The 144,179-nt window shown below is 43.0% G+C and overlaps 2 protein-coding genes and 2 pseudogenes across 2 annotated transcripts; 2 read left to right on the top strand and 2 right to left on the bottom strand.

Moving 5' to 3' along the window:
- The first annotated feature begins 64,350 nt into the window (after positions 1–64,350).
- LOC147629691 (elongation factor 2 pseudogene) lies at positions 64,351–66,595 on the top strand (annotated as a pseudogene).
- A 356-nt stretch (positions 66,596–66,951) lies between these two features.
- Positions 66,952–127,077, bottom strand: LOC147629688 (cytochrome b-c1 complex subunit Rieske-4, mitochondrial-like). The gene is made up of 3 exons (XM_086811231.1): positions 126,917–127,077; positions 80,980–81,164; positions 66,952–68,035 (listed from the first exon to the last, which is right to left on the bottom strand). Exons 2-3 carry the CDS (start codon positions 81,155–81,157, stop codon positions 67,413–67,415), a joined length of 801 nt encoding a protein of 266 aa, XP_086667357.1. The 5' UTR covers positions 81,158–81,164; positions 126,917–127,077; the 3' UTR covers positions 66,952–67,412.
- On the top strand, positions 88,161–89,905 carry LOC147629690 (uncharacterized; annotated as a pseudogene).
- On the bottom strand, positions 100,080–101,547 carry LOC147629689 (uncharacterized). The gene is made up of 3 exons (XM_086811947.1): positions 101,046–101,547; positions 100,779–100,940; positions 100,080–100,673 (listed from the first exon to the last, which is right to left on the bottom strand). The coding sequence occupies exons 1-3, from the start codon at positions 101,415–101,417 to the stop codon at positions 100,251–100,253; spliced, it is 957 nt and encodes a 318-aa protein (XP_086668073.1). The 5' UTR covers positions 101,418–101,547; the 3' UTR covers positions 100,080–100,250.
- Positions 127,078–144,179: the final 17,102 nt, after the last annotated feature.

Raw genomic sequence — 144,179 nt, 5'->3', positions numbered from 1 at the left:
ATTTATTCCTCATTGGAATTCGTAACTAATTTAGAAATCAATTAAGTGAATATTCAAAGAAAGAAATTCAATAAAATAGTAACTAAATTATCAAACCTTTTAGAGAAAGATAGTTCAGGAAAAATCTTGTCAGACTCGAACCTTGAATCAGACTATGACCAAGACCAAATCCTTTCGTCAGTTTTGAGTGAGTGATATTGGTATATATTTTATCAATGAAGAAGTGGTAGAAATATTGGTCAAGAAATTCCTTAAGGTGCACAGAAAGTTGACACCTTACTACCTACAAGTGAATGGCCAAGTTGAAAGCACAAATAAGACTTTGTGTAGTATTCTCACTAACACAGTAGACATTAAGGGGGATTATATAAATAAGTCCGCCTTATATAATTAATAAGTTAAGACTCACTGAAAAGTAGTCAATTATCCCAATTGGGTGATTATCACTCTATTAAGATAATCCTTAAAGGTATGTTCGAATGCCATACTTGTAACATGTGCCTTTGTATGGAATGATATTAGGGTTTGGCACTAGATTCGAAGATAGAGTTGGCCTGTTATTGGATCTCGTTGCTGACCTGCTGGTCTCAACGGAGAGTCCAGAGTGATACTATTTTGTGAGAAACAAGGATTGAATGGAAATTTTGAGTTACGACATCTGTAACCAATAATTTTTTGTCAATGGATTGTTTTAAAAGTTAAAGTTTAAAGAGGAGTGTGTGCGTATCTGTATTCTAAAGCAAAAGTTAAGAAAGGCATTCAATTATAGTAGGTGGGTGAGTACTTGTCTGGTTCTACCAATTCCAGTGGTTGGGGTCGATGGCTAACCCATGGGCCGGATGGGGTTAGGCTGGAATAAGTAGAGTTTTAATAATAAAATTGATTAATAGGAATATGTTTAGAACTCGAGTAGTTAAATAAAAGCCTGAAGACTTCTCTAATGAATAGATCAACGGTTGTGCCTGATTCAACTAGGGAAAAAGCATTGATTCCTTCAAGTTAAGTATGTAATAGTTTCCCTTCTATCTCATTTAATCAGATGAAGGTTAGTTCAGTATCTTGACCTCGTTAGAAAAATTCGTTAAAAATATAAAAATGGTGGAATCGTCCCCGTTTTTCGGGCATGGAAAATTTTCCCAGTTTTGGTTTTCGGAATGACCACCAGCTTAGTCTCGATGTTTTGCAATACTTCTAGAAAGTAATCAAGAGTAATGTTGCCATTCCATTATATTTCTGTGTTACTCTCTGCACTATGTGGTTTAAGTATGTTGTGTTTCTGTTTTAATAAACATGTTGTGTATGAATGAGAGAGTGAGTGAGATATGCAGTGGAGGGTTGCAGAGTAAGAACTGAGAAAGTGTGAGCGAAGGTTTGCACAGTAGAGTAGTGTTCTCTGTATCCCCATGACCACTTAAGAGTTGGTGTTTGTATCCATAAACTCTGGCAGGTGACTACACGTCTCCCACGGCATTGCCTCACTGGTCTATCACACTAGACTGCTGTCTTGCCATTCCTCTGAGAGGGAAATGAGCGAGAAACATACATATATATAATTGCAAAGTAAGCATTAAATCATGGGTTATATCGCTAGCCTACAAAATGACTTTGCACCAAAATGCTATGCTTTATGGTAATCTTCATAAGGCTATGCTACACTATAATAACAATAAAGACTATGCTGCAACATATCATGAAGTGTTCCAAAGTTGAAATAGGTTCTTCTCTTAAAGTGTATTGAGCAACTATCGCTTATTTGGCAGTTGGGTAGCTTCAAGAGTCCATCATCAACCTCCTCCCATGTGTGTGGCAAGGGATCCTAATGTCTCGTCCCTCAGGTGTCTGCCAGTAGTCCTTGACTTCAAAGACAATGTCCTTCAGCATTGTGCATGGAACAAAACAAGTAATTTCCTCCACAACTTGAGCATAATTGTATCTCCCTAGAAACTCTGGAGGAATAGTCCCAGTATGAGTGGAAAACACCCTCAAGTACAGTAGCACACATTTCATCAACTCATTATCACATCAACCTGCTCTTCATAACTTCTTAGAGAAATACAAGTATATTTTGGATTGAGCACTGCTTTTTGAGCATTGTTGTCCACCAACAAAGTGTGCCTTGGATGAAAAGAAATATGAAACTCAACTAGCACCTCAAATGGCTTCAAGAACAACAAGTCCAAAGGATGACTTGGATGTGTGTGGCCTTTCACCTACCTACAATGCCCTTGCGAAAAAACAAACTTGAACTCGACGTTGCAAAACCCTTGCAAATTGTACTTTTTTCTTATAAGTTCACAACAAGAGGCCACAAGTTGACATCTCTCATAGAGGACCAGATTGCAACCTCAAAGGTCTTTAGCAATTCTAAAAGCAACTGCATTAGCCCTGGTCTAAAAGACACCGCATGCCTTCCACATTTATAGACATGCCATCTGTAAGAATTTGGTGCTCCATTATACCAACGGTTTAAAAGCACACCGTTTAACTTGATTGAAGGGAGCAAAAGAGTTACAGAGACTAGGAGGCATCCTACATGACACTTATCATGAACCCACATGGGTAGATGACATGCTCGTAGCTTTTACAAAACATGTCATGAATGATACCTAGTCTTTACTATAGAGGGCCTGGGTGGTTTCTTTTTGGGTGTCATTGATGTAGAAAAAACAGGTAACTTTGTTGACTTAAAGGCCACACTATGAAACATGCATCGGCGGAGAGGCATGTTGTGCTCATCCCGCTCTCTTAGAATCTCCTTCTCGTTGTCATCTTCCTACTTGTCTTCAATCCCACTTGGCTCTCCAAGCATCTCCTCATCATTGTCCTTTGCCTCTTTGTCTGCTAGCCCACTTGACTCTCCTGGCATCTCCTTCTCGTTCTTCTTTGGCTCCTTGTCAAAAGTAGCACACATCATCTCCTTCTCGTTCTTCTTTGGCTTCTTGTCAAAAGTAGCACACATCATCTCCACTTCGCTGAATGTAGTAGTTCCATTGCTGGTTATAAATGCCTCAATATTTTGTTTCAAAACACCTTGCATAATGGCTGCAGCTTACTCACCACTCGAAGGATTCAAGTTTGTGCTCTCTTCCACACTTGCACTAAAAGATTCTTGCCCTGCTTCATCACCCAGCACCAAGATTCACCAATGATGCTTTGGCCTACCACTTGATTAGTTCCATTACAATATCTAGTTACAGCATTGGTTGCCCCCTCCTTGGTGTAATGGTTCGCGATATTATCTACAACAGCATCCACATCAATAGTCATGTCTTCATCAAGCTCAGCCAATGCTTCCTCCTCTTGTGGATCAGCAAAAACTTCATTTGGTATATTTTCTAAGGTATCTACTAATGCTACTCTGGTGTCCACTGCCTTTTTGCCATGAGGTGCTTTTAACTTGTTGTTGCTTCCTCACTTTCTATATGACCACATCCTCATCATGTGCACCCTCAACACCCTGTTTTCCCCTTTAGGTCTTGATTCCACAACCACCACCTTTGTAGAAGTTCTTATACAAGACTTGGTCATACTAAATGATGTATTTCTAGTGCATTTGACTACTTTAAGAGCATGAAAAGCACTATTTCAATGCAATTCTAGCTTTGGGAGTACTAAACATCACAAGTTAATCTAACATATGATATAGTCCCTATTTAGTACATGTAGGAAGTTGCTAGAAATAAAATTAAACACATGCAAGGCAACCTATCCAAGTACTACGTACCACTAATAGGTAACACTTATACTAACACTTCAAGGCATTGATAACTACAACCAAAAACTAAACATGGTCAATACCTTAAAACTACAACTAACTAAACATGGCATTGAACTACACTAGAAGTTTGAAAAAGTAGTTTGTGAACACATATGTGCACTTGAAAATCTACCAAATGCCTTACCCATAGCATCCAACCCCTTTGTAGGCACTTCCTTCTTGACACACATTGGATCATGAGAGTGTGCGCTATGCTAGAAAGTGTTTACACACAAAACATGTGGTATGTGTGCAAACAAGGAGTAAGTAGTACATCTAAACAGTCTTGCTCAAATCCATAACCGTAGAAACAACACCTAAAAATGATGCACAACACAAATGGAGTATGATTACCATTAAAGAACTAAACTATAAATCAAAAGTCTTAAATTCAAAAACTTTTTTTTCAGCCAATGAGAAAAAAGACAAGTTGGAGTACAATCTCATTATTATTAACTAATTTTTATATAGCTGAAAACCTATAAATTTTATGGGTTTTTGTAAACACAAGAGTAGCTTCAATGGTAAACCCGGTGCAAAATACACTAAAGGATGGTTTTTTCTCGCACTCCTATGCCAGGATAGACTATCTGACACTAGGTCTAATGTTGCCATGTTGCCCTCTTTCCCAATACTTGATTGAAGAAGAACACCTCACCTATACAGAAGTCGTGTTCAATTATTGCATTGTCATTCTTTCACCCCTCTCCTTAACTTGATATGGGATTCCAACTTCTGTTCTTGGATGACTGTCATCATCCCTTTATCTTTTTTCAGGACATCTTATCCCCAGGATAGATGAGTTGTTTGATCAACTCAAAGGTGCTAAATATTTTAGTAAGATAGATTTAAGGTCTGGATATCATCAAGTAAGAATTAGAATTGATGATGTGCCAAAAATGGTATGAAGAACATCTTTTGGGCACTATGCATTTTTAGTTATGCCTTTTGGTCTAACTAATGCTCCCACTACTTTTATGACCATGATGAACACTATACTTCATCCTTATTTAGGAAAATTTGTGGTGGTTTTTATTGATGATATACTAGTCTTTAGTCAAAATGAACAAAAACATATTGAGCACCTTAGAAAAGTATTTCAATTATTTATTGAGGAAAAATAAATTATTTGCTAAAAAGTCTAAATGTGATTTCTTCAAAAAAAAAGTACAATATCTTGGACACAATGTGTCCGAGGAAGGGATTTGTATGGATCTGATAAAGTTAAAGCTATATTGAGATGGAGGGTCCCATCTAATATAGATGAGTTGCAAACCTTTTTAGGATTTGCATGGTTCTATCGAAATTTTATGGCCTACTGCACCTCCTCCCAAGAGAACTCCACACATTCACAATTAAAAGAAGCAATAGACAACAAGCATCATGGGGTACTTCCCAATGCTTTGAGCTCACATTCCTTGAGGCTCTCCAAGCTTGCCTTTGGAAGCTCCAAACCTCTGATCTCCACCTCCTCTCTATCAGCGTGGAGTCGCTCACACCATAATGCAAGACAATCGTCCTCTAACTCTCCCATATAGAAGCATAGAAGAGGCACATGCACTAGAGTACTCTCTCTCTCTCTCTCTCTCTCTCTCTCTCTCTCTCTCTCTCTCTCCTACACAAGACAAGACAAGAGCTCTCATAGCACAAAGGGAGATTGTATGTTTCCATTATGAGAAATTGCCTTATATACAACTAGCCCTTATTCACTGCCCTCGTAAAAAAGTTACGACCGAATTGGGAGAGCCAAGCAACATCCCCCCAAGTCACATGAATGGTGTGGCCACTCAATTTTCCCATAAGTTGGGCTATAGAACCCCAAATCTACTATGTAGTGTTGCATCCCCATAAACAATGCTATACAGTCTCAGAATCTGCCGCACATCTTAGGTAAGTAGGTGCTACACCAAAGACTGATCTCCACTGATTGGTGGGAAGACTACCATGTAAAATTAACTAAAAGAAATGAGAGATCTGACTCTTTTTGTATGAATGCCAAAGCCTATGCCAATATATGCGCTCTATCACTGGAGAGATATCATGACTCTCCCAATGGGGCCTGAGATTAGGGATCCTGTGCATCTGTCAAGTGAGAAGAAGCCTAGCATTCTAGACCGTAAATTGAAAAAGGGAAGGCTTTTCAATGGATCAAAGGCATTAATCCACTCCCACTCTCTTGGATCCCACTGAAGATATCTAATAGGGTTGCCACCATATAGCCACAAACACCAAGAGCCATGAGTCACTATCTCAGGAGAAGGGTCAATGAACCACACCATCTTAGATTTATACCTTAGATATGCATGCTTAGATTTATACATTATGAAAAATTGATAGTATGTGTTGTAGAGCTATTCTTTGTACAAATAAGCATTGTAGAGATATTCTTTGTACAAATAAACATGGTGTAGTAGGATTTCTATGCATAGGTTTTAATTGAAATTTGATGATAATTTTGTACCACGGAATGAAGTCTTCAGGGTACACGATGAATGGCATAACCTGAAACACGCGAATGGAAAACTACGGGAATATATCAACAAATATAGGCAACTTATGCTGCAAATTATAGATATGCATTCTACAGATAGATTACATGGGTTCCTGTTCAGATTGTGTGATTGGACCCGCAGAGAGATTAAGAAGTAGGAGCCTGAAAATTATGAGGCGGCACTCACAATGGTGGAACGACTATCCGACACACTGAGAGCAGAAAGTGGCAAAGCAAAAACAGTGCAATAGGAACAGGAGGATGGAATGGTGCCAAGCCTCAAAATAGGAATGATAACTCTTCCAATGAAACTCGGGGAGAAACTTCTGGGACAAGTACAAGCAGGGCAAGGTCGAGTGGATCTTTCATACCCTGAACCTATGGGAGTAATTTGGGGAATAGAAACTTTGTGCCGGGGAGGGGGACACCCCAGTCAACCAATACAGGGGGATTTTCCAATACTGCAAGGCGTCCTCTTCCTCCCCCGACACTCCCGTGCAGAAGTTGCACAGGTATTCATTATGATAGTGAATGCTCTCGTCGACCCGCACAAAGCCGGGTTACCATCGTGCCCAAGGGCAAGAAGATAATTATGAACTGATGGATCGATTGAGGATCACCAAGATTGAGGATGCAGAAACCTTTGCTCGATGAGGCGATAGCCCACCAAGGGTAGGAGCTGTGCAGGCAATACCGAAATGCATGGTAGCATAGTTATCGACACTGCAAAATGTATATTTTGAGGCTAATGTGAATGGCCTTGAGCAAAACATCATGTTGGATATGGGAGCCACCCATAATTTCATCACACCAAAATGTGCCACGAAACTGGGAGTGAAGGTGTGTGACTCCAATAAGATGTTAGTGTCATTTGCACAAGGGCAGGATGACAATGTAAAGATGGCATACAATGTGCAAGTGTAGGTAGGCGCATGGAAAGCACGACTAGATTTCATAGTTGTGCTCGTGGATGCCTTCGAGTGATTGTAAGGCGCACTTGGGTCGATAAATATCTCATCGCCTTTATGGAAAAAGGTGTAAATAACATGATACTGGATATGCAGGGTACAGGAGTCAGTGTGCCATGCATCCGTCCTCACTCGGGGGATAAAACAGTCAACAAGAACATTGGAGGCAAAATCCAAAGCACCCCAATGTATGCAATAAGGTTGGGTAAGGCTTGACAGATTGTCGCGGCAAGATGCCGGAATGGTGCAATGCCAAGCAGCCAGACAGGGCAGCTAAGCAAGGCTGTCAAATACATTTATGTGTAATGAAGGTCAAGGATGCACAAATGACGAAGTGCAAAATTGGTGAAGCAGAAATACACGAAGTGCTAAATGAGTTCCAGGATGTCTTGCCCGAGAAATTGCCAACCGGGTTACCGCCGAAACGATCGGTGGATCACAAGATCAAACTCGTGCCAGGGCATAGTCCTCTGGCTAAAGCTCCATATAGGATGGATGCAACAAAGCTCAAGGAGCTCAAGGTATAGTTGAATGAACTGGCCAAAAATGGAATGGTGTGCTCTAGCAAGTCACCGTATGGTGCACCTATGCTGTTTGTCACAAAGAAGGATGGGTCAGCCAGGTTATGCACCGATTACAGAGCCCTCAATAAAATCACCATCAAGAACCGCTACCCCGTACCAGTAATGGAGGAACTCTTAGACCAACTGGCGAGAGCGAAGTACTTCAATTGGATTGACTTATGATCCGGATATCATTAGATACGAATTGCTAATAAACGCGACATTGAGAAAACGGTGTTTCGCACAAGGTATGGAAGCTATACGAATGGCTGGTGTTGCCGTTTGGGGTAACCAATGCCCCGGCCACCTTTTGCACAATGAGGAATGATATCTTTAAAGATTATTTAGATGAGTTTTTTATCATATATATAGATGATCTGCTCATATACAGCAAGACCTTGAGTGATCATAAAGAGCACTTAAGAAAGGTCTTCCAAATGTTACGGCATCACAAACTGTATGCCAAGCCAAAGAAATGCGAATTTGCAGTCACGGAAGTGGAGTTTTTGGGCTTCGTGGTCAATCAAAAAGGGGTACAAGTAGACCCCAAGAAGATCGAGGCAGTGGTGAAATGGAATGAATCCCGAACTGTGCGTGAAGTTTGCGAGTTCGTGGGTTTCACACAATTCTACCGAAAGTTTATCAAAGATTTTAGCAAAATTGCCACCCCACTCACTGATATAACTAAAGGCATTAAGCCTTTTAGGTGGATAGCTATAGAAAAGAGCACTTTCGAAAAGATGAAAGTCGCAATGTGCAGCACCCCGGTGCTTAAGCTCCCAGAGTTCAACAAGGAGTTTGAGATTCACACGGATGCATCGGACGGGGCCCTTGGAGGAGTTTTATTACAAGACGGGCACCCTGTCTCGCGTATGAGTCACACAAGTTCAACGATGTAGAACGTGGATGGACCACACATGAAAAGGAAATGCAAGCAGTGGTTCATTGCCTTAGGAAGTGGCATCATTATGTGCAAGACAAACACACAAAAGTTCTTACAGATAACATATCTCTAAAGTACTTTCAGACGCAACCTAAGTTGTCACCAAAACAAGGCAGATGGCAGGACTTCATTGCAAAATTTGACATAGACATTATTCACAAGCCGGGGAAGCAGAACTTGATGCCAGATGCTTTAAGCCATATGCCATAGTTGAATGCAGTGAGTGTTGCAAATGGGGCACTTTTGGACAAGATTAGAGATGCTCAAAAGTTAGATGTAGTAGTCATTCGCTTGGCCACATAGTTGCAAAATGGTACCTCAGCCGTGGGTTTATTTGATCTCAAAGATGGATTATTCTATGCCCACCAAAAGGTGTATGTGCCCAATGACCCGGACCTCAAAGCCATGCTACTTTGGGAAACCCACGACTGTAAGTTGGCCGGGCATGGTGGGCAGAAGCGCTCGCTCGAGTAGCTTCAACGTCATTTCTTCTGGCCACGTATGAGTGAGGATGTCATCGAATATGTTCGCACATGCCCAACATGTGAACTCGTGAAGGCACAGCGAGTCAAACCGACTGGTTTACTGCAAACCATGCTCGTCCCATCAAGGCCGTGGGACATTGTCAGTATGGATTTTATTGTGGATCTCCCAGAGTCCCATGGATACACCATATTTGTGGTAGTGGATTATTTCTCGAAGTAGGCACACTTCATTCCATGTAAACCACCTCTCACGGCATATCAGACTACAAAGCTCTATTTTAGTCAAGTGTTCAAATATCATGGGTTACCAATAGCTATTGTGTCAGACAGAGATAGTAGATTCATGAGCAACATGTGGAGAGAATTGTTCAAGTTAATGGACACACAGTTGTGCATGTCTTGAGCATATCACCTGCAGACCCGCAGACAGATGGTCAAACGGAGCGAATCAATCAAGGCATAGAAGACTACATTCGCAATTATATTCGTGCTGACCAGAAGGATTGGGTGAATTACCTAGAAATTTTAGAATTTCATTACAACAATTCAGTGCACAGTGCTACTGGGTATACGCCGTTTGGGTTGGCCACCGGTAAAGAGGTCATTACACCTCTCACAATTGCCACAGGAGATGTGCATGCCGAAGATCCAGATGCAGAGGATTTTTTACAGAAATGGCAGAAGAGAATGCGGGTTGCACAACAAAATCTAGAACAAAGCAAAAGTCAGATATGTCAAGCATGCTAACAAAAGAGACCTGATGATGAATTTCATGAGGAAGAGTTGGTCCTTGTTAGTGCCCAAAACATTGTGCTGCCTGCCAACCTCACACCGAAATTCAACCATCGCTTCTATGGCCCATACAAAGTGCTCAAATCTTACAATGGAGTTACCTACAAAATAGATCTGCCCGCAACAGTGCACATACATAATGCATTTCATATCAGCCTACTCAAGAGGTTTGTTCCCAATACCAGGTTTGGTCGCATGTACCGATGCTTGCAGATGGTGTGACCCCCACCTTTACGCCTTTTGAACCAGAACTCATTTATTGAAATCACAGTTCCGGCATAGAGAACACCAAAATTCAATGTTAAGTGGAAACACCGCCTCGCACATGGGTACCAGAAGGGAAAATGATTCAAATGGCACGTCCGTTGGTTCTGCAGTTTTACAACATGCCCGTTGAGGATGATATACAGCCAGAATAATGGCTTGAAAGGGACTTCAAGCTCTTCAAAAGGGGGGTGTATGTGAGGCATGGGATTTTTGGGATTCCTATCCGGCCTCACATGGTGCTCTCAAGGGATGCTTGGAGGCCCCAAATTCTTTGCCTCTATATGGGAGTACCTTGAGGTGGAGTAATGTGGCCTAGCCCGACCTCTCCTACCTTCGTTTAGATACAAGACGGCTTGTGGGCAAGGGATCCCACGCCCATAAGTCTTTTCTCTCATCACTCTTGTGATCCCATTGTAATCTCGTCACGTGTCGGCATTGAATCAATACAAGTTTTTGGGTTGGTGCCCGCATTTGGGTGATACCATTTTCTATTGCAGCTTGTACATTTTTGGTCATATCTCCTTCATACGGTGTCCGTTTTTGAAGTTCTAGTACTAAAAATGATCGGCTCATCGTTCTCTTCAAGACAAGCTATAGGTCTTAGTGTGCAGCATTCAGAAAGTACTCTTTGTACTAGATTTTCTAGTCCCAAACGGCAACTCGCACCCAAAATGTGACCCGAGATCACCGCTCCGTGATAGCCTCTATAAGGGGCTGTGGTGCTCCTCAAGGGTGAACGCTCCGTGTTGAGGCCGCCTAGGGAAGGTGGGCACTTGGAAGGGGGCCACCTTGTGAGTAAGCAAGGCAGAGAGCGCTTGGTGATCCCAGGGTGTGTCGGCCCGTTTCTTGAAATTGCCTCTATAAGGGGCTGTGGTGCTCCTCAAGGGTGAGCGCTCCATGTTGAGGCCGCCTAGGGACGGTGGGCACTTGGAAGGGGGCCACCTTGTGAGTGAGCTGGCCTTGCTTGAGCCGGGCTCAAGAGGGTCTCAAGACCACAGTCCCCACAGTGAGTTAAGCAAACATAGTGGGTTGTGTTGGATCGTCAGTTTCAGGGTTACCTCGTCGTTCGTCGCGAGCGCAAGTGAAAGTGGACTGTGAGGGTTGGGCCTCACACATAGAAGTGCAGATTTCAAAGTGAGACTCGAGGTAACATCACCGGCCCGTGAGGTCCGGATGGTGGAGCCGTTTGGTGAGTTCTCTCAATTGAAGAAGACAACCTGACCTGGAGCCACAAAGCAAATCGGGTTGCCGGTTTCCTGTGGATCGGCTCTATGCGGAATACTTTAGAAGTAAGCTTTCGATACATGTAATAATTTGATGCTTGTTGGCTGAACTATAAAGTGGGGTTTTAACTGTGTGAACGTTCCTATGTGTTAGAGTCTTAGGATTATGTGATTACAGCCCTGTGTTGTGTTGAGCTATCTCTTGAACACTTAACTAAAAGGAACGTAGCCCTGCAACCATATCTTGTGGATACGTCGTGTGATGCTTTCTCTCTTATACTAAAAGGAATCTGGGTGAGTAAGTAAAGACATCGTGGTGGTTTACATAGCTGTGCCGCAACATCATAACGTAAGACTCGCATATTGGATACACATAGTAAACGGCGTTGTGCCTTGTGCTTCTGCGTGATGGACTAATCATCGAATTGGTTGGTTGGAAGACGGTTGTTTATGTGTAGCGTAACGTGAAAAGTTGCAAAACGAAAAATGACTTGTGACAGTGGTATTAGAGCCACCAACGGCTTTCAAAAGACAAGGACTTTCCTCTCAGCTATGGAATGTGAAGAGGAAGCTTAGAACATAGCCTTCTTTGAAGAGGGTGAGGCTCCGTATGATGAACCACAAGACGAAGGTGAAGCTAATCGAGAGAACGTCACTACAACCAGGCGATGGGTGTCTGATCTAGAAAGATGCCTAACATCGTTGGAAAATGCCACTTAAGACTTCCGACAAACGGCCGAGTCGGAGCTCTATCGGCTAGATGGTGCTCAAGGCAACATGATCGTTGACATGGCTACCTTGGAGCAGCAACTTTCAGATTCAAAGATCAAGATTAGCCAAATCAAATCAAACTTGCAAATGGTTCAAAAGAGTGGAAAGATCCCACCCACGATGCGGATCAAACCAAAGGAACCAAAGTCATATGAGCTCAAGGGAAAGTAAGGTACTTGAGAACTTTATTTATAATACTGAACAATTTTTCAAAAGTGCTAAACTTACCACAGATTTAGACAAAGTGTTCCATGCATCTACGTTCCTCACCAAGGATGCAAAACTGTGGTGGAGGAACTACTTGGACGACATTGCGGAGGGCCGCAACACATTTTTGATATCTAGTTGGGATGAGATGAAAACTGCAATTCAAAAACAGCTCCTTCCCTTGAACGCCAAATGGAAAGCACGCCAATCCCTTGATAATCTGAAACACACAGGAACTGTGCGAGACTACATCAAAGTGCACCGTGCCATCATGCTAGAAATCAAGAACATGTTAGATGAGGACCGGTTCTTTTGGGTTCATGAACCACCTCAAAGGCTGGGCTCACGATGAGCTCCGTCATCAAAATGTTGTGACTCTTACTCATGCTTATGAAATGGCAGACCATTTGAGCGATTGGCACAAACATGGATGACAAGGTGCATCCTCAACTTCGGCCAAATCTGGTAACCGCTCTTCCGGTGCTGCGAATGAAAACAGTAATCACTCTACAAATGGTAAACAACATAAGGGTGGTTTTAAGGGTAAGAGGACTTCCTTCCATGGTGGTGGCGGCACTTACGTGCCCAAGGCAACCACGTCGGAGAGTGGTAGCTCACCTAAGAAGGGTGGAGGTTCAAGTGGAACCAAGTCCACCGCTTCAAGTGGAAGCAAGGGGACCTCTAGCTCTGCTTCGAGTGGGGCTAAGTCTCATAACATTGACTGTTTTATTTGCAACGGGAATCACTATGCTAGGGATTGTCCCATGAAGTAGAGTGTGCAAGCCATACAACAGTCCGGAACATCCGACTCGGGTGTTCAAGGCATGGGGACCATTCAGATTATGAGTACCATGAAAGAGGGGACCCAACATGAATCCTTTTGTCTACTCTATGCGACGGCTATCATCAATGGTAGGCGACGCGCGCTATGGTGAATAGCGGTGCCACACATAACTTCATAACCCCAAGGAAGGCAAAAGAGTTAGGGATCAAGGCGGAAGAGGACCATGGGAATTTGTTGAAGTCTGTGAACTCTGCAGCCAAGAAGGTTACAAGGGTGGAATGTGGTGTAGCCATCCAAGTTGGAGATGTACCCTCTAAGACATCAGTGTGGTTGTTGAGATGGATGACTACGAGGTAGTCTTGGGGCAAGGTTGGTTGAGACCAAACAAAGTCATGATCTCCTCACATTCTGAGCAGTTCTTGATACTTGGGGATGAGAAGCTACATGCGGTAGAGGCTGCCCAGTAGCCTGGAACATCATTTTCTCAAGTGCTCTCCGCTATGCAACTTAAGCATGCGGGTCAAAAGGCCAAAACGGTCTTCTTGGCTACGTTGCTTGAGTTAAAGGCTCAGAGCCCAGGCGGACATGAGGCCTGAAATCAAAAAACTATTGGAAGAATACAAGGATGTCATGCCGGATGAGCTTCCTAAGGAGCTCCCTCCTCGACGTTGGGTAGATCACCGCATTGAGGTTGTTGGATAAATGTAATCCCAACTCCTTAGTCCAATTTAATGTGTGGTGGTGGTTAGGCTAGTGGTCAGTGGTTGGTGTAAAGCCTACAAATGGTTGGTGCATATGGTTCATGCAAATCATGCAACTTAAAATAGGGTAGAGGGGTCTCTAAATAAGGTACAAGTCATGATCAAGTGATTATGTAAGTTTGGTTCATGTCTAATCATAATTAGTGTCTTTTTGTGTTAATCTCAAAGCAATTTCTGCATATACTAGTTTTTGTCCCTCATATTCATGATGTTTTGTACAAGCTTTGATCCACCTTGAGTATGTCTTGATCAATATTCATAGTTGAATTATCATATCCAACATTTGGTATCCATTAGGTTTAGTTTATTAGCAAAAACCCTAATCCATCTCTTAATCACTATAGCCTGTTTTTCTCTGTTTGGACAGTATGCTGTAGATTGCCTCCATGCTTGCATCTGAGGAGATTATACCCCAAAATTTTAGATAGGCCTCTTGCCTTGCTCCCACGCAAGCTCTAAAATGCAGCTCACAGGCGAATTTGATCGCTGCTTCATGAATTCATCATCGCCATCAAAACAGGCCGTTTTCTGCTAATCGGGTTCATTCAGTGTCGTCTCTATGAATTAGTCTAATTCCTCTTAGTTGCTTCAAGTCTATAATGTGAGGATTCAGCATACCGAATCTTGAAGCAATTGGTCCACAGGAGCTGCTGTACGAAGCGTTTTTCCAGTCACCTGTTTTCTGCCTTTCTTGCTCCAACAACATGGTGCTTGTTATTTTGATCTATATTGATGATATTATTATTATTTGGACTTAAATCATCTATATGAGAAAGTTATCAACATCAAGCATCATATTACATCATCATGAGCTCCAAATTCCCCGACAAATTCAATGGAACTAGGTTTCATACCTGGCAAATCAAGGTAAAGGGCTACCTCATGAAAAAAAATCTGTGGAGTACGGTCAAGCCACTTCCTCAAGATGAAGCAGGTATTTCTGCTGCAGTTACAAGAGCTACAATGGCTGCACTTCAAGCAAAAGATGAGCAAGCACTTGGTATTATCATTACTGCTTTAGAAGATGATTTTATTCATTATATTGATAATGTTGAGTCAGCTATGGAAGCTTGGGAATTATTAGAGCGTACTTTTGGTGCAAAGGCAAAGCATTCCAAGATCAGTTTGAAGATGCAACTCTTTGATCTAACCATGGAGAGTAATGAAAATTTAACATGTGTGATTAACAGGTTGAAGAGTCTAATGACACAATTGGTTTATGTTAAGTCTCCTGTTCCTGAAGAAGATGCTATTGCTATCTTGCTTAAAAGCTTACCTTCAAGCTTTAGGCAAATTGTGATGGTACTTAAAGAGAAGGAGCCAGTCCCTTCCTTGGAAAGTATCATAAATTCTTTGCAGGAAGAAGACAAGAAGATTACAAAGAATGTGATAGATCCTTATTCACATGCATATACTACTACTTCGACATCATCAAAGAAGAAGTGTACTATTTGTGGTCGTACAAATCATCTTACTAAGGATTATTTCTCCAAACATCCTTGTGAGTATTGTGGAAAGACGAATCATCTGTCCGCAAAGTGCTACCAAAGAGATCAAAAGCTAGCAAAGGCACATGTGTGGTTGAAGAAGTCAACCAAGTGGAAGAAACAAATCTTTGTTCTAGTCTTAGTATAAAAGATGTAGATGATGATTATGCTTTTTAAATTATGTCATGTATGTGGTTGAGTCAAGACTTATGTTGTTCCAACTTGACGAGTTATAGAGGAGAGTACACCACCCTATGTTGTTGTTAAGGGGGGATTCTTACTCATTGTGTCAAGGAGGTATGTTAGACTTGTTCATGTTCTTGTAAGAAGTTGTTTTGTTGGATAAATGTAATCCCAACTCCTTAGTCCAATTTAATGTGTGGTGGTTAGGCTAGTGGTCAGTGTGGTTGGTGTAAAGCCTACAAATGCTTGGTGCATATGGTTCATGCAACTCATGCAACTAAAAATAGGGTAGAGGGGTCTCTAAATAAGGTACAAGTCATGATCAAGTGATTATGTAAGTTTGGTTCATGTCTAATCATAATTAGTATCTTTTTGTGTTAATCTCAAAGCAATTTCTGCATATACTAGTTTTTGTCCCTCATATTCATGATGTTTTTGTACAAGCTTTGATCCACCTTGAGTATGTCTTGATCAATATTCATAGTTGAATTATCATATCCAACAGAGGTCATTCCGGGTAGTGAGCCACCCTCAAAGGCACCCTATAGGCTGAACCATGATGAGACACTTGAGCTCAAGAAGCAACTTGATGAGCTAGTGGAGGCTGGGTTCATTAGACCGTCTCGTTCATCCTATGGTGCCCCGGTCTTGTTTGTGAAGAAAAAGGATGGATCCATGCGCATGTGTATTGACTACCGTGCACTGAACAAAATCACGATCAAGAACCGTTATCCATTGCCCAACCTAAGGGAGTTTTTTGATCAACTAGGGAAGGCAAAGTGGTTCACCAAGATTGACCTACGTTCATGTTACTATCAGATTCACATTGTGGATCAAGACGTGGAGAAGATGGCATGTAGAACGCGTTATGGTTCGTATGAGTGGTTGTGATGCCATTCAGCTTGACCAATGCACCCGCTGCTACCTTCTCTACTCTAATGAATAACATATTTCAGAAGTACTTGGATAATTTTGTTGTGAAGTTATCTTGATGACATACTGATTTTTAGTCAGCATTTTGATGAGCATGTGGAACATCTCACAAAGGTACTCGACAAGCTGCGGGACAACAAGCTATATCTCAAAGAAAGCAAGTGTGAGTTTGCTACGTAGGTTGTATACTTTTTGGGTTTCAAAGTAAGCGACAGAAAGCTTATGCCCGATGAGAATAAGGTAAAGGCCATAGTGGAATGGCCAACTCCACTTACAGTTCATGACATGCGGTCTTTTCATGGACTAGCACAATTTTACAGAATTTTCGTGGATGAGTACACGGATCTTATGACACCGCTTACAAACCTCACAAGGCAGTCCCACAAATGGAATTGGACACCCCGATGCCAAGCCACGTTTGAGAAGGTAAAGGAAATCCTCAGCTCTCACCCTGTTTTGGCTCTGCCTAACCATGATGATCCACATTTAATGTGTTCACGGATGCTTCGGATCACGCCATAGGTGGAGTCCTGATGCAAAACGGACACCCTATGGCTTATGAGAGTCGTAAACTGTTGGATCGAGAAATGTGTTATCCTACACATGAAAAGGAGATGACCGTCGTGGTTCATTGTCTAAGAGTATGGAAGCACTACTTGATGGGAAAACACTTCACCATGCATACTGATAATGTAACCACAAGTCATTTTATATCTCAACCTAAACTAACACCTAAGCAAGCTAGATGGCAAGACTTTCTTGTAGGTTTCTAGATGGCAAGACTTTCTTGTAGGTTTCGGCTTCGAGCTGAAGTACAAGCCGGGCGCAGACAACGTGGTGGCCGATGCCTTGAGTAGGAGGACTCACTTGGCAGCCACCCAAGTCTTGACCTCTTACGAGTTGATTGAGTCCATCCGAATGCGGCTATGTGGAGGATGAATTGGCTTAGTCCTATCTAGCTAGGACTGAAAACAAAAAACATATCTCAGTCCGTGATGGGTTGATTTACTACAAGCAACGACTGTTGTATGTGCCAACGACAGCCGGGCTACGTAGGCAACTCCTTTATGAGCATCATGATACATTGTGGGCAGGTCATCCAGGTCAAGAGAAGACATTGGAACTTGTAACACAATCCTTTTATTGACCTGTGATGGAACGTGATGTTGATGCCTATGTAAGACTTGTAATGCATGTTTGCAGGATGAGGCAGAATGGCGACGGACAACTCGACTCCTTAAACTACTTCAGATTCCGGAGAGACCATGGGAGTCCATCTCCATGGACTTTATCACGTGTTTACCTCCATCCGGAGGCAATTCTGGAATTTTTGTTGTGGTTGATAGACTAACCAAGTATGCGCATTTCATTGCCATAACCTACCATGTGAGGCAGAGGATACTGCGAGATACTTTTTCAAACATGTCTTTAAGTACCATGGTTTGCCTAGGGAAATCATAAGTGATAGAGATCCATGTTTTACCAGCAATTTTTGGTTGACATTTTTTGCTCTCACAGGTACCACATTTCGGTTCAGTTCATCTTATCATCCGAAAACGAATGGACAGACCGAGCGTGTGAATCAAATCTTGGAAGACTATCTAAGGCACTATGTGCAATTGGACCAAAAGGACTGGTCTAGGTATTTGGACATTGCTGAGTATTCATACAATGCTCAAAGGCATAGCTCCACGAGCTTCTCGCCCTTTGAGTTGAGTTGTGGTTACCAAACCGTTCTCTCCAGGAGAACTTGCCTCATAGTCGGTGGCCCGAGCGGGAGGTGCTTTCTTGGAAGCATGGAAGGAGAGACTTGAAGCGGCAAGAAAGAACATAGAGAAGGCCCAAGGTAGATGCAAAAAGTACTCCGATCGGAAACGACGACACGCTATCTACTCGGAAGGTGAAATGGTTTACTTGAAAATGGATCCGGGATAGTTTAACCTTCCCTCCGAGATAACAGCCCGCTTAGCACGGAGATATGATGGCCCGTTCAAGATAGTTGAGAAGGTGAGTGATCTCGCCTATAGGTTGGACCTTCCTCCACACATTCAGGTCCATCCCGTCTTCCACATCTCAATGCTTCGCTCAGCACCTAAGGAAGAGGATCCACAAAGGGTAGTGGTTGATAGAGGGCCAGCCCTAGTGGTAGATAAAGGGAGTGAGTTTGAGTTGGAAGAAATTTTGAAACACAAGGATTGGTGGAACCAACGCGGCCCGAACCTGTCTACTTGTGTAAATGGAAAAGAAGGGACTCATCAAAAAGGACTCATCAGAAAATACATGGTAAAAAGCAATCACATTGTGGAGGTATGACGAGATTGTAAATGCCTACAACTCCCTTCACCCCTCAATCCCACCATAGAAGAAGAGGAGGTTTGGAATCAAGGGGGGGAGTGTGATGAGGATGCTCATCTAGCAAGGTTGTGACGACGATGTCTCGGAGTCCCACCCGCACCTAGACACGCGATGGATCGTCCCGTCGCGTGCCGGCTCAACAGACCACAGCCGTCACGTTGGTTTGGAGGTCATGGGACCTTTAGTCCATGGGTGTGAGGCTCAAAAAAATGTAAAGACCTTAGTCCAAATGGGTTGGGTGGCTTGGGGGTCTTGGCCACCGTGTGAATCCATGAAGGAGCATGGGCGGTTGGGTGGCGGGGTGCAAGCGGTTGGGTCGCCACCCTACATGGGGAGCGCGTGCCTCATTGTATTCTCAGTCGGCTGTGTGCAGGAGGGAGAGCTTGAGGCGGCCAAGAGCAAGGTGTGCATGCCAACGTGAGGTCGCATCCACCGCTCACGCCCTCTCCCTTGGGTGCTCACGAAGCCACCGATGCGCCACGCAAAGGAAACGCGGGCGCGTGAGCGCACAGAGAGTTCGGTGCAAAACCCCTCCCGGCTGTGGAGCGGGGTTTGTTGGGAACTTGGGGCAAAACCCCTCTCGGGTGGTGTGGAGAGGGGTTTTCTGGAAACAAGGCGCCGAACCCCTCCGGAGCGCGGAGCGGGATTTCAGCTGGGATTTCTATCCAGGGTGCTTGGTGCTCCCAGGGTGTGCCAGCCCGTTTCCTGAAACTGCCTCTATAAGGTGGTGTGGTGCTCCTCAAGGGTGAGCGCTTTGTGTTGAGGTCACCTAGGCAAGGTGGGCACTTGGAAGGTGGCCACCTTGTGAGTGAGCCAGGCTCAAGAGGGTCTCAAGGCCACAGTCCCCACAGTGAGTCAAGCAAACATAGTGGGTTGTGTTGGATCTCGTCAGTTTCAGGGTTACCTCGTTGGCAAGTGAAAAACGGTAGATCGTCAGTTTCAGGGTTACCTCGTTGGCAAGTGAAAAACGGTAGATTGTGAGGGCTAGGGCCTTTGTCACCATTTGGCCACCTGAATGGTTCACTCTTGCTTTCACACTATGTACATATTGGATTGGTGTCCATGGCTTATAGAATGTGCCTATGCATGTGATTTGTCACGTATCATGCTGTATAGTTGGATATGATATTCTGCTGGGACTTGACGTTATCATGCCCGGAATATCTGGAGGACTTGGCTTTCCGCTGGGACTTGTGCCTTTGTGTACATGCCCGAAAACGCCTGGAGGATTGGCTTTCCACTGGGTCTGGTATCGCATATACTTGCCTGGAAATGCCTGGTCTTATATAGTTTCATGAACGAAAATTGGTCATGCCAATGCTGCATTGCATAGCATTTTTATGTGCTTGCATGCAAATGAAATTGCATGCTGTTTTCATGCCTGCATGACCTATGTGTAGTTCTGGGCTAGGGGTTGTGTGGCATGTGAACAGGTGGTAAGTATTACCCAATCTAGGCTCAAATAGCCCTTAGGACTTAGCCAATATTTATAAGTGAGTGCGTTCCCACTTCATTAAAGTTTGGGCACCCAAAAGTCACTTATAAATTATGACCGCTTCCAAGTTCACACTCACTGAAGTCCCGAGGCGGACAAGACTCAATGTCCAGGACCTGATCCTCCCTTTTTACTCATAAATGGACATCTCCCCATGTCCCCTCACCTGATTGGACTCCAATTCACTTACTTATTAAGAGAAAATTCGTGTTTTCTCTTCATGAGGATTTTGGAGGCTGAAAACTCTGTTTTTCCACCATTTCTCTCCATTTCCAAGCTCTCCATAGCCATACCCAACTTGCTAGGGTATTTTCTAAGCTTCCAAGAGTGTTTCCAAGTGCTAATCACTCTCCTACTCACTCCCAATGACTGAAATTCAGCAAAACAGCTCTCATTTTTGCTGTAATTTCTGGTCTTTTTGTTGAAAACCCTAATTTTAGCCTTCCTTTCTCAAGTTGAACCATAGGGGAAGCTTTCCCCGGGTTCCCTTCATCCTCTTGAAGACTTTTGTCGGCGAAAGATTGCGGCAAATCGAAGATATCAACACTTCTAAAGCTTTCAACGCGAAGGCTTCCGCTTGCAACAACTTCTATGAAGACTAGTAAGCTAATTGGACAACGTGTTGTCATTACTTATTCAATAGAAGGGTAGGACTCCTTGTTTAGCCGCCCTATGTAGTATTTCTCTTGTCCTATGTGCTCTTAAAGATGTTGCTACCTTTCTTGGTAGAACATAGAGTCAATGGTAGAGAATATGGGCGCTGAAGTCGGGCCGGGCATCAAGGCAGCTCCTTGGTGATCTACATCGACATACTATTGTTTTCTAAATGCTGAATTTCATATGCATTGGCATGGAGGATTTGGCAATGGATGCCCGTGAAGCTATGTATTGAATTTTCTCCAATAGTAATACAAATTACTCAAGGGAGGGGTCGGTCGTTCCGGCTCATTGTGTGTCTCTTGTCAATTCAACAATTTACTTCTTGTATGTGAGCAAGTGTCCTTCAAATCTTAGTGTATTTAAGTGTATTGATTAGCATTGTGTTCAATCAAGTTACATTGGTATCAGAGCCTAGTGAAATGGTCATTGAGGATCCACCAGAAGTGGATGAGGTTGAGGAGATCTTGCAGCCAGAGCAGATTGTGTATCACAAGGAACGCAGGCTTGCTCTGCAGGCAAAGTTGTGAGGCGTTACCTTGTGAAGTTTAAGAACTATCTTTCCATTGATGCTAAATGGGTAGATGAAGAGTTCTTCAAAGATTGCCCGCATGTGCTTCAGACATATTTGGATGCATTTCAGTTGCGGACAACTGTTTAGAAGCGGGGGGGAATGTCACCATTTGGCCACCCGAATGGTTCACTCTTGCTTTCACACTATGTACATATTGGATTGGTGTCCATGGCTTATGGAATGTGCCTATGCATGTGATTGACACGTGTCATACTGTATAGTTGGATATGATATTCCGCTGGGACTTGACGTTATCATGCCCCGAATATCTGGAGGACTTGGCTTTCCGCTGGGACTTGTGCCTTTGTGTACATGCCCAGAAACGCCTGGAGGATTGGCTTTCCACTGGGTCTGGTATCGCATATACTTGCTTGGAAACGCCTGGTCTTATATAGTTTCATGAACGAAAATTGCTCATGCCAATGCTGCATTGCATAGCATCTTTATGTGCTTGCCTGCAAATGAAATTGCATGCTGTTTTCATGCCTGCATGACCTATGTGTAGTTCCGGGCTAGGAGACGCCCACCCGCGTGTGAAACTGTCTGCTGACATGGTTGTGTGGCATGTGAACAGGTGGTAAGTATTACCCAATCTAGGCTCAAATAGCCCTTAGGATTTAGCCAATATTTATAAGTGAGTGCGTTCCCACTTCATTAAAGTTTGGGCACCCTATAAATTATGACCGCTTCCAAGTTCACACTCACTGAAGTCCCGAGGCGGACAAGACTCAATGTCCAGGACCTGATCCTCCCTTTTTACTCATAAATGGGCATCTCCCCATGTCCCCTCACCTGATTGGACCCCAATTCACTTACTTATTAAGAGAAAATTCGTGTTTTCTCTTCATGAGGATTTTTGGAGGCTCACCATTTCTCTCCATTTCCAAGCTCTCCATAGCCATACCCAACTTGCTAGGGTATTTTCGAAGCTTCCAAGAGTGTTTCCGAGTGCTAATCACTCTCCTACTCACTCCCAATGACTGAAATTCAGCAAAACAACTCTCATTTTTGCTATAATTTCTGGTCTTTTTGCTGAAAAACCCTAATTTCAGCCTTCCTTTCTCAAGTTGAACCATAGGGGAAGCTTTCCCAGGGTTCCCTTCATCCTCTTGAAGACTTTTGTCGCGAAAGATTGCGGCAAATCGAAGATAATGTAAGACTCGCATATTGAATACACATAATAAACGGCGTTGTGCCTTGTGCTTCTGCGTGACGGACTAATCATCGGATCGGTTGGTTGGGAGACGGTTGTTTATGTGCAGCAAAACACGAAAAGTTGCAAAACGAAAAACCTCCCCCCTCCCCTCTCTTGGGGACATCCACTCACCCCACCCTCTTCGACTGTCCGCCAGCCCCCCCTAGTCACCGTTTGCCTCACCCCTATCGACCATCCACTCACACCACCCATCCGCCTCCCCCTTTCCCTCTCTGTCGACCTTCCGCCTCCCCCCGACCTCTTCATCGACTCACCCATCCACCCCCTCCCTCTTGTCGACTCCCCACCTCCCCCCCGTCGACTCACCGAACCCCCCTCCCTCACGACTCTCCCAGCTCCCACCCCCTCATTGTTACGTCGTTGGGACCATGCTTTCATGCTCGCGATCTTTCCCTCATTTTAGCAATGCTACCACTGCAGCGCGGGCAAGCTACCGCCACCCGAGAACCTATCACATTTGGACGTTGGAGACAAGCCCACCTTGCGGAGATCCCCCACGGACAACCCCCTACCCATCTCCTTCTACTAGGACTAGGCGGATAAACAGACAGTCTACATCAATGACACTCTCTGTACCTGGCGGCCCCCAGTCATCATCATCTCCAGTCATCAGTAGAAGAGCCTATCGATGACAGGGTTTTGGAGGACCACCTGGACAAAATCATCCAAAGTCTTTCACAAAGAGGGAATTATATCAGAGCAAGCAATGAGGAGCTCTGCATGGAGTCTGCATGACAATACCAAAAGCCAAGCCCTTGGCAAACCCATCACTCCCACCCCATCCCACAGGATATCTCTCCTTACTCCAAGGTCTTTGTTGTTGAAATTTGGCTTTTCTGAGAAACTGGTCTCCCCCACTGCTAGTGGTAGGTCTGGAAGGTTTGCTATAGCTTTATCTTTCATGGCTTCCCCTGGAAGAGAAGCAACCACCTCCTTCTGGGTTGGAAGCCCCGAAGCTTATGATGGTTCACAGGTGAAGCATGGTGGTCAGCACCACCTTGCTTAATGCTAACAGCAGTGGTCACAATCTTGTCACGCCATGTACACTTCAAGAACATTATACATTCTTCTTAAGATGATTTTACTCTTTTGTTTACGGGAAATTAATTACAGATAGGTTCCAGGGTTTGAACCTTGGACTTGCACAGGGGCAGCCCTAGAAGCCTCCTTAGCTTCCTAAGAGCCATCTGAGCCTTCGCTTGGCCCTTAGGTCCTGCCAGGTACTGTGAACTTGTGAGCCCTCCCAGAGGCTCAACCTTCATAAAGGGAAAGAGAGAGAATTGTAGCCTTGGCACTTGAGAGCGTGTTAGGCCTGAGGGCAGGTATTGTGTCAATTTCCTCCTACTTTCCCCTCTTGCTGGGTTGCCTACCCTTGTGAGAACCCACAATCTTGTATCTGTGCGTGAGTGTACCCATGCTTGATTAGTACAAGAGATGGTGTTGCTCATTGTCTGGTGATAATTTAAAAACAAAGAAAAAAAAACAAACCCAAACCTGGTACTTCTCCTAGCAACATACTTCTATCTTCCTCATGGAGGATGGTGAGCACTCTAGTGGTGGGCGACCTATAGCCAGCCACCAACGGTGCCACACGGACTATCCACCAAGGGTGCCCACATGGACTATCCACCAAGATGCCCACATGGTGGACTATCCACCGCAGTAGTGTGACTTTGTGGCAGTCACAGTGAGTCAACGGCATTCGGATCATTAAGTGGAGACACACCACCACAACCGACATAAGGAGGTGCATTGAAGGCTCCAACAGCACTGACGGCTCCGACTGACACTCCACCGGCATCTCCAGAGATAGGAGATTCCACCAAAGGCTACAGTGCCACCCCATGGCATCCACCAAAGATAGGAGATGCCACCGCGACTAGACCTCAGGCATATATGGCCCCTCGACTCATCCTGAAGGATATACGGCATCCTTCATTCTTCATCTCTCACTCACCAAAGATAGGAGATGCCACCGCGACTAGACCTCAGGCATATATGGCCCCTCGACTCATCCTGAAGGATATACGGCATCCTTCATTCTTCATCTCTCACTCATTTTCTTGGAGGATATCCTTTTGATCCTTATCCCAAGAGGACATCCTCTTCATCCATCTTGGAGGATATCCTTATCCTAGGAGGACATCCTCTTCATCCATCTTGGAGGACATCCTTATCATGCGACCTTATCTCACTTAGAGGACATCCTTATGCTCATCCTTCATACCCCTTTGTTATATCATCATCTTGAGTTGTATTGTCCTCTTTATTATTATGACCTCTGCTAAGTGTGCACGGTACAGTGCATTACATGTATCAGTGTTCTCTGAGTAGTGCAAGTGTTCTCCTTCCTTCCACAGTCTCGTCTCTCCTTGTGTTGTGTTCCACTACATAGTGTCTTCTGTGTTGCGCCATGAGTATCGAGGACTCTGGAGATACTGTCTAGAGACGAGCCACCACGTAGTGTGCGGGGCACCAGCCCTGCTATATTCTTATAATTGAGTTTAAAGGCAAGGTTTTTTATCTCTAACTTCTTTAGGCATAATGAAGTTACCATCATAATATCCTTTAGCATGGAGTAGGCGAGTAGGCGTGGAGTAGGCGTGTAGGCACCATAATACCCTTGAACATGGAGTAGGCGAGTAGGCATGGAGTAGGCGTGTAGGCACCATAATACCCTTGAACATGGAGTAGGCGCATATGATGAAGCTTCCAATACCCTTGAGCATGGATTAAGTGCATAGGTACCCAACCATCTTTTGTGAAGTTTTTAGATTAAGGATTGTTGGTGCCTTTGCTACCGAGGCCTCTTTCTTTGCGTAGGCTTAGGGGGTCTTGTAGGTTTCTTTGGAATCTACACTTCTGCATTACCTCCATAGTATCTGTGAGCTTTTAATAAGTTCTTGGAAACCCACTTAATTTGTCAATATAGATATCAACTAACATATATACATCCTAAAAATCCTTAAAATATTAACTAACATATATACATCCTAAAAATCAAGCACTTCACGTACAAGAACATGTCAAATCCACCAATAGCATAATTAAAAACTCTAGCCAATGTAAGTAATATGTCAAAACTAATAATATTCAAGATTATACCATATTATTAACAACTAGACAAAGGCTTTAAAACATGCACACCTTTTCATAAGAGTGATAACTATAGAATACCCAAATTAAAAGTATTAAGCAACAAGTTGGTTGGGTATTTAATAGTGATGACTATAGAATGCCCAGATTAAAAGTATCATGCAACAAGTTAGCTCATTATTCGATAGTGATAACTATAGAATACTCGAATTAAGAGTATTAAAGCAACAAGTTAACTATAGTGATAACTATAGAATACCGAGATTAAAAGTACTAAAGCAAAAAGCTAGCTAGTGTAAGTAATACTCTCTCTCTCTCTCTCTCTCTCTCTCTCTCTCTCTCTCTCTCTCATGTAGATAGTAGCAGGAATGAGAAGAATGACAGTTTGAATCCATCAAAGAAGGAGTGAAGAAATAATGCTTTACTAGAAGTCAACAACTTATCTTGCTGATAAAATGAGTGTCATTAAGAGCTTTGTTGAAGTTCATGGTGGATCGTAGATTAGGATCAACATAGTGGATTAAACATAAGCCTGCACAACATTGAATGATTAGCAGTAAGCAAAGTAATCAATAGAAGTCCAGCATAATAATATAAAACTCGAGTTATTCTTCCATTAGTTGTTGCCTCTTAAATAGGCGCAGATACATAGTTTGATTATATCAATAAAGAGGTCGGGAATCCACCTCAAAGATCACCACCACCTCTCCATAATTCTCTCCTTGATTCTAGCTCATCAACCAGGTTACATTCTCTCCTCCATGGTCTCTCAGCTACCAGATTCTCCACGAATGGCTTCTACCTATTTGGATGAATTATTTTGATACTTTAATACTTGGTGATTACACCTTTGACCTTTGCACACATTTTCCCTAAGATTATGCTTCTACCTATTTGGATGAATTATTTTGATACTTTAATACTTGGTGATTACACCTTTGACCTTTGCACACATTTTCCCTAAGATTATGCTTCATATATTATCTCTCATTCCCATGTATATATCAATTTTATCCAACAATCCCTCCCTCAAGTTGATGACCCTCTACATAGCTTGATCACACATGTACCGACTCCTATGCCCCAACCTTGTACTCACCCCAGTTGTATTGGCAATAGACTCATTTGGGCACCCTATCCCCAACATGATCTCACTCCAAATTTGGTCTATTGGTTTACAAAATGAGAGGATTCAATTGGCATATATGATTTACATATGAGCTAGGATCCTTATGAGCACTTAGAGGGCCCAATCAATGTCAACAAAATTGGCCTCATGAGAGGCCACAACATCAATAGGTTCTTCTTCATCTTCGACCTCCACTAGATTTGCAGATAGCCTCTTCTTGGTGTAGCAATCTTTCTCGAAGTATCCAGGCTTACCATAGAAGTGGCACTTCTTACTCTCTCCTTTGTCTTTAAATGCTGGCTTCAATGTAGATCCCTTGTTGAAGTGCCTTTTCGTGAAGTAGGCTTCATCTTGGAATGTAGACAAGGTGTTTTGGTTTTTTATCTTCTTTTCCTCTTCCAAAAGAGCTGAGCAGTGATGCCAGCTAGTGTTGGAGAAGGCACGTTGGTGAGGGTAGTGACTATGTTGTGTTACCATATTATAGTAGTGATGTGTGTGAACACACTTAGGACCGCCGGGGCACTTTTTCCCTCACTAGGAGGTTTTTTCCCCCGTGCATTGTATATACGCCCATTATCTTCTAGGGCTTGTTATCTTTCATTTTTGGCACTCATAATACACTACTGTGTTGTGCTCAAGCTTCCTCATCTTCTTGAAGTTGTGTGTGCATTCCTGCAACCCTAATTCCAACAATTGGTATCAGAGCAGGCTTCCTCCTCCCGGGCAGCATCACCGGCACCTGCCGCTTCATCTCCTCCGATTGCAACGAGGTTTCACGAGCGTCTGCAGGTTAGTATATGCCGTGGGGTCTGGAGTCATTTCGTTTCAGAATTTTGATCTGGAGTCATTTCGCCCTCCGTTTTTGCATTCCAAGTACTGCGCAGGCAAAATCGTCCTACTGTGCAGATTTTCTGTCAAGATTAAAATCTGCAGGACAGGTGCCCATTCGTCTGTTTTGGGCTGTGCTATATAGCACAGGTCGATTTTATACAGGTTTACCTCTTGCAGACAGCATTTACATCTAGTAGTACAGTCATTGGCCATGGCTGACAACAATGATGTATTCCGCATGTTGGCTGCTGAGGATAAGTTGGATGGCACCAACTATCCATTGTGGGCATATATGATGCGACATGTATTGGTAGCAAAGGGGTTATGGAATATTGTGCAGGGTATTGATGCACGTCCTATTGTGGCTGGGAATGCTGCAAACACATCAGAAACAGGTACTGTTGATGATGGTGCAGGCACAAGTGCTGTAGCAGCTGTTCGAGAACCACCACTTTCAGCAGAGCAGATTCGTTGGGATGGTAGAGATGCGCAGGCTCATGCCTTGATTGCGCTGTCTGTCAAACGTACCATTATCCCACATATTCGCTCATGCAGGACTTCTAAGGATGCTTGGGATGTACTTGCCACATTGTATCAGGCAAGAAATGAGGCTCGTGTTGCTTATCTCCGAAAACAGTTGGAGAATGAGCATATGAACGAAGGTGATTCTATGGATAGCTTTTTGACAAAGATCAAGGATTTCAAAGAGCAGCTCATTTCTGCAGATGAAATCCTGTCAGACAGTTCACTTGTGCAGACTGTTTTGAATGGTCTACCAGATTCTTATCAGGGTTTTGCTTCCACTCTTCGCTTGATGATGAAAGGCAATCCCAATGCCTTATCATTTGAGGAGTTAGTTTCTGTTTTGCTGCAAGAAGACCAGTCAAGGCAAAACAGGAATAGTATGCGTGTCGCAGATCAAGCTTTCGGTGCTAGTCAGAGAAGCGGGAAAGGTAAAGCTGGCTTTTCTTCTAGTAAGCAGAAATCTGCAAATGCTGCGCAACCAAAGAAGGAAGACAAAGATGAGAAGAAGGGTGACAAACAGAAGACATTTTGCAAGTACTGTAAGGGAAATGATCATGTCATCAAAGCGTGTCCTAAGCTGGCTGCGAAAGAGGCTAAGAAGAAAGAGGCTGGTATGGCTGTTGCAGATGCCTCTCCTTCTAACAATGAATCTGCTAATGTTGTGCTAGATACAGAATGGGCATTCAATGCGCAGTGCAGTTATGACCCATCTTTGCATGACACATGTATGTCTGCAGTAGATTCAGATGTATGGTACTTTGACAGTGGTGCCACTAAGCATATCACCTCGCAGCGCAGTTTATTCACTTTCCTTGAGTCTGCTCCCACAGGGAATACTGTCACTTGTGCCAATAACTCCTCTTATCCCGTTAAAGGAGTTGGACAGATTGTGCTGAATGTTGCAAATGGCAACACCTTTACACTTTTTGATGCATTGTATGTGCCAGGGATCAAAAAGAATCTGCTGTCAGTCTCCGCATTTGCCAAAACAGGTTTGGTTGTAAAATTTGTGGATGACAGATGTACCGTTCATGATCTCTCTTGTGGTGACATCATAGTAGCATCTGGTTCACTATGTCGAGGGCTGTATAAGCTCAATATGGATGGCAAATGTGTAGAGGATTCAGCATGTGCTATTATGGATACGCAGGCTATTTCAAATGCAAAACTGTGGCATGCACGTTTTGGTCATCTGAATTTTGCAAGTTTGCTGCGCCTGCAGAAATCTGAAATGGTGTCTTCTTTGCCTAAGCTTGAGGCACCTGTCAAGCATGTTTGTGAGGGCTGCATATTGGGTAAAATGCAGCGTGCTTCCTTTCCCAAAGATGGATCAGTGAGAGCTGAACGCAGATTGCAGCTTGTTCACAGTGATGTTTGTGGTCCCATGCAAACTCCATCATTTGGAAACTACCTTTACTTCGTGACTTTCATTGATGATTTTACCAGGCATGCATGGGTATATCCTTTGAAGGCAAAGTCCGAAGTGTTTTTGTGCTTCAAACAGTTTTTGGTTATGGCTGAAAATGTGTCAGAAAGTAAGATGGGCACCCTCCGTTCAGATCGAGGGGGGGAGTATATGTCTTCAGAATTTAATGCATTTCTGGCTGAGCGTGGGATAAAACACCAATGTACAGTGCCGTATACACCACAGCAAAATGGTGTGGCTGAGAGAAAAAACAGGTCTCTCATGGAAATGGCAAGATGTATGGTTAAGAGTCAAAGTCTACCACATGGTTTTTGGCTTGAGGCTGTCATGTGTGCCACTTATGTACTAAACAGGTGTCCCACCAAAGCATTACAGGTTGTCACTCCATATGAGGCTTGGCATGGCCGCAAGCCATCTGTTGGCCATTTACGTGTTTTTGGTTGCCTGGCATATGCATTAGTGCCTGTGCAACATCGCAGAAAATTGGATGACAAAGCTGTCAAATGTATTTTTGTTGGATATAGTGCTGAGAGCAAAGGCTATCGTTTGTATCATCCACAGACAAAGCGCATTTTGGTTAGCCGTGATGTTGTATTTGTGGAAGATGCAGTTCAGCCTTTGGTTTCATGTACTAAGGAGACAGATATCAGCTCACGTGATGTCTATGATACATTGTTGCCTCTTTTCAGTGGTGCACAGTCAAGTGCAATACCTCATGAGGCAGTTTTTCAGCCTATGCAGGTTTTAAATGATGGCACAGATCAGCCTATATCTGATGCAGATGTGCATGATGCACTTGAGGATGAGAGACAAGAGATTGAGGGCTCTAGGAATATGCCTAGATGGCTGGTGCAGACTTTGCGTGACAGCAAGTTGGATGCCCCTTTGTCTAGTCGCACTCGTTCTGGCTCTCATGGTGCCTCTTATGCGTCAGATTGTTATGCATTGGCTGTTTCTAGTATGTGCGATGAAAGTGAGCCTGTTTCATTTGATGAGGCACAAAGTTCAGAAAATTGGATGGCTGCTATGCAAGCAGAATACGATGCTATTATGAAGAATGGTACATGGTCTTTATGTGACTTGCCCCCTGGCAAGAAGGCCATTGGCACTAAGTGGGTATACAAATTGAAGCGTAAGCCTGATGGCACAGTGGATCGCCATAAGGCTAGGCTTGTTGCAAAAGGTTATGCTCAAGAGAAGGGCATTGATTTTGATGAGACTTTTGCTCCCACATGTCGTATGACCACTGTTCGTAGCATCTGTGCATTAGCAGCTCATAATGGTTGGAATGTACATCAGCTGGACATAAAGACTGCGTTCTTAAATGGAGATTTGCATGAGGAGGTGTATGTATCGCAGCCTCGTGGTTTTCTTCAAAGAGGGCAGGAAAACAAAGTGTGCAGGTTAAAAAAGGCTTTATATGGTTTAAAGCAAGCTCCACGAGCTTGGTATGAAAAAATACATGCATATTTGACTGCACATGGGTTTCAGAATAGTCCAACAGAAAGCACTTTGTATGCTAAACGTGTGGATGGTGTACATCTAATCATTGCTCTCTATGTCGATGACATGCTGCTCACAGGACCAAATGAGAGTCATATTGCTGATTTTAAGGCTGATTTGAATGCCTCTTTTGAGATGTCAGATTTGGGGCATTTGCATCATTATTTGGGGATACAATTTAAGCAGTGTGATGGAGGTATTGCTTTGTGTCAGACAAAGTATATTGAAACATTGTTGCGGAGATTTGGCCTTGAAGACTGCAAGCCTATTGCTACTCCAATGGAGACAGGTTTGAAGTTGAGTCTTCATGATGCTGGAGATCACTTTGATGTCACACTCTATCAGACAGCTGTTGGTTGCCTCATTTATGTATGCATTACGAGGCCAGACATTCAGTTTGCAGTCTCACAGGTGAGCAGATTTATGCATAGCCCAGGCATTAAGCATTGGCAGGCAGTGAAGCGTATCTTTCGCTATTTGAGTGGTACTCGGCATCTTGGGTTGTTTTATCCCAAGGGGGGATCATTGTCGCCAGATTTACATGCTTTTTCAGATTCTGACTGGGCTGGTTGTTATGACACACGCGTGTCCACGAGTGGTTTTTGCTTCATGCTTGGAAGCTCATGCATATCATGGTTGAGCAAGAAGCAGCCTACTGTGGCCACTTCTAGTTGTGAAGCTGAGTACAGGGCAGCTTTCACAGCTACGGTTGAGTGTGTGTGGCTCAGACGCCTTATGGCTGATTTGGGTGTTGGGCAGCCATCTGCCACCACCATCTTCACTGACAGTCAGAGCGCATTGGCAGTTGCGCGGAACCCAGTGTTCCATGCTCGTACGAAGCACATTGAGGTGCACTACCATTATGTCAGGGAGAGACTCTCTGCAGGAGAGATCAGTTTGGCTTATGTGCCAACACAGGATAACCTTGCAGACCTTTTCACAAAGGCTCTGCCTCGTGAGAAGTTCGAAGCTTTTCGCAAAGCTTTGGGCTTACTCCCTTTTGTGGATTCGTCCACATAGCTAGACACTTCCCTATACATGAGTGCTAGCTCTTGTTCACCGCATCACTCCAGGGGGGATTTGTTACCATATTATAGTAGTGATGTGTGTGAACACACTTAGGACCGCCGGGGCACTTTTTCCCTCACTAGGAGGTTTTTTCCCCCGTGCATTGTATATACGCCCATTATCTTCTAGGGCTTGTTATCTTTCATTTTTGGCACTCATAATACACTACTGTGTTGTGCTCAAGCTTCCTCATCTTCTTGAAGTTGTGTGTGCATTCCTGCAACCCTAATTCCAACATGTTGCCATAGTCCTCATGGGGTAAACTTTTTAACAATAATGCAATGCATACACCTTCTTCCATATTTAAGTTAATCCCTGCAAGTTGTGTGGTTAGGCTTCTCATCGGATTTAGGTGAGAGGTAAGAGGCTCTCCCCCGTTTAACTGAAGTTCAACGAATTGAATTAGAAGGATGATCTTGGAGCTCTTACCTTGAGCACCAAACAATGTGTCCAACTCTTCCCAAGCTTTATTTAAAGTGTTTCTTCCATCAATGTGATGGCTAAACTAATCACTCAAGCCCAAAGCTATGATGGCAAGAGCCTTTTCATCCTTACTAACCCACAATGCTTCTCCCTCGCTGGTAGTAGGCTTTTTCTCCTTTCCATTGGCAATGCTCCACAACCCCTTTCTCATTAATGTAAATTTAATCTTAGTCTACCATGTATGAAAGCTTGTTCATTTAAATTTATCTATCTTGGGGGCATCAAGGGGACATGCAGGAAAAGAATAAGCATAGTGATAAGGCATATGCCAACAAGATTGAGGGTGGAGGCAATGAAAAGGTTTAGAAGGATGAAAATTGGCAAGTTGTTGCCCAAAAGAAGGGTGGCAACAAGAGCCAAATGGGGCAGAAAATAGTTCTTCAAGACATTACCAAAAAGAGTGCTAGCAGAAATCGTAAGAAAGAAGCTAGAAATAAAGCAAGGGCATTTGCCACTCTACTTGAAGGAGAAGATGTTGAGAACCTTGATGATGATGGAGGGAATGCATAGAGTCTACTCAGGATAGATGAAGCTGCTCTCTTGGAATGTAAGAGGGCTATGCTCAAAAGGGAGACAGACTTGTGTAAGAAAGATGGTGGCAGCTGAAAGACCTAATTTTGTTTGCCTGAGAGACAAAGTGTGGTCCAATGTTGCTCAGATTATGAGATATGGAGTGCATTACCAGTGGAACTAGAAGAGGCTCTGGTGGCTGTATGCTTTTGGTCAGGAAAAGATGGAAGATTTTGGATGTAATGAAAGATGATGCAAGTAGATTCCTAGCTTGTAAACTTGAGGTATGTGGTACCCAAATAGGTCTTACATGTATTTATGCCCCAAATAATGAAGCAGCAAGAAGGGGTTTATGGGATGCAATCAAGGCAATAGACTAGGATGCCCCAATGATGCTTGCAGGAGACTATAACTTCTATGAGGACCAAAGAGACTCTGATCAATGGAAGGCTCTAAAAAACCATTTAGATCTATTGGATCTAGCTTGCATGGATGGTTGCAGAGCTCTAAATAGTACCACATGGAGCAACAGACAGTTTAATGAGGCTTATGTAGCTAGAAGACTGGATAGACTGTATACCTTAGAGATGGCCAACTGGCTGAGTAGTGATTGCAATGGTAGCCTCTTGCATGAATACCCCATGTCTGATCACATACCCTTAAAATTGCTCTTCAGATGTAAGGTGTTGAGAAGGACTAACAAAGGACCCCCTGCATTCAAATTTAATGTTTCCTTTCTTCAGGATAAGAGCTTTTGCAGGAGAATGAAAGAGGCTTGGGTACAAGCTAGGGACAAAGAGACCAACCCTTACAAGAGGTGGGAAATGGGCTGTAATGCCATCACTAATCTAGCAAAAAGTGAGGGGGAAAAGAGAGCTAAGGAGAGGAAGCAAGAGGAAAATCACAACCACATGGCTTTGGCTGCTGTGAGGACCATATGTGGTAGTGGGGAAGGAGATTCAACTATGCTACATGTCCTCAATGAGCTTGAGGATCATGCTAGAAGAATGGAGCAGACCAGAGCTGAAGCTGCAAAAGGGTACAAATAGGGTTGTACTGGCTGCATGTTGGGGATGCCCCTACCAAGGTCTTTTTCAAATCCTTGAGATCCAATAAGGATATGGAGTTTATCTCTTCTATCAAAGATGAACATGGAGTGATAGTTTCAGATGAAGACAAGATAAGGAACACTTTTGTGAAAGCTTTATCAGGTGTTGTGGGGTCACCTATGGAGCTAATTGACAACTACAGTGAAAGAATCAGAGAGTTTTTAGAACCTGTGGAATGTATGGTGGGGGAAGAAACTAGACTTTTGCTAGGCAGGCCTTTTTCCTCGCATGAGATAGATTTTGTAGTTGCTTCACTCAAAAAGGAGAAATCTCATAGTCCAGATGGGCTGCAAGCAGAGGTACTCCATCCAAGAGTTAGTGGGTTATGCAAGTGAAGATCTATGCCAACTACTTAATGCATGCAGGAGAGATGGCCAATTACTAGAGCAAATGAACACTGGGCTGATCAAGCTTATTCCTAGGGGGGGGGACAAACTTGATGTTAAGAACTACAGACCTCTCACATTGTTAAATACAACTTATAAAGTGATGGCCAAGGCTCTTGCCTTGAGAACCAGGTCGTCATTGGTTAGTCAAAGGTTCCATGCTATGCAATATGGATTTGTTCATGGAAGGAGTATCCATGAGGCTCTCTTGAACACAATCACCAGCATGGAGTGGGTTGCAGAGCAAGAGGATCAATTTGTCATGATAAACATGGATTTAGAGAAGGCTTATGACAGGGTCTGTTGGGACTTTATCTTAGCTGTCATTGAAAGGATGGGGTTTGGGACTATGTTCTGCCATATGGTCAAGACCCTCTTCACCAATGCATTCTCAGCTGTTCAAGCCAATGGCTGCTATGTCTCATAGAGGTTTCAGTTGAGAAGGTCAATTAGGCAAGGGTGTCCATTGGCCCCCCTCCTGTTTGCCCTGGTTACAGACCCTTTACTGAGGAATGTAGATAGGTTGGTGCAGAGAGGATCCATCAAAGGGCTTCCAATTCCAAATGGAGGTACATTCACTTGTCAGCTTTTTGCCGATGATAGCAGCAACATAGTCAAGTGTGAGAAAGATTGTATACAAGCATTGGTACAAGTATATGAGGACTTCTGTAAAGTGAGTGGCTCTAAGATAGCTCATCATAAAACTGAATGTCTTCTCTTGAACTACAATCAACAGCAGCAGAGTGTGCTGGATCAGTTGGGTCTTAAAAACATAGGGATTGGCTAAGTGGTCAGATACCTTGGATGTTCCATTGGGGTTGGTATCACTAGGCATCAGTGCTTTGAGTGGATGTATCAAAAAATCATGCAAAAGGTTCAACGTAGGTCCCAACTCAAGCTTAGTCATGCAGGTAGACTTATTGCTTTGAAGCATATGCTCATGGCTCTGCCTATATACATTTCCACATTGTTTAAATTCTCAAGCTCAGAATGGGAAAAGGTGGAAACAGTGTACAGGAGGTTTCTCTGGTCATTTGCTAAAGATAGGGCTTGGGCCTGTGTTTCTTGGGACCATGTATGCTCTCCAATACATGAAGGAGGGTGGGGCATCCCCAAGCTAACAGACAAAGTAGAGCAGGTGTTAGCAAAGTGGTTAAAATCACTTCAGTCTGCACAGCCATGACCTAAAATTGTGAGGTGGAGGATTTCTCATGCCAAGGTAGAAGGAAGGCAATGGCGGCCTGGTGTTAATTGGATTGACAAGTTGCTTGTGCGTGAAAAGATCAAGATTAAAGGTTCTAATTACACACAGCAGCTGGTGTGAATAGCTGGAAGCAAATGCTAAAACAAGCCAATTGGAAGGGTAATTCAAGAGTAGACTCGTCTCTTGAATAGTGCATTTGGCTCAGTAAAGTTGCATATACTGATGGAAAACCTGTAGGATTGCACAACTAGAGGTTGGCTAAACAGTGCCATGACAAGGGATTAAGGTTGTTTAAGGACATGTGGAGTAGTGAGGCTCAGCAATGGAGGATCCCTTGGGAAATCTGGTAAAGCTGCAGTAGGAAGGAAAGGGAATTTCTTTCACAAGTAACTTCTAGGATCAAGTCCACATGGCCATCAGCACCTTTTTTCTCAAGTGAGCAATCACTGAAAGAGTGGGAAGTAAATGGGAGAAGACTAGGCAGTAAGGTAAGACTCAAAAGGCACAACTCTAAGTGGATTCAGAGGATGATAGATAAGTGGGAAATGATGGACTGCAGGCTATCTTTTGGTTATTGCAAAAAGTTGTCCAAGAAAGTCTAGAAATTGTCAGGTTTAGGTAGGTTAGACTTACTACTTTGGAGGATCATACATTACAAACTGCCTATGAGAGAGGTAACCTCAAAATGGGGAGATGATAATCCTTTATGTCCCTGGTGTAAAAGCCAAAAGGAAACTTTGAGGCATGCTCTTTGGGAGTGCAAGACAGTTTACCCCATTTGGAGGAAGGTTGAGAAGCTTCTTTCAAACTGTGGTGTGATAGATAAGTTGTATTGGAAGCAAGCTTTACTTGGCTTTAAAGGTAGGATGAATCTAGCCTGCTACAAAATGTGGAACACTCTAAGGGCCTTTGTTTTGAATGAAGTATGGGAGTCCATGAATGCTCTAGTCCATAAAAGGCTTGGAAAGGATACAACTTTCAACTTAGAGAGAGTGAGGAAGTATGGGAGTCCATGAATGCTCTAGTCCATAAAAGGCCTGGAAAGCATACAACTTTCAACTTAGAATCTCTGCAGCTACTATGTTGATCAGATCCTTAGCAGGATCTAAGTTGTAACCTGTGGGCGCGCTGTGTCTTCTCTTTGATACTAATAGAAACTCTCTTTTGCAATAAAAAAGGGGAATGATTGTGTGTTGCTTATTTATGACAAAAAAAAACTTTATACATAAATGGCTAGTGTTCACACTTATCATACATAACTATTTTTAGCCTTAATCAAGTATATACACGAAGTCTACAACTTCACCACTTAGCTTACAACATAGGGTAAGGCCTCTTCTTACACAAGATAGGCTTTTGTATATGGGTAAGTGTATTCAGGTAAGATAGCAAAGTGCCTTAGTAGGCCTTACGACCTGGGTTTGGTGTTATTGCTACAACCAGTGGTGGTGTTGCTACTAGCCCCGTTTGCTACCCACTCCCTATTTGGGCTACTATCCTCAAGATATCTTCAGTGGTTAGAGCAAAGGGTAGTGGTGTAGGAAGAGGTTGAGGCCAAGGGTAGTGCTGTAGGTAAAGGTTGAGGCAGTGGTGGGCTGTGGATAATAGTATGGGTATGAATTGGTTCGTGGAGGTGCCCTTGTCCCTGAGGCAAGTTTGGGTACTATAAGGATAGCCATGCAAGGTCGGTTTGTACTATGGCCTATATATGCTCCTCCTAGAGTTGGGTCTAGCCCTAAGCTCCCCACTGTATGCCTAAGTTTCCCATAGTTGTGTATTCTGTAGCTTGGATTAACTTTTGAGCCCTAGTGGCTTGAGTGGTTGTTGTGGCCACTATGGTCTTGTTAAACCTAAATGCCCCTACACTACTCGTATGGGGTCTGAGGTTCATGTTCTGTGAGTAGTCCAAAAATCCTTCTTGGCCTCATGTGCATGTATGGTGGCTGAATAGCTTAGGGCACTCTCCCCACTGACACAAGTCAAAAAATGGTTCTCGATATACATGATTCAACTAGAAATTTTTAAGTTATATTCTCTCTTTGACTTGTGAACGTGCATTCACAATTTGAGAACATGCACTCCGAGTAGGTATGTGCATGGCTAAGAGAGTTCGGAATGTTCGTGGTGGGGAACTAAGAACGTGTGTGGCCAAGTGAAATCAGTGGATTTGTGAACATGCATTCCAAGATAGGAATTTATGTGGCTAGGAAATCTAAGAACATGTGTGGCCAAGACTTATGAACGTATGTTCATATGTGAGGATGTGTATTCCCTCTTTGGGACATGTACGTATGGAATTCTAACAGATCTACCACTTGCAGGTAGTGGTGGAAATCAGGGCCACATGATGGTCAGTTTTCAAATGGGGGAGGAGAGAGAGTTGTGGAAAGCTCAACCTCTACTTAGGTGCCACTCTTTGAGTGAAATTATGAGAGTAGACAAGAAAAGGAGAAAGGTAGAAGAGAGCATACATCAACACCATCACTCACCCATACAATCCCTAAGCATGCACACAACAAGGAAGAATAGAAGGAATACAAGTGACTTCAATCACAAGATCAAGAAGACTCCAACTCAATTATGGGAATGGGATTATGTCTTTTGTCATTAGTGAAAATGTCTTATATACAAGACTCATGTGTGACTACCACATTGGGCCCAATAAGCTAGTCTATGCTAATTTCCTAGTCTAAATGTATATTATCGGCATTACACAAGTCATAAGCTCGGTCTTTGACTATCTTCTAGCATTACACAAGTCATAAGCTTAGAGATTTCCCATAATTGTTTACATGAAGGGCATCTCGTGTGGTATAAAAATATAGCTTAAAGAAGTTGCTATGCATTTTGGAGTAATGTTAGCCAATGTGGCTAACAACATAGGTACTTGTGAATATCCTAGGATACAAAACCTAATCCTCTCAAGAACAAAATAAGAAAGAAAATCACTCCATATAACAGCTTTCTTGATCAGATGAAGAGTAAGATTTGCTTATTTTAGCATACTTCTCTCTTCTCCTATAGGAGAATTCTATATTAGGGGAGAGTAAGAATCTTACCAATATGGATTGGTTTTCTTCTTTTATTCTCTCTTTCTTACTTGCTAATTGTGTTTCATTCTTCTCATTAAATCCTTATTTGGGAACTTTCATATTATCCACTCCTTATTAATTATTAGTTGCAGTTTCCCTAGTTGCACACCAAAATGGTACTCTTCTACGAGAAACATTTAATTAGGAAATGTTCTTGCAAGAAAATATATCTTATGAACAATAACCAATCAAGATAATATTTTAATCATGGATAGAATCAAAGAGTGAAGTGACCCATAATTAACAACAAGAACACAACCATCTTATTAATTATTTACATTCCCGTTGTGATGTGCTTTATCACATGAGTCTCTCCCATTGTGAGGTGCTTTATCATTAAGCCTCTCATATCCTTCATTGATAGGGCCATGTTACTAAATTGCATGTGACCATAACTTTTGTTAGGGTCTCGCAATAGATGCTAGAGGAATTCATTTGGGGATTTTGTGTTTGGGCTTATTATACAAAAGAAGGAATGAGTTGCAAGGATCCTATATAAGAAAATTAAAGATGTATTCCACAACTTTGATACTACCCTTTTAATCTAAAACCAATGGTTTAAAGATCAAAGTTGGACCCCCTCCATAAAACTCAATCTATTGGGCTACTCTCCCTTGTTATCACCACACATGTGTAGGGATAGTCTTGGGAACTTTTACCATGGCTTTGTTTTTCAGGATGAATGCAAGGAAATCATTGGTTTCCCAATGACCACAAATTGTATGGTGGAGGTGATTTTTCTCAACATTGGCAACAACAAGGAACAAAAGGTAATTAAGTCTTTCTAGATTTTGAGGTCTTTACATGGGCCAAGAAATTCTTGAACACACAACATAGGTGACCTCTTTTAGAGAAATTATCATGATGAATTTGTATGATGAGATGAGTTGTTTCTAGCTTTAAGTCTTGAATAGTGAGACATTTGCTATTATGATGAATTTCTATGATGAGATCAATTGTTTCTAGCTTCAAGTCTTGAATGGTGAGACATTTACTATTATGATGAATTTCTATGATGAGATGAGTTGTTTCTAGCTTCAAGTCTTTAATGATGAGTTGTTTCTAGCTTCAAGTCTTTAATGATGAGACATTTGCTATTATTACGGTCTTAATGGAAATCTTTACAATTATTATTATAACAATGGTGGTGATGGCGCTATATATAAGCTAGCTTAGGAACCTTTCCCTTTTCACTTTGTGTGTCACACAGCATCAAGTTGGATGTAGAGTTTTATGTACTAACGTGTGTACATAGGATGCCAAATGTACATGCCACATAACTGGATAGAGGCTTCATGGGAGCAAGGAAAAAGCATATGGACATGTACATGCTTCATCTGCTTCATTGACATAAATTTTTGTCCAATCAAAGACTATTAATAGCCAATATAATGATCTTGCAATTTAGCATAAAATATAATGAACCTAAAAGGCTACATAAGAGCTTACACTCACAAAATAAGCATCAATCCTCTGGTACCATGCTCGTGGGGCTTATTTCAACTCATAGAGTGCCTTTCATAGCCTATAAACTTTGTTTTCTAAATTGGTAAACCATAAGCATGGTGCCACCATGTGCATGGTACCAAGCTTATGGTACCATGTTTATTGGGAGTGGCTTCCATACTTTAAACTTTTCTTTGGTTTTAGAATGGGGAAGAAGTGGGCAAGGCTCATACTACTCCTCTTTAAGCTTAGGCTTAGTTGTATGGGCTCTTAGGTTCCCAATCATCTAGTCAGATAATTATCTCCAAAGTTGAGAATTTAAAAGAGAACTCATCATATCCAAACTTTCGAGGACAAGAACGATGTGAGGCATTCTTTGTCCTATATGTGATATTCACACTCCCTTGGTTTATACTCACTAGGAGGTGGGCTTAGACCTTTAAACTTGTAAGGGATGTGTGTACTGAAGGGAATGATATGACAATGGCCTCATCCTCCATTGCCTTGGAAAGGCGATACAGAAACTTGCTCGGGGGTTCTGAGCCTGGGAGGAGGTCAATCTTGTGGTATTGAGAATTTCCTTGTAAAAGATAAACTTATCAGCATTAACTTGTAAAAGATTATCTAGTTAATTGTTGTTGATTTTTCTATTATTGTAATTTTTAGCTCTTTTTTTGAAGTAAATTTTAATATTTACTAATAAAAATGTTATTTTGTTGATTTGTGTTGATGATTTGCACGTGGATCATCGATATACCGATTGGAACGCGTGTTACTACAATTCAATGGACGAATCGACATTGCGGAAAAATTCCATGAGTTTAATGCTATTTTTTTCTATTTTTTATGGTTTAAAATAAGCATTAATGGAAATTTTTACAAAAATACCACATATTTTATTGTGGATATTTTTGGTAGAATGGATTCCCTAAATTTCTAGAATTTTTAAGGAATTTTTTCCTGATTTTTTAGAAATTTTTTGAGCATTTTTATGGTTAAAAATGTATTTTTTATACATTTTTGCGGGTTTTTCCGCGGATATGCGATCAAATTTCTGTCGATTTTCTGCTGAAATGCAGTATAGGGGACAGCATGTTGATGCATGAAATGCTCTCTCATGTGTGTGGGACCTTCTCCGCCTCTCAATTTTGATTTTCCCATGTGAGTTTTTCTTAAAAGAGATTTTTTTAAATTAAACATTAATCATAAATAATGTTAACTACGATTAAGTAAAGATTTAATTAAAAACTTTAATCAAAAGATTAAAGTTAATCTCTCTATTAACAGAGAGAGAAGAAGGGGGAATTGAGTGGAGAAGATGGCGGAGAGAAGGAGTGGAGATGGAGAGGAGAGTTGATACTCTCTCTCTCTTTCTCTCAGATTTTGGCGCATGCGGGGGGTGGGGGGGCGATCGTTGCTGCAGGCGGCCGGTGAAAATCGCCACCCCCCCAAAAAAAATAAGTTTTATAAGGTTTTTTAAAAACCTTAGTTTAGAAAGTTTTTTTAAAAAAACTTTTAAAATATATAAAATAAGAGTTTTTATTTCCAAAAAAATGGGCATTTCAAAAAAGCTTGGAAAAAAGCCCAAAAAAGAGAGGAAAATCCGAATTTTGAGATAAAAATTTCTCTGAAAATTTTTGGAATTTATTTTCTTGAAAACTCTTGGCTTTCCGCTTTCCTGAAACCTTTTGGCTTTCCGAATTCCAGAAAATCTTATGACCTTCCGTATTCCGAAAACTTTTGACCTTTCACATTTCGATTTTTTTTTCTTTTCATTTTCTCGAAACTTGCTTACTTTGGAGTTTTGCTTGAACGACACCACGTTCATATACTCCGGGGATTGATGAGTTGGCCACCAATTTTAATGCTTCTTTTGGCATGATTAATGTCCATTAAATGGTATGCATTGATTTTTATGATCAACTATGGTTTTCATGGAATCGAGAAGCTTCTATGCTTTTATCCATGGTTTTATAAGGATCTTTTGATCTTTTGGATAATATCGTGTGCTTTGAAGGTAGCATTTGCCTTCGTTTTTTGCACATAATTTTGGAGTATATTGCTTGTACTCTTGTACATATTCCAACTCGGATACCTAGTTGCTTATATATCTAGGTGAGTTATTTTTCTACTCTAACTTTATTGTGTTTTGGGTAGTTATCATTAGAAAGGCACCAATAATTCAAAATTCTTTTCTAATGATGTACTCGATAAGGATTATTTCTTGATGTAGTCTCAGGTATATAGAGACAGGTTTTAATATGTGAAAGTCTGGATAAGGCCATCTTATTCCTTTTATACAGGATTTTATTCATATTTTTCATGAAGGCATACTAGGGAGTTTCAAATTGTTAAGGTATGTATGGGTGGTATCATGGTGGTATGGGATGCTAGTGATCCCTCACATATATTATCTTATGGGATAATTTGGGCTCAATATTGTTGCTTTGCTTACATCACTTAGCATGTTGACCTCAACATTCAAAGACAATCTCATTTTCTAAATTCACTAGAAGTTATACTGTGGTGGACATTCTCTAGATAAACTTCTTTTATCTATAGCCTGCATGTATTGATGAGTGTAATCTCATCGGTATTTTCACTTGTTGAAATCTCTTTCTTTAGAGTTCAACGAGTTTATCTTGTTGTGTTCGGATTAAGGAAATTTGGATTTTTTCTTTGTTGGCATTTCTTTCTCTAATTCCATACTTTAGGTGATTTATACAGTCAACCTGATGGTTTACGGATGGACATATATGACTCATCAAGACGCTGATGACTCTCTATGTTGATATGGGTAACTCGGGACGTTGATTATTCCATATGCAGATGTGGGTATGTCGGGGCGCCGATGAATCCCTGGTTTCTGCTCTGTTATAATGCCATGTTTTCCTACTTTATTCCGAATGGTTTACAACGAGGAAGTTACTTTGAATGTGAATTGCTCTGATCATCCACAGTTTGATGGGAAAACATAGCATATGAATCAGATTGTCGTGCATATGCTTCGTGCATATGTCTATAGAAAATCATCATATTGGGAAAGATATCTTCCAATGATGGAATTCGCCTATAACAGTTTTAAATATACGGCTATTGGTTTTAGTCCGTGCATACTTATGTATGGGTATCAACCCACGGCACCTATTAATGTCGGTCTTAAAGGACATCGAGCTTGATGCATCGATGGATTTCTTGCGAGATATACAGGAAATGCTGACCGAAGCTCGGAATTCTATCAAGAGTGCTCAGGGATAGAGTACGATTTTATACTGATAAGAGAAGCTCATCTCGATCTTTTAAACCAGGAGCGTTGGTTTATTTTAATGTTCCTAAAGATTCTCAAACTTTGTCAATAGAAAAATGCTCGAATTTATCTCCTAGATATTGTGGTCCATTTTCGAGTTATACATCGGATTAACACGGTTGCGTTTGAGCTTAAAACTACCTCCACATGTTAGAGTTCATCTAGTCTTTCATATCAATAGATTGAAAGGGAAACTAGGAGGTGAGGATAACACAGTTACTCCTCAAGAACTCGTTAAAGTCAAAGATTTATCATATGTTCCACATGAACCTGATAATGTACTTGAATTCAGGGAAAGGAAACTTTCTAGTTGACTAATCCCTGAGGTTAAAATTAGGTGGAAAGATAGGGAAATAGAGGTTTCGACTTGGGAGTCGGTTGATATTATTCAGTGCAGTTCTCTTTTTTTTCATTGATTGCAAGAGGGCAATTTTTTGAGAGAGGGGAAGTATGTTATATGCACATTATGTGTGCATATACTAGGAGGCTAACCCACATTAGGCTTGTGAGCATGGGAGCATGGGAACAGGCTCTAGTGGAGCATGGGTTAGGACTAACCTTAAGGGTTAAAATTAGGGTCAGGCATCCAAGGGTCACACATGGGAAATGAAGAGTAAAGAGTCACTTGAGGGCCCTCCTATATAATAGGGGCATGGGGCACACTCAAGGTAGGCTTGGGGGCTTGGAGGCTAGGTTATGTTATGCTCTCTTATGGAGAGGGTCATATCTACTCACTTACCATTTCACACTATAGGTACATGCTATTGGATTGGAGTTATACCTCTTGATGGTATGGGACATCATGGTAGAGGTATGATGTATTTCATTTATAATTCATGTGTGCATCCCTTGGACTCGGGGGTGGTCGGGTGATTGAGTTTATGCCTAATTTATGCATGTTTATGCATAACAATTATCTAGAGAGATCTTAGGACTTTAACACTAGAACTGGCTCTTTCTATGGCTTCTTGTTGAGAATGATCATAGGTTTGGTTAAGGCCTTTAGTAGGCTCTAGAACTGGCTCTTTCTATGGCTTCTTGTTGTTGAGAATGATCATAGGTTTGGTTAAGGCCTTTAGTAGGCTCTAAGGTTCCCTCCTCATAGGTTCTAGATTTGTTATGGGGTCAGGGATACACTCAAGCAGGGTTAATGGTTCATACTCAAATACTCCTTCAAATCATTTTTTTAAAACAAACATAGTACTTAAAGTTTTTTGATATTACAAATTATAGCAGGTATGTTATTTCCAAAGAGATTGACCCTACTAATTTTTCAAAGATAAAAGAGATCCATAATGTTTCTATATCTTATGGAAAAGGAATTACCTAGAGGCTTCTTCAACATACAAGTGGATTTGCTTCTTTTTTTATATTGCAAATTATAGCAGGTATGTTGTTTCCAAAGAGATTGACCCTACTAATTTGTCAAACATAAAATAATTCCATAATGCTTGTATGCCTTATGGAAAAGGAATTACCTAGAGGCTTCTTTGACATACAAGTGGATGTGCTCATCCACCTCTTGGACAAAATGTTACTTGTAGGTGTTATGATGAGTAGCTGATGGATGTTCTTCTTTGAGCGGTTTATGAAGGTGGTTAAAAACTTTGTTTATTAAAGAGCACAACTAGAGGGCTCCTTGGGAAAGGGTTGGAATGTTGAACAAACATTGTTTTGCATAACCAATTGCACCAAGATAGAGGAACAAGCTGATAAGATCACAAGGGAGGTGTTGATGTGATATCAACCCACCATGTATCTCAATCGAGATACATGGATGTGATCTCAACCATCCACATAAACACCTTTGTATCTCAATCGAGATACATGGATGTGATCTCAACCATCCACATAAACACCTTTGTGTTGTAAAATATGAATGGTAAGTAGGTTGACTTGTATGATCAGGAAAAGAGCACAAGACTCCTTGCAAGTAAAAGAGATTGTGACATCCCGCCACCCACCTACAAGCATGCCTAACACACTAGATTATGTTCGAGAGACTTTGGATAGGGTTGTAGGTAAGGGGACAATGGTTTCCTGTGACAAATTTGAGATATCTCATGGGGTGCCGTTTCCATGTAAGATACACGTATATGCAATTTCTATGTTTATGTAGACAATTTTCCTTCACATACAATGCCTGAATTCAAACATTTTATGTCTCCTTGTTTGGACAGGCACGATTTCATAGCAAACATTTTATGGTTAACATCTTTAGATCATGAGAGTTTATTTTTGATGTGTTTTGTGATGGATTCTTGCATTGTTGTCGCATTTTTTTCAACAAAGCCATGCTAGTAGCATAGACACAAATCTAGTCGATGGTGACTTTGACTGTGTTGGTGTGCTCAAGGACACCATCAATGTTGGCTATAGGTCCTTCAAGCAAGTGTTTCTAAAAGTCGAATGGTTCTAGACACAGCACCATGGAAACAATGCAATATACATAATGGGCATGAATGCATTCTATGCCATCGACTCATCAAAAGTATTGCATCAAAGAATTAAGCCATTCATCTTCTAATAGAATTGTGAACAAGCATTCTTTTTTTAGATGTACATGATGAATAATGGTTGTATGTTATCCATGTGAACCACTACGGCCATATATATTTCAAGCAAGGCCACATGAAGGGGATGAGAGATTACTGATTAAGATAGCAAAGAAGGTGGGGAGTAGACCTTGAATAAGAAGCAAGGTCTAGAACCTATGGACATCAATGTAGAGAAGAAGACAACTACTTAGTGAACCATATTGCATTGAGGATGACTTATCAAAAGCAGATGAAGACACTGAACTACCTAATAAAGACAACATTTTAGGTTCACATGTTCTTCTTCCCATGGAAGTGTTTGAGGCTTCGGTAGATGAGAATGAATACTTTAAGCTACTGTGATTCTAAGTAAGTTGACATAATATAAAAACTAATCAAAGTGTAAGGTCAAAGCTCGAACACAGCGAACGTGTTTCATTTGTGAGTAGACTTGCTGATGTATTGCTCAGAGTTAGTCCCATTGTGCACATCTCGCACAATGATTGTAACCCTCATGTATGACGTATGTGGACTCGAAGTCAAACTCTAGTATCCCTATCTTGTTCAAGTGCAAGGTTGGAGTTTGGACACCAAGAAGAATTCATTATGAGACGAGTCGCCAGTGTACCACTCATAGTCAGTATAATACATATGTAATATGGACTCAAAATCCTTTACAACTACTTTTTTGCAGCCCTTAAGTCAATCCAACTACTTCATATAGTAATAAAAGCAAATAGATTGTAAGAGAGGTGAGGGCCCTTTTTGAGGATTTTTGGGACCCAATCTAGTGTACACTATCTACTCTCTCTTTCTTTCCCTTGTTTGTGCTAAACATCATGTTTTCAAGTGCTAATAATTGTTTTCTTAATCAAATGCAAATCTACTTCACAAGCTTCTACATAGACAAACCATTTGATAAACTTTTTGATGTAAACTATAAGGTCATAATGAAAGGCACTACTACACCTAGATTATATTGTATCCTATTGTTAAACTTTAAAGTAAGAGTTTACTATTTTTAAAGAAAAAGATTATGTATCCAAGCTTATGCCTCACTAGCTTGCACACTTGTCTCTCAATCATCTTCCTCGACCAGCCACCTCTTAACTCTACTTTCAAAGCTACATCACAAGATTACCAATTGATCTTTTTTTTAAATAAATACCTACGACCATGAGATATGGTAGGTATTAGGGCAAAATAAACTCTCACAGTCATGCCCGTAATGCTTAACCTACGGTGTCATGAGAGACCTAACCAATAGGTGTAACGTGGATGCGGGTCTTGTGCATGGTTAAGATCAAGGTTGGATGGCACGTGTTGTGATGTGGGTGTAATGTGTGGTGGTATATAAAAAAATGGGTGGTAGTGTCCAAAAAACAAGTGGTGGAATAGGTGGGGAGCGGACCACTTATCCGATTGAATCCCCACTCTAGATCTATTCGTACCTCTCTTTGACATCACAACCCAATATCCTCTATCATCCTTGACCCCGTCCATGCGAACTTTCCCCACACCATACACTCTACAACCATCCTACCAATGGGTTCCCAACCCCTGAATGGGTGGTATGATGATGAGTGTGGGTAGACCACCAATTTGCACCTCTTATGTGAGAGAGAACTCAAACAGATCACAATACATGAGAGGGAACTTAGACATATCACAATACGTGAGATGGCATAGCTTTTGCTGGCTCACCCAGCACACAAGAAGAGGGCTTTCCTTACCATATGGGAACATGAATATCGTCTCTTCTTGAAAGAAGAAAATTTAGAGGCATGGCACATTTTGGATAAGAAGAAAATCCCCAGTCCCATCCAGACCATGTTATACATGGGAGGTGTATGCAAGGTAATTAAAATGAAGTGCCAGATTAGCCTATACCATAGATGGCACACATCCCCCAAGCCCACATTATCCTACCTTCTCAGCACTATGAATGTCATCAGGCTGCTGTAAAGAAGCTGCATAATGGGAGAGTAAGAGATCATGAGGATTTATGAGCAAAGCACTTTGCCCATGGACACCATTTTTTAAGTCCCCAGTCTTGCAAGCTTATTTAATAGAAAAATATGTTAAGTCTTGCCCCTTCCTAGACCACCACCGACATCATTATTGCCATTCACAAAGTGGGGGGGGGACCCCACAAATCCCTATTACTACAGGACTATTATGATTGGGTATAGTAAGGCCAAGATCTATGAGGCAATGTTTGAGCATAATCAGCTATGTGGTAGAGTATACAGGTAGGTTTTAGGAGAAAATTGTCCATATTGGACAATATTCACTCTACGTGCTCTTATAGAGGAAGCACAATCATCACACCAAAGTATGTGTATTGTTGATTTGTGGATTTCCACAAAGCTTTTGATTCATTCCCTCGATCTCAACTCTGTTAATCCAATTCTAGGATTAACAAAAGCTACCGCCATTATCTTACATCAAGGAGTCATGGTAGATACACCAAAGGGTCATATATTCAAGATATAAAGCAATAGTGTCCAAAGCTGCTACAACTTGGACGGGCGTCCATAATGGTGTGACGGAGTATTTATGGCGATTCCCGCTTCAAGAGCGTGTGGTAGCAAGTTAGGATGAAGTCCTAAGTGATGTAATTCATGGATATATTATGAGAGTAGTCATTATAATAGCGTTAGGCCTCTTATGAGCCTAAAGTGCCCGATCGGCCGCCACAGTTTAAGTGAGTGTGAACACTTATGGCCATGTATATAAGTGAATTTCTCTCATAATACAAGATAGTCTCCCATTGTGCAATTGAGTCTTGCTCTTGCTAATCCTCTTGCTAATCTCTCTCCCTAATGCCTGCATGCTAGTGAGTGTGTGTGAGTGAAGTGAGGTGAGAGGAGGGACGAGGACCTGTAGTGTAATGCGACGGCATGACAACAACGCTTGCGGGAGACGTGGTGGAATTGCTTCTCAAGGAGTTGTAGAGCTTGGAGACCTCAAGGGTTACGAGCTCGGCCATTGGAAAGATCCTCACGACAGTTACGGTTCACCAGGTAATCTCTTTTTTAGATGTGTTTCAAGGAGGGTTAGGGTGAGCCATAACATTTTTGGCGCCACTGCCAGGGAGCCATCCCTTGGCTTTTCCTTCGTTTTGTCTCTAATCTACGCATAACCCATTGCCCATTATCTTGATTAGTGGTTTTCCATGAAAAAGATGTAGATTTGATGATGGTGACTTGTGTGAGATTTGGTGTAGAATAGCTCTCTGTTTTGTTTTTGAAAAAGAATGCTTTTTTGCTTAATTTTTAGATTAATTTGTTGTTTTTGTGGTTTTCCATGTTCTTAGGGCTTGCACATGGTTTATATTAGGCTTAGTTTGCATCCATTGCATCAAACAATGCAATAGAATGCAAATTTTAGTGAATGTTAGCTCTCTTTAGTTTAAACATAGATCTAAGATCATTAATTATAGTTTAATTGTGTGTTTTTTGTTGAAATTGTTTGGATTAGAGTGTTAGAAAATATTAGGAGTAGCTTAATCTTTCAAAAAATTTCTTAAAACCATCAAAAAACCCTTGAATTTGACTAATTTCTCTTAATAGACTGATTTTTATCATTAAGGGTGATTAATCTTATTTAAGAGGCTAAAAATTTAGAAAATGTGTTAATTGGGATCTAAATTGATCATATGAGTAGTCGAAATCGAGATTTTTGAGTGTTTTGAGAGCATCTAGATGCATCAAAACACCTAATCACAATAATTTTTTGATCAATTAGAGAAATTTGACTCTCTTTGCTTAATTTTGCCTTAAAGAGAAGACTATAATTAAGAGTCTAATTAATCTTCTAATTTAGATTAATTTACACAATGGTTGATGCACAAAGATTAGTTTTTCCTTGCTATATTCAATGGTGTGCTTAGTGGTTAATTAGAGTCCTTGATTAGTATAAAAGAGAAAAATATTAGTTAAAGGATTAATCTTGAATTAATTTTTAATCATTTTTTTACATAACTCATTAAGGCTAATGAGCATTCAATGAGAAGATGCTCATGAGTTGTCAATTTGTCCATTTTGGGGGTCATTTATGAAAGGGTGTAAGGTGTAAACGTTGACTTTTTTTATTCCACTTACCTTTTTTGGAAAAATGCCCATATCCCTTTCATTTTAAATTCAAAAAATATTCCCCCCAAGAAGTGAAATTCATATTTCCCACTAGACCCAAAAAAATAAAATAAAATCAAAATTTAATTTTCGCGTGAAGCGGATCCGGTTCACACGTGAAAATTGTTTCATGACGTAAAACACCAGTTCACGCAATAAAAAATAAATAAATAAATAATCAAAATTTAATTTTCGTGAAGTCTAGTGTGACATGAAAACCTTTTCATACCCTGAAACACCAGTTCACACATCGAAAAATAAAAAATAAAAAAATCGTAATTTAATTTCCACGTGAAGTCCGGTTAATGCGTGAAACAGCAGTTCATGCAAAAAAAAAACAAAATTTAATTTCCACGTGAAGTCTGGTTCACGCATGAAACAGCAGTTCACGCGGTAATAAATAAATAAATAATCGAAATTTAATTTCCACGTGAAGTTCGGTTCACGCGTGAAAACCATTTCACGGCGTAAAACAGCAGTTCACACCAAAAAAAAATCAAAATTTAATTTTCGCGTGAAGTCCGGTTCATGCGTGAAATCCAATTTACGCATCCAAAATATTTTTTTTTATCTAGAAAACACTCATGTTTGGAGGCCCGTATCTCCTAAACCGTATATCTAATGAAGGCGCTCTAAGGCTCATCGAAAAGTTGACATCGAGCTCTTCGACTTTGGACCCCATCATTCGAAGTCAAAATCGATCATTTTGGCCTCCGACCAGCAGCCTCAAAATTCGACCTAGAAATCGAGGTAAAAAAACAGTCAAACCACGAAAAATCGTAAAAAAACAGCGCGAAAACAACGAGCCATATTCGGGCTACTTTTTGAGGGTCTAAACGACAAAATCACGGACGACTCAGGGAAACAAAGTTGTAGTACTCAAAAAATACTACAACTCCCTCATACAGAGTTTTTCAAAATTCCTTTTGGTGGAACACCGTACTGCGAAACATGGAAAATTTTCTCAGAATTTTTTTTCCGTCTTCTTGAGACAGTGATGGAGAACAAGTTTTAGGACCTCCTCTTCCATCTAGGAAGTTCCTAGCATACACTTTTTCTAGAAAAATATCTAAGGTCGTTCACATGCGTATAGCGCCTAAGCTAATTAGGGCAAATGGACGCCCGTTTGATCCAATGAAGAGTACGCCAAGCTTCTTGAGGCTGTAAAACGGGCCGAGGGAAATTATAAAAAGCAAAAAATATATATATATAATTGCTCATTAAGGAGCATTTAGGCACTCCGACATGGCCACGATGGAGGGATTGCCAAGGGTCACACAAGGACTGAACCCAATGGCTGACATCTTCGAGCCATTGAGATCTATGCCGCAAATTCACCTCCCAATGCCATTGGCCATGCTTATAAAACAAGCGAGTCATTAGGTTTTACACCCCCTATGACCTCGATCCCACCAGGCTCTGGTCGCTTGCCTAACATTCCCGCAAGTCCTATAAGTACCAACCCTTTCCTCGATGCCCACACCTTGGACATACGGACAAGTCTAGGAAGGGGGGTGGCCCAAGGACTCACTGAGTCTCTTCCAACAAGAGCACTTACATACAGCCTCAATGATTCATATACCGAAATACGGCTGTACAAATTTCCAAAATTATGGATAAATATGACGGAACAACTGACCCTGTTCAATTCATTCAAATGTTTAAACAGAGATGTGAAGCCTTTGGAAATCCCAAGTGCCCCACTAAGGTACATGTGTTGAACTTATGCTTAGAGGGAAAAGATAGTCGATGGTTCATCGCATTGATGCCGGCGATCAAGACCAACTTCAAAACCTTAAAATCAGCCTTTATACATGGCTTTTCCAGACAAGGTGATCGATGGAGTGCAGTAACAGAACTCTATTCAACTAAGCATCAACCAAATGAATCCATTAGAGATTTTATCATTCGTATAAAACTCTTGGACTCACGTTGTGAGTCATGGAAAAAATGAAAAAAATTAAACGATGTTCAAATGTTTCATAATGGAAAAAATTAAACGATGTTCAAATGTTTCATAATGGGCTTGAAGAATAATAGCTTACACAACTTGATCATAGCTTACACAACTTGAAGAATAATAGCTTACACAACTTGATCATTGTATCTTATCTGAAAACATTAGATCAATGTTGTAAAGAAGCAATACGTTTAGATGACAACATGCTAGAAGACGATTATGCTACGAGATGTTCCTCATCTAAACCAAGTAAAGAATTGGCAAAAGAAAGATCGATCTTGGAATTGACATTCCCAGAATTTTATACAACCTTGTTTAAAACCTTACAGCCAACATCTGTAAGAGAGGATGTAAACCTTCAAAACCGAACATCCTTAATGCCTATAAACGTGACGAGCGAAATGCCTTGTGTGTTGAATGCAATCAATATGACCATCCCAATCCTCATTGTGCATACAAGGCACCTGTCCTTCTATATTGCGTATATTGTAAAACCTTTGACCATGATACTAAAAAGTGTCCCGCTTCATCCACAATGGACTCAAAACCTCCATCTTCCATGCACAAAACAAAAATAGTCCAAAGGGTAGAAACTACTCAAGAAGCAGTTAATCGGACACTTCAGTGTTTCTATTGTCGTGGACCTCACAAGGTGGCATACTACATAGTTTGGAATACTTCCATGCCCATAGTCACTGACACCTTGTGTGAACGATGTGGCATATGCCCAAAGCCAAGTTGCTTCAATGTAACTTGTCTCACAAAATACAACTCTACACATCTTAACTGTACAAAATGGAAAATTGTCCACGGTACCCTTGAACATGCTTACACGCTTACAAGCCAAGGCACGACAAACAGTCAAAAAGAACGTAAAAGACAATACCTCAACATGGGTAGAAGAACATGCTTTAAAACAAAACCCAAAAGAGAAACCAAAACCTTCTAAATCCAAGAAAAACAAAGGACAAAAAACTATCAAAACCAAGGTCGAGTTAAAATACAGGGAAAAGGAGTCTGTGAGACGAACATAAACCCAAAAGGGAACATAAACACAAAAGAGCCAAAAGCTATACATGATGCAGATGCATCCACCTCAAAGACCACAACACCCATATGTGCGACACAGGATACAAAAACCCAAAAGAAAATTCGATCTCGTCGCATGGGTAAACATAATGAAAAACTGACAAACCAAAGAAAGTCAGAAAATGAAACAAACTCTAGTACATCACTAAGTGAGGATGAAACATGTTCTAACTCTTCGCTCAGTGCACTACATAGACCAATCAAGAAACTAGAACCCACCCAACCACCCCAAATGGATAATAATGATCACATGACATATGTAGAATGCAAAAAGCAAGCTCAAGAGAGCATGCTTAGCTTAGTTGAATGTCTTACACAGGGTCACCGGTTGTGATTAAACCTCATAATGCCAAACCTAAAACAGCAACCAAGATTTAAAGCCTAGAAGAGTACCGCTTTCCCTTTCAAGAGGAAGACAAACTCTCTACAGAAAAATCATTTGAGACAGATTGTACAAACTATAGACTTTAGAAAGCACATGAGGAATTCAATAATTCCCTTACAAGATTAAAACAATCTCTCAAAACCTCATTCGGAGAAATGCTCTTCTCTCATGAAGCCAACATCACATCAATACACACTTGCACCTTTAATGGCTCAACCTAAGTTAACAACCTAAGTTAAACAAGGACATAACGAACTACATAAAACAGAAATGCCAGGATTCTCAAGTTTCCAAACAGCCCTCATTAAGAATTGTCAGAGGGCCAAGTGTGCCATTGTACGCATTGTATGCATTGGTTGTACGCATTGGGTACTCTTGAAAAAGCTGAGACCCAAACAAAGGATAAAAGTGAATGGGAATATGAAACAGACACAGGATCTGAAGCTGAAACAATGACCAAAACACCCATGGTTCCTTTGGAAGATTCTATCATGGTGTGGTTGGATTTCCCTACAGGCAATGATGTTCAGCACACAAACGCGCATTGATTATCCCTCGAGCAAGTCATAACATCATGACAATAGACACTTAGGTGTCATTGGAACAACCTAAACTCGCCCCGACAAGCAATAGTCTTGCAAAAGGATCCAATGAACAAAACATTGAAGTTCCAGGTTACTTTAGATACACTACTCAAACAATCGATGACGATATGGAATTTACATTTCGTGTTACCCTAGATTCCCTTGAGTATGATGTCATCTTTGGTGGACCTTGGATAAGTGAATCGTTGTATTCACTAGATGAATCCATGTAAACAGTCACCTTGAACACTCCTGTCGGCAATGTACAATTGCTATTACGGGAGGAAGAAACCTTGCAAGAGCTGGAACTTTCCAACATATCTTACTGAAAAGATCCCTAGGATTAGGGTTGGATTGGCAATTGCAAATAAAATCACCACAGCTCAAGCACAGCTTTATCCAACATGAGAACACAATCTCATGACCCTCAAGCTATGAGATTTGTTAGGTCAACCAACACTCACGGCACATCCTGAAAGGATTACCTTTACACGAGTCTTGAACATGCCATGTCTGGGGTACTTTGAACATACAATGTATATTGAAACTAATCCCCTCACAAGTTTTTTGTGGTTATGTGTTAGAAGCAGATTTAATCTTGGGGCATAAATGGACTGTTGCTACCCAAGCACCACTGTGCTTTGCTAGCGATAGGGTCATCATGATGGTCAACGACGACAAAAAGTTGACAATACCATATTGCCTGGAAGAGGATCCAACTTTAATGGATGTCTATGATGCTGAACGCAAAAGGATACAAGCCTCTTCCACAAAAGCCCCTCTACACAATGACCTACCATCTGCGTCAACAAATGACTCCAACAAAGCCTCTACTCCTTCAACCCCATCCTCACCTACGAAGTTCGATGCCAAAACCTTGCAATCAACAGCTATTCTTGAAGGAGTTCCCATAGCCAAACCAACTATCTCTAACAAGGAACTCAAAGGAAAGACCCCGGAGCCTATGCATCTTCATCGTTAAACCTCACCAAAGGAGACAGCCACATGCTCAAAGGCCTTATTCGATAGCCACTCCACAAGAGACTCTAACCTCATCATCAACAATGCCCATAAGTCTCAAACCTGTAGCCTCAGCACCAACCAAATTCAAGGAGGGCCCCAAACCTTCCACATCAACCCTAAATAAAACTCCACCAAGACTCCCAAAATCACGATATCTTAATAGTATCAAAATGTGGGTGGAGAAGCAGATACTTGTAGCTCAAGGCTACTATGAAGGTGCCAATCAAATTTGGATGCCTCGACAGTCAAAAACTCTTCCTCAACGAAGCACTCGAAAGCCAAGGAAGAAGAAGAGTACTCCACAACACCGTCCACAAGAGCCTATGCGAGTTCCTCAAAGAACTCCACCAATGCAACAAGTGTGGGTACCAAAAACATTGCTGGAAGCACAAGAGTACAACCAAAGAAATACCAAATCTTGGGTCCCCAAGCGCGTCACAAAGTCCCCTAAGCTTGCACAAAGAAGAAAGACTCAACACCAAGCACATCGGTAACCAAATTACAGTGTTCATCAAAGATAGGTGCATGTGCATGTACTTCAACAACAAGGATACTGTGATGGTAATTCCATCATATGGTTGCCAAAATTGAACAATGTGAAGAAAACCTCACCACCGACTTCAACCCCAACAACTTCACCTATAGTTCGACAAGAATGAATCCCAAGCAATAGCAAGCAAATCCCTCCACCACTCTCTTGCATTCAGCACCAACAATCAGCAATCTTCCCTACTGCCTCGACATCATTTTAGCAACAAATTCAAGATCAAATACGGAGACTTAGGAGCACATCAAGAACAAAATAAAAATGCTCTTGTCACCCCTCTGGTAGTGAGAAACGAGCACACACAAGAAGCTGTTGCTTGCAAGTCATGACCTAGAAGACCCAAAAAAAACACCTCCAGGTCAAAACCTATAAAATCACGAAATTACAATTCATGGTGTTAACCTAGGGCGAACATTGAGACATATTACTTTTTACGTCATATAATTATTTTACGTATTCTGAGTCATGGGCCGGGCTTGTCGGCACCACATGTAAAGGGTAAGGGGATTGGGTGATCGCCGATGAGAGGCGCACCTCAAATTTCATCAAGATAAGGGTTAGGATCGGTCGGCCATGTGTGGGCGCCCATGTGTGAACGGCCAGGTCACATATAAAAGTCAAATGTAACCTAAAACCTCTCATTCTCTGAGTGTTGAATACAAGGAGTGCTCTTGATTCATCTTCTCCATCTCCTTCTCCAGTGTGTGTGTGTGTATGTGTGTGTTTGTGTGTGTGTGAGAGAGAGAGAGAGAGATAGCGATCAGCATTGCGTGGCGGCACGGTGGCCGACGAGGCGGTAGAGCGGCGGCGGCACGAGAATCCTTCACGCGACGGTGGTCTGAGCAGTGAGTGACACACCATTGCTCCCTGTTTTGAGCTTGCTGGTTTCCTGGGTTGTGTGCTTGCAGCCATTTGTGGCTCGTACACGGTGCTTGGCAAGTCCTTAGCTCCGACACGTGCGGCAAGAGCGCACATTTTTTGCGCCGCTTCCGAGGAATTCTGCACCAAGCTCCAGATGCAGCTCGGGATGCTGTTTGAAGTCTATTTTATCCTGCAGGAAAGGCAAAGAGAGGCGTGTTTGTGTGTTTGCTGCTATTCTTCAGTCATTTTTCAGTTCTGTTTTCTTCATTTTTTGCACATTTCAGTTCTGTGTGTTAGCTGTTAGAGCAGTAAGTTAGTTAGTGTTAGTGTGTGCGTGCGCGCGTGTAGACAGAGGATAGAAGAGCTGCTGCGCACTATGCTGCTGTGTTGGCAGTCGCAGAGGGCGCCGCAGTGGCAAGCGGCCAGCCCTAGGTGCACATGAGCTATTTTTCTCAAAAAAAAATTAAGTAAGCAATATATATATATATATATATATATTCAACCCAACCCGCGTGGAAAGAAATTTTTTATTGAAAAAAAAATGAAAAAGAAAAAACCCCCAATTGACCCCGCGGTCTTTTGATATATATATATATATATAGGAGAGTGAGCCTCCATAGCGCTCTCTCAAGTGAAAGCTTAAGGGGAGTGAAGCTCTATATATAGTCTACCCCCCCAAGGAGTGGAGTGGGCATGTGGGACAAAGCCTTCACCTTTCCCCCCACAGGCACCCTTGGACTTTCTAATTTAAGCCTCACACCTAGGCACAAATAGAGTGTTCTGAGGGCCACGGGAGCTCCAGACAGGCGAACACTGTGCTGTAAAGCACGCTAGGACCCCTTGAACAATACGCTCGTCTTGAGCCATCACACGCCTTAGTCCAAACCATAAGTAAGGGGGTAAAAATGGATTAAAAACAAGACAAAAACAAGTAAAAACGAGGTACGAAACACCTGAGAAACCACTTGTGTGGGCTTCAAGGGTAGTTACCAACGCCCGTAGGAGGATACCCACGTCACATGCATCTATGCTCTGGTCGGGTGGTGCTAGAGTCTGAGCAACTAGAAAGCAAAATTTCAGTTTACGCAGGCTCACACCATCCCTCCATGTTAGCATCTTGGCCTTCAGTTGGAACCCAAGGAAGTGCAACCCAAGATCCACGAATAGCGGGGCTAGTGACTCGTCCTTTGACTCTGAAGTCATGGAAGGGCATCCTACCCAGAACTCTGAGGAAGCAAGCCAAAACGTGCCAGTTTGGGCCCCACAACCCGGATCTAGCATGTTTAGTCGTCTAATAGAGACTTTTAGTAGAGCTACACGCTCTGAACCTGCAACAAGTGAAGTAAACGAAGGAGGTGGTGAAGTAGATTTGCCATTCACATCTCATGTAGACCCTGCCCTCCCAAAGAGTGTCCATGTGGATATTCTACCCACTTCATTTAATGAAGGCCCTACTGAGCTACCACCTTCTGATGCTCTTCTTAAAGTAGAGGCCCCTAGAAGTCAAACCACAAGAAGTGACATTGCGTCCACTTCGAGAGAACCTTTTGGCACGCCAAGTTTAGATGGGATATTTCTCAATGAAAATTGGGAATATGACCTACACACGGAAACTCTCACACTGACCTATACATGGGTTACACATACCATGTAGGTTGGTTAGAAGTCATACGATCTACATCTAGTGCCACCAATCTAGATGAACAACAACAAATGATATGTGAAGTTATCCATAGAATTATCCAATTCGAGAGGCAGAATAGGGGAGTGAACCTAGTTTCAATTGGCCCTATGAAATTTTTGGATACGGGCAAGGCTAAACAACCAACCCTGTCACAATTGGAGACTCCCTTGGTGAGTCCCGTAGATCCTTCGTATGTTGTTTCGCCTCCTGGAGTCTCAATGCAGGTTGAGCCCACGAGCAGTAACTTTAGCTTTCCAACTTTGGCTCAACTTTCCATTAGGGAATCCACAATGCCTACTCCGATGATGAGCATGACGGAAAGTGCACCCGTTACCACTGTAGTTAGTACAACACCGCTACTAGTGGTACAGTACCTACAAGAGTGCGTACCAGTGCATATCGACCATATGTACCTAGCGCTACTCATGCTCATGTAGCTCCTACGCCTCCTATTATGCCAATGGCGTATGCTCCACGAATGCCTTATCAGAACCCTTATCCAAGGGGAGCTATGCCTAGTCACATATCATATCCTGCGTCAGCTGCATACATACCAAGACCAATGCCAACTCTGTCAGGCCATCCTAGAAGTGCCTCCACCAGCTATGCCTGCCCACTTAGGTGATCTAGCAGCGTTTGCTCAAATGTTCGGACGATCTATTGTGGAAAACATGCGTGGCATACCTGAGAGAGAGCCTAGAAGCAAGGCGATACAAGTTGCCAAGCTCACTCAGAACTTCAGTGGTAAAATGAAGATGTTAGGAAGCACATTGAAGTTTTTGAACACGTGTGTGATTCCTTGGAAGAGCACAATGAGCTACATAAGTGTAAAGCCTTAGGCTTAACCTTGAGTGGAAAAGCCAGAGATTCGTATCGAACTTTAAGGGTTGAAGAGCGTACTCACTATCCCACTCTCAAGAGATTGTTCTTGAAAGAATACATACGTGAGGGTGTGCTTTGGGGTGTAGCATCTCAACTCCAAAAAGCTGAACACGAGGAAGGAGAGTCAGTGAGGAGAGACTTTATTAGTCAATTTAAGGATTGCCTAGTACTTAAGCGTATGTTAACAAATCAGGCACCACTAGCCTAGTCAAACACACCTCAAGTATCCGCACTGATGCTTGCACCACCTATCGAGCAACTGTCACAACACACAGTTCCAAGGAACCCAAATTTAGTCCAGTCTGTGCCGTTACCACCGCCAATGCTGCTAGGACCACAACCTCCGCATCCGAGGGTTACCCCTATAAACCAGATGGGTTGTGAGTCACATAGTGCGTGTGGGGATTATGAAGAGGATATAGACCCCACTGTTCCGTATGGGATTGATACGTTTGAAATGACTCCCCAGTATTACATGGAGGATCATTTCGGGCAAGTCAAGCCTGTATATCAAGCGGCTGCTCTCGCCACAAGAGGGCAAAACCTTAATACCTTTGCCAGGAGACCACCTCTTCAATGCTATGATTGTGGTGGACCGCATCGTGTAGCGGAGTACACCCTAATAGGCTACAGAAGATCACTACTCAAATGCAACCAAATCAAGGGAGCACATCGGGAATGCCAATACTTACATGTAATCGTTGTGGCATAGATTATTTGATTGCTCAATGTCCACATAATCCAAGTGCACCCAAGATTACGCCATTGAATTTGGTGAGGTCACCAATGAGGCACTAGGAACCACACCTGTTGTACCCGCAAATGTAGCCACACGGTCAATGCTTCAAAATCAAAACTACATTCTTGAAGAGAGGGATACTGCATCAATTGCTCGAGCAAAGAAAAAGAAAACACGACGGAAGAGATCGCTTAATGCCACAAGCTCCAAACCTAGTTCAAAGACTAATATAGGGACAGGAGACGACCCTGTGTATATGAATGATCCTAAAGATGATTCTGATTCAATAGAAACCATGGAGACCAAAGCCACTACTTTAAGGGAGAAACCCACTCGAGAGCGCAACGAAGGAGAATCAGGCAAAGACATAAATCGGGGAAAACAAAAGGAAACTCCTCCTGCCCCAACCAAGTCACCTAATGCCCTCTCGGCTACCCAGACTGACTGAGACTCTCAAAAAGACAAGCCACATGGGCCAAAAACCCTCAAGAAAAAGATTGGGACTTACCCAAACCCAGTAGAGGAGATTGAATGAGTGCAACACTTAAGGGGTTTGGTGGAAGAAACACAAAGAGAACTGGAGCCAAAACCTAGAAAAATCAAGATTCCAAACACAGTGTTTCCTACACAAGTTCAGCCTCACAGGAGCCATAAACCGTTAGCTATACCTAGTATCATTCGGGAAGAAAGTCAAGATAGGACATCAGGAAGTGGGCAGACACCCTTCTTGCTTGAAATAATGTTTAGTGAGGGAATGCCTGACCCCATCGAAGAGGAAGTGATTCCATCTTCACCAATCCCTAGTCAAGGGCCGATATCTCAAAAAGTACCGTTGAATGTGTCCAAACTAATGGATTTCATGTCCTCTGAAATCTGAACCATGATCATATCCAAGTTATATGGAGATCCTGAGCTATTCTTAGCTCTTCGGGGATTTCTCAATGGAGAACTGAAGGTGGGGTTCCCACAATTTGCAAATATGGATAGACCCGACACGCTTCAAGATGTGGAGGAACATTTGGATCTACAACCCAACCTAGATGAAGACTCGGTCGTTGAAATACCTGTTAACAAGTTGGGACAGTACTTTGAAGGTGACGAATCTAATGCAACCCTCCCCATTACTACCAAGGGATTAACTCTAAAGGGAATCCTTGATGGTGGTGCTGGAGTGAGCATTGTGACTAAAAACTGCTGGGAATCTATGGGAAGACCTCACCTAGAAGTCACAAACATAGTGGTTAATATGGCAAACGGAACTATAGCTAAACCTATTGGAATGCTAAGGGACTTTAAGATCAAGGTTCTGGGATACAAGGTAAGGCATACCTTCATTGTAATGGATTTCTCTAAGCATCCTATGTCATATCAAATGATCTTAGGACGTCCTTTCATAAGGGAAGCACAAATGGTGCATGATTGGTCGAAAAACCATGTCTACCTACAATTCCAGGATTCTGTCATTCGAGTTGATCTTGAGAATGGTCGCGCGCATCCTTTAGAAAGCAAGGTTATCATTGATAAATCGATCGGATACCACTATTCACTCAGCCCCATTAAAGTATTGCTATACATGCAAAAAAGAGACCGATGATGGGGAAGATTCTCCTTATATGGATGTCCTACCGGGCATGACTGAGTCAGATAACGTAGAGCGGCAACCATAGACACATGGGAAAATAGAGGCACAAGTTGGGTAACACCTGAGGGGCAAGATATGCCACCATTAGTGCCAGTAAACATGATAGGTGTTATGCACTTGACTTCTGATGGCAAGAAAGTAGCAAACTCCCTTGACACTGAAAGTAGTGAAGACTCTGACCGATGCGACTCCGAGTCTGAATCTTAAGAAGAAACTGACTCTGAGCCTGATAGGGGGTATGAATTGAATATTCACCCAAGTGTGGAAGCCACGTGCTCAAGGCCTAGGACAGTAACCTCTTACAGTTCATCGGAGAGTGAGGGGGGCACAAGTGAAGATCGATAAAGTGAGTCTGAATCTGATATAAACAAAAATCAAAAACTAGATAAGAAGAAGACGAGACATAAGCAACAACGCTATCGAGCTAATGTACGAGCTAGAAAAAACAAAGAGAGATCCACTGCAGAATGGCTTAGTTATGTAGGAGCATATGACGCTCATCGAAAGTTAGTGGATAATTGGAGAGAATACCTCCAAAGTGTCATGTGGTGTAGTCCACAACCTCATGACATCGCCCAATTAGAAATCGAAGAGAAGCCGAAACTAAGTCGTACTTCGAGAAGGCGTCAAAACCGAGAGTTAGCTCAGCAACAAAAGGAAGCAGAATTTAAAGAAAAAAGCATGGCACAACAAGAATCGGTAGACTTATACCCCGCACCCGAGCATTTTAAATCTTTTACCACGGGGGAACATAAAGTCGTCTACACAAAAGCCCAACGAATGCCTACCAATGGGAGTAGCGGTGTCCACGATGGCCCGGGGGTAGTTAAGGAGATAAAACTAGCAGTTCTAGGTGAGGAGTCTAAACCAATTTTTATTGCTCAAGACTTCACCAAGACGGAAGAAGCTACACTTAAGATGCTTCTTAAAGAATTCAAGGACATATTTGCTTGGATATACCATGATATGAAGGGTGTTCCACCCAATGTGGTGCAACACACAATTCCAATGATTAGCACTGCTAAACCAGTCCAGCAACGTCCCTACCCAATGAATCCTAAGTATGCAAAAGATTGTACAAGAGAAAATTGAAAAGCTTATAAAATGTGGATTCATATACCCTATTGAGCACTCAGAATGGGTTTCTCCGATAGTCATTGTACCAAAGAAGAATGGGAAACTCAGTGTGCGTTGATCTCAAAAAGGTTAATGCAGCCACCAGAAGAGATCATTATCTCTTGTCGTATTCGGAACATGTGCTTGAAAGAGTTGCAGGCAAGGAGGCTTATAGCTTTTTAGATGGGTACTCTGATTATAATCAGATCACAATTGCAGTAGAGGACCAAGCTAAAATAGCTTTCGCGTCATGGCCTTTGGCTTAATCAATGCACCTGCAACATTCCAACGATTGATAAACACAGCCTTTATCTAAGGGACTTTTGTGAAGCCTTCTTAGATGATCTTTGTGTTCATTCCTCTTGGGACGAGCACTTGATGTGTTTACGAAAAGCATTTGAAAGGTGTAGATTATATCGCATCTCATTGAATCCTTTCAAATGCCAATTATGGGTTAAACACGGAGTTATTCTCGGACATATGGTGTCCAAAAATGGGATTTCCACCGACGAAAGTAAAATCAAGGTCATTCTGGAATTGCCCCCACCCACCAACTATAAGGGAGTCCAACGCTTATGGGCCATGTTGGTTATTATCGAAGGTTTATTTTATTCTTCGCTGAAATAGCTCGACCATTGTACAAGATTCTCATCGAGTTTATTTGGACCGAAGATTGTGACCGTGCATATGAGTTATTAAAGAAGGCCCTGGGACGAGTGCTCCAATCTTGCGAATGCCTAAGTGGGATTTAATCTTCCATGTGCATATTGATGCATCAAACTTTACTATTGGGTGTGTACTACTCAACCTGGAGAACATAAACTAGACTACCCCATTAGCTTCGCCAGTGGCCAGTTGAACGATGCTGAAATGAACTACACCACTACGGAACGAGAAGGGTTGGCAATGATATATACAGTAAAGAAATTTCGTTATTACCTTCTTGCCACCAAGTTTGTTTTCTATGTGGATCATCAAGCATTGTTGTATCTGGTGAACAAACCATGCTCCACAGGAAGAATCACACGATGGTTGTTGATTCTTCTTGAGTTTGATTTCACTGTTGTTGTGAGACTTGGAAAAAAACATGTCATGGCTAATCATTTGTCTCGCTCCTTACTATGGTCGTTGATTTGCGCTTGTTATGCAATCAAGGCTATGTCGTCTGCAAGCCTCGTTGCGTACTCAAAACGCTCTCTTCCACGAATCAATTGTGCCATCTAAAAATCTGTTATTTTAGAGGGAGAGGGAGGAAGACCGCTGGCGACCATCTTCAACTTCGTGCAAGCTATCCAACAAAGATTAAGCTCTACTTTTTGAGTTTTATATCAGGCTAGCTAAGATGGTGAAGTTTACCATCGATGAGTTTAGGCGCATTATTAAGGACAAGAAGCATAACATTAGGAATATGTTTGTGATTGCTCATGTGGATCACGGTAAATCTACCTTGACAGACCCTCTAGTGACTGCTATTGGCATTATAGAACAGGAAGTCGCGAAAGATGTTAGCCGCACTAATACCTGTCAAGATGAGGCAAAGCGTGGTATCACTGTCAAGTCCATTGGCATCTCTGTTTTGTATGAGATGACAGAAGCCTCTTTCAAAGATTTTAAGGGTGAGAACGATCGCAATGAGTATCTTATAAAACTCATATATTCTCCAGGACGTTGATTTTCTTCTGAAGTGACTGCTGCGTGAGGATTACAGATAGTGCACTGGTTGTGGTAGATTGTGACAAAGGAGTATAGAGTCGGTCTTTTGGCACACTCTGGGTGAGAGGATCAACCCTATGCTGACTGTTAACAAAATGGATCGCTGCTTTCTTGAGCTTCACGTCGAACGAAGGTGAAGGAAGCGGCATATCAAACTTTGCAGAGTCATTGAGTATGCCAATGTCATCCTGGTAGAAACTCAATGTCACTCAGAAAATTGAGGGCACGGAATCGAGCAGCAAAGCCTTGATGAAGCACGTCATGCAGACATGGCTACTAGCTCGTGATGCCCTGCAGGAGATAATGGTGTTTCATCTGCCTTCTCCAACCAAGGCCCAAAAGCATCATGTTGAGAAACTGTATTGAGGGCCACTTGATCATCAATATGCAACTGCTATTAGAAACTCTGATCCTGAAGGACCTCTCGTGATTAAAGTCAGGAATCCAGCATCTGATAAGGGCCACTTTTTTGAACTTGTTCGTGTATTTTTTTGGGAAGGTGGTGTCAAGTGGTACCAACATGAAAATCATGGGACGTAATTATGTACCTGAGCAAAAGAAAGCTACGTACCGAAAAGTGTTCAACAGGGTAGGCATGGTTGGGCTTGAGTGCATTACAAAAAATGCAGCTCTGATCAGATGAAAAAGAAGTGGATGCTCATCCCATTCATGCATTGAAGCTTTCAGTTCCACCTGTTTTCCATGTTGCTGTACAGTGCAAGGTTGCTTCTGATCCTCCAAAACTTGTGGAGGGACTGAAACCATTGGCAAAGTCAGATCCTGTGGTTGCATGTGCAGTCTGAAGAACGTATCATTGCGGGCGCTGGAGAGCTTCACTTGGATATCTGCTAAAAAGGTCTGCACGAAGGTTTTCTGGGCGGTACAGAGACTGTCATTTCTGATCCTGTGGGGTCCTTTACTAAGGTAAACTATGCTTGAAAAGTCCAACCACACTGTCATGAGTAAGTCTCCAGCAAATTGAGATCTGAACACTCCAAATATACTGGGTCTGAGTAGAAACGAGCTCACCATAGCTGAACTGACCTGATGCGCATAGGCCACTCCACAACGAAAGGTTAGCATGTTCTATGAACAAAGCCAACCTAAACATGGTGTGTGGCAGCCATAAGCCTCAATGTACTCATCTGCACTTCATGGTAGAAAGAAACAATAATTTACTGTGTAGGCTCTCAATAAGAATCCAACCTCCCTTGACCTTGCTTTCCCAAGATAGCAGTTATGCTTGACCAATAAGGGCCCTTCTCCTAAGGAAATTAACACATTTGAAAATGAGCTGGCTCACAGTCGATAAATCATTAACTAGCTTCTAAGCATGCTTTATGGCGCTGTTATATATATACATGAAAAAACCATTGGTTCAAATACGTCACACTCCTGATTCAAAACAAGTTGCAGCACCAATCCAATTATCGAGCAATGGTTCAAGTAAAACACAAAACCCTGATTCAAACAAGCCAACAGACATCTATCGCCACATCACTTGATCAAGGATCAACCTCCCATACTCAGCAAGTACTTATATAGGAGGTGCCCCATTTAAAAAACCTAGAAAGATTGTGCAGGAGAAGTAATGCATCATTTGTCAACAAACTAGGCTGAACAGCGCACACGAGACAAATATTGGAAGGCACAAAGACATGACTCATCTCAGTAGCAGGTGGGGGGTTCAGATGGCCCGTCATTACCTTGTCTTAATCAAAATTCCTTCAAAGACAGACCAATGGCTTCATCCCAGATAATGGCTGAATTAATACTGAGGCACAGTATGCTTAAATGCTCACATGCCAGGCTTATGATCTGTCCCAAACCGTGAAATTGACGGACTTACATAAGTATCTGTGTCTGGGTGTGTCACTTGAACAAGATCTGGCATTAAGCCTGCGAATCCAGGAAGCGTACTTGAGGATGATTAGCCTAGTCAGCAGGCAACTGGGAGTGAAATCAATCGAGATCATAATGGGTTTCAGATTCTTCGCCAACATTGAAAAGCCGATACACAAGCTTGTAAAAGAGTCCAAGTTAGATAAACTGAAGGCTCCACAAAGAAAATTAAAAGCTTTCGCACTCAGTAATTTTTAAAAACGGTATGAAAAGTGCCCTTTGTAAAGAGCTCTTCGCATACACTCTTGCAATGCTGCAACTTATTGAACTGCAATGTCACTTTGCTGGTAGACAGTAAATAGCCTTTCTACACTCAAAAGACTAAAAAGATTGAACTGCAATGTCACTTTTGCTGGTAGACAGTAAATAGGTCTTCGCATACACTAAAAAGACTTGCAACGATGCAACTTATTGAACTGCAATGTCACTTTTGCTGGTAGACAGTAAATAGCCTCTCTACTCTCATATTGGTCCATTCAGGCCGACTGGCAGTAGAAAAGCCAGACACAGGAATGCTTTAGAACCAGATGCATCAAAAGAATACCTTTCAAATAACCAGAACTCTGCCCTTAAGAGTAAGCAAACTCAACCAACCAGTAGCTTCTGCTCCTCTAAGAACTTATATGTTGGTACCTCAAGATTGTAAGGAGCAGGCCCCTTCCGTACACGGCCAGAGATATCATAGTGAGAACCATGACAGGGGCAAAACCAACCCCCATAATCTCCAGCATTCGGCAATGGGACACACCCAAGGTGAGTACAAACACCAACCACCACGAGCCATTCTGGGTTAATGACTCTCTCCGAGTCCGACTGCGGGTCCCGCAGCTCATTTATTGCCACACTATTTGCTGATTTGATGTCTTCCTCAGTGCGGTGACGGATGAAAACGGGCTTGCCTCGCCATTTCACGGTGACAGTTGAGCCTGGTGCTATGTTGGTGAGGTCAACCTCTAATGAGGCAAGAGCCAAAACATCCTTGCTTGCTGACATACTCAGGATAAACTTAAGGATTGCCAAGCGGATCATAGAAGCATAGATGAATCTTCCACCTGTCATGACAAAATACGTGAAGGCCTGCTTGCTTGGGTCGCCTGGAGGACATCGCTCATGAACAGACTCGTCATACAAAATGTTTGAATCTGGGGTTTTCAATGCAGCTACAGTTGCTGGTTCTGAGGTCTGTGTCACAACCTCACTGGAAAAAGCTGCACAAAATGAGCACAAAGTTTAGAACTAACCATAACATAAAAATTGACAGTAAAACCAGACTCCATTGAGAAGTTTCATAGAAACTTAATTTCTTATCATAGAAATTAAGACCTTGCATTCTTTCAGCAACACCCTCAACATTAATCAAAAAAAATTCCCCAGCCACCTTTGGCAAAGGCTGCCCACCTTCATCCTGCTCTATAGCACACCCCAATTCAGTATTACTCACATGACAAACAATAGATCTGGGAACAAACTGATAGTTGATGCACATCACACACTCCACAGCTGGCATCTGATGGGTAGCCTCCTCATAACCTCACGGCAAGGGGGTGACTCACGAGTAAACTGGTTCTCCTAACCAAGCTTCCAACATTAAAGAATATTCCTTGAGCTTCAACAAGTCCTGTAACTCCTTTCAGATTCCCCTCCTAAACTAACAAAAAAATAAATGCTCTCAAACCAGCACCTCCTCATAACCTCCATCATTTACCAACTGTGGTGTCTTCATCTAGCAATAAAACCAAGTCCTAGTTAACAAAAAAATAAATGCTCTCAAACCAGCACCTCCTCATAACCTCCATCATTCACCAACTGTGGTGTCTTCATCTAGCAATAAAACCAAGTCCTAGCCATGATAATCTGCTAAGTTAATCACCTGGAGGCTGCAAAGAATATTCCTTCAGCTCCAACAAGTCCTATGACTCCTTTCAAATTTCCCTCTTAAACTATGGAAAAAGACATGCCCTGAAACCAGTATCTCCTGTCACCATTTGGCCACCAAATGGTCATGCTTTCAGCATTGAGTTGCGTATCTCTTTGGTACCAATGGTCCGGAGTGTGGTTCACACCTAGATCTTGGGTCCTGGACTTGGCTTTCCGGTGGACCTGTTTGTGCCCGGAAATGCTTATGTGAATACAAGCTTCGTGAACAGAGATTGTCCATAGCAATGTTGCATTGCACTCAAGTTTGCAAGCTTGGAAAATGTTTTCCTGTGAACTGTCTAAGTTTGCCTGGCTGGTTTGTAAGTCTAGTTCATGGGTAGGGGACACTCGCTCTTGAACCGTGTGAATGCCATGTTTTCTGATGAGATTTGTGGCATGTGAACAGGTGGTAAGTATCCTCTACACTTCGTTCATTTTATAATGTAATGTTATAACCTTTGTAGGGTTCACACTCATTAATAAGTGGGTGGGCATTTTTATTAAGCGGCCAGCCTCTTTTTCGGCTTGAGGTGTGTGTTGGCACCCTTATGAGCACCCCCACCCACTTACGGTAAGCCTACCAAGTGTGGGTGAGTGCCCACCACTTGGCAACAGGTACCTGGTAGTTGCAACCACCACACTCTCTATATCCCTATACCCAAGCACCTAGCCAACCAGTATAGAAACCCTAATCCATATTAGATGGATTGTACAGATCCGTACTGTGTGGGCCTGCACACACAGGTCATACGACCCATCAAAATGAGCTCAAAATTGCATGTGTGGAAGTCACTAGGAGAGGAAAGAAAGTGATTGGGTAGCCTCTTGACGAGTGTCCCCCCTTGCGTGTCCAAACATGTGGTGGGCTGCCTACACACATATGGCCACTGTTTGGGACAGCCCACACTTCATTGATGAAGAGATGTCCAACTCAAAAGTTGTCCATCCTACGTATTATTTTTACTCGGGTTTTGAGTGTAGTGTGAACATGATTGAACCAAAATCCGAGCTGCCTAAACATCCCAAGGCCAAGGGCCCAAGTAGGAATAGCATGCATGTAGAAGCATGCTTGACTATTGCTAATTAAAATTTAAAACTTTGATTGGATGATAATTAACGCTAATCACAATATGTTGTAAATACACAAGGCAAGGCAAGATTAGACCTCAACTGTAGTATACTGCCAAAAGATCATTATATACAATCCTAAAAGTCTAATCCATACTGCGATTTGAGCCCTTTCCTATGTGCGCTAAGCTCGATCCGGAAAAGGTGACTTGTCCTAATGTTTCAAGCCTCAATCTTGCTCCTTGAGAACTCCTTTCTACCGACCAAGACTCGCTGCTGATGCTGCTCCTAGCTTGGACTATGCAGATCCGATGTTTAGATACCTAAAAATGGCCCTTGCCCATAGTTACGTAGGCCTCAAACTGCAAGTTGGACACTCAACCTAATGTAGGGTTGGTGAACTGTGAACTATTGGCCGGCTACTGCTGGTCAACCTGTCACCAGGAGGTGAAACTTTTTGCAGTTGTTTTCCTTATTTACATTTCTTTATAAATATATATATATATTTTTCTTTTCTTTCTCTTTGGTTGCTGTTGCTTTCCCCCGGGATCTCTTGGAAGGGCTTGGGCCATTGCAATGTCAGAATGGGTCAGCCAGTGGGACTTTGGACCAATGGTTGGCTAAGCCTGAGACCTGCACTGAAAGATGAATGACAGTGTCTAGGACATGGGCACTGAAAGATGAATGACAGTGTCCAGGACATGGCCACTGAATGAGGGTATAGGCCAGTTTACACTAGTAAGTGGCCGCCACCGAAATGTGAATGTATTTTGAATTCTAAGCAAATTTTGAAGTGACCATAGTGGTCAAAGATGGTCAGGAGACCAGAAGGAATGCAGATGACATCATCCCTAAAATCTAGGGAACTGCTATTTTTGGCAGTGTCGGAATTGAAAAGTGTTCGCGTCAGTTTGTGCGGAATGTCAAGGGGACCAAAAGCTGACAAAGGACTGTTGTGAGAATGTGAACCAGTCAGGAGATTTTTAGCCTGGAAGATTGCATGTGGAAAAGGCTTAAAAATGTGCCAAGTGTCAAATTTTGGTGCATTTTCCTCATAGAGAAGAGGGAAGCGTGGGAATTTGGGAAGAGGAGGCTCATTTGCAGCCATCGTGTGGTTTTGTTGCAGGAAAACCAGCATTTGTGGTGCACTCCCTTGCCCTACAACTCATGAATTGAGGGTTGAGCTTGCTCCCCACAACCTCTTTCTCTCTTTCTCTCTCTTGCAGACTATGGAAATGCTTTCATCAGATAAAATCAGGTACAATTGTGCGAATTTCATGCTTATATGCAAAGGCTAGTTGCCTCCTTGAACAGGAACAGGTGTAGTTGGTTCCTACACCAAAGCAGGCACAGAAGAGGGTAATAACCTCTTCAAAACAATGCTGTTTCAGCACTGTTTAGGTGCTGTTTTTGGGCTGTTATGTTGCCCGGTTGATGCCAAAATGCAGTAGGACTTTGCTAAAGTCCTCCAGGACAGTACAAGGGTTATTTTGGGCTGAAAACAGAGCTGAAAACAGGCCTGTGCAGAAAATTACAGCAAGCTGAATTGTGATGTTTTGGACTCCATTGGGAAGCTTGATGCCTATGGAAGTGTGCCTGTCAGTTGGGACTCATTCTGAGATGTTATGGAACAGTTTTAGTGCAGTTATGTTGGCAAATTTCTCCCAGAATTTGTAAAATTCAGCCGATGCAAGTAGAGTGCTTTGTTGCACTTGTGCTTTGTAATTTCCAACCTTTTAACAATAAAGAAATACCGCAAGGGGCGCCGGACTTCGGGGCCAATGTGTTGTTGAGCGAGGGAGCGAGGATTCTGTGAATGTGTGTCTCAGTAAGTCCAGGTTATTGTGAATGAACTACCGCTTTATGTGTCCATAGACCGGTTCTATGGTTCCGTTGCCGAGACAGGGTCCTCTTTCCTGCAAGAGCCCGGACACGGATTGGATTGGGTGAACAGGAGACACACATAGTGAGGTACAACTGATTACAGGTGAGAAAGAGTACGGTCTCTTTCTTTGGATACAGGTTCCCTTAAACTTTCAGTTGACAGTATGACAGACAAAGGGAAAGGCAAGCTCCCTGCCGAAGAGAGTTCCTCTTCTACTCGCAGACAGCATATAGAGGTGACAGGTGCCCAGGTGTCAGCCTCTACTCGGATGGAGCCAGTAGTACAGCCAGCCTTGTTAGAGGAAGAATAGGAACAAGAGGATTTATTTCATGCGCAGCTCCTGAGCATGGTTGGTACCTTTGAATGTGCAAATGGATGTATGGATGTGGATGTATGAATGTGGATGTGAAAATGGATGTATGGATGTATAGTACCCGAAAATATAATCACATAAGAAAATCCAAATGGACTCTCCATTAAAGATCAGCAAGATCAACCAACAGATCCATATAAAAGAGCCATGGACTCATCCGTTGAGGACCAGCAAGGCCAATAAACCAGATCCATGCCCAAGTTCAGAAAACTACTCTAACTCCTTATTCCATTTTCTTCCCTGATGCACACGTGGGTATCTTTGGTGACCCAAAGCCCGAGCACCGTATGGTTAGCACCCTCTAGGCTCCTTCATAGGTCACCTAGCGCTTCACTCATAGGCCGCTTCCTTGGTCCCTCATCCACCGTACCGGAAGCTCACCATTTTAATAGAGCCGAGACTGGTCAAGACCTTGGCCGACCTTGCTACGTGAGACGTCCTCCCTTGACTCTCCATTAGCTGTTGCAACTTTATCACTTAGGTTTCCACGACCTCATTCACAAGATGGTTGAAATGCTTCCCCCAGTATTCTTGACATAAAATAGTCATTTAAAAATAGGTCATAAATACAGTTTCTAACGAACTCTCATCTTTCCCCATTGTTCCACATCATTTCTCGTTATTCCACATTCTTCTATAATTATTCACATTGCTTATTCCACATCCAGTCGTATGTATTCCCATTGTCCTTCATCAATTCTCATCCAATCACATCATATTACATCTCATCATATCTATCCACATCTATCCTCATCACATCACGTTACAACATATCCATATCACATCTCATCCATCCACATCACATTTCATCCATCCACATCATATCTCATCCATTCATATCTAACTGGATCCACATCATATCACATCCATTCACATCTCATTACATCACATTCACATCTCACCACATCTCACGACATCCACTCACATCTCATCACATCCATTCACATCCATCACAACCATTCACATCCCATATTTATTCACATCTCGTTCACATCCATCCACATCACATCACATTCATTCCATCCACATTTGGTCCCTAACTTCCCTGCCCCGTAAACCTTCATCCAAAAGGAGTTAGGCAATCCATACTGCGATGTCCAAATCCTTGATGTATATAGCATTTCACTTCTTTGTTAAAGGGTGGAACTTCTGAAGTTAAATTCAAGGGGATTGAGTTCTGGTGGCAAAAGGACTTTTCTTCCATTCTGGAACTTCCCATATCCTGAGATTGATCTTGTTGTCTCTTAGGTGGTGCAAAGTTGGAATCACCTTTCAGAGCTAGAAATCTTTTAAAAGATGATGGTGCTGGCTTTGGCGGGACCTTGACATCAAAGGCCTTGGCGAAATCCTTCGCCATCCACACTACTTCGGCCATGGAAACTGGCTTGGCATTCTTCACAAGGATATTCAAAGGTTTGTTCAATCCCCAAATGAACCTAGCCCCATCAGCTGTTCATCCAACACTGGCGAGTACTTGAGGAGAAGAGCGAATGCCGGTGAAGAATCCCAGGATGAAGAGGTATTTACAGTCAAGGACAGGGGATTCCCAGGCTGAATCATCTCAGCATGCAGTTGAGAGGGCACAGGAACAAATGCCAAGGATGCCACAGCATGTACAGCAGACACCAGTAGTGGCAGCTGATACAGTGCAGCATGTTACACAGGCACAGGTACATGCATTTAATGGTCAGGAAAGTAATGTGCAAAGGGTCATGCCGACCATTCCTCCATTCCTTGCTTCCCAGCCTGGCTATTTTGGTGGTGGGTCTGTTTTCCAGGCCATGGCTAGACCGCCCACAGTTTTGCCAGGATTGATGTCAAGAGGGTCACCAGGAATGATGCCTATGGAAGCTGTGAACCCTCTTTATGCCAATATAGGTGTGCAGCCCGGATTTCAAACTTATTTTAGTCCAGTTTTGGGGCCCACAGCACCTGTCAGTGTGGCTGAATTTTCTCAACCTAGTGGACAAAGAGCAGTAAGGACTGATGCAGAAAAGGTGCAAAAGGATTACAAAGAAGGAGGTCAAGCAGTAAAGTTTGAGACTTTCAGTGGGATGCAAGACAAATTGAAAGCGCTGACTTTTATTCAGCAGTTTGATGCAGCATACACTGGGGGTAACTTTACAGAGTCTTCTAAGGTGCGAAAGGCTGCTACTTTCTTGAAAGGTAATGCATTGCAGTGGTGGACCTCACTGTTGATGCAAGGACAAGCACCTGCTTCATGGGTTCAGTTTAAACAACAGTTCTCTTTTGCCTGGCTTACAAATACTTTTGAAGTGGATGTTATGACAGCATGGCACAAACTTGATGCAGCCAACTGTGTAAATTTGGAAGAGTATAATAAGAAGTTTTGGGATGCACTCTTGCCAGTAACTTCCTACAGGACAGTGCCATTGTCAGAGCAAATAGAGAAGTATTGCTGTGGTTTGCCCAAAGAAATCAGGGATTATTGCATTAATACCAATGTTTCTAATATGACTCAGCTCATTGAGAATGCAAACATGGCTAATGCATTGCTACAGGGAGCTTCACGTGGTTTTAAGAACACAGTGAACAAGGAACCTCAAGGCAAACAGGAACCACTTGTGAAGAGGGATTTCCCACCTAGACCATTCTATAGAAAGAAGCCATTTGAGAAGAAGACTTGGCAGCCACAACCTCAGAAAAGTGTTGGTCAAGGCAAAGGACAGAAGAGGCCACTATATGGCAAGTCATTTGAAGAGAGAAAGGCATTGATGCAAGCTGGGAAATGTTTCATCTGTGAACAGAAAGGACATATGGCTGCAAAATGCCCACAACAGCCAGCAAAAGATGGCGAGGATAAAGAAGGGCCACTCAAGAAGAAGACAATGCCGAGTGCAGGATTGGTACCTGACATGGTTGGTGACCAGCCATGTGATAATGCTACAGAATTGTGCAGAGCATGGGGTAAAATCAGAGATGCTACAGTGCTGATTTTCTTTGACCCTGGTGCTCGAGCCAACTTTATTTCACCGGCATTGGCAGCCAAGTTGGGAATTCGTGCTGAAGAGATGGGACCAGTTGGACAGGCTGATTTGGCATGCCCTGGGCATTCATTTCCTGTCACTCCTATACTTGGCAAACTTCGCATGCATATACAGAGTTATGTGGACACAGAGGAGTTTCTTATCATGCCCTTGGAAGGATGTGATGTCTTGTTGGGAATTCCATGGTGTCATAGGAAACATGCAGTGTTGGATGCTTTCAACCGGAAAATCACAATTGTACATAGGAACAAGACCCATGTTTTGGATGTGAAGCTGAAAGGAGAGTCTGTCCCAGTCATTTCTGCTTCTGCTATAACTTCAGTAATGAAAAATCATCTTTCTGCGTACTTGGTTTTTGCAAAGCAAGTGAATGAAGTTGAAACTGATTTGTCTACACTAGACGAAGGTAGAAAAGCTTTCTTGGATACGTTCAGAGACTGCTTTTCAGAGTCTTTACCAGGAGAGTTACCTCCTGAGAGGCCAGAGGATCATGCCATAGATCTTATTCCAGGGTCTAGTCCGCCCAATAGGCCACCGTAAAGGGTTAGTGCAGCCCAGCAGAAAGAGATTATGACAGAGGTTAATGAGCTGTTAGAGAAGGGACTAATTCAGCCCAGTAGTTCCCCGTTTTGTTCACCTGTGTTACTAGTACAAAAGAAAGACGGTTCATGGCGAATGTGTATTGACTACAGAGCCTTGAACAAGAACACGATCAAGAATAGATTTCCGATTCCGCGCATAGATGATATTCTTGACCGTTTGCAAGGAGCAGAAATGTTTAGCAGGATAGATTTGAAGAGTGGGTATCATCAGATTAGAATCAGACCCGAGGATGTGCACAAAACCGCATTTCGCACTACATTTGGTCTCTATGAGTTCTTAGTCATGCCTTTTGGATTGACAAATGCTCCTGCCACATTTAACAGAATGATGGATAGAATTTTCCGCCCTTACAGAAACTTTGTGGGCACATTCTTTGATGACATGATAGTCTATTCAAAGAGTGAAGAGGAGCACAGAGACCATCTGACAGCAGTCTTTAATGAGCTGAAACACAACAGATTGCTCATTAATGGCAAGAAGAGTGAATTCTTTTTGGAAGAAATTCACTTCCTTGGGCACATTGTATCAAAGGATGGTGTCACAATGGATCCTGCTAAGATTGAAGCAATCGTTTCATGGCCAGATTTACAGACTGTGCATGATGTTCGCAGTTTTCTTGGCCTATGCTCTTACTACCGCAGATTTGTAAGGCATTTTGCAGAGATTGCTTCACCGTTACATGCGCTTGAAAAGAAGGCCATTAAATGGCAATGGACAGAGAAAGAGAAATCAGCATTTAGATGCCTGAAACAGAAAATGACTACAGATCCTGTGTTGACATTGCCAGATTTGTCTAAATCATTTGTTGTGCAGTGTGATGCATGTGGCAACAGCATTGGTGCTGTCTTGATGCAGAATGGCCAAGTCGTGGCATATGAGAGCAGAATACTCTCTCACACTGAGAAGAACTATCAGATTTATGAGAAAGAGCTGCTAGCTGTGATCCATGCACTTACTAGTTGGAAACACTATTTGCTTGGTGCTGATTTTGTTGTGCAAACGGATCATCAGACGCTCAGATACTTTCTCACACAGGCAAAGTTATCAGAGAAACACATGCGTTGAGCAAATTTTCTGTCAATGTTCCATTTTCAGATAGTGCATGTGGAAGGCAAGAAGAATGTGGTTGCAGATGCATTGTCTCGCAAACCACAAGTGTCAGCTGTTTCTATTTCTTATCACCAGGAATTGAATGATATGAAAGAACAGTATGCCAATGATGAAGATTTTTCTAGAATCTATGAGCAGCTAATGAATAATCAACATCATGATCACTATGTTCTGAAAGACGGCTTTCTCATGATGCATGGAAAGCTATGTGTGACTAAGCAGTTAAGGCCGAAAGTAATGCTAGAAAGTCATGCTCCACCGTATGCTGGACATCGAGGCATTGATGCTACAGTGAAAGCGGTTGAGACTTTCTTTTATTGGCCAGCTTTGAGACGTGATCTTGATGCTTATGTCAGATCTTGCCTAGTATGCCAGAAGGTCAAGTTTGATAGACAGAAGGCACCTGGGTTATTGCAACCACTGCCTATTCCAGAGAGACCATGGGAAAGTATTGCCATGGACTTCATTTTTGATCTTCCAAGGACAACGACAAGGAATGATGGAATCTGGACTATAATATGCAGATTCAGTAAGCAGGCACACTTCATTCCTGTTAGAAAGAAGATAAAGCCCGAGCACATGGTTAAGATTTTCATGCAGAATATCTTTAAATACCATGGTATGCCACAATCTATTGTCAGTGACAGAGACCCAAGGATGACTAGCTTGTTTTGGAAAGCATTGTTTGAGAATATGGGCACGACCTTGAAATTCTCATCTTCTTTTCATCCTCAAACTGATGGGCAGTCTGAAGAGGCTAACTCTACTGTTTTGGATCTGCTGAAATGTTATGTGTCAGAACATAAGGCAGCTTGGGAGCATTATTTGCCATTAGTAGAGTATGCTTACAACAATACAGTGCATTCCTCTACTGGCAAGGCGCCTTTTGAAATTGTTGAAGGTGGCAAGAAAGTACCTCCCATTCTGCAAACAAAGGATAAGATATTTGAAGCACATCGGTATGTTGAGGGATGGCAAGAAGCGTATAAGAAGGTCAAATATGCCTTGGAAAAGTCACAAGCTAAGCAGAAAAGAGCTGCTGACATGCATCGTCGAGAGCTCTTGTTTAAAGAGAATGACTGGGTCTTATTGCGTTTTGAAAAGGCACGACTGAGAAAAAGAAAGGGCAAGGAACGTCTGTTTCCTAAGCTGAGTATGCGATATTATGGTCCTTTCCAAGTCTCAGAGAAGATAAGTGATGTAGCATACAGGCTGAAATTGCCAGAAACCTGGAAGATACATAATGCATTTCATGTGAGCCTTTTGAGGCCTTTTATTGGCAATGTGCCAGAAGATATAGTGCCAGAGGAACAGCCTGAAGTGGAGGAATTGGATGAAATTCTGGTTCCTGAGCAGATTCTGGCCCATAAAGACAGAAAAGTGAAAGGACAAGTTGCAAGAAGATACTTGGTGAAATTCAAAAATTATTCACCAATGGATGCTAAATGGATGGATGAGGTTGAACTGGCTAATTCACCTCAGTTGATGCAACTTTACAAGGAAGCCTTCTAGTTAGAACCTGCAGTGGCTTAATATGCTTTTTCAAGCTGAATTCTGAATGACCTGTACATTTGTATTATATGTTTGGCAATGTACAGTTTTGACATTTGTTGTCAATGACTTAATCAATGAATGAACTTTCAGTGCTTTGAAGTTGTATCTCTTACGCTTCAAATGAATGATTTACATGTTGTGACACTAACAGTACAAGATATATGCTATCGCCCTGTGTTGCATCCGGAAACATGTATTTGAAAGGCTTGAACCTGCGATGGCATAAATGGTAGTGGGGAATTCCTATCATCGCCCCGTGTCATCCGTTGGCAAGAGATACAAGCGATGACACTAATCACATGGGGAATCTTGTGATCGTCCTGTGTCATCCGTTTGCATGTGGACTTGCAATCGAGGTCACTTGCTTCTTTCAAGAGGGGGGTTTGTCACCAGGAGGTGAAACTTTTTGCAGTTGTTTTCCTTATTTACATTTCTTTATAAATATATATATATTTTTCTTTTCTTTCTCTTTGGTTGCTGTTGCTTTCCCCCGGGATCTCTTGGAAGGGCTTGGGCCATTGCAATGTCAGAATGGGTCAGCCAGTGGGACTTTGGACCAATGGTTGGCTAAGCCTGAGACCTGCACTGAAAGATGAATGACAGTGTCTAGGACATGGGCACTGAAAGATGAATGACAGTGTCCAGGACATGGCCACTGAATGAGGGTATAGGCCAGTTTACACTAGTAAGTGGCCGCCACCGAAATGTGAATGTATTTTGAATTCTAAGCAAATTTTGAAGTGACCATAGTGGTCAAAGATGGTCAGGAGACCAGAAGGAATGCAGATGACATCATCCCTAAAATCTAGGGAACTGCTATTTTTGGCAGTGTCGGAATTGAAAAGTGTTCGCGTCAGTTTGTGCGGAATGTCAAGGGGACCAAAAGCTGACAAAGGACTGTTGTGAGAATGTGAACCAGTCAGGAGATTTTTAGCCTGGAAGATTGCATGTGGAAAAGGCTTAAAAATGTGCCAAGTGTCAAATTTTGGTGCATTTTCCTCATAGAGAAGAGGGAAGCGTGGGAATTTGGGAAGAGGAGGCTCATTTGCAGCCATCGTGTGGTTTTGTTGCAGGAAAACCAGCATTTGTGGTGCACTCCCTTGCCCTACAACTCATGAATTGAGGGTTGAGCTTGCTCCCCACAACCTCTTTCTCTCTTTCTCTCTCTTGCAGACTATGGAAATGCTTTCATCAAATAAAATCAGGTACAATTGTGCGAATTTCATGCTTATATGCAAAGGCTAGTTGCCTCCTTGAACAGGAACAGGTGTAGTTGGTTCCTACACCAAAGCAGGCACAGAAGAGGGTAATAACCTCTTCAAAACAATGCTGTTTCAGCACTGTTTAGGTGCTGTTTTTGGGCTGTTATGTTGCCCGGTTGATGCCAAAATGCAGTAGGACTTTGCTAAAGTCCTCCAGGACAGTACAAGGGTTATTTTGGGCTGAAAACAGAGCTGAAAACAGGCCTGTGCAGAAAATTACAGCAAGCTGAATTGTGATGTTTTGGACTCCATTGGGAAGCTTGATGCCTATGGAAGTGTGCCTGTCAGTTGGGACTCATTCTGAGATGTTATGGAACAGTTTTAGTGCAGTTATGCTGGCAAATTTCTCCCAGAATTTGTAAAATTCAGCTGATGCAAGTAGAGTGCTTTGTTGCACTTGTGCTTTGTAATTTCCAACCTTTTAACAATAAAGAAATACCGCAAGGGGCGCCGGACTTCGGGGCCAATGTGTTGTTGAGCGAGGGAGCGAGGATTCTGTGAATGTGTGTCTCAGTAAGTCCAGGTTATTGTGAATGAACTACCGCTTTATGTGTCCATAGACCGGTTCTATCAACCAGCCCACAATCCCATAAAACGCGACTGTTTTGCCTTCACTTGATCTCTTGGCCTTGGGATGTACTCTCAAGAAGATGAATGCAAGGCATGGGAAGAGGAAAAATGCAAGGCCTTAGAAAATCTGCTGGCAGTTTTGAGGGATACAATCAACTCATCGCAGTAGTTGTGGCAAAAGCAGAAGCCATGTACATACAAACACGACACAGTGGTAAGTGCACCTCTAGTTGAAACTCAGCAAGAGGAGTTTCCCAAGCAGTGGGACTGAAAGTTGTCCAAGAGGGGATTCCTCAACTTCAACCATACCCTTCAGTATTGGCCAAACTAATCATGGGTTTGCACATCAATGATTCAATCATACCCTTAAGTACTGTTCAGACTGGCTAACCATGGGTATGCACTTCCTGCTCATCTGTAAGTACATCAACTAGCCCAGGAATAGGTGTAACTACTTTAAAAGTTTACAAAATTTATAATTAGACCATTGTGCCAACTCGAGAAATAATGAAGAGTCTCAATACAGAGTGAAACTCTTGGAATCGCACCATTATAGACCCCATAAAGACTAGAACAAAACTAAAACAAAGTATAAACAGGTCTCTAAAGCACATAGAAGCATGCAAGTAGGCAAACAACTCAAACATAACAAAAAGCTTCATGCATAAGACAGTATAAATTGGCCCAAAAATGCATACATTTGCAGTAGTAACCAGAATGCCTGAAGGACCCTTGAACATTCGATGCAAATGAAGCACAGCAAAGAAATCTGCAAGGCATAAGATATCAGAATGTACTGAACCTCTGACAGTTGGGTATTTCCGAGCTGCTAAGCCCATAGAAGAGTTGATCAGTCCAAGATCCCGAAGCCCCTTAAAGCCAGGCTCATTCTCAGCTGCCAAGGACCTGGAACTAGTGGGCGCAAAAGAGAACAAACGAGAAATAGAAGTTACTCTCCTGCCCACGCCCCTGATCATCATGGCAGATCTGCATAAAAACTAACTTGGTCAGCAACACACTGAATAAAAGACCCAAAGGTGCTACACAAGCTCTTGAACATGACTCAAGATTTCAGATCTCTTCACATATCCATTGAACATTCCCCTAAAAATTTGCACTTATCCAAAATCAGATACCTAACATATGTTTCAATCTGATTTATGAAGCCACACAAACAGGATAACCTCAAGTTAGATAGGTCAAAGAAATTTCTTGATCACAACATAATCATAAAAAGGCAGAGCATGTTTTAGCATGCACAATAAGAGAAAACTTGACCCAACGATTTCTGCCGAAAGGAGGTGAATTTTATTGATATTATTATATTTTATGTTTTACTCCCTCCTCCTGTTTTTCCTTTTTTTGGGGAGGAGGAGGAGGGGGGCAGCACTGAAACTACCACTAAATCTCCCAAGCATCCTTGCACACAAACACATACAAGAACAAGCCAGATGATCTGGCTGTTGGCGGCTCACCACCCAACCATAGCTCCTACAGAGCACCCCTGAGCCATGAGCCTAGGCCAATGCCGCAATCATGTCCAGCACCATTACATACCACCGCAGCCCACCCCCCCCCCCCCCGGAGGTAACGCCTCGCTTCAGCCTACCGCACCCCCCCCCCAAGGTGACAACTAGACCAAGGTCAAGGCCTCACTTGGGTGAAATACCTCCGGATGGGGCTGAGCATGATCTTGGCACACAAACTATTAACACTTATAAACAAGATGAAATGGGCACAACACCAAACAAGATAGCAAACTGAAATTTAGATGACACGACAAATAAGGCCAACCCCCCTTATAATACAATTGTATTATCAAGGTTTCCTCAAGATACAAGCTTCATGGGCATCACATGCCAGATTTCCAATGGCATTCATGCAATGAAAATTGTTTGCAAGCATGTTTTGTCGTAGCCGGAGTTGATTCCAAAGCTTTTGTCATCGCGACGAACCATCCGCCAGTGACTTGCCACACGTGTTGAGATATCGAGCTCATCTAGTGAGGCGGTGGACATTGATGACCTGCCTGGGGGATAGGTCCCACACTTACACCACTGGCATGGTTGGTGAGATCATGGGTGATATGCGGCCAATGGGATGACAGGCTGTGTGACAGCCATTCTAGAGACTGGCATAGTCATAGCGCCAGCTCATTTAGTTGGGTTCACACTATAGAGAACCCGAGTATGTATTTGGTTGAGTACCTTTTCATATGGTGTGTACTCTTATCTTTGTATATGGTGTGTTGAGTGTTGTGTGAAGAAGAAGATTTTCAGCCTCTCACCTTGTGTGTTCTCTTTTAGGGTTTTGTGAGTGTGTGTGTGCTTGCAAGAGCTCAAGCTCTCTTCTCCCCTGCATCTTTTCATGGTATCAGAGCCTGGTTCATGCTAAGGGCTGAGCTGCAAGCAAGAGAAGCACAGGAAACGGTACGAGGGTAAGAGCTTCATCTACTCTTTCCTATTTGTGTTGGCGCAACTACACCCTTGTCGAGAGCTCTACGGGAGGCACCAGCAAACGATCTCTGATTGAGAAGCTTTCTTCGCGGGAGTAAAGCTATAGGACAACTATATTATCTTATCGGACAAAATTTTTTGGACCGAAAAAGTGTTTCGGGCGCGTTAGGACCTCCGTTTTTCGAAAAGCAAGCGATTTTGAGCACTGCGGGTAAGTCACCGATTCTTTGCAGAACTCTGTTTTAAGAACTGCAGGAAGACAGATTGGTTGTGCAGACATTGTGTGTGCTGCAAGGAGGTCAATAGTTGCCATTGGGTATATGTATGCACATTTAGGTCACTGGTTGTGACATTTGAGTGTAGTACAGTACCGCTGCAAAAAATACAACAGTTTGTGCAGGACAAACCAGAGTGCTCTTTCTGGTAAATTTGTGTCTGGCAAGATGTCAAATAATGACATAAACCAGATTGTTGCTAAGAAGCTTGATAAGAACAACTTCCATGCTTGGAGGTTCAGGCTGACAAATTTCCTGATAGGAAAGGGTTACTGGGACTACATAGAAGGTGAGCATAAAGAGGCACCGGAGATACCGGAGATCAATCCGACTGCTGTAGATGTGAAAGAGTTCAAGGATTGGAACCAAGGAGCCAGAAAAGTTATGTATTGGCTCTCTATCAGTATACAGGACACCATGATTGGGCACATACAAGATGCCAAGTCCCCCAAGGAGGCGTGGGACACCTTGGTAAAACTCTATAAAACGAATACCAAGGCACGAAAGATACACTTGAAAAATGAACTTCATACTATGGAGAAAAAGAGTATGTCTGTGAATAACTATGCATTGAAGATCAAGGGTATTGTGGAATCCCTTGCATCTATCGGCGTTTCAGTAGATGATGATGATAAGGTGAAAGTCTGTCTACGTGGTCTCGGGCCACAATACAAGGCGTTCAAGACGTCTATTCAAACTCGGGAAAACATTCCCAATTTCACAGATTTGGTGTCTATGTTGATTATAGAAGAGAAGAGCTTGGGTGAAGACCAACAGTCTTCACAAAACAAAAACAGTACAGAGCAACAGACCTTCTACACAAGTTCAGGAAGAGGACGAGGTAGAGGAGGCCGTGGACGCGACTAAGGAGGTGGCCGAACAGGTAATCAAAATTATGGCCAGCAGCAGCAACAACAACAGTCCCAGAATTCACAACAACAACAACAACAACACGCAAGTGGAAGAGGCCAATTCAGAGACAGGGAGAGTCAAAGAGGTCGTGGAAATTGGCAAAAGGCAATATAATGATACACGTGGATGCTTTTATTGCGGTAAGCCTAGACATGTGCAGGCAGATTGTTATAAGAAGCAGGCTGACATGCAAAATGGAAAATTGCAGCAAAACAACTATGCATCCTCGAGCAGAAACAATGAGGATAATGAAAGGTTGTTTGTTATGCAGCATGTCATTAATGCCATGTCTGAAAATGTTGAAGCAGCACATAAAGATGATGTATGGTATGTTGATTCAGGTGCTTCGAACCACATGACAAGTCATGGGAGTGGTTCAAGGAGATGAAAAATCTTGAAAGACCAGGTTTTGTAAAAACAGGGGATGACACTGCTCATCCAATTGCCTATGTTGGAGATGTGCCATTGTCTATGCAAGATGACAAAGTGAAGTACCTTGCAGATGTACTTCATGTTCCAAACATAACAAAGAATCTGGTTTCAGTTGGCCACATGATTAAGCAGGGTTTGCAGGTTCGGTTTAACCCCGATGGTTGTTATATTGAAGACTTTAAAGCCAAGTACAGGTTGGTTGCAAAAGACAACAGAGTGGGCAGAATGTTTAAATTGAATGTAAACATGCTTAAAGTGAGTGCTGCGATGTTTGCAAATGGTTCAAGAATTGTTGCAGACACAGAGATTTGGCATAAAAGAATTGGACATGTGAATGTGCAGAGAATGAAGTCTATGCAAACTAAAGGAATTGTGACAGGGCTGCCAAAGTTTAAAGTTGAAGGTATGCAGAAAATATATGAAGCATACCAATTTGGAAAGCAAACAAAGCATGTATTTCCACGTGACAGAAATGTGAGCAGAAATGCACTAGATGTTGTGCATTCATATGTATGGGATCCTACGAAGACCATGTCTATGGGAGGCTGCAGGTATTATCTGACATTTATTGATGACCACACAAGGAAAGTGTGGGTATACTTCATGAAGGAGAAGGGTGAGGTGTTTACTCATTTTCAGAATTTCAAAGTTATGGTTGAAAAGCAAACAGGAAAATATGTAAAGTGCCTAAGGTCAGATGGAGAGGGAGAGTACTTCTCCAATGAGTTCTCTGAATTTTTGAAGAAGAATGGTATTCGGAGACAGTTTACATGCAGATACACTCCGCAGCAAAATGGAGTTGCTGAGCGGAAAAACAGGCACATTGCTGAGATTGCGCGAGCATTGATGGGAGAGAAGAATATGCCACATAACTATTGAGCTGAGGCTGTTTCTACAGCAGTTTACATCATGAACAGGACTCCAACTGCAGCCATACATGAAGTAACTCTAGAGGAGAGGTTTACTGGCAGAAAACCTGATTTGTCTCATCTGAAAGTCTTTGGATGCATTGCATATGTGCATGTGCCAGATGAGCTGAGAACTAAGCTGGATCCAAAAGCTGAAAAATGTGTGTTTATTGGATATTCCCTTGAGCAAAAGGGATACAGGTGTTATAACCCTGCTACACGTAAGTTGAGGGTAAGCAGGGATGTTGTTTTTGATGAGATGAGCAGCTGGTATGCTGCTGAAAAAGAAGCTGTTGCGGCTGATGTGAGTGGAAATGTGGTTGCACAGAATACAAGTCAGCAATCACAGTCTTTGAGTGGACCAGGAGAGCCATATAGTGGTTCAGTTGATAGACCATGGAGTGGCAGGCTGCGTCATAATACCAGTCCTGAAAATGTGATTAGTACATCTGTCACCAGGAGGTGAAACTTTTTGCAGTTGTTTTCCTTATTTACATTTCTTTATAAATATATATATTTTTCTTTTCTTTCTCTTTGGTTGCTGTTGCTTTCCCCCGGGATCTCTTGGAAGGGCTTGGGCCATTGCAATGTCAGAATGGGTCAGCCAGTGGGACTTTGGACCAATGGTTGGCTAAGCCTGAGAACTGCATTGAAAGATGAAGGACAGTGTCCAGGACATGGGCATTGAAAGATGAAGGACAGTGTCCAGGACATGGGCACTGAAAGATGAATGACAGTGTCCAGGACATGGCCACTGAATGAGGGTATAGGCCAGTTTACATTAGTAAGTGGCCGCCACCGAAATGTGAATGTATTTTGAATTCTAAGCAAATTTTGAAGTGACCATAGTGGTCAAAGATGGTCAGGAGACCAGAAGGAATGCAGATGACATCATCCTTAAAATTTAGGGAACTGCTATTTTTGGCAGTGTCGGAATTGAAAAGTGTTCGCGTCAGTTTGTGCGGAATGTCAAGGGGACCAAAAGCTGACAAAGGACTGTTGTGAGAATGTGAACCAGTAAGGAGATTTTTAGCCTGGAAGATTGCATGTGGAAAAGGCTTAAAAATGTGCCAAGTGTCAAATTTTGGTACATTTTGCTCATTGAGAAGAGGGAAGCGTGGGAATTTGGGGAAAGAGGCTCAATTTGCAGCCATCGTGGTGTTTTGTTGCAGAAAAACCAGCTATTGTGGTGCATTCCCTTGCCCTAACTCAGGAATTGAGGGTTGAGCTTGCTCCCCACAGCCTCTCTCTCTCTTTCTCTCTCTTGCAGACTATGGAAATGCTTTCATCAGATAAAATCAGGTACAATTGTGTGAATTTCATGCTTATATGCAAAGGCTAGTTGCCTCCTTGAACAGGAACAGGTGTAGTTGGTTCCTACACCAAAGCAGGGACAGAAGAGGGTAATAACCTCTTCAAAACAATGCTGTTTCAGCACTGTTTAGGTGCTGTTTTTGGGCTGTTATGTTGCCCGGTTGATGCCAAAATGCAGTAGGACTTTGTTAAAGTCCTCCAGGACAGTACAAGGGTTATTTTGGGCTGAAAACAGAGCTGAAAACAGGCCTGTGCAGAAAATTACAGCAAGCTAAATTGTGATGTTTTGGACTCCATTGGGTAGCTTGATGCCTATGGAAGTGTGCCTGTCAGTTGGGATTCATTCTGAGATGTTATGGAACAGTTTTACTGCAGTTATGCTGGCAAATTTCTCCTAGAATTTGTAAAATTCAGCTGATGCAAGTAGAGTGCTTTGTTGCACTTGTGCTTTGTAATTTCCAACCTTTTAACAATAAAGAAATACCGCAAGGGGCGCCGGAATTCGGGGCCAATGTGTTGTTGAGCGAGGGAGCGAGGATTCTGTGAATGTGCGTCTCAGTAAGTCCAGGTTATTTGTGAATGAATTACCGCTTTATGTGTCCATAGACCGGTTTTATGGTTCCATTGCCGGGATAGGGTCCTCTTTCCTGCAAGAGCCCGGACACGGATTGGATTGGGTGAACAGGAGACACACATAATGAGGTACAACTGATTACAGGTGAGAAAGAGTACGGTCTCTTTCTTTGGATACAGGTTCCGTTAAACTTTCAGTTGACAGTATGACAGACAAAGGGAAAGGCAAGCTCCCTGCCGAAGAGAGTTCCTCTTCTACTCGCAGACAGCATATAGAGGTGACAGGTGCCCAGGTGTCAGCCTCTGCTCGGATGGAGCCAGTAGTACAGCCAGCCTTGTTAGAGGAAGAACAGGAACAAGAGGATTTATTTCATGCGCAGCTCCTGAGCATGGTTGGTACCTTTGAACAGTTGGTGAAGAATCCCAGGATGAAGAGGTATTTGCAGTCAAGGACAGGGGATTCCCAGGCTGAATCATCTCAGCATGCAGTTGAGAGGGCACAGGAACAAATGCCAAGGATGCCACAGCATGTAGAGCAGATACCAGCAGTGGCAGCTGATCCAGTGCAGCATGTTACACAGGCAGCACAGGTACATGCATTTAATGGCCACGAAAGTAATGTGCAAAGGGTCATGCCGACCATTCCTCCATTCGTTGCTTTCCAGCCCGGCTATTTTGGTGGTGGGTCTGTTTTCCAGGCCATGGCTAGACCGCCCACAGTTTTGCCAGGATTGATGTCAAGAGGGTCACCAGGAATGATGCCTATGGAAGCTGTGAACCCTCTTTATGCCAATATAGGTGTGCAGCCCGGATTTCAAACTTATTTTAGTCCACCTTTGGGGCCCGCAGCGCCTGTCAGTGTGACTGAATTTTCTCAACCTAGTGGACAAAGAGCAGTAAGGACTGATGCAGAAAAGGTGCAAAAGGATTACAAAGAAGGTGGTCAAGCAGTAAAGTTTGAGACTTTCAGTGGGATGCAGGACAAATTGAAAGCGCTGACTTTCATTCAGCAGTTTGTGCAGCATACACTGGGGGTAACTTTACAGAGTCTTCTAAGGTACGGAAGGCTGCTACTTTCTTGAAAGGTAATGCATTGCAGTGGTGGCCCTCACTGTTGATGCAAGGACAAGCACCTGCTACATGGGTTCAGTTTAAACAGCAGTTCTCTTTTGCCTGGCTTACAAATACTTTTGAAGTGGAAGTTATGACAGCATGGCACAAACTTGATGCAGCCAACTGTGTAAATTTGGAAGAGTATAATAAGAAGTTTTGGGATGCACTCTTGCCAGTAACTTCTTACAGGACAGTGCCATTGTCAGAGCAAATAGAAAAGTATTGCTGTGGTTTGCCCAAAGAAATCAGGGATTATTGCATTAAGACCAATGTTTCTAATATGACTCAGCTCATTGAGAATGCAAATATGGCTAATGCATTGTTACAGGGAGGTTCACGTGGCTTTAAGAACACAGTGAACAAGGAACCTCAGGGCAAACAGGAACCACTTGTGAAGAGGGATTTCCCACCTAGACCATTCTATAGAAAGAAGCCATTTGAGAAGAAGACTTGGCCGTCACAACCTCAGAAAAGTGTTGGTCAAGGCAAAGGACAGAAGAGGCCATTCTATGGCAAGTCATTTGAAGAGAGAAAGGCATTAATGCAAGCTGGGAAATGTTTCATCTGTGAACAGAAAGGGTATATGGCTGCAAAATGTCCACAACAGCCAGCAAAAGATGCCGAGGATAAAGAAGGGCCACCCAAGAAGAAGACAATGCCGAGTGCAGGATTGATACCTGACATGGTTGGTGACCAGCCATGTGATAATGCTACAGAATTGTGCAGAGCATGGGGTAAAATCAGAGATGCTACAGTGCTGATTTTCTTTGACCCTGGTGCTCGAGCCAACTTTATTTCACCGGCATTGGCAGCCAAGTTGGGAATTCGTGCTGAAGAGATGGGACCAGTTGGACAGGCTGATTTGGCATGCCCTGGGCATTCAGTTCCTGTCACTCCTATACTTGGCAAACTTCGTATGCATATACAGAGCTATGTGGACACAGAGGAGTTTCTTATCATGCCCTTGGAAGGATGTGATGTCTTGTTGGGAATTCCATGGTGTCATAGGAAACATGCAGTGTTGGATGCTTTCAACAAGAAAATCACAATTGTACATAGGGACAAGACTCATGTTTTGGATGTGAAGCTGAAAGGAGAGTCTGTCCCAGTTATTTTTGCTTCTGCTATAACTTCAGTAATGAAAAATCATCTTTCTGCGTACTTGGTTTTTGCAAAGCAAGTGAATGAAGTTGAAACTGATTTGTCTACACTAGACGAAGATAGAAAAGCTTTCTTGGATACGTTCAGAGACTGCTTTTCAGAGTCTTTACCAGGAGAGTTACCCCCTGAGAGGCCAGAGGATCATGCCATAGATCTTATTCCAGGGTCTAGTCCGCCCAATAGGCCACGGTACAGGGTTAGTGCCGCCCAGCAGAAAGAGATTATGACACAGGTTAATGAGCTGTTAGAGAAGGGACTAATTCAGCCCAGTAGTTCCCCGTTTTGTTCACCTGTGTTACTAGTACAAAAGAAAGACGGTTCATGGCGAATGTGTATTGACTACAGAGCCTTGAACAAGAACACGATCAAGAATAGATTTCCGATTCCGCGCATAGATGATATTCTTGACCGTTTGCAAGGAGCAGAAATGTTTAGCAGGATAGATTTGAAGAGTGGGTACCATCAGATTAGAATCAGACCCGAGGATGTGCACAAGACCGCATTTCGCACTACATTTGGTCTCTATGAGTTCTTAGTCATGCCCTTTGGATTGACAAATGCTCCTGCCACATTTAACAGAATGATGGACAGAATTTTCCGTCCTTACAGAAGCTTTGTGGGCACATTCTTTGATGACATGATAGTCTATTCAAAGAGTGAAGAGGAGCACAGAGACCATCTGACAGCAGTCTTTAACGAGCTGAAACACAAAAGATTGCTCAATAATGGCAAGAAGAGTGAATTCTTTCTAAAAGAAATTCACTTCCTTGGGCACATTGTATCAAAGGATGGTGTCACAATGGATCCTGCTAAGATTGAAGCAATCGTTTCATGGCCAGATTTACAAACTGTGCATGATGTTCGCAGTTTTCTTGGCCTATGCTCTTACTACCGCAAATTTGTAAGGCATTTTGCACAGATTGCTTCACCGTTACATGCGCTTGAAAAGAAGGCCATTAAATGGCAATGGACAGATAAAGAGAAATCAGCATTTAGATGCCTGAAACAGAAAATGACTACAGATCCTGTGTTGACATTGCCAGATTTGTCTAAGTCATTTGTTGTGCAGTGTGATGCATGTGGGAACAGCATTGGTGCTGTCTTGATGCAGAATGGCCGAGTCGTGGCATATGAGAGTAGAATACTCTCTGACACTGAGAAGAACTATCAGATTTATGAGAAAGAGCTGTTAGCTGTGATCCATGCACTTACCAGTTGGAAACACTATTTACTTGGTGCTGATTTTGTTGTGCAAACGGATCATCAGACGCTCAGATACTTTCTCACACAGGCAAAGTTGTCAGAGAAACACATGCGCTGGGCAAATTTTCTGTCAATGTTCCATTTTCAGATAGTGCATGTAGAAGGCAAGAAGAATGTGGTTGCAGATGCATTGTCTCGCAAACCACAAGTGTCAGCTGTTTCTATTTCTTATCACCAGGAATTGGATGATATGAAAGAGCAGTATGCCAGTGATGAAGATTTTTCCAGAATCTATGAGCAGCTAATGAATAATCAACATCATGATCACTATCTTCTGAAAGACGGCTTTCTCATGATGCATGGAAAGCTATGTGTAACTAAGCAGTTAAGGCCGAAAGTAATGCTAGAAAGTCATGCTCCACCATATGCCGGACATCAAGGCATTGATGCTACAGTGAAAGCGGTAGAGACTTTCTTTTATTGGCCAGCCTTGAGACGTGATCTTGATGCTTATGTCAGATCTTGCCTAGTATGCCAGAAGGTCAAGTTTGATAGACAGAAGGCACCTGGGTTATTGCAACCACTGCCTATTCCAGAGAGACCATGGGAAAGTATTGCCATGGACTTCATTTTTGATCTTCCAAGGACAACGACAGGCAATGATGGAATCTGGACTATAATATGTAGATTCAGTAAGCAGGCACACTTCATTCCTATTAGAAAGAAGATAAAACCCGAGCACATGGTCAAGATTTTCATGCAGAATATCTTTAAATACCATGGTATGCCACAGTCTATTGTCAGTGATAGAGACCCAAGGATGACTAGCTTGTTTTGGAAAGCATTGTTTGAGAATATGGGCACGACCTTGAAATTCTCATCTTCTTTTCATCCTCAAACTGATGGGCAGTCTGAAGAGGCTAACTCCACTGTCTTGGATCTGCTGAAATGCTATGTGTCAGAACATAAGGCAGCATGGGAGCATTATTTGCCATTAGTAGAGTATGCTTACAACAATACAGTGCGTTCCTCTACTGGCAAGGCGCCTTTTGAAATTGTTGAAGGTGGTAAGAAAGTACCTCCCATTTTGCAGACAAAGGATAAGATATTTGAAGCAGATCGGTATGTTGAGGGATGGCAAGAAGCGTATAAGAAGGTCAAATATGCCTTGGAAAAGTCACAAGCTAAGCAGAAAAGAGCTGCTGACATGCATCGTCGAGAGCTCTTGTTTAAAGAGAATGACTGGGTCTTATTGCGCTTTGAAAAGGCACGACTGAGAAAAAGAAAGGGCAAGGAACGTCTGTTTCCTAAGCTGAGTATGCGATATTATGGTCCTTTCCAAGTCTCAGAGAAGATCAGTGATGTGGCATACAGGCTGAAATTGCCAGACACTTGGAAGATCCACAATGCATTCCATGTCAGCCTTTTGAGGCCTTTTATTGGCAATGTGCTAGAAGATATGGTGCCAGAGGAACAGCCTGAAGTGGAGGAATTGGATGAAATTTTGGTTCCTGAGCAGATTCTGGCCCATAAAGACAGAAAAGTGAAAGGACAAGTTGCAAGAAGATACTTGGTGAAATTCAGAAATTATTCACCAATGGATGCTAAATGGATGGATGAGGTTGAACTGGCTGATTCACCTCAGTTGATGCAACTTTACAAGGAAGCCTTCCTGTTAGAACCTGCAGTGGCTTAATATGCTTTTTGAAGCTGAATTCTGAATGACCTGTACATTTGTATTATATGTTTGGCAATGTACAGTTTTGACATTTGTTGTCCATGACTTAATCAATGAATGAACTTTCAGTGCTTTGAAGTTGTATCTGTTACGCTTCAAATGAATGATTTACATGTTGTGACACTAATAGTACAAGATATATGCTATCGCCCTGTGTTGCATCCGGAAACATGTATTTGAAAGGCTTGAACCTGCGATGGCACAAATGGTAGTGGGGAATTCCTATCATCGCCCCGTGTCATCCGTTGGCAGGAGATACATGCGATGACACTAATCACCTGGGGAATCTTGTGATCGTCCTGTGTCATCCGTTTGCATGTGGACTTGCAATCGAGGTCGCTTGCTTCTTTCAAGACGGGGGTATGTCACCAGGAGGTGAAACTTTTTGCAGTTGTTTTCCTTATTTACATTTCTTTATAAATATATATATTTTTCTTTTCTTTCTCTTTGGTTGCTGTTGCTTTCCCCCGGGATCTCTTGGAAGGGCTTGGGCCATTGCAATGTCAGAATGGGTCAGCCAGTGGGACTTTGGACCAATGGTTGGCTAAGCCTGAGAACTGCATTGAAAGATGAAGGACAGTGTCCAGGACATGGGCATTGAAAGATGAAGGACAGTGTCTAGGACATGGGCACTGAAAGATGAATGACAGTGTCCAGGACATGGCCACTGAATGAGGGTATAGGCCAGTTTACACTAGTAAGTGGCCGCCACCGAAATGTGAATGTATTTTGAATTCTAAGCAAATTTTTAAGTGACCATAGTGGTCAAAGATGGTCAGGAGACCAGAAGGAATGCAGATGACATCATCCCTAAAATTTAGGGAACTGCTATTTTTGGCAGTGTCGGAATTGAAAAGTGTTCGCGTCAGTTTGTGCGGAATGTCAAGGGGACCAAAAGCTGACAAAGGACTGTTGTGAGAATGTGAACCAGTAAGGAGATTTTTAGCCTGGAAGATTGCATGTGAAAAAGGCTTAAAAATGTGCCAAGTGTCAAATTTTGGTACATTTTCCTCATTGAGAAGAGGGAAGCGTGGGAATTTGGGGAAAGAGGCTCAATTTGCAGCCATCGTGGTGTTTTGTTGCAGAAAAACCAGCTATTGTGGTGCATTCCCTTGCCCTAACTCAGGAATTGAGGGTTGAGCTTGCTCCCCACAGCCTCTCTCTCTCTTTCTCTCTCTTGCAGACTATGGAAATGCTTTCATCAGATAAAATCAGGTACAATTGTGTGAATTTCATGCTTATATGCAAAGGCTAGTTGCCTCCTTGAACAGGAACAGGTGTAGTTGGTTCCTACACCAAAGCAGGGACAGAAGAGGGTAATAACCTCTTCAAAACAATGCTGTTTCAGCACTGTTTAGGTGCTGTTTTTGGGCTGTTATGTTGCCCGGTTGATGCCAAAATGCAGTAGGACTTTGTTAAAGTCCTCCAGGACAGTACAAGGGTTATTTTGGGCTGAAAACAGAGCTGAAAACAGGCCTGTGCAGAAAATTACAGCAAGCTAAATTGTGATGTTTTGGACTCCATTGGGTAGCTTGATGCCTATGGAAGTGTGCCTGTCAGTTGGGATTCATTCTGAGATGTTATGGAACAGTTTTACTGCAGTTATGCTGGCAAATTTCTCCTAGAATTTGTAAAATTCAGCTGATGCAAGTAGAGTGCTTTGTTGCACTTGTGCTTTGTAATTTCCAACCTTTTAACAATAAAGAAATACCGCAAGGGGCGCCGGACTTCGGGGCCAATGTGTTGCTGAGCGAGGGAGCGAGGATTCTGTGAATGTGTGTCTCAGTAAGTCCAGGTTATTTGTGAATGAATTACCGCTTTATGTGTCCATAGACCGGTTTTAACATCACATAAAGGCAAAGAGAAAGTGGTTGAGCCCCTCAATATGCCTGACATTTTTGCAGGGCATTCTCATGTTGATGGAGAGTCTAGTGGTTCAGAGATGAGTCTTGATGAGAATCTTGGGATACCAGCTATGAGAACACCTGGTGTAAAGAAGGCTATGGAAGCCATGAATGCAAAGTTACGAAGATCTGGGAGAGTGAAGAATCCTGTGCAGAGGTTTACCTATGATGGTTATGTGGCACATCACTATGCATACATGGCAAAAGTTATGCAGGTTGTAGAGCCCACATGCATTGATGAGGCTGTTGGAAATGTGTGCTGGGAGAAAGCTATGGATGAGGAGATGGATGCACTATATGGAAATGAGACTTGGGATTTAGTACAATTGCCTGAAGGCAAGAAAGCCATTGGATGCAAGTGGGTGTACAAAGTAAAACATAACAGTGATGGAAGCATAAGCAAGTATAAGGCTAGATTGGTAACCAAAGGATATGCGCAGACATATGGCATTGATTATGAGGAAACTTTCAACCCAGTTGCCAAGATGGCAACAGTGAGAGTTGTGATAGCAGTGGCTGCGTCAAAGCAATGGTCTTTACATCAGATGGATGTAAAGAATGCATTCTTGCATGGGGATTTGCAGGAAGAGGTGTATATGTTGCAGCCACCTGGTTATAAGGATGTGAGTCACCCCGAGTATGTGTGCAGGTTGAAGAAAGCCTTGTATGGCTTAAAACAAGCACCAAGAGCATGGTCTGACAAGATTTCTGAATATCTTGTCACTATTGGCTTTCATGTAGCCAATGCAGATTTCTCACTGTATGTGAGACACAGTGATAGAGGGGTTGTGCTTGTTGTCATCTATGTAGATGACCTGATCATTACGGGGGACCATGATGCAGATATCTTTGATGTAAAGATCTTGCTTAGACAAAAGTTTGAGATGAAGGATCTGAGGAAGCTCAGATATTTCTTGGGCATTGAGGTGATTAGGTCACCACATGGTATTGGATTACTGCAGAGACAGTATGGCTTGGACATGTTGTCCAAATATGGTATGACACGCTGTAAGCCTATCTCAGTGCCATTGGATCATAATGGCAAGTTAGTGCAAATTCAGGAGAGATTTTGGAGGATCCTACTATGTATAGGCGCATAGTAGGAAGCTTGATCTACATGACGATCACCAGGCCAGATTTGAGCTATGCTGTTGGGTTGGTGAGTCAGTTTATGCAAGTTCCTCGGAAGCCGCATTTGGATGCATTGAGACGCATACTGAGATATGTGAGGTCTACTTTGCATTATGGACTATTTTATGAAACTAGGACAGAGATATGTATACATGGGTACACAGATGCTGATTGGGCTAGTAGTATCTCAGATAGAAGATCTACTAGTGGCTTCATGTTTTCTTTGGGGAGTGCTGCTGTGACTTGGAGCAGCAAGAAGCAACCTACGGTTGCTCTATCCAATACAAAGGCCGAGTACAGAGGTGCTGCTATGGCAGCATGTGAGGTAGCTTGGTTGAGAAAGCTACTTGCAGATTTGGGTCTATCAGTGGATATACAAGTTGTCATTTTCTGTGACAACATTAGCAGTATACAGTTGTCCAAGAACCCAGTTTTTCATGCTCGCACGAAGCATATAGAGGTCCACTATCATTTTGTCAGAGAGAAGGATTTGACAGGAGACGTTGACCTTGTTTATGTCAGCACACAGGATCAAGTCGCTGACATCTTCACCAAAGCATTGGGTACAGAGAAGCTCCGCAGATTCAGGACTTCGCTTGGTGTACATGAGATGGAGTTGAGCTCGAGGGAGTGTGTTGAGATATCGAGCTCATCTAGTGAGGCGGTGGACACTGATGACCCGCCCTGGGAGATAGGCCCCACACTTACACCACTGGCATGGTTGGTGAGATCATGGGTGATATGCGGCCAGTGGGATGACAGGCTGTGTGAGCCATTCTAGAGACTGGCATAGTTATAGCGCCAGGCTCCAGCTCATTTAGTTGGGTTCACACTACAGAGAATCCGAGTATGTATTTGATTGAGTACCTTTTCATATGGTGTGTACTCTTATCTTTGTATATGGTGTGTTGAGTGTTGTGTGAAGAAGAAGAAGATTTTTAGCCTCTCACCTTGTGTGTTCTCTTTTAAGGTTTTGTGAGTGTGTGTGTGCTTGCAAGAGCTCAAGCTCTCTTCTCCCCTGCATCTTTTCAACACGCAGCTATGTTTCACTGCCATCCATACACAAACATGTGTGTCCCCATAAGGAGACCTTAATGGACAAGCACAAGTAGGTTAAAAGAACTCATAGAAGCTCTTACCAGTGAATTTAATGTAGTTTGCATGATCCAATCAACTTTAGGTTGACGTGTCAAAGGCATTTTCGGCACGTAGTAATTGTAAGAGAGAAACCGAAAAGGGCATACAGGGGCTGGACAACAATGTGGTAATCATGTGCTAGCTGTAACAAAGGTTGAAGAAGCAAGAAGGCATGTCAAAAAGCATGGGTACGGACTGGTTTTGCTGAATTTTGTCTTCTTCTACCTCTTCTCATCCAAAAAGCGCCAATTTCCGAGAGAGAGAGAGAGAGAGAGAGAGAGAGTAAAGTCTAGTTCAAGTAAATGGAATATGGCATGGCATTCAGCCGACAGGTAGGCAACCCTAAAGAGATTGCCAAAGAGTGACCATTCGACTACCTCACCGGAGGCAACATCTCCCCCATAAGTGGAGAGGATGCCCACAATGTTGTCCACATCTGTTCATAAAAAGGGCATTTAAAAATGCCCAAACTCACTTACAATCTGTTCGGCCACACTTCAATGAAGTGTGATGTGAACCTACAAAACAGAAAAATAAGCCATATAAGCTATTTAATGGCATAAGAAAGAGCATACAACCTCATGGTAGGGTATTTATGTCTACACCAAGGGCTAGTAGCTTGGATTTGGTAGGTTGGGGACTTTGGTCTGTGCTCAAGTTTAGAGTACGATACTTTGGTTGGCCTAGGGACGTAAAGTCTATGCCGCCTGGACTAATGGCTAGCTACAAGCTAAATGAAAGGAGATTTTCCAATACATTTTGTGCATTGCATGCAATACTTGTGTGAAGCAACAACACTTTTCCAGCCCTAAAAAGGGATTTTTTGGAATATTTATATTTTATATTTTTGAGATTTTTTCTTGTCTTGGCTGCTGGCCGACTCCTGTATGGTGACCGACCACCACCCCTCTATGCTATAAATAGCACAGCCTCATACCTCATCACCAACGTACCACTTCATTGCCATATTAGGTACCACCTATTAGCACATTCATCCCCAGATTCTGCTCTTTTATGGTGCCCATTTGGTCCCTTTTGCATGGCCCTTGCTTGTGGGATGGCCACCCCTTTTTCTAGTATTTTTCTGGGATTTTTCCCAGCTTTTCTGGCATTTTCCAGTCGGCCTGTCTAGTAGCTCAAGTCAGCCTGTTTTGCAGCTCCAGTCGGCCAGCTTACCCCTACTATAAATAGTGGGTGCTGGCCTCTCATTGTTCATTCAGTCTTGTACATATTTTGCTCCCTCACTTATGAGACTTGTAGTGTCTCTTGCTTGGGACTGTTTTGCTTCAGTATATTCAGCATAGTTTTCTCCATATCTCTCTCTCTCTTGCACTCTCTGTTCAGCACATTCTAGTGCCACTCTGCTTCCGCTTTGTGCACTCTTTCATGGTATCAAAGCTCCCGGTTTAGCAACCTCTTTGCTGCCCCAGATTCAGCACTGTTTTCAGCACCCTCTCCTCTGCATTTTCTCTCAGATTTGCAGCCCTTTGCTGCTGCGTTTTCTGGACAGCACCTGCTGGTCTTTTCGCCTACAGTTTGGCTTCACCAACACAGCCATCAGGTACTCTTTGATCAGCGTTTTCTTTTCCACGTGGAGATTGGACATAGACAGCCTGTTTTTTCAGGACAGCAGCCTTTTGTGTGCTGCGTTTTCCTCTCCAGTGGGCTTTCCCCTTCACAGAGGGGATCTGTGGTGTTGCACGCTTTGGTGGCACTCTTGATACCTGTGGAGGACACTTCTACTTCAGAGTTTGTGCAATTTTTTTCTTGAGATTGAGCCCAAGCTTTTGTGATGGCTACACCAACTTCTCTTCATATGTTTGCTGAGTCTGCCAAGTTGGATAGTTCCAACTACACCCTATGGAAGATGAAGGTGAAATCGGCCTTGCGTGGCGTGGATCTTTGGGATTGGCTTGTTACACCGGCCAATGCCACCCCTCCCACCCTTGCTTCCGTTGGTGCGACTCAGGCACAGATTGATATTTGGCGGTCGAATGATCGACACGTTTTCTCCTTTCTGATGTTGAACTGTCAGGATTTTGTTCCCTCTCATGTGCGTACAGCAGATGCTGCACATGAAGTTTGGAAGGCTTTTGCAGATCTCTATGAGATTAAGTCTCCAGGTCGGATTTTGGCGTTGAAAAAGCAACTTATGAACTTATCAGTTTCTGCCTTTCCATCTTTATCTGCTTTCATCTCGAAGATGAAAGATCTCCGGGACGAGCTTGCTGTTTGTGGCAAGGACATCTGCACAGAGGACATGGCTATTCGGCTGCTCTCCAAACTTCCAAAGAGGTTTGATGCATACTTTCAGTCGCTTGTTTCTTCTCCTCGTCTTGTTCCAGTTACTTGGGAGGAAGTTCTCCCCTCCATTATGCAGATTGAGTCTCGCTTTGAGGAGCGGATTGGCACCTCTGGTGGCCCTGATGGAGCTTTGGCAGCACGAGATAAAGGGAAGAATCAACAAAAGAAAGGAAAAGGGGGTTCTGACAAGAACTCCAAGGATTCCGACAAGGATAAAGACAACAAACCTTCAAAGAATAAGAACATTGAATGTCATTATTGTCTCAAGAACGGTCACAAGTCACCCCAATGTCACAAGAAGAAGCGTGATGAAGCAGCACCTCAACGGCGGTGTCTCAACCCAAGAAGGATGATGGCATTCTTGTGAGGATTATGTTGTTAATCCCTCATATTGTGTACTAATTACTACTTAAGTACTTAACTTAGAGAACAAGAGCCTTCACGAGAACACTTGAGAGAAGATTGAATTGAATAATTAAACTGAGTACAATAGGTCTCTTATATAGGAGATGAAGAGACACATTTGAAGAGGCATGTCCTTTGACGAAAGGACATGACCATAGACGAAAGGATACATCTTTAGGCTAAGGGATGTGTCTATTCGATGTAGAGGCACAACCATTCATCAAGGGATAAACCATTCGTCGAAGGGATGTGGCTATTCGATGAAGAGGTACATCCTTTGGCGAAGAGTCGCAACCAATCGAGGGTAGGGGTTCCCTTGGCTGGTTACTCTTTGCATCTGAAACACGAATCAGCAATGAAGAGAGGATCTGATACATACATACGTCACAATCGTGACATTCCCTCCCATTTAAAATAAAACCCATGTGTCAAATGATAGACATCCGTTTGTCAAAGAACTCCTGAAGAAGATTAGGGTACTGCTGAATATCTTCTTCTGTTTGCCAAGTGGAATCAGACTCATCCAAATCCATCCACTTCACAAGAAATTCTGTAGTCAACTTTCTTCTTGTTTCCTTCTGTCGCACGTCAAGAATTACTTCTGGAACAAGGATAATATGGTCATCTTCAATTTCTCGTACATATGAAGATAAGTCTGGAATAGGCGAATCTCCTTGAACATACTGTTTGAGCCAAGAAATGTGAAAAGTCCAAGGTGGTAAGGTACGTAGTGTACGGCACGCTATCAGTACGTACGGAACATACTTCTGTACGGAACAAATTTTAAGGTACGTAAACAGTACGTACCATTTGTAAACAATCCTAGAAACCTGAATATTTTGTAGACATAGCAACCAAAATACTTAAAATAAAGACTAACCTCATTACTTAAAGTTTAAGTCAATTATCAGTTACCAAGCCCATTACACAATACCTCATGTTAACAATCATAGTGATATAAGCAAGAACCATGAAAGTCATAGATGATAAAAGAGAGTACAAATATCATGTCTACAGCTGCCAGCACATGTCCTGGTCCACAAGTGCAAAAAGCAAAACAATGAAACACTACAGTTGTCTAGACTCTAGAGTCTAGACGCAAGAGTCTCAAATCTCATCATCAGATGAAGATGATGAGTCTTCTGAAGAGAGCATGCCTCCATCATTGATACCATTGCCCTCTTCATCGAACTCTGGCTCAGCAGCAACAAGCTCCAGTGCATCCTCGTCATGTGCCTCGGGAATCTGAGTGTGAATGAGTTCGACAGCCTCATTTGCACGCCTCTGCTGGGTGTAACGAACTGGAAGCTTTCCCCTGCGAATGCTCTCTCGTCTCGCAGAGCCTGGATCTGGAGCTGCCTGGCGTAGAGGAATGGTGAGAGATCGTGCACGTGAGCGGGTCACACAACGATCCACGCTCTCAAGCTCTCTATGTAAAGCTCTCAAAATCTCCTCTTGCTCATCTCTAATCTGCCGATCCACAAGCTCCGGGCTGGGTTCATCTACCATTTTGAGTAGTGTTGGATCAACCTGTTTAAACATGCCACAAATTGCATATTGAACAATGGATATTCATTGAACTAGAAAAAAATTTCTACTTCTAAGTTCTTCTTGAGTCCAAATTTCAATTTATACCTGCTTCGGTGACCCCAAAGCATGGTAGCTTCGCACGAGCCTCATGTTAGCTCTGCAATACACCAACTTCTCTAATTGAGAAGTACTAAGGCGATTCCGAATCTTAGTGTGTATAAGAGAGTATGAGCTCCAGTTCCGCTCACATGCTCCAGCTGAGCAATCCTGTGCAAAAATGAGTGCAATGCGAGCAAATTTGTAAATCTTTTAATGCTAAAACATCAATCTTCATTTCCGAAGACTATACTTTAGAGATTAATTACAAGTTACCTGAGATAGAACACGAAGAGCAACTCGTGAAAGGTTTGGAAGACCAACCCTTCCATAAGAGTGCCACCATGTCAAAGGGAATTTCATGGCTTCCTTCCTCAATGACACAGGTCTCGCAAATGAAGCACCAATACCACTCATGTAAGTGGTGAACTCTCTATCGATCTGCAGTTGCTCCTCCTCTGAGAACATCCTTCCCACATACTCTGACTGCTTCATGCTCAAAGCAGTATTATTCCATAGCTCTGGCGACCTGTAGAGAGGATGGAGCATGGCAGCCATCGCATGGATGGGACGGCTCATGAATGTCCACCGTTTGTCTACAATGTCCAAGATCTCACCTCGGCTGAAAATGAGAGATTGAAAATACATGTCTTAGGTTATAGTGCTAAGTGTACACATGTCAGTCCTGACTCCTGACATGTCATGAGAATCGAGAATCGAGAAGTCATAAAAATCAAAGAAAGAGGAAGAAATTAGAACTATTGCTTACCGTTGAGCAGTCATCATGGAGCACTAAGCAACATGGTCTTTCATTTGCATAAACAAATGAAACACCAGCCCCAAAGTTGAGCCCTCCATGTCAGTAAGTCGGAGAAGGACATACACGGGCTTAAGTGCAACTGAAAGGCTATGAACTTGCTGCCAAAAATCATCATCCACGATCCGCCTCTGCAAGTATTTTGTACGCTCATCCTCTGAATGATGCATCTTTCGCCACCTTGGATCCACAACTGTTGATGATAGTGAATCTCTTATCTTGTAGAACCTATCCAAGACCAAGAATATGTAGGCAAACCTGGTCTTGGAGGGTCTCACCATATCCAAAGGACTATGGCTCCGAAAGATGGCAAGAGCCTGATGCTTCTTGCGGAAGAAGGTGGTGATCTTTACAGCATCTGCAACAATGGGCTGCACCCAAACAAGCTTCCCAATGTCTTCCATAAGTAAATCAAGACAATGGGCAGCACATGGAGTCCACACTATATGTCGAAACTCTGCCTCAACCATTTGACCCATTGCCTTGCAATTAGAGGCGTTGTCAGTCACCACCTGCACAACATTGTCCTCCCCAACCTCAAGGATAGCCTGTCGAATGTGGCCATAAATGAACTCCCCTGTGATCCTGTCGCCTGCTCTCCCTGCATCCACGGCACGCAAGAAATAGGTGCCCAAGCAAGATGACACAAGGATATTGATTATGTGCCTCTTGCAAATGTCTGCCCACCCATCTGAAATAATAGTGCATCCAAACTCCTGCCAACTTGCTTTCACAGGAGTGAGCGCCTGGTCTATCAAGGCCTTCTGCTCATCCAACATGGATGTACGCATCTTCGTATACTCAAGACCTGTCCACGTCTTAGTAGGCCCTACCTGCGCAATTGCTTTCACCATTCTTTTCCATTGGTCTGTCCTTAACACATTGAAGGATATATTACACTCAATAAGAGTACGACAAATCTCCATTTCTGCCACCCTTTGCCGCTCCTTTACCCAAGCTTGTGATGAGATACAAGAACGCAGAGTGGATTGCTTTGATGCCTCCCCTGTACCTCTCGCATCTTGTGGCAGGAGGTCCTCATCATCGGCAATACGTGCCCTCTTCCTGCCTGTGGTGGATTGGGCTGAAGCCGAAAGACTTTTACCCTCATCTACTGTACCTGAACCTGTAACATCTCCAATAAAAGCATCATGGAGAGCATCTTGCGTACTTTCACCACCTCTAACACTGCTTGCACCACCCATTGCAGGACAATTCTCCGCAATCAATCGGTCCCTCACAGCTTGTGGTATTTTATCACATGGACCACATTGATTGGTGCACCCAATACCTGTCATGTGCTTGATGACGTGAGTTATGGTGCTAGTGTACTGCTCCCCGCAATACTTGCATGTCCATAGCCGAGTACCTGACCCTTGCTGAGAAGGGGTGTTAACAACCCTCAGGACATTGGTGTGGATTGCCCAGTTCGGGTTAGTCTTGTGCGGCATGATGAAGCCTGGGCGTGAGAGAGAGCGAAGAAGAGCGAAGAAGTTTGCTCTGCAGAGTTTTGCAGGTACACACAAGGGACACGATTTTGCAAGTACACACAAATGCCCAAATTTTGGTCGCTTATCTACAATCGCATGGTCGCCACACGCGCCTCGGCACACGCCACACATTTTTTTATTTTTTTTTAAATGTTTCCGTACGGATCCGTACAGTACGGTACCGTACCGTACGACTGTACCGTACTGTACGGATCCGTACGTACGCACGGCATCAACCTTGGAAAAGTCGGATGAACCTCCCCCATGAAGGTGGAAGTTCCAACTTGTAACTGACAACTGAGTTTTTCTTAAGAATCTTGAAAGGCCCATAGAAGTTGCAACTTTGGAAAAACTGACTTCACTGTTTTGTAGCGATGAGGTGCCACATACAACAAGACCAAATCTCCTTGAAATCTGCATGTCGACGATGCTTGTTGGCCTGTTTTTGATATTTTTGTTGCACATGGACCAATTTATCTCGAACTTGCACAAGCACATCTTGCATCTCCTGAACCAACTGATCTGCCAACGCCACTTTGTGTTGTAAAACAAAGTTTGTAGGCACAAGAGGAGTATGCCCATATGCTACTTGAAATGGAGTTAATCCAATTGCTGAATGATGGAAATTATTATAAGCAAATTCCACGAGTGGCAAATAATCTTCCCATGATGCCAAACGGGATTGAATGTAATGTCAAATCATTTCTTTCAAAATCTGATTGACTCTTTCAATCTGTCCATCTGTTTGAGGATGATAGGCTGAACACTGAACAACAAATTCGTGCCAAGAGATTTGAACAAAGACGTCCAAAAATGTCCAGTGAACTTTGGATCTCTGTCAACGATGATGGTCTTCGGCAAACCATGCAATTTGAAGACATGTTGCACGAACAATGACGCCACATCTGGGGTTGAAGCAGCTTTCTTGCAAGGAATGAAATGCGCCATTTTGGAAAATCGATCAACCACTACAAGAATCTGAGCATTGCCTTTGGATGAACGAGGCAAAGTGGTAATAAAATCCATACTGATACTTTCCCATCTCTCATTGGGAACTGGCAACGGTTGAAGTAACCCTTGAGGAAGTTGTCGAGAGGCTTTCATTTTCTGACACGAATGACAAGCTTTGACAAATTTGATAACATCTTGCTGCATCTGAGGCCAGAAGTATGTAGCAGACAAAAGCCGATATGTCTTGTTGATACCAAGATGAGCAGCATAAGGAACTTCATGATGCTCTTGAATGAGAATCTTCCGCAATGAAGTATTGTGAGGCACACAAATGCGATCAGAAAAGAACAGCAACTCATCTATGATGGTGTAGGCTACAAACATGTTCATTTCTACAGGACTGGGATTAGAAGATTTGAGAGCACGGAACGCATCTCCAAAAACTCTATCAGTCAAATACTCATTTTTGAAACAAGCAGGGATTTCCATTTGTACATTTGTGATGGCAAAATTAGTGGCTCGAGGCATGCGGCTCAAAGCATCTGCAACCACATTCTGAAGACCATGAACATACTGGATAATCATGTGGAAATTAGCCAACAATTCAACCCATCCGCCTTGTCGAGAGTTCATTATAGGCTGAGTGAAAATGTATGTCAGAGATTGATGATCTGTACGTACAACTGAATCTACTCCAAGAAGATAATGTCTCCAAGTCCGATAAGCATGCACGATTGCCAAAAACTCCTTATCATACACTCGATACCTGCTTTGAATGGCTGAAAACTTCCTGCTGTCAAAAGCAATGACACGATCATTCAACATCAAAACTCCACCAGAAGCACGATCTGAGGCATCTGTCATTACATCAAAGGGCTGGGTGGGATCTGCAATGGCCAAGACCGGGGTTGTCGTCAAGGCATGCTTGAGATTATTGAAGGATTGCTCAGCTTCAGAAGACCACTGAAGTTTATCCAGCTTTGTCAATTCTGTCAAAGGGGCAGCAATCTCTGAAAACCTATGCACCTTGTTGTGATAAAAGTTATCAAGTCCCAAGAAAGATCGAACATCTGAAACAGTCATAGGCAAAGGCCAATCCACAATCGCCTGAATCTTCTTAGGATCTACTGCAATCCCATTAGTAGAAATGATGTGACCAAGATATTCCACATGGTTCTTGAAAAATTCGCTCTTCTTCTTGTTGATGTACAGCACATTGGTGCGTAGTACTTCAAAGACAATCTGTAAATGCTCTTTGTGATCAACCATAGATCGGCTAAAAACCAGAATATCATCGAGATAAACGATCACAAACTTGTCCAAGTACGGCCCAAAAATTTCATTCATCAGGGTCATGAAAGTGGCCGGGCATTGGTTAACCCAAAAGGTATGACCAAGAATTCATAATGGCCATATTTTGTCCGAAAGGCTGTCTTGTATTCATCACCATTACGGATACGAATTTGATGATAGCCGACGGACTTCAAATCAATCTTAGAAAACACCTTTGCACCAAGCAGCTGGTCGAACAACTCATCGATGCGAGGCAAAGGGAATTTGTTCTTGATTGTCAGCTTGTTGAGAGCACGGTAATCAATGCAAAGCCGCATTGATCCATCCTTCTTTTTGACAAGCAAAACGGGGGCTCCGAAGGGACTTTTGCTGGGACGGATGTGACCTTTGTCCAGCAACTCCTGTAATTGCCTTTGTATCTCCTGAGATTCAGAATAAGAGACACGGTATGGAGCTCGGGTTGGAGGAGGTTGACCTAGGATAAGATCAATCGGGTGATCCACAGGATGACGAGGAGGCAATGTCGTCGGAAGATCATTCGGAAACAGATCCTGAAAAGACCTGAAGAAGGGTTGCTCCAAGTAAGCAGTTGTTGATGACGAGGCTTGAGATTGCTCACTAGTTTCTGCTTCAATCTCCCGTAACATGACCAAGGATGTTGTACAGTCACGTTTGCGGACGAGGCGTTTGACTTGCAGGGCAGAAACAACAGTGATGGGTTTGGCACTGAAAAGGCCACGAAGTTCCAGCTCTCGACCATCATGGTATAACTGGATTGAATGAGAACGAAAGCTGATCACTGGATCATATCAATACAGCCAAGATTGTCCCAGTATCATGTCATAATGTGACAACGGCTTCACTGAAAAATTAAGGTGATCTTGGTAATCTTGAATCTGGAACTGAAACCTTTTTGTTACAATTAAGGAAGGAACCATCAGCAAGCTCTACTTGAAAAGCATCCACAAAATGTCGGGTCTGTAGGCGAAGCTTGTGAACCAAAGAAGTGCCCACAAAATTAGTGGAACAGCCACTGTCCACCAGCACATTGATGGGATGGTCGCCAATGAAACCCAGAAGACTAAGGACCTGCTTGGAAAGATTCACCGGAACAGGGTTGGTACTTTGGCCATTAAGCATCAGGGTACTGACAACTTCAGAAACGTGAACACAACAAGCTATTTGTTTGTTTTTGTCTTTCACACGAGGCAGGTCATGATCAGCATGGTGGCAACTGTCCACCTGAGAATTGCGCGGAGTGTTGGAGGGTTTAGGGCGCTGAGGACATTCATACCACCGGTGATCGCCAGAACAAATTGTACAGAGGCCTGGACGACTAGGTTGGGATGAAGTGGCAGTCGATGAAGAGGTTTGCTGTCCGGAAGAGGTTTCTCGCTTGAAGTTGCGCTGATCATTGCTGCGATGGTCCTGTCGGGACCGATCTCGATTTCTGCTGCCAGAGGATTTGATCTGAGAGGATCCTGCGTTTGACGCAGAAGCTTGCCCGGAGAAGCGTGACCGAAAGGACTGTTGTCCAGAATATGGTCGCCGAGAGTTTGGTTGTCCAAGATTGGGACGCTAGGGCTGGCTAGTCCCATTGGGTCGATTCTGCTAGTAAGAACGAGCGCCGGAGGAAAAGTTCCTAAGAGGACCCTTGTAATCACTAATGCGCTCGACATACGAGATTGCTTCATCCAGGGTGGCAAGATTGTACTTATGGACTTCATCTTGGATCATGGGTTCAAGCCCGTCAATGAAGCTGTGAAGCTGGTCAGAGGGGCTGAGTGTCTATCTCGAGAGCCAATTTTTGAAACTCTGAGATGTACGCGGCCACGGAGCCAGTTTGACTCAAGCGGCGAAGAGAAGACCTGGCATGAAAGTTCGCATTGGCAGGCTCAAAAGCCTTGCGAAGAGCACGCCGGAATTTATCCCACGTCTGAGTAGACTTGCCATCTGAAATCCTACGTCGCCACCAAAGGAAGGCGGTATCTTTCAAGAGGGCACTGGTCAATGCCACCTTTTTATTTTCGAGCAATTCGATATTTGAGAAATAAACCTCCATCTTGTAGAGCCAGTAATCGATAAACGGCTTATCGCGGCGGCCATTGTAGAGCTCAGGTAACTTGATATCCATCTTTCTTGTCTGTGCTGTGGTCATTAATTTATACAAAAGTTTGAGTTCAACATTGTCTACCTCGGCGGTCAGATCGGGAGGAATTAAGGGATCGTCCTGCTGGCCATAGAGCTCTCACAAACTCGCGAGACTCTCTATATCTCAATAACTAACCTTGGCCACCCTTTTATAGGCTCTTGGCCGGTCATCGCGCGTCCACACTTGGACGCCCGCCCGTCCATACTTGGGTGCCCGCCCATTAGTCTATCCCTAACTCAACTCGTCAATCAGCCTGCCTAGCTCCAAGCTTCCCCAAGCCTCGAAACTAGTCTTGCGTGCGTGTAGCACACGGTAGATACACACTGTGCACATGACATACTCCCCTTCCTCTAAGAGCTCACTCCTGAGCTCACTAAAAAGCCAGGGTAATCTCTCTGAAGAGTCGTCAATGTCTCCCATGTAGCGTCCTCCTCAACACGATCCTTCCACTTGATCTTGTATTCCGTGATAAGCGTATTACGCAATTTCCTTTCACGAAATCCAAGAATCTTTTCAGGTTCGTGCGGAACAAATGCCATGTCCTCGACATCTATAATTTCTTGAGGAGTAACTAACTGATCTGTTCCACCCAGTACTTCCTTAAGTCTACTGAACCAATCCGTCGTGTAACACGAAATGGTCCACAGTATCTAGGGGATAATTTCGGAGACCGACCTGTCCGTAAAGTCTCGGAATCTTTCGGAACTCGCACATACACCATCGTTGCTTCAGAGAACTTTCTTGGTGAACGATGTCTATTAGAATAAAACCTGTCTCGGTCTTGAGCACTTCTAATAGATTCCTTTGCAACTTGTAACATTTCCTGCATATCTTGCAAAAAATTACGTGCTGCATCATGCTGAAGTCCTGAGAATCCTACTGTAACAGGTGATCTAGGTTGAAAACCATACATAAGCATGAAAGGACTAAAACCTGTATTCGTATGCTTAGTACTGTTATATGCAAATTCTAACATAGAAAGATAATCCTCCCATGAACTCTGTCTTTTGGATACATATGCTCGAAGCATATCCTCCAAAATCTGATTCACTCTTTCAGTTCTGCCATTAGATTGAGGATGATCAGCGAAACTCAAATTCAAAGTTGTTTCCAACTTCTCAAAAACAAGTTTCCAAAAATCACTCGTATACTTAGAGTCCCTATCACTGACTATGTCCTGCGGTAACCCGTACAGTCTAAACAATTGCTCGATAAACTGCCGTGCTAATTGCGTAGCTGTAATAGTCTTCCGGGTCGGTAAAAATCTAGCCATTTTTGTCAAGCGATCTACCACAACCCAAATAGAATCGTGGCCTTAATGTGTTCTTGGCAATCCAGTAATAAAATCCATGGAAATACTTTCCCATTTATTAACTGGGATTTACAAAGGATGCAACAACCCAGCCTGTCTAAAGCGTTCAGCTTTATTTGCCTGACACATTTGACACTTGAGAACATAATCTTCTACATGCCCTTTCATCTTTGGCCAATAAAAAGCGCATCACACACATACTTGATTGACTGATGATCAGTCAATACCACAAACTTGGAGCCATATAAATAATGTCTCCAAACCTTGAGAGCATGAATCACAGCATAAAGCTCCTTCTCAAGGGTTGGCCAACGAGATTGAGTGTCGTCTAGCTTTTTACTTTCAAAAGCAACCGGTCTACCATCTTGAAATAAAGCACCCCCGATAGCATAGTCACTGGCATCAGTTTCAAGAACATAAGGCCGACTAGATTCAGGTAATGCTAAGATAGTGTCAGAATATGCAGCGGAGATGATGACTAAATCTGGGAACAGAAGAGCAAAAACGCAGGCAGAAAAACAGCACAAGAGAGAGAGAGATGTAGGCGTGTAACTCTGCTCTATATACACAAGAAGATCCCGAGAACTGATACAAATAAGGTATGGGGGCTGGGGTCCTATATATACATCCCATAGAGGGCAGTCGGCCAGCAGAAAGAATGCCCACGACTGATGAAAAGGTCCCATGACTGCATAAATGCAGTCGGCCAGCAAACAGGTGCCCACGACTGATGAAATCTAGTCGGCCAGCAGCCCAGTAGCCCACGACTGATCAACATGGCGTCGGCCAGCACTGGGGTGCTCCTGGCATCACCTGGCAACCCTCCCAAACCTCAGAAAGATGAAAAAAATAGGGAAAAAATGCGGGGAGTGAGGAAAAATGATAAAACACTTGATAAGGGCGGGCACACCCACAACAAAGGCCCTGGTGTATAAATCTAGACAGGAGATGACTTCTAACACCCCCTCTCAGCTCCTGGCTGTGTAACCAACCACTGGGAGCTGGGGTGCCGCCTGAGCAAATCCTGAGAGAGCGACTTCGTGAAGAGGTCCACCGTACTGTCCTCCGTCGAACAGAACTCTAGCAAGATGTCATCAGCAACGATCTGTTCACGAACAAAGTGCCTTTGGATGACCATGGGTTCCTCCAGTGGAAGCCCAAACCTGCAATGTAACCTCCTCCTGCTCCGTAAAACTGCTCCTGGGCCATAAGTAGATCCCCTCGTGTTCGAATCTCCTCCCCAAACCGAGTCACTCCAACCATGGAGTCGGACTCCATCCAACAATCCCCCTCCTGTGTACAAGAGTCCATGATCCTTCGCAGGCCGCAGAAACCACAGGAAACGCAATCCTGCCTCCCAAAGAGACATCTGCAACCATGAGCTCAACCACCTCATCAGGAAGCTCCCGTCCAATCTGGTGTCCATCAACCAGATCAATGAACCATACAGCTTCTGAGTCACAGAGACATCACACTGCTCACCAGGATCAACACCTGTTACGGTGCAAAAACAAGCCCTGGAAACCTGATGAAACCTGTCAACCACCCCCTCTAAATCCGGAACCACAAAGCCTGGAGAAACCACCTCCTTCTGCAAGTAAGCACCTGCCACCTGCCTGGCTTTTCGAAAGGTCCCCGTGGAAAGAACATCCTCAACTACTGGAAGTTCTATGTCCCGAACACTACGAGACATCAGAGCATAAGTGACCTGTTCAGCTTCCTCTGACTCACGAACACAAGAACTACCAACATCAGTACTGGAAAGTTCCTGCCAACTGCTGCCATCTACTGGCAAGCTATCCACCACCTGGTCTCGGAAAGCCCGCACCTGCAGCGTATCCACACTTAAGTGGCCATTACCAGACTGCCACTCATCACAAACCTGAGGACCTGGGAGAGAGAGTGCTGAAAGCCTGTAAACTCCATTCTCCACTCCACCTTCCCAAACCACTTGGCCTGTTGCTTTGTCCCGGAGAGCAACAAAATGCTCATCAAACTCCACCCGTACGCCAGTCTTGCAAACCTGATGCACTGACAACAGATGAAAACCAAGTGCCGGAACATACAACACCTGGGAGGAATGCTTCCCCCCTCTGCCACCGAGAACTATCTGCATCCTGCCCTCACTGTGAACTAGGATAATGGACGTATCCCCAGTAAGAATATGACCAGAAAGCCTACAGAGATCCTGTAAACCGGAACGGGAAGGAGTCATGTGCCTGGAAGCACCACTATCAAGAATCCACTCCCGAGTATCCGTTACGGAGAGTCCTCCAATCTCCTCCCTACCTGAAGAAAATGAAGCATCGGTGTCCATCACCTCCAGGTGCACAAAAGCCGGAGTCTTCATCATTGCTGCTGAGGAGTCTTCACCCTTCTCGGTCTTCCGCTTGGGACACTGTCTCCAGTAGTGGCCTTTCTCGCCACAATCATTACAGGTCATCTCTGCCTTCAGTTTCTCGCGGTCAGCGTCGGACTTCTTCTCAGAAGACTTCTCCGATGAAGCCTTCCCTTTGCTCGAGTTACGGCCTTTCGACCGTTGGCCAGTTAAGGCCTCCGAACCTCCACCCTGAGGAGGGTTCGTGAATCGTTCCTCCTGGTCCAGGACCATGGGCACAAGCTCCTCCCACGTGATGGTGCTGAGCCTGCCACTGGTAATCAAAGAAGAGTAAAATGCTGAGTACGAAGAGGGCAAATGTGACAGCAACGTGATGGCCATGTCCTCTGACGATATCTCCTTCCCAGCCTGAAGAACTTCCTGCTGAAGAGCTTGCAGCTTGTTAATATGCTCCCGCATCGTCGACGACTTTGCAGGGCTCATAACCCGCATCTGTACTTCCAAGGAAATCCTCTTCATGGGCGATACCCTGTTGTAAAGTGAGGCCAAATGCTGCCATATACCTCTGGCCAGCGTCATGTGCTTTACATGATTGATTACCTGTGGTGTGCAGTTGAGGAAAATAAACGAACGGACCCTGGCGTTGACACGATCCCACATCTGTGTCTGGGCCTCCCGGTCCTTTCGGGTTGTAACTCCCCTTCCTCTACTTCCGGCCGTGGAACACCAACAACGGTGAAATCGGCGAGGTCGTAAGACTCCAGTACGGATTCCATCATCATCTTCCATATGCCGTAGTTGCTCCCGTCCAACTGACGGTCCACCGGGAACGTGGGGAGTGTCGGGATCTTCACATGTCTCTCGGCCATCTCAAACAGATCTGCCATAGCGGGGATGTACTCTGAAAAGGGTGGGTGGGTGGGAACAAAGAAGAACTAAAACCTGCAAGTGGCTGTCCAGTAAATCAGCCCGCCTTCCTCTTGCTTCTCCTCTTCCCGATCAGCCCAAAACAGTCCACCAATCAGCCACAAAACAGCCCCCCTCTTGCTCACACAAATCCCAAGACCTATCTAGAGCCTAGGCTCTGATACCATGTCAGAATATGCAGCGAAGATGATGACCAAATCTGGGAACACAAGAGCAAAAACGCAGGCAGAAAAACAGCACAAGAGAGAGAGAGATGTAGGCGTGTAACTTTGCTCTATATACACAAGAAGATCCCGAGAACTGATACAAATAAGGTATGGGGGCTGGGGTCCTATATATACATCCCATAGAGGGCAGTCGGCCAGCAGAAAGAATGCCCACGACTGATGAAAAGGTCCCACGATTGCATAAATGCAGTCGGCCAGCAAACAGGTGCCCACGACTGATGAAATCCAGTCGGCCAGCAGCCCAGTAGCCCACGACTGATCAACATGGAGTCAGCCATCACCGGGGGTGCTCCTGGCATCACCTGGCAGCCCTCCCAAACCTCAGAAAGATGGGAAAAATAGGGAGAAAATGCGGGGAGTGAGGAAAAATGATAAAACACCTGATAAGGGCGGACACACCCACAACAAAGGCCCTGGTGTATAAATCTACACAAGAGATGACTTCTAACAGATAGGTGCTTCCTTGACTTTATCTTTCAAAAGTCTGAAGGTCATATCCAAATCGTTATTCCAAGTGATAGGCTGATTTGACTTACGTCCACGACCTTTCAATAAGTCGGTCATCGGTAGTGTGAGCTGAGAGTACTCCCATACAGATTTCTGAAGAAAAACTACAAAACCGAGAAAAGAACGAAGTTGTTTCACTGTACGCGGTATAGGCCAATCCAGAACCTTCTGAACTCGGTCATAGTCAATGCTCAATCCATCTCGAGTGATCTTGTGTCCCAAGTAAATGATTTCGGTCATAAAGAACTCACATTTACTTAACCTAGCATATAGTCGATTCTGTCTTAAAATAGATAAGACAATCATGAGGTGTCTGACATGATCCTCAAGAGTATGACTATATATCAAAATATCATCCAAGAACACCACCACAAATTTCCCCAAATGTTCACGAAAAAGATCGTTCATCATTTGCTGGAAAGTGATTGGAGCATTGGTTAACCCAAAAGGTAATACGAGAAACTCGTAATGGCCATACCTAGTCCGAAAGGCGGTTCTTTCGACATGCCTTTCATGAATACGTATCTGGTGATAGCCAGTACGTAAATCTATCTTCGTGAAATATTTCACTCCTAACCGGTCAATCAGGTCATCTGATCTAGGGAGAGGATAACGGTACTTAATGGTCACCTTATTTAATCTCTTATAATCTATACACATTCTCCAGGAGTTGTCCTTCTTTCTCCTAAGCAACACAGGTGCACCCCAAGGTGATTTACTTGGACGGATCTGGCCCATCCTCAAACAATCTTCGAGTTGTTTAGCCAACTCATCTTCTTCAGCTTGGCTCATCCTATAAGGTGGAATACTCACAGGATGAGCACCAGGGATCAAGTCAATACGATGATCTACTGCCCGTTCAGGTGATAAACCCAATGGCAGTTCCTTAGGAAATACGTCTTGAAACGAATCAAGTATCTTCTATAATTCTTTGCTTTCAAACACACTTAATTCATTTACATCCAAGGAAGAGATGAGAAAGAAAGAAAGTGGAATCACTACATAATGGAAAGCGGTATACAAAGAAGAATCCGTTATATTTCCAAAATCAATTGTATTTACAAGAGGTCCCTGAGAGGGATGAATACAATCACCTAAAATACTATACTGGGTGTCTCTATGCTGAAAAGAAAAAATATGACTAGACCAATCTATCTGGACTTGAAGAGTCTTAAACCACTCAATCCCTAATAACAAGTCTACATTCTCTAGATGCATTACATAGCATTCCAGAGTATCTTTGTAGTCCTGAATCTGGATTGGAAGCATCTCCACCTTTCGATCCCATACATGCCTTCCCGCAGGTAGGCGTACCTCATAGGTATGGTCGCTAAGTGTCGTATCAAGACTCAATTTCTGCACAAGTTTGTAGTTAACAAAGTTGTGTGAGCTGGCAGGGTCCAGAAGAATGTGAATCTTATGGCCATCCACTTCCCCATCAACTCGGAGAAGATCATGCAAGCCAAATACTTTAGAATTGAAGAGACAATCAGAACAAGTACTAGGGCGAGAAAGTACAGTAATTGACGTACCTGTCAAAGACAACTGATTAGCTGCCTTTGGCTTGGATCCTGCGTTTGTCTTGGTACCCTTTTACTTTGGGCACTCGTTACGCATGTGTCCTTTTTCTTCGCAGATAAAACAACGTCCTTCTTTCTTGAGCTTTAAAGCCCTAAGGAGTCCTTTCTTCTTCGCTGATGTCGAACTGGAATTCTTTGAAGATTGGTCCGAAGACTTTTCTTCAGTCATGTTAGCCATAGGTACGGAGAACTTTCTTTTATGCTTGTTCCCCTGCTCGGTAACGGGTTTCGACTTGGAAGAGACCATTGTATCACCATAGATACGAGCTGAATGAATGGCCTCGTCCAATGTTTTGCATTTGTTATTTTTAACCTGTAATCGGTATGAGTCTGGTAAACTAGCTACGAAGAACCCCAAAAGAGTAGTGGGATCCATCTTTGTAGCTTTCATCTGCAAGTCTCGAAACTTCTGGAGGTAGACCTCATAAGTGAGGTGCTGCGAGGTCATGGTCAAAGCTGAAAACCGGGCAACAACATCATAATCATCCTCTTTCTTGAGGAATTCTTTCTTGAAGACGTCTTCGAATTGTGCCCAAGTCGTTGGCTTAGGGTTGAGTTCCTTCCACCAAAGCAAAGCTTTGCCGAACAGGAAACCTGCTGCTAACTGGATCTTCTTTCCATCATCACATGGATGAAACTGAAAGTGAACTTGCCACTTATGTAGCCACGTGTCCACGATCTCCTTGGTGCGTCCTACTGTAACAGGCGATCTTGGTTGAAAACCATACATAAGCATGAAAGGACTAAACCCTGTACTCGTATGCTTAGTACTGTTATATGCAAATTCTAACATAGGAAGATAATCCTCCCATGAACTCTATCTTTTGGATACATATGCTCGAAGCATTTCCTCCAAAATCTGATTCACTCTTTCAGTCTGGCCATCAGATTGAGGATGATCAGAGGAACTCAAATTCAAAGTTGTTTCCAACTTCTCAAAAACAAGTTTCCAAAAATCACTCGTAAACTTAGAGTCCCTATCACTGACTATGTCCTGCGGTAACCCGTACAGTCTAAACAATTGCTTGATAAACTGCCGAGCTAATTGCGTAGCTGGAATAGTCTTCCGGGTCGGTAAAAATCTAGCCATTTTTGTCAAGCGATCTACCACAACCCAAATAGAATCGTGGCCTTGATGTGTTCTTGGCAATCCGGTAATAAAATCCATGGAAATACTTTCCCATTTATTACCTGGGATTTGCAAAGAATGCAACAACCCAGCCTGTCTAAAGCGTTCAGCTTTATTTGCCTGACAAATCTGACACTTGAGAACATAATCTTCTACATACCCTTTCATCTTCAGCCAATAAAAAGTGTGTTTCACTAATGGTAGCGTCCTATGTACCTCAGGGTGTCCAGCAGAAGGGACGTCGTGACACTCCCTCAGAATCTTGGACCTAATGTCCGGGATCTGTGGTACACAAATTTTGTCATTACGGAATAGCAAACCATTCCGAATCATCCACTGACCTCCTGCAGCCTGAATAGTAGACTGCTCAGTCACCGAGTCTTGGTCAATCAATGAGCTCCCGTCCTGGATCTTATGCCAAAATGGACCAAAATAACTATCAGTCCTGCAAAGCCCTCTCAATGACTGAAATAAGTCAGTAGAAATCTCGGTGAACGACAAAGAATTCACCTCTCTAATCCGACTAAGCGCATCTGCAATATTATTCATGGACCCTTTCCGATAACGGATCTCGAAATCAAAATCTTGCATTAACTCTGCCCAACGAGCTTTCCTTCCTCTCAAATCATCCGCATCACACACATACTTGATTGACTGATGATCAGTCAATACCACAAACTTGGAGCCATATAAATAATGTCTCCAAACCTTGAGAGCATGAATCACAGCATAAAGCTCCTTCTCAAGGGTTGGCCAACGAGATTGAGTGTCGTCTAGCTTTTTACTTTCAAAAGCAACCGGTCTACCATCTTGAAATAAAGCAGCCCCGATAGCATAGTCACTGGCATCAGTTTCAAGAACATAAGGCCGACTAGGATCAGGCAATGCTAAGATAGGTGCTTCCTTGACTTTATCTTTCAAAAGTCTGAAGGCCATATCCAAATCGTTATTCCAAGTGATAGGCTGATTGGACTTACGTCCACGACCTTTCAATAAGTCGGTCATCGGTAGTGTGAGCTGAGAGTACTCCCGTACAGATTTTCGAAGAAAAACAACAAAACCGAGAAAAGAACGAAGTTGTTTCACTGTTCGCGGTATAGGCCAATCCAAAACCTTCTGAACTCAGTCATAGTCAATGCTCAATCCATCTCTAGTGATCTTGTGTCCCAAGTAAATGATGTCAGTCATAAAGAACTCACATTTACTCAACTTGGCATATAGTCGATTCTGTCTTAAAAGAGATAAGACAATCGTGAGGTGTCTGACATGATCCTCAAGAGTATAACTATAAATCAAAATATCATCCAGGAACACCACCACAAATTTCCCCAAAAGTTCACGAAAAAGATCGTTCATCATTTGCTGGAAAGTGGCTGGAGCATTGGTTAACCCAAAAGGTAATACGAGAAACTCGTAATGGCCATACCTAGTCCGAAAGGCGGTTCTTTCGACATGCCTTTCATGAATACGTATCTGGTGATAGCCAGTACGTAAATCTATCTTCGTGAAATATTTCGCTCTTGCTAACCGGTCAATTAGGTCATCTGATCTAGGGAGAGGATAACGGTTCTTAATGGTCACCTTGTTCAATTTCTTGTAATCTATACACATTCTCCAAGTATTGTCCTTCTTCCTCCTAAGCAACACAGGTGCACCCCAAGGTGATTTACTTGGACGGATCTGGCCCATCCTCAAATAATCTTCGAGTTGTTTAGCCAACTCATCTTCCTCAGCTTGGCTCATCCTATAAGGTGGAATACTCACAGGATGAGCACCAGGGATCAAGTCAATACGATGATCTACTGCCCGTTCAGGTGATAAACCCGATGGCAGTTCCTTAGGAAATACGTCTTGAAACGAATCAAGTATCTTCTGTAATTCTTTGCTTTCAAATATATTTCCAAAATCAATTGTATTTACAAGAGGTCCCTGAGAGGGATGAATACAATCACCTAAAATACTATACTTGGTGTCCCTATGCTGAAAAGAAAAAATATGACTAGACCAATCTATCTGGACATCAAGAGTCTTAAACCACTCAATTCCTACTAACAAGTCTACATTTTCCAAATGCATAACATAGCATTCCAGAGTATCTTTGTAGTCCTGAATCTGGATTGGAAGCATCTCGACCTTGCGATCCCAAACTTGTCTTCTCGCAGGTAGACGTACCTCATAGGTATGGTCGCTGAGTGTCGTATCAAGACTCAATTTCTGCACAAGTTTGTAGTTAACAAAGTTATGCGAACTGCCAGGGTCTAACAGAATGTGAATTTTATGACTTCTCCATAAACTCGGAGAAGATCATGCAAGCCAAAGACTTTAGAATTGAACAGACAATCAGAACAAGTACTAGGGCGAGAAAGTACATTAATTGACGTACCTGTCAAAGACAACTGGTTAGCTGCCTTTGGCTTGGGTCCTGCGTTTGACTTGGCACCCTTTTGCTTCGGGCACTCGTTACGCATGTGTCCTTTTTCTTCGCAGATAAAACAACGTCCTTCCTTCTTGAGCTTCAAAGCCCGAAGGAGTCGTTTCTTCTTCGCTGGTGTCGAACTTGAATTCTTCGAAGGTTGGTCCGAAGACTTGCCTTCATTCGTGTTAGCCATAGGTGCGGAGAACTTTCTTTTATGCTTGTTCCCCTGCTCGCTAACGGGTTTCAACTTGGAAGAGACCATCGTATCATCATAGATACGAGCTGAATGAATGGCCTCGTCCAATGTTTTGCATTTGTTATTTTTAACCTGTAATCAGTACGAGTCTGGTAAACCAGCTACGAAAAACCCCAAAAGAGTAGTGGGATCCATTTTTGTAGCTTTCATCTGCAAGTCACAAAACTTCTGGAGATAGACCTCATAAGTGAGATACTGCGAGGTCATGGTCAAAGCTGAGAACCGGGCAACAACATCATAATCATCCTCTTTCTTGAGGAACTCTTTCTTGAAGACGTCTTCAAATTGTGCCCAAGTCGTTGGCTTTGGGTTCAGTTCCTTCCACCAAAGCAAAGCTTTGCCGGACAGGAAACCTGCTGCTAACTGTATCTTCTTTCCATCATCATATGGATGAAACTGAAAGTGAACTTGCCACTTGTGTAGCCATGTGTCCACGATCTCCTTGGTTCGCTGCTTTTGCTCGCTCCCGAACGGTTCCGGAGTAATATTGGGACCTAAAGCTAAAGCCAAGGTATCCATTCCCGAGAAAGTAGAGAGGGTAGTGGTCAATAGAGCGATGGAGTTCTGCAAAGCTTGCATCTGGGCTGCGATTTGTGCCTGACGTTCCGACGAAGAAGCTTCGAGAGCTACTTTGAACTCTTGGAAATCTGATTTTGACACAAAATCGTCAAAAAGATCGGCATCGGTACCTTCCGTAGCCGGCAAGCCTTCGCGTTCCACGAGGGGCTCCAACTCTGATTCTTGGGTCGACATCGTGAAGAGGGTACGTGGAGAGAAAATTCGATCTTTGCACAATGAAAGTGCGAGCGAACTCGAGAGCTTGAGAGCTTGAAAACTTGAGAACTCGAGAACTCGAGAGATGTGTGGCAAGAAGCCCACGTGAGGGGGTTTATAAAGGTTTCCCAAAAGCCAAAAATCTCGAAAAGCTAGGCTTAGCTTTTGCTTTAGCTTTCGTGTTTTTTTTTGAATATATATATATATATATATATATATATATATATATATATATATATATATATATATATATATATATATATATATATATATATATATATGGATATATATATTCTCTTTTTCTTTAAAAAAATAAAAAATAAAACACCTTTAAACTTTGGAGGAGGGTCTTTTCAAACTTAGAAAATTTTAAACTCTTCAAAAAAAACGAAAGCTAAAAACGTAAGCTTTCCTTTGTTTTTTTTTTTCTTCTCCTCCTGAATTAACCCGTGGGTGAACTGCCGGTGCATGCTTTTGACATCACCGTTGGCTGCCGGCGCGAATCTTCCTGCCGGCGCCACCCTGCCTGCCGTCGGCTGCTGCCAGCTGCGTTTCAGCCGGCGCCGCCTGTGCGCACAAGTGGCCTTGGCCAATCTTGCCTGCCCGCCTGGCCTAAGCGCCGACATAGGCCTGGCCTGGGCACCAGCCCGCCTGGCCTAGGCGCTGCGTAAACTTGATGGCCGCCTGGGTAGGCATGGCCGCCTGGCTACGTGGCTGGCTGCCCTCGCACACTGAGCCGCTGCCAACTTTATCGCCTGCACAGACTCGACCAAACGCCTGCACACCAGCGTTCGACCAACATGCCTCAACCGCTTCTCTCTCTCTCTCTCTCTCTCTCTCTCTCTCTCATTCAACGAAAAGCAACAAACGTGCTTTTTTTTGCTTTTTCCTGTTTTCTCTCATGCGACTGCACAAACACGACTCCTTTTCTTTGCAAAGCAATCAACCCTTACTAATCCTACCATCTCCCCATCAACATGGGTGTCTTTGATGAAGAAAAAACACATACAAAATCTGAAAACTGCAGTATGCACAAAAAAAACAGCAAGTTTTTTAACACATACCGTTCTTCGACCTCTTCTTCTCTACCTACCAACTTGCTCGTTCACGAGGTATGCTCTGATACCATTGTCAAATCCCCACGGATCCCCTCGTGATCGATCTTGGTTCGAAACTCGAATCCTGCAAACAAACGAACAAACAAACAAACAAGGGGGTGCAGGCCTGACTCACCTCCCAACCATGACAGTCGTGGGCAAGCCCACAGTCTTGGCTGTCCCCACCGAGCCACGAGCTGAGCTAACTAGGATGACGTACCGACCAATCTCCTCCTCGCGACGTCCCATACCGCCACGAAGCTGCCCTCGCGGGCCTCGAGACTGCTATCGGCCTCGGCTGCACAAAGCAGGTGCACGTCTGCACTAGATCCAGGCTCCAAGACCATAGAGCTCTCACAAACTCGCGAGACTCTCTATAATACAATAACTAACCTTGGCCACCCTTTTATATGCTCTTGGCCGGTCATCGGGCGTCCACACTTGGCCGGCCGCCCGTCCATACTTGGGTGCCCGCCCGTTAGTATTTCCCTAACTCAGCTCGTCCATCAGCCTGCCTAGTTCCAAGCTTCCCCAAGCCTCGAAACTAGTCTTGCATGCGTATAGCACACGGTAGATACTCACTATGCACATGACACATGGTATGCCTAAATCCATTGTTGGGGATAGAGATCCCAGGAATACAAGCCTCTTTTGGAGGGCTTTATTTAATAATATGGGTACTAAACTTGAGTTTTCATCAGCTTATCATCCCCAAACGGATGGCCAAAGTGAAGCTGCAAATTCAGCCGTGTTGGATTTATTGAAATGTTATGTGGCAGATCAAAAGACTGCATGGGAGAAGTATATTCCACTTGTTGAGTTTGCCTACAACAATACGATCCATGCTTCCACGGGAAAAGCTCCATTCGAGATTATTTATGGCAGAGTGGTATTGCCACCCATCCTTCGTACAAAGGATGAGATATTTGCAGCTGATGAATATGTTTGTGACTTGGATGTATCCTTTTGGTCAGGTGCGGACAGCCATTGCAAGGTCACAAGACAAGCATAAAATGGCTGCTGACAAGCATAGAAGGGATATGGAAGTCAAAAAAGGTGATTGGGTTTTGCTGAAATTTGAGAAGGCTAGGCTTCGGAAGAGGATCCTAAGCTTTCTCCTCGCTATTATGGACCCTTCAAGGTGATTCCAGAGATCAATGAAGTGTCATACAGGCTTGCTTTACCTAGTCACTAGAAGATTCACAATGCATTTCATGTGAGTCTATTTCGGAAATATGTGGGGCCAGATCCTGACGAGCCTGTCACACAGAAGATCCGCCAGAGATGAGGACATCCTCCAGCCAGAACAGATTGTTTTTCACAAGGAGAGAAAGCTACCTGCAGGAAAGCTTTCCAGGAGATACCTTATGAAGTTTAAGAATTATTTGCCTATTGATGCAAAGTGGGTAAATGAGGATTATTTTGTTGATTACCCACAGTTGTTGCAGGCATATCTTGAGGCTTTTCAGTTGAGGACAACTCTTTAGAAGCCCGGGGGGATGTCACCAATTGGCCGACCATTTGGTCCATCTCCAGTTTTTATGTCTCGTTCACTTGAGGCCAGGCCACTGTCTCATGTGAAGAGGCCAGTATTTTGCTGACATGGACAGGAGCCAGACTGGTGCCACCCGTGTGTTAGCACGATGGTGTCGTATGGACAGGAGCCAGACTGGTGCCACCCGTGTATGACCTGGACTGTGTTCGACCCATGGGATTGTCACGCCATGGAAGAGCCAGTATTCATGCCGTGTCTTACCTATGGGACTGTCACTCCATAGGGAGGCTCGTGCCTGGAACTGTGTCTTACCTATGGGACTGTCACTCCATAGGAAGACCAGGTTTTTATGTTTACGTCGTGCCATTTTTGTGCCCACAGATATTTTGTACTTGTTCCATGAACGGGAGATATGTCCATGATACTATTTGCACATGCACTCATGTTCTGCATGTTTGAAACTGTTTTCGCATGACTTGTATTTTTGTGTTTGCCTGTTTGACGTGTTACTTACTGAGCGGGGACACCTGCCAGTGAGTCGTGAAGTCTGCTCTATCTTCTGACGAGTTTTGGTGCATGTGAACAGGTGGTAAGTATATTGCACATGTTGGTTTAAATATTTCATATTTTAACCTTTGTTTTATAAGGTCATTTGCACACTCACTTATAAGTGGGCACCCCCTTTGGGCACCCACTTAGGGGCCAAGGTGGGGAGCCCCACTTAAGTGTGTGTGTGGGGGTGGGTGCATGGTCACCTACCCACCCCCAAAGAACTGGCCGCCCACATGCAAGCGTGGGAAGCCAGCCCAATCAATTTGTTAAACTCCACTTTAATTTTTATAAAAAAAAGCCTTCACCTCTAGTGTAGACCATCCCCGGCGATTCGCTTCCACCATCTTACGTATGAGAAAAACAGCCGGCGACTCTCTTCGGTGCATGCTCTCAAGCAACGCCATCTCCATCATCTCTGCAGGCGGCACAGGCTGCAGCCAAGCGCCTCCCCATCATCACAGGCGGCTGTTTTTCCTACCCACTACAGGCGGCTGTTATCCCTTCAGCAGGCGGCTGCATACTCAACAAGCTACGCCTGTCTTTCAACAGGGCTGCCCACTATCTACAGGCGGCTGCTCATTCAACCAGTCGGTTCCTCCAAGCTGCAGCCAGGCATCTCCTCCCTTGCAAGCGGGTGCTCCTCTCACAGCAGGCGGCTGTGGCCTTTGTATGGGGCTGTGTTCTGCATACCGACGCTTCCTCCACTTCAATACGGTTGCTCCTCTTCCTCTCTTCAGCCTGCGCTTCTGTACCTCTGCAGGCGGTTGTACTGGTCTTGGCGGCTGCGCTAAGTTCTCTTACAAGGCGGCTGTGCCATCTCAACAAGGTGGCTGCTTCTTCTGTCCAGCAGGCTTCAGCAAGGCGTTACCTCTCCTAAGGTGGCCGCTCCATTTCCTTCTTTGCAAGAGGTTGCACTTCTTTTCCATTGGCAGCTACAAGAGGACTTTACCCCTCCTAGGTGGCAACACCTTCTACACAGACACATCCGGGTATTGGTCTTCCATCTGCCATCTCAAGTAAGTGAATCTCAGATTTTAGTAAAGCACTTTGTGATAAATCTGATAAGGGACTCTCTCCACGGCAACACCCGTTCGGTGCCGGGTAGTCCAAGCTATTGGAGAACCACGGTCCAAAGGTGCTGAGATCGAGAGAGCCAGGCGTTAGTACCAGAGCGCCTGTTTGTGCGTGGTCTTGGAACACCAGTGAGACGCTCTCCGCGGAGTCCAGTGAAAGCACAGGACCGTAGAGACTGGACCACGCTAGTGGTCGTTCTGCTTCGAATATCTACTTCAAGCCTATTTGTTTGGTACTGTATTCATCTTGTACATGGACATCATTTGGTTCTTGGAACCCATGGAGCATTGTATTTGTTAAATACTCCCAATAAATATATCATATATTGAGGGGGGGTCGCCCGTTCCGGCCCTGTCCATTTATCTCATTTCATTTCATTTCAATTTCAAGTTGTAATTAAGTTGTCCATTTCAAATTGTGGTATTAAGTTGTGCTATTACGCGTGTGGCTGTCCAACGGAGTCTTTCCCACTTGACGGGATCGGTTTCAGTTGACCTACTCCCGAGTTCCTTCTCATCCAAACCCCGTCAGTAGCATTGGCGGTGTGTTCTCAGAGTTCTTCGGTACTTGCGTGGCACTCTGGATTTTGGCATCTTTTATGGCCAAGGATGCACTCTTGTTGGATGGTCTAACTCAGACTGGGCTGGAGATCCAGATACACGGCGTTCGACCACTGGTTGTGTTTTTTTACTTGGGTCTGGAGCCATTTCTTGGAGCAGTAAAAAGCAACCTACTGTGGCGCTTTCCTCTATCGAGGCGGAGTACCGTGCAATTTGTTATGCTGCATGTGAGGCGATATGGTTACGGAGATTATTGGAGGAGCTCGCGGCTGTCCTCCTACCGGATCTACTCTTCTTTGGTGTGACAATCAAAGTTGCATCGCCATCGCCAAGAACCTTGTGTTTCATACTCGTACGAAACACATTGAGATTCAGTATCACTATGTTCGTGAACGGGTTCTTGCTGGAGATTTGCGTTTGGAGTATTGTCCTTCCGCGGAGAATGCTGCAGATTTGTTCACCAAGCCGGTTTCTCAGGCTTCCTTGGCTCCTCATCTTCGGATTCTCGGAGTTTGTTCAGCATCTGGTGCTGAGAGGGGGTGTTAGCACATTCATCCCCAGATTCTGCTCTTTTATGGTGCCCATTTGGTCCCTTTTGCATGGCCCTTGCTTGTGGGCTGGCCATCCCTTTTTCTAGTATTTTTCTGGGATTTTTCCCAGCTTTTCAGGCATTTTCCAGTCGGCCTGTCTAGTGGCTCCAGTCGGCCTGTTTTGCAGCTCCAGTTGGCCAGCTTACCCCTACTATAAATAGTGGGTGCTGGCCTCTCATTGTTCATTCAGTCTTGTACATATTTTGCTCCCTCACTTATGACACTTGTAGTGTCTCTTGCTTGGGACTGTTTTGCTTCAGTATATTCAGCATAGTTTTCTCCATATCTCTCTTGCACTCTCTGTTCAGCACATTCTAGTGCCACTCTGCTTCTGCTCTGTGCACTCTTTCACCACCTCGCCGCCTCCACTAGGGGATCACTCTGCGTTTTCCTCTGCTGGTCCAGGCCGCCATTTGGAGGACTCATATCAGCCAACGTCCGGCTATTTTCTGGCACTTGCATCAGGCATACATCAGCTCACTTCTGCGTTTCACCTCAGTATATGCCAGCGCCTTCTGCAGAGCACATATCAGCGTTTATACATCAGCCTTTTGCTCCAACAAACACCTGCGTTTTGCTGCAGCTCACATCTACGCTTGACATTAAGCCTGTCCTCCGTTTTACATCTGTGTTTACATCAGGTGTACATCAGCGCTTATCATCTGAGCCTTACATCATTTACATCAGTCTGTCCTCAGGCTTACATCTGCGTTTACATCAGGCTTAACTCAGCGTTTACATCTGGGCTGACATCAGCCTCACTTCAGCGCTTAAATCTGGGCTGACATCAGCCCTACATCAAGACGGCAGCCCTCTCTGCTACATCGGGACAGCAGCCCTCTCTGCTTCAAGTACGCAGCACCCATGTCACCAGAGCTTGCACCACTCGGAACGGAAGCCCTCTCTACTTCAGGCGCGCAGCACCCGTGTCATTAGAGACTGCACCACCATCATTGTCATCGACATTACCTTTTTCCGCTGCCACTATCACCTCGGAGTGCTTTGCCTCACATCAACGCAAGCCTTCGTCATCGACCGTGCTTAAGCTCCGACGTCTTCTCTGCTTCTGCACTAGTCTTCTTTTTGCTCAGAGTCACCTCTCATATGAGGACTCTTGTACATATCTCCACTCACCTTTTTATATATATTCACTCACATATTTCATGCAGTGTGGTTTTATTCTGATCTCTTGTATTTCTGGTCCTTCCATCCTTTTGTCCTCACAACTTGCATGCCTAGAACTGTTTTTGCGTGAACTTTTTGATTGCTTGCAAGATCTGAATGTGTAGTTTACGGGCATGAATGCCCTTCTGGAAACCGTACACGTGAATTTGTATTTTGACCTTGCTTGTGGGCTGTAGAGAGGTGGTAGGTATGACTCTAAACTTTTTGTTTATTCATACAAGAGTCCTTGCATGGCCTCTCAACAAGTCTTATTGATTAAAAGCCAGTAGTGATATTTATACACTCAAGCCCACGAAATCTCTACGTGTATCATGTGAGAATCCCACACCATGAGAAATTTGTTTCTGCCCATCTCCACAAAAAACAAAAGACTCTGTATAGAGAGGGACATGTAAGACCTGAAGAAGCACTGTCATCAATGCACTACAAGCTCCGACAAACAAGCAACAAATCAGTGCTTCAAGGAAAACAGCACAAAACCACCCTCCATGACGCTATATAGAGGGTCACAAAGTGGTTAAACTCTCAGAAAGTACTGAGTTCCCAAGGTTCCTCTCCAAAGGCTACCTCAGCTATCCCCTATTCTCACACTTCATCTGGCTTCATTAGGTAACTGGATGCAGGCTTGCCATGCAGCCAAACAAGATAAATCCAGTCTGCAAAAGTTGACAGTTGACACCTCCGAAATGTAATTCACAAATTAAAATACTTAAAATGGCATCTCTCACAAATGTATGATAATCATGAAACAAATATGTGAATGCTATTGATGACAAAAAAGGGTGCCCCTAAAAAGCATCTTCGCAAATAGCCAAAGGACTCCGCTTGTATAGATCATCAACATCCATTCAAAGTACTTGTTTACAGCACTAAACTATGCTGCCCCACCCCAAAACCCGCAAAATACTTTCTGCAGAATTAGAGTGTTCTGAATGAATTAGAGAAGGGAGAAGGAAAGAATCCCTGGTAGCTGCATACCTAAAAGGAACCCCTTCGAGCATACCCAATAGCCAAAGGATCCTGTTGGTTAAAACGGGCTTAGTAGGTTGTACTCTACATACAAGGTAGATGATATATGAAAGGAAATCAAGTGAGCAAAACATCAAATTTATAAACAAATTAGAATAATGTGGCCTGTTGGTAGTATGTGCTCAATGAGCAGAATTTCAAAATAAAAAACATTAGAGGTATGCATGCAAATAGCCGAGCATATGACGCATGTTAGCAGTATATGCCCAAGCCAAAAAGGGATCAAAATGCATGGTCTAATCATGTACGGTAAAGAAATTAAAAATATGAGTGTGTTTAATCTTCGTTCCACATGAAACCCTAAAACTTCCCAAAAAAACCCTAACCATTCCGAAGGTGACCCTAATCCTGATTGCGAGATCATGAAAAACACAGAAAAGAAAAATGAGGACCAACCGGAGTGAAACGCAGCCACAAACCCCGCGCACTCTGTGCGGACAAGGATCCTGCCAAGCTTCTGCGCCGGAGACGGTAAAAAGACCAACAATAGTGAGAAATAAGAACAATTATAACAACAATGTTTGATAATAGAGAAAACTCTTCAATGGTGGAGAAACGTTTTCATGCTGCTTGTTTCGGGTTTCACACTTTGATCACATCTCAAGCGTTCGCGCCCATTTTTTGTCCCGCTGCCCATCAAAAAGACGTGTAATTTGATAACACCTTGAGGGAGGTGCTGATCTCAATCAGTTGTTGGATCGTGTGGAAAAGGCATGCACCCGAGCCTCTTCTAGGTAATTAGACACGACACAAGGGGACCTTGCTCTACAATGGACACACCAAAACTTGGGCAAATAATAGACTTGGTGTAGTTTAAACTTTATACGGTCGGTGTTATGGATGAAGCTATGGTTGTATAGTACGCACACCATTTATCCCCAAGTGGTCCTTGATACTCGTTTATGATACTTGCTATGAACAAGCTTGGTTGGGAAAGTACTACGTAACGAATCCTTGGGTCCACAAGGACATTAGTGTAAAGTGTTTCAGGAATGTAAATGAACATGAAGGATTAGTAAAGCTTAATTTCCATATTATCTCATGGAAGGTAGTTTCTTTGTCACATGACTGCACGAACAATGCCATAAGAAATCATCCTTGAAAGAGGATGGATCGCCAAACATGACTATAGCATTGATTGGATGGTAAGGACTATCAACATCAAACTTGAGCAAAGGACAATGAATGTTCTTCTCATAGAAGAAGGGGAACCATAAAAAATCTCCTCTGAGAGTGTACGATCTATTGCACCTAAGAACTCCCTATTCAATTCCTTCTCACACCACATATTGCAATGATATTAACAAAGCATCATATGATGTCACTTCACATGACATTTGCATGAGGCATGCTTCAACTATTATTACCCGTGCACAACATAACAACACATCACACACGCACTAAACACCTAGGGTAAAGACCTCATCACCAACAACCCATGGACCCCCAATGAGTGTACTTGCACATGGCACTTACATGAGGCACGCTTCAACTATTTTTACCCATGCACGTGCATAATATCACATCACACATGCACTAAACACCTTCGGCAAAGACTTGTAATCCATTACTCTTTGCCAGTGGATGTATTGCCTTGCCAAGACAATAAATCCTACATTGGAATGTGTGCATGCTGTCAATAGTAATGCCTATAATGTATGCCTTAAGCACACACAAACTTGCATAAAAAGGTTGCCTAATAGATACACACGAACATACAGATTAGCATAACAACTCGTAGCCATATCAATGATGTCGGCAAAGTATGTACTCCAAGAAACCCACATCTTGTACGAGACAATACTTGTAGCCCCCTATATCACATAACAAATCATTATAGACAGGGTAGGATTCTTTAGAACTAAAGAGCTTGAACAAGTGGATGGATGTTCCACAATAAGGGTGACCACACAGATAAACATTATTATGCCATGATCGCCTCTATAGAATGGCATAATTTGGTACTTAAGGATGCTGATGCCAATCGTCTACTCCAAAAGGTGGGATTTTTTCAAGATGCGGCTAGGGGGGATGGATTACCTTTGCTAGCTTCCAAGCCATGAACTCGACTGACATGATTATCAAGGAATTTCATGTAGATCCAGTCGCAATGGAGGCCGTCCAAAATGCAGTTCACTTGCTAAGAGTGGTGCTTTCGGGGGGCCAAGCGGGTGGTGATGTTCAAGCATGCTGAGATTACCAAACCCAACTAGACAATGTGAAGCTACCATGTCTAATAAAACCTAGAAAGGCCATCTGCACTTACTTCTCCTTATATAAGCCAAATAGATTCATAGAGGTGGACTCGGGGGTGCTCCTTTTACAGAGCACACAAAGAGCCAAATGCCTGAGGTAGCAGTGCAAAATTTTATAGAGCTCTTAACCTTTGGGGGGAATACCTCGATTCATGATTGCTACTCACAAGAATCATTTATGATGTTGGCCTCAAAGCCATTTCCCAATTGCCATAGCCCATGGAGAAGCCAGCAGAAGACCAAGTCTCTGCACAAACACCTAAGAAGTCAAGAAAAAGAGGATCAGAATCTCTTGGACCCACTATGCCACCACCACCGAAACTAAGAGTGAAAGAGACCTTGAAGACTGCCTCAAAAGCACCAGCCACGGCCATGCTTAGAAAGAAAAAGTTCATATTAAGGGGAGTAGACCTCATCATTGACTTGGAATTAGACTTAGACTTGGAGAGAACCCTCTCTCATGATCTACCATAATAGGGAAGGGCAAGGAGGCCAAACTACCCACACCATCAGAGAAGACGTCTAAGCCTCGCAGCCAGCATGAAAAAGAGCTAGCTGGTACTAAGAAGCACAACACCTAATCCCACTCCTGCACCTCCAAGACATAGCCCCCCTTCACCCTACTTCTCTATATCACACAGATGGTGGGACCATTGTCCTTTACTAATGTCAAGAAAATAGTAGAATGGACAACAAAATATGCCTATGCCAGCAAGGCTTTCGATGTGACAGCCAAGGACTGATTGCCCATGGAAAATTAAACATCTAGACATGATATATTGAGTCAATCCAACACTATGCAACCCGAATGCATGTCATCAAGGCCCAAATGGCTACAAAAGATGCCAAGCAAGTGACAAGAGAAGATCAAGGAACTGGAGGCATGGAAGTATGATCAATTAGATGGAGAAATCCAAATCACAGACCACCAATGCCCAGCATGTGGCAAAATTATGTAAGCTCTCTTCCCAGCTCCAAGCCAACCAATCTACTCACAAAGAAAGACAAAGCCAAAATTATATAAGCTTTCTTTTGAGCTCCAAGCCAACTAGTCTATTCATAAAGAAAGACAAAGCCATAGGCAAACTGCAGAAGGAATGGGATTTGGCCCATAATTCTTTGATTGAACAATAAAAGAAAGCTCAAAGACTTACATCAGTGGCCTGAAACACAAACACTTTGCATAGCTTGTAAAAGGAAAGATGCACAAATCAGATAGATATAGCAAGAGCTAAAAAAGGCAAGGGCTCAAGAGCCAACAAGCCTAGACTTTGTAGAGTTGAGAGGAACAAATGCTGATAAAGTGCAGTTAATATTAGCGATGGTCATAATCTACCTACACTGGCACTCCACAAAATTTCCCTAATGTTAATATATCAGGGATCGGCCTCGAACTATCCAATTAACTTGCATTTATTTACAGAGCTATTTAGAAGGGTGCCCGTAGAATACATGCCTTTAGTAAACATGTTATTTGGCCCACAATTCTTTGATCATACAACATAAGAAAGTTGAAAGACTTACAGTACTGGCCTGAAACACAAACACTTTGCATAGCTTTTAGTAAAAGATGCACAAATCAAAGAGCTATAGGAAGAGCAAAAAAAGGAAAGGGCTCAAGAGCTAACCAACCCAAACTCTATAGAGTTGAGAGGGGCAAATGCCAAGAAAGTGCTAATATTAGAGGTGGCCATAATTCACCTACGTTGGGACTCTAGGCAATTTCCCTAATGTTCATATATCAGGGATTTTGACCTTTGACCAACCACTTAACTTGCATTTATTCATAGATCTATGTAGAAAGGTGCCTATAGAATACATGCATTTAGTAAACATGTTGATCTTTAAGCAGGAGACATCTTCTTAAAGCACCATGCAAACATTTATGTCTAAAAGATTGCCAACTACCAAGCTTGGTGCGCTCTATCAAATAATCCATGTGCACAAGGAGACACTAAATAGATAATACTAAATGTTAAGCAATTTGCAGAGCCCACTGCATTGAGTAATGAAGTGATGGACCATGCTATTATGTAGTGGATGGACCATGCTATTATGCGGTGGATGGACCGTGCTATGCACTGGATGGATGAAGAAGGCCTCGCACTTATGCGGGCCACATATAACGCTATAATACAGGTTTGTCCACCATTGGCTTGCTACCTGATATAACCCAATCAACATAGTAGTCCTCTACCGTCGAATTATGGCTCAGATTGAAAAGCAAAAGGTAGCCAAATCCTTCTTCTTTAGCACCACTCATGTTGCATATCTCTCCTTTGTCACACGATTGAAGATAAAACCTTAGTCTTCATTGGGGAACTAGTATGAAAAGACTAATTTGATAAATTCCATAAGTTGGGAGGGCAAGACCCCGGGCTCACGAAAGGTTCTAAAATACAAAGAGAAATACATTAAAGAAGGGAACAAGGAAGAACCATAAAAAGAAGATGTGAGGTCATCCAAGGGGGTAGATAACAAACATGACAAGGGGCCCTAGTACATTGAATTCCTCAATCTAGATGATGATCTACTGGATGCGAGCCACCACAGCCAAGAGAAGGTGAAAAGCCCCTGGAAGAAGATGAGATCCCACTGATACCAAATTAAAAAACCACATTGCAATGGGCGCAAGACCCACCTTCAATTGGGTAAAATTTTACTTTGAAGCCAAAGAAAGGCCTCTCAAGGAACTCCCATAAGATTTCTTGCACCTACCAACCATCTGGAGTTTTGACGACATTATCTATAAGCTGGCAAAGACCCACCCTGCAAAGAGCCTCTGCACATAGTTTGAAGCTTTGAGATCCCATTGATGTGGCTCTAACTTAGAAAATCCCTTGAAAGAATGGATGCTGAATACTTTAATTGAAGAAAGAGGATGATATAGGAGGCCCATTGATGACAAAGCTTTTGACATCATGAAAAAGAAAAATCAATCAAAGTGACGGCTCCATTACCTCAAGAACTCGGATTGCTGTGCCACGTATTATGCTACGCCAGTCAACTAGCATGCATTGGAAGGAGTACGAAGCCAAGAAAGAGGACCACCAACTACCTCTCAAGTTTTTGGAGTTTGAGCTACCACCCTTTAGCACAGAAGATAGGATGTGCAGGCTAGTCAGTCAATTCATCAGGTCCTATCAAGAGGTCCTTGACATCAAAATCTAGGCCATGAAATTCTTGGACACCATTCAGATATGCCTCCAAGACTTTAGAGAAGAGAAGGCATGCATACTCTCCAAACGGGCCAAGGAGACATGCCCTCATACTAATCTATTAGTGGTAGCAATAGTGATATTAAACACATGGCTTGTAAATGTGACTCTAAGGTATACATATCTTGGCACAGTCTCCACTTGCGTCCCTTTGAATAGGAAGGATAACCATAAGGTGGCTGGGCATCATTTTTATTTTGCCCAAATTTATCATAAGCTCCCTATAGAATCTATCCAAAGCATCTAGGTGTTTTTACAGTCCCTCCTCTGAATATGAGATGAGGACAATGTCATTGTCGCATATAATATGGGCACCACTGCTTGGGCCAAAGGTGATCCTCTCCCTCTAAAAGTCTATAAAGGATGCAATCTCATCAATATATAGCCCAAATAGTGTTGGTGAGAGTGAACAGCCTTGCTCAACCCCAATAGCATTACATATCTCTCCTGAGAGACAGCCAAGTGCATGCACAGTGGTCGTCGGCCCATTAATGCCTCATATAGTGACATCACAACCCAAATCACATCATGTGGTAATTAGAGCTCCAACAAGCATTCAATGAGGCTGTTATGGCTCACCCTAACCCCCCTTGAAACATATCCAGAAAAGAGATTACCTGGTGAACCGCAACTGCTCGTGAGGATCTTTCCAATGGCCGAGCTCGTAACCCTTGAGGTCTCCAAGTTCTACAACTCATTGAGAAGCAATTCCACCGCGTCTCTCGAGCGTTGTCATACCATCGCGTTGCACTAGAGGTCCTCGTCTCTACTCTCACCTCACTTCACTTACACACACTCACTAGCATGCATTAGGGAGAGAGATTAGCAAGAGCAAGACTCAATTGCACAATGGGAGAGTATCTTGTATTATGAGAGAAATTCACTTATATACATGGCCATAAGTGTTCACACTCACTTAATTGTGGTCGACCGGGCACTTTAGGCTCATAAGAGGCCTAATGCTATTACAATGACTACTCTCATAATATATCCATGAAGTACATCACTTAGGACTTCATCCTAACTTGCTACCACACGCTCTTGAAGCGGGAATCGCCATAAATACTCCGTCACACCATTACGGACGCCCGTCCAAGTTGTAGCTTTGGACACTATTGCTTTATATCTTGAATGTATGACCCTTTGGTGTATCTACCATGACTCCTTGATGTAAGATAATGGCGGTAGCTCTTGTTAATCCTAGATTTGGATTAACGTTCCCCCCTTCCTGATGGCGATCGCCTCCGCGTAATCGCATTGAAGACCTTTGTGTGGGGAGAATGAACAAGCTTGTCAATGGCTTTGATGTTAAATGACGTTCAATGGTCTTTGTTCCTCTAGAGGAAATAAGAAAGGCTAGTTAATGAATGAAGAGGTTAGTTGTGTATTGGGAATTCCTAACGGGGTGGGGGGTTTTTGCGAATGATTGCATTTTTACATTTGTGTGAGCTTTTTTTTGGAGGGGGGGTTAATTTGTTTTTGGCAATCATCGGCAGGGTCACATGTGATTTTTGTTAGTGGGGACACTAAGAGATGTTAATAATGGGAGAGAAGAGAGGGAAGGATCCGGAGGAATGTAGACTTAATCATCAGGAACGAGATGGTGATTCTCAGTTCCTCATTTGATTCATTGAAGCGACATTCATCATTTGAAGTAATTGGCTTGTGATGATGTCCCTTTGTGTGGCAGGATTCTTATTAAATGTTGTTGAGTAGGACCTGATCCTGTCTTCTTCTGTCCATGTGCTTTTTATGTTTTTATGCATATTTAAGTGCTCTTAGAAGCAGATTTTCATGATGTACAAGAATTGAGTCATATAGACTCTTATTGAACTGCTCTATGTTGAAGTAGCCACTTATTGGGGTGAGGATTAAAAGAATTATGTCAACTTGCGAGGCTAATATAGAGATCTTCACTAGGGATTGAAAATCATTGAGTTGTGAAGATTGTGGCGTCGTTTGTAGAGGTTTGTAATTTGAAGGAAAATTCTAGGCTATGGGTTGTACCATTAACCAGGCTTTCGTCCACCATGGCCCCCCCATCCAGAGATGTACCTGGAAGTTGTCGATGGTGAGGCTTTGGTGCAAATGTTCTCCAGTGCATGAGTATGGATATGTACTCATGGAACAGCTGCTACATTCATTTAGCCAAAAGAGTAGTAAGCAATAAACAAAATTAATATATAGTGGCTATTGTGTGATGTGGCTTAATCCATGATGAGGCTTAAATGTGAAAGTGCAGGTTCTTAAGCCGTGAGATGGAACTCCATGTGTGTGCTCTTGCCACACGTGTCGGAGCTAGGGACTTGCAAGCAAGCACCGTGTGCGAGCCATGAATGGCTGCAAGCACACAACTAGGAAACCAGCAAGCTCAAAACAGGGAGCAATGGTATGTCACTCACCGCTCAGACCGCTGTCGTGAAGGATTCTCGTGCCGCGATGAAGAAGGAGCCGTCGCCGCCACTCTACCACCGTGCCGCCATGCAATGCGCTCGATCGCTACTACTCTCTCTCTCTCTCTCTCTCTCTCACACACACACACACACACACACACACGCTGGAGAAGGAGATGGATAAGATGAAGCAAGAGCACTCCTTGTATTCACACTCAGAGAATGAGAGGTTTTAGGTTACATTTGACTTTTATATGTGACCTGGCCGTTCACACATGGGCGCCCACACATGGCCGGCTGATCCTAACCCTTATCCTGATGAAATTCGAGGTGCGCCTCTCATCGGCGATCACCCAATCCCCTTACCCTTTACATGTGGTGCCGACAAGCCCGGCCCATGACTCAGAATACGTAAAATAATTATATGACGTAAAAAGTAATACGTCTCAATGTCCACCCCATGGTTAACATGCCCCCCTTCCTGATGTAGATTCTGTCCTCGGAAGCTATGGTATGGTAAGCTCGAGACAGGGTTTATTGTGGTAGACTGTATCTGCAAAACAGGGAAGTAGAGTGAAAGCATGCTTGGTCTTCAAAAGATATAGAGTGTATCAAAAATAAAATCAAGCATGTTAGACCACAATGGAAGTATGCCATGAGAACCTAGTTTAAAAGGTCACATTAAGGAGCTAGCATAGAAAATTAACAGGAGTTTAAAATTATTGAAAGTAATTCAAGAGTTAGCAAGGTGTTGAAGGTTAATCAAGGTCTACAACTGGCCTAAGTCAAGGAAAATTACCAAGCTTAATAAATAAACAGATGACCACAATGTGTCTATTATAAGAACAAGCTAATCCCAAGAGTCTAAGGACATAAGAAATATCAGAGTCATAGGAGTCTTTTGTCTTTATTTCTTTTATGCTGTGATAATTTTTACAAACAATGGCGACCTCCCTAAAGCAAAACTAGCATCGACCCTGGTGCCATGTTTACCATAAGGCCTTCTCCAGGAATCTACTAGCTCACCTTAGGCAAGGCTACCCCCTACCAACCCAGGGCATCGGTCTGGAGTGGAATACTTCTCTCCTACCAAGTGTCAATAGGGCGATAGGCCGACACGAAAGCACATAAGAGACATACATTGTCATTTTTTGTAGGCCTTTCTTTTTATTTTTTATTTATCTCTTTGGATTTTCGCTCCCAAATTATCATGCGTTCTTACATCCTTTCGAGACAAAGGGGTAGAAGCTATGTCTTAGAGGTCAACACACACGGCCAGGTTGTTCAAGCATTAAGATGGTTTTAACCCTAGACCTAAAACAACCATATTCCAAGGTTAACTAAAGACATCATGCATTCCCAAGAATTTCTAAAATAAGGTTAAACTCAATTAATGATTTACACTAACACTGTGAAATGCCTGCAATTTGATGTAGATATCCATGTATGAACATTGCGGCAGTCCCAAGACTATGAAAGTGAACCCACCTCAAACTTTTCAGCCTGTACAATTAACTAACAAGCACTATACCTCGAGAGGCACATTAGTGGAAAAAAATAAGGACTCGTTTAAGGACACAAAACTAGAAACAACTTGAAAACACTAACTTACCTACCAGTCACCACACTAATACTGAGGATCAAGGTAAGAGGATGTTGTAGAGTTATGGCTGTAACCCTAAGGCTAAGCCTCTATCCGTATCATCCAAATAAATAAAATCAGCCTCGGTAGTGCCATGAGTCTCATCCGTCCATTCATCTTCAGATATATCTTCTTCGTCCTCCCATCCACATAGACTCGTTAAGAATGTAACTATGCGAGGATAGTCATCCTGTGGAAAGTAAAGACTTGGGCTATCGGGGATACGTCCTCTACGGAGTAGGGGTCAGTAGTGGTCAAAAGGCAAATTAGCCATTCTAATTCCTCAACATTTCCCTCGCTGGGGCTAGTACATCTATATGACCCAATTATTCGGTTTTAATTACAGGCAGGATAGCACATGTGAAATATCTGAGAAAGGTACATATGATACCTCTCACCAAAGGTGGGAGTGGATGAAGTGTGTGATGCTCGTGCATCTGCCATATCTGCAAACACAGATATAGCATCAGTAGGTTCATGAAGACAGGTCAATCTTGTTTCTAATTGTGTGTGGATAACTCTCCTCTTAATGTGCTCTTGCTCTTTTTACTTTTTTTTTCTTTTCTTTTTTGTGTATGAAGCTATATATATACATTCCCTCGAATTTGGAAGTTACATGGTCAGGGGAGAAGGTTAGGGAGAAAGCAATCGAATGTCGAACATGAGTACATGCTCCCCCCTTCCTTGGGTAGATCATTTTTTTTGCAATGATGTTGTAGCCCCTTGGAACCAATTTGTCCAGTGGGTTATAGGTGGTGATGTGGGCAGATAGCTTTTTATGACCCTTGTGGCCACATCAAGTTGCAGAGATGGTAGTGTACGCTCCCATGAACGAACGTAGGATATGGCTTCTGACGATACATTTACAAGGGGAGACGCACTCATTGGTTTCTTGGTGGGTATTGACAAAAGGGTAGGTGTAGAGCATGCAGAAACTTCTATATCAACGTGTGAATGGCATGAGGAGCTAAAAGCTTCCTGTGACTCCCCCCATTCCTGAGCTAGGTGGTATCGATCGATATCGTTTGGGAATCCAAACTAGCTCTGGAAGAAGTGGTGTGGAGTACTCCGTTACCTTTCCCTTACGGTCTTGAATTGTCGTTGGGGTGGCAACTTTTGGCTTACAAGATTTTACAGGCGATGCAGAGGAATACAACTTATGTTTAGGGACCCAAATCTGGTCATTCCCTTTGTAGTACCCTTGGGCTGCTAATAATATTTTAGGAATCCAAGGTGATGTTACCTTGCCTTTTCTAGGACGGGTAGCTGCTTTTCTACTACGAGGCTTCTTGTCTGAACGAGATCGAGCAGTAGAGGTAGCCGTTAACGAAGCTTTTGGGACTCATTTGTATGTACTCTTCGGTAAAGTAAGCGGAGCCTTGGGGACCACACTGCCTGTCTCCACTCTTGGCGTTGAAGCGTTAGAGGGGTGGCAAACAATCAAAGATGGTGTAGCCACTTGACTTTGTGATTTTTCCTTATATAGCGTTTTGTCCAGAGTTGATGGCTTAGGTGCGAGACCCTGAGTGGTCAGGTTGAGAGCTGGTTCTTGCATTGTAACTCGCCTGGTTGTCCAATCAATATTGCACTTGGTGGCTAACATCCATTTGCGTCCTAAGTTTACAGTTCCCTCCATGGTACTAGCAGGCATAACCACAGTCCCCTTGTCATAGGCAATAAGAGTGTGCAGAATTCCCGAGACAGTGGTTTTCTTCTTATTGATACCCTTAACTTGGATGGTACTCTTGGATAAGGGTGGTTTTCCAAGTTGACACCACACTCCATATAACAGCAAATTGTGTTGAGCTCTCGTATCCAATAATGCATTATATAGCACCTTCCCGTAAATAAGGACTCTGTAGCTCAATTGGGTATCGTGGAGGCGGGTCAGATTCTAGTGAATCCTCCTCTGCCTCCTCGAAAAATGCTTGCGTAATCCCCAAGTTGGCCTCTCATTGGCGCCTAACACGCTACTGACGTTCTTTAGCTTCAACTCTCGCTTGTATCTTCTTAAGCTCAGCCTGTTCTTTAGCTGCCTTCTTCTGATGGATTGCATGTAATTCCTCTTGGCTTAGGGGGTCATAGTATCTTTTGAATTTACTCCCATTGAGGAATCCAACGGTTTCAAATCCGTCGAGAGAGTCTCCACTCGGATGGTACCTTGTGGGGTAATTTCACATACTCTGTACGGTCCCCAGCATATTTTAGCTTCTTCTTTTCGTTACGCACTCCATACATTAGGACTTTATTCCCAACTTTGATGTCCTTGTTTTTCAGGTGGCGATCAAACCATTTCTTCCTTTTATCCTTCTCTACAAGGGCATTGTACATTGCCAATTGTCTTTCTTCGTCTAACCGCTCAAGTATACAAACGCTCTACTAAGGGATGACCATCCCAGCCCTCTTGACTAGCAACATGAAGACTAGGAATGACAAATTCCCATGGCATGACTGCTTCTTGGCCATATACCATCTTGAATGGTGTGCAATTAATAGCCACTTTGTACACAGTACGATAGGCCCATAAAGCTGACGTAATCTTTAGATCCCAATCCGTGCGATGAGCCTCAACTGTCTTTGTCAGAATAGAGATTAAGGTCTTGTTGGTACTCTCGGCTTGGCCATTCGCTTGCGGATAATAAGGAGTAGATTTATAATGGGATATCATGAAATTTGTTGTGAGCTCCTTAATCACTTCATTTATAAAATGCGTACCATTGTCGCTCACAAGTTCAAAAGGACAACCGAAGCGTGTGATTTTATTTTCAAAGAGGAACTTGGCTGTTGTCCTCGCATCTACCTTACGTGTCGCTTTCGCTTCAGCCCATTTGACCACAATAATATAGCGAGATTATGTGTTATGGGTCGCTGGGCTAATTGGACCTACAAAGTCTAAACCCCACTTTTCAAACGGTTGGTTTACTTTAATTGGATGTAGGGGAATTTGATCTTTCCGCTGGGGTTTCTTGTAGCGTTGGCATTCATCATAACCCTTCACAAAAAGTGATGCATCTTGGAACATAGTGGGCCACCAATACCCTGATTGCAATATCTTTCGCGCAGTTAAGTCTCCTGAAAAGTGACCACCGGCTACGCCCATATCTGCCTCTTGCAAAATATATAGATACTCATCCTCTCGAGCGCAACGCCTAAGAATGTCATCCTTTCCTCTTTTATAAAGAGTCCCAGCCATTAGGCAATAGGGTTCACATTCCTTGATCAGCTTTCAAGCTAGATCTTTACAAAGCTCTTTGGGTGGAAAACCATTAACCAAGAAGTTAACAATCTTCTCACTCCATTCAGGCATTGTCTCCACCATGAACAAGGAAGTGTCAGGTAAGTCATCATCAAGTCATGCGTAGCATAGCACTCTTGCATTTGAGGATGCAATGAGCCTCGATTGCATAGCGAGCGTAAATTCAACGACCATAGTAGGGGGCGAGTCATGCATAGCAGAGTACAAAATAGATCGCCATGCTAGACCCCACTCTTGGCATTAGTCAGCCATCCCTCCCGAAATCCCCATAAGAGACATTTATATATATAAAGTTTTAGATGTTTTGGGTTAGTTTATTTGGCTATGGAGACATGGTTTCTTGGAGTGCACTCATCTTTGGGCGGACGCACCCCCGCTCTCGCTACTTCAATTCTCTTTTTGATCTTTTAATTTTATAAGTTTTTTGTTTGTTTGTTTGTTTTTGTTTTTTTTTTTTTTTTGTATTTCAACATCTTTAGGCATTTGAGATAGCAAGAAGAAACTATGTGGAAAATAGAAGGCATCGAAAACAACTTGTTCTTATCATAATGTAGGTATAATGTTCCATGTTATGCAACATTGTGAAACATCCATTCTCTACACTTTCAACGGGGAAGGACATGCTCTTCTATGTTTATAAGTTTAAGGTGAGAATTGTGTGATCTCTATGCCATACCTTGTGTATGGTCTCCCCCCCCAATATATGCACACAAGAAGCGTTGTAGTTATAATGGTCAACTTAATCAAAGATTGATGTTGGCTAATATGTTGTGCAATGATTTTGTGCTTCTAATATTGAACAATCAAGCATCTTCCTTGTTCGTTACAATTAGTCTCAAAATTATAACAGGTGCACATTTAGTAGCATTCTTGTTCTCATGTTAAAAGAGTGGCCCTTAATGTTCTTCAATAGGTTCTTAGAACCAACCTTCTATAATATCAAACAAATATGTTAAAAGAATGGCCCTTAATGTTCTTCGCAGTTCTTAGATCCAACCCAATAAAGCCTTCTATAATATCAAGCCAACATGTGGCTCATCACAAGTGCTTCAACAATCAATAAGGAACCTATCTTATTGTGCTCGTTGGATATTAATTCCAAGCTCACATGATTGGTTAATAATTACATCCACAAGTAGACATATGAACCTATATCCAAAAAAAGGAATGAACACAAGAACATAAAAAACCATCACACAAGAACCGTCCCCATAAAGTTTTGCAACACTTGACATTTGCCATCCTAGGTTACATAGAAGCTAGTTCTTCTACATGCAAAGATCTACAAATCTCAAAGCATATGACTTGACTTTCCCACAAATTTCCCATCATCATCGACCTCCCCAAGGTCGAACCATAAGATCTTCATCTTATAACAAGGCAACTGATATATTTATATTAAAATAAAGAGGCTAAGAGAGAGAGAGTACTTTATATTAAATAAAAGGCTATATATATATATATATAAAGAGAGAGAGAGAGAGAGAGAGACAGAGAGAGAGAGAGAGCTCTTTATCAATTGTCAAATAAGTAAGCCCAAAACAATGTTGAAAAATAGTGTGACATCAACAACTTTGGTGGATGAGAGCACCATGCATTTCCCCCCCTCGAAAAAGAGTGTTAGCTACACACCTCTATGGTCGATCGGGGATGCTTGTGACACCATTGTACTACCTACGGTACGTGGGTGATATCCACAAATTTCACACGGATAGTATATGCATGATTGGTATTGACTTGTTGTATTTTTGGGCCTAACTATATGCCTTTTTTATTGTAGGATTATTTGCGTGTCATAGGATTATTTACATGTGATGTAACTAGCATTATGTTTACTGTGAGTAGGTGCATAAGCGGCACGTATTCGCATGGTTGTAGTGTGCCTCCTGTCAATGCTACCACACGGTCGAAGTGTGTCTCTCATAGATGATGATCCATGCATGGTTGAGTTAGTCTCATGGCATTTTTGGTATATGCATGTGTCATATGGCTTTATTTATTGAGCATCTATTTTGAGTGGTTCATACCACAATTTTGATTATTTTGGACTATGGCCATGTGCCCAATATTTTGTATACATGTGCTAGCATTGTACATATGAGCTACCCATTATTTTTGAGTTCACACACTATTTCTAGTTGCACTAAGGTTTGTGGTTAGTCCATCTATTTTTGTAAACAAGTCCACTTTTGGAAAAGGTAAGCTATTAATGGCTCCTTGGGTTATTTTTGCCAATACATTATTAAAATACCCTTGGAAGGAGGAGCCACTTACATAGAGGGGGAGGTGTTTCAACCCAACACTTGGCGATGGTGATGTCTACTTTGATTTCTAATTTTTATGCTATGCTTGATTTCGTCAATTTATTTTAAGTCTAAGGTATCTTTCTATTGATACATTGGTTGTGAGATTAATTCTTCAAGTTATATAAAGATCTTGATAGTGGTATTAGAGCATGGGTACAAGTACTTGAAGAAGCTCACAAAAATCCAAAGGGTAAGGAAGGCAAAGGATAAATGGTTTTGGAGAATTATCTACAACACAAGATTGAATCCTTGATCAAGGGCAAGGGATTAATGCCACCTTTTGGACAAAACCACCTCTCTTCATGGAAATACCACACCTCATGCTGAAAAACTATTTTCATTTGGTTGTATCTCCTTCAAATTAAAAGCTATGGATGTATTTATCATGGCTTGAAACCCCTAATCCCACTCTCAAAAAACCATGCTTATCTAAAGGTTCTTCTTTCTCTTGAAGTGACAGCGGTGAGATCGGTGGCCTATTTTCTTTCTTCCTCCTTGCGTTGAATTTTGTGTAGGGCAAATTACTTATTCCTATGCTTTTAGTTAAGCTTAGCTTAAGGCTTAACTCTAAGGTTATAAAACCTTTGACCCTAAAGCTTTACAACCATCAAAAGCTATACTCTAAGCCTTTTGACATCTTAAAAAAAAAAGGAAAATCAAGAGCACCTAATGGGTTGTCAATAATAAATAAAATTTCAAAAAATTGGGGCCCAAAACTTTAGAAAAAAATTAGGGCCAGCTAACCTCAACTTTTTGAAGATTTTGAAGATAGAATATGGCAAGTTCGTACCTAAGTTGATACTACGATGGACTCTTTTGTCGCTTGTGAATTATTCTTCTTGCTTCACACTTGAGAAAATGACAAGAATTACAATCATTTGAGCAATTTTCAATTCCGTCTATTTGCATATAAAGTTCACACTTTTTCTTTAAAATCTATCTACATATTTTTCATCATGGCCAAAAATCCTCAACCTCCTTCTATGTTCAAGAACAACTTTTGGCACTTCAATCCCAAATAGCAGGGAAATGGTTTATGACATGAACCATTTCCTGCTTTCTAATGGCGTAAACCATTTTTGCAATCAGCATCACAATTTGCGAGATTACCTTGCTAAAAATAGGGTACCTTATCCTGACACCTATGACACAACGGATCCTACGGAATCTTATCCCGTGAATTAGCAGCAAAGAATACTTCACGATGTGAACTTTCTACCTTTTCATGATGTGAACCATTTTTGGTCTCACAATGTGAAACACTTGCCTTTTAACGGCGTGAACTATTCAACACTTTATGACATGAAGTGTCTGCCTTTTCACGGCGTGAACTATTTAACACTTCATGACGTGAACCATTGCTTACTACTTCAAGACGTGATCAATTTTCTGCGGTTTCATGATGTGAACTATCAGTAATAGATCTAGTTCACGAACCAAGGACAATCACATGCAAGTTAGGAAAGTGCTTTAAAATTTGCAAGTTGAGACCAACCAACTCAGATCAGGGCACGTGGACCCAAAATTTGAAGTAACCGTTGAACATGTGAAAGTGCAAAAAATAGTTCATGATGTGAACCATTTTCGGTCTCCCGACGTCGTGAACCATTTCTTGCTATCTCACGGCATGAATTGCTACTTGCAGTCTCATGGCCTACAAATTCAGATCAACATAACTCTACAAAAATTCAATTGGGGTAGTGATTTAGCCTATCAAATCATGTTTCCATGCACTTGAGGTCTGGAAAACTCATCGGAGATGACCTTACTCCCAATGATATTGCATTAAACCACCTAGGATCTTCTTATCAAAAGAGTGTTGGTTTAGGCCATTCTGCGAGCACTCAATTGAGTGTTTTAGCTTAGAGAAATCTAACCACCATTGATACACAAGTAGTGAAGAGTCCATGGAAGAAGGGCTACGATTCCTTGGGATTGGAGGAGGGGAAGAAAAACTATCTTTCCCTACAAGATCCAGTGGTATCTTTGACATAGCTAGGGGATTTTTTTGGTCTCCAAACTAGCATAGAAGATGAAGCGCAATCTGCGGGTGCAAGCCTATCAACCAATGCTGGACAAGGTGTAAGACCAGAAGTACTAACCTAGCCTTTGAGTTCTAGGCTATTTAACACTGGAACTCCCAGGATGAGGAGGGACATGGAAAGTGCGGCCAGGATTGATTAAGTCTTCTTCGCAACCTCAGAGGAATTAGAATTAGACTTGAAGAGGGCTGAAGTATAGTGACAACTGAGAGCATTGAGCTTAAGGAAACAAGAGCTCGATACTCGATGAACAAGGGCTGAACAAAAGGAAATGGAAAAGGAAAATCCATTTCATTCATGTGGAAAGGAACCAGAATTGTTCAAGAATGCCACTGATAGTATGGAAATGGGCAGGGTTGAGGGAGCCATCCCAAATTTAGAACCCCCATTAATGAAGAGCCAAGAGCGGAGGAGCGATTTGATACCCAAAATGAAGGGGACAACCTACCTAGGGAAATTATTGAAGTTGAGGACCACATGTACACATAGAAAGACATAGAGCAAATGATCAATCATCCCACGTTCTTGCAGGACATGGAGCTCTTAA

This window comes from Cibotium barometz, chromosome 17, assembly GCF_041138505.1.
Source record: "Cibotium barometz isolate CiBa-2024 chromosome 17, ASM4113850v1, whole genome shotgun sequence".
Taxonomy (NCBI): domain Eukaryota; kingdom Viridiplantae; phylum Streptophyta; class Polypodiopsida; order Cyatheales; family Cibotiaceae; genus Cibotium; species Cibotium barometz.
Note: the sequence above shows the minus strand (reverse complement) of the source record. Positions and strands in the feature narration are given on the sequence as shown.

What these genes read in the sequence shown, in the direction of transcription:
- LOC147629689 (XM_086811947.1), bottom strand. Translation starts at nt 101,417, where the DNA reads ATGTATTTTCAATCTCTCATTTTCAGCCGAGGTGAGATCTTGGACATT. An exon ending in CTCTTCGTGTTCTATCTCAG is followed by an intron (nt 100,941 to 101,045) that starts GTAACTTGTAAT and finishes ATTTTTGCACAG; the next exon opens with GATTGCTCAGCTGGAGCATG. An exon ending in CTTTGGGGTCACCGAAGCAG is followed by an intron (nt 100,674 to 100,778) that starts GTATAAATTGAA and finishes ATGTTTAAACAG; the next exon opens with GTTGATCCAACACTACTCAA.
- LOC147629688 (XM_086811231.1), bottom strand. Translation starts at nt 81,157, where the DNA reads ATGATGATCAGGGGCGTGGGCAGGAGAGTAACTTCTATTTCTCGTTTG. An exon ending in GAAATACCCAACTGTCAGAG is followed by an intron (nt 68,036 to 80,979) that starts GTTCAGTACATT and finishes CATTTTGTGCAG; the next exon opens with CTTTTTCCAGTGAGGTTGTG.